This window comes from Rhinolophus sinicus, chromosome 8 (assembly GCF_057876585.1).
Source record: "Rhinolophus sinicus isolate RSI-liver-muscle chromosome 8, RSI-T2T, whole genome shotgun sequence".
NCBI lineage: Eukaryota > Metazoa > Chordata > Mammalia > Chiroptera > Rhinolophidae > Rhinolophus > Rhinolophus sinicus.
In genome coordinates, this window is record NC_142508.1 from 12,005,084 (window position 1) to 12,149,262 (window position 144,179).

General features: G+C 39.4%; 1 protein-coding gene and 1 long non-coding RNA gene across 3 annotated transcripts; both read left to right on the forward strand.

Moving 5' to 3' along the window:
- Positions 1–43,493: 43,493 nt before the first annotated feature.
- LOC148757376 (uncharacterized) lies at positions 43,494–54,336 on the forward strand. 2 transcript variants are annotated; one of them, XR_016021920.1, is made up of 5 exons: positions 43,494–43,828; positions 44,524–45,600; positions 47,391–47,487; positions 52,206–52,373; positions 54,255–54,336. It is a non-coding gene; the product is annotated as an uncharacterized LOC148757376 (long non-coding RNA). The 2 variants fall into 2 exon arrangements; XR_016021919.1 differs by having other exon boundaries at positions 43,495–45,600.
- A 6,175-nt stretch (positions 54,337–60,511) lies between these two features.
- MTPN (myotrophin) lies at positions 60,512–110,930 on the forward strand. The gene is made up of 4 exons (XM_019750636.3): positions 60,512–60,848; positions 91,853–91,966; positions 92,835–92,918; positions 110,672–110,930. The coding sequence occupies exons 1-4, from the start codon at positions 60,777–60,779 to the stop codon at positions 110,756–110,758; spliced, it is 357 nt and encodes a 118-aa protein (XP_019606195.1). The 5' UTR covers positions 60,512–60,776; the 3' UTR covers positions 110,759–110,930.
- The last annotated feature ends 33,249 nt before the right edge of the window (positions 110,931–144,179 follow it).

Here is a 144,179-nt window from a genome sequence, read left to right on the forward strand (position 1 = left end):
CCTAATGAACATCGTCCGGCACATAATCTCCCTCTTAGTCTGCGTCCCTGGAAACTGGACCTGAGACCGTGCCCTAAGAATGGAGAAAGAGCAGTTTGGCTGTAACACAAGGTGAATGACAAAACAAAGTGGGAGGCAGTCTTCAGAAAAAGGTTCAGGTCAAGTATATACAGGCTACAGTTAAAAGTCGTGAGGCAGACTAGCTCATAAAACACTCTTCGTGTTATAATTCGCAAGTAAGTACAGAGGGTGCCAACAACATGTATACACATTTTAAGAACGGAGGACTGTATTAATTGTAATACTCAATATATACCGATAATAAAAGATGAATACAAGTCACGTTTGACTTCTGCAATGACAAGAGATGCTCAAAGTGGTTATTCAGGTCTTTACTCTGAATGCTGGTACAAATCATGGCTTCTATCTCATAATTCATTATTTCACATGTTTTCAAAAGTGTTTTTCCCCAAAAAATGATTCCATTAGTTGGCTTCCAGGAAGATGTCCCTCAGTGTTCCTGTGGCTTGATATACTTTATGGAATCAGCCACTTTCTCCCTAAAGGCATTCTTATCCCAGGTTGAGGAACATAGCACAGCCTTTAAGGGATCTACTTCCCTCCTTTCTCTCTAAGGAGAGTCTTGTCAGCCTTTCTTGAGTCCAGGAACACTTTCTCCCTCTAGCTGTCTCCTAGCCAAAAGTTTCTGCTTATATGAAGAAGAAAATTTAAAAAAATAAAAACTATGATTGCAGGGCATCTTAATTCTCCATTGCTACTCTACACCAATTACAGGCTTGTTTAATAGGCATACAATGCCTGAGGTCAATGTAAAAACCTCTTATCTAGGTTGCCCTAGCAACACTTGGAAACTAGATTCAAAACGTGTATTGATACCAGGTCAAAAGCTGAAACATTCCATAAAACAGAGCATTGAATGCTATCATAACTACATAACTGGGGTCACTTTCCCCTCAAGTTATTGTTTGCCACTTGCCCACACACAGACGTTCATCTCCCACTTTTGTGAAGTTCGACACGTCCTCAGCTAGAAAAGAGCACAATTATGAGAAAGCCTGGAGTGTTACTGTGTAATCCTCATTCCAAATTATCTATGAAAAACCATGATATAAAATGTCCAGGTTCCCTTACTACTCCTTTAAGTTCCCAGATGTTACCACTTCTCCCTCTGAAAAAAGGCCCATTCATCCCTGCCTCTCATTTTCTCTTACTAAATCAAATCTCTATTATACTGCTTTCATATAGCTGCTGTAACAAATTACCACAAATTTAGTGACTTAAACAACACACATCTATTATGCTACAGTTCTGGAGGTCAAAAGTCCAACCTGGTCTCACTATGTTATAATCAAGGTGTCGGCAGGATTGCATCCTTCCCTTCTAGAGAGTATAATTGATAATCCATTTCCTGGCCTTTTTCAGCTCTAAAGGCTGTCCACGTTTTTGGTTCAGGGCCCACTTCCTCTATGTTCTAAGCTAGCAACACAACATCTCTCTATCCCTTCTTCCATCATCACATCTCTTTCTGATTACATCCCAAAAAGGTTCTTCTAAGGACATGTGTGATAAGATTAACCCCCCACATATATAACCCACGATAATCTTCCCATCTCAAGGTCATTAACTTAATGACCTTGAAAAATCCTGTTTTCCAAGTAAGGTAACATATTCACAAGTTCTGGGGGCTGGGGATTTGGGGGAAAGCCTTTATTCTATATACTACATTTACCCATAACAAAATATTCTTCCCCATCCTGGGGTAAATCATTAACACAGACGCAAAAATTTTTGGAGAGCTTGAAAAATAAACATAAGTGCTTCAGATAGGAAAAAAGTAAATGAAGTTTACAGTGAGCCACACAAAGCTCCCCTTCCTACGTGATTTTCTTTTACTGTGAAAAATGTTTGTTAGATGAGCAGGATATAATCTCTCCTTGTAGAAACCCATCCCTAACATTCTGCATTGATTAATGCAATTTCTAACAGTGCACCAACAAATCCTGAATCCCACCAGTTGTTCCATGAAGGCTAAATCTACACAGAATTAACAAATTTTATTATTACCTGCAGAATTTTTCTGAAGATGAAAAAGCAAGAGTGTTCATAGACTGTGAAATGAGTCCTGTGTTGATTTGAATGGTATGTAATTGTCTCATCTACAGGAAAATTCTTCGAAATGTTAAGATAATTCTAAATTCAAAGTCTGAGCTATGGATGTGGCTTATTTTGATATGAAATAAATTTCTGTCATAACCCTGTCAATGCAATATCTATATTCCTCATCAAGTTGAAGTAGTAGAGATACATCTTTCTTCTGAAGCAGATAGAAATGAGGAATGCTTATACCTCTGGTAATTTGCAAAATGTTAAGATAATCTTCCATTTGGAATGTCATGAGAGTCCTAGAAAAATAAATAGTATAATATTTATCTTATGGGGGGAATATTTGTCTATCTACTTTTCATAATATAAAAGATATTCTGTTCCAAACTCACTTCCAAACTCTTTGCCTTTTTCAAATTTCATGAGAAATCTATATGCAAATCCTTAATCAGGAGGCAGCTTTTGCAAATAACTATAACCAAGATTTATTGGTTCACCTTCCTCTGTGAAAATCTATCATGCCTATTTCATTTTCTAAAAGATTTAAGAAAACAAACCTATGTGGGCATTTTGGACATTTTTAATACAAAGTTATGAGCAATCATTTCCAATAGACATCAGATACCTCCTCCTCTGAAAATGTCAGTGGCACTCCACCGCCACCACCACCACACACCTGCGAGGATTACCAGGAAACTAATATAAACAGTAAAAATGAGTCTCAGAGAGGAGCTGATAAAGAAAAGTGTCAGAAAAAAGGAAAGTCATCGGGAAAAATGAAGAACATGAGTATGTCACTCTAAAAACATCAGTGCCTAGAGCAGAGCCTGGCATGTAGAAGGCACTCAAGAGACAACTATTGAATGGTGAGGCTCTTTGTTTTCTATTGAACAATTTTTCACTACGCCCGTAAGCAACCTACCACACAATGTCCAGAGATGGTAATATGCGTGGAAAAGCGGTTGGTGAGGTGGGTGGCTGGAGACCTGTGGTCTGGTCACAGCTCTGACACAATTAAATGTCTGATTTGGGGAAAGTTGCTTAAATATCCTGATCTCTGATTCCTCAGTTGAAAATGAGGGGATTAGACTAGGATCTGTAAGGTTCCTTCAAGTGCAAATTTTATGATTCTCAGGACACAAGAAGGGATGCAGTTATTAGGATACTGTGTCTTGGCCTTAGCTGGGAATCAGGTTTGGCCCTTCTTTCTTCACAGTCTCTGTGGCTGTGACCTCTGACCCTATCCTACGGCTAGTTCCAGCCCTACCTTACTTTCTCCAATCCCAAGGTCACCACCATCAATAAGGTTAGTGAGTGGCCTTCACAGGGACCTGCAGAAAACTTCTCTCCCCTCCACTCATATTCTCAAAGGTTTTTATGATGTGCATTTTGGACCTATGCTTTTGCTGGTGTTGTGGTTATTTTGGTTGGTTTGGTTGGTTTGGTTTGATAGGGAAATGATCCTGCCAGTAAACACATAGCTTTTTTTTTTTTGGTATGGTAATAATGAAATCAAGAAACCCAGGCAGATTTGCTTCTCTTTGTTCTATAAATAGACACGGAACTCTAATCGGAGCTACCTCTCTCACTGACTGTTAGCTATTCATCATCAGAAGACCAAGGGAAAGAATTCAGGCATAAACCAAAATCTATCCTGGAGAAAAAGGTTCCGAAGAATATTCTCCACTGTTGAAGGTAAGTTCTAGCAGCTACACAGAAAAAGAAGTACACTTCTCTCATTTCTTCTCTTTTACTTAACCCAGCACCAAAACAGCAGGTACCTAACAGACAGACTGAGAAAAAAATCACATCTCATGATAGGGCCAAATTCAAGAAAAGAATACATTTATGTAAGCCAGTTCCTGAATATTCAGCTTTTGGTGACAGATAGAAAAGCTCCCAAATGTTTTACCCCAAAGCTCCCAAGACACAAACACACAAAAGTCATGTTTAAGAATCCTCACTAAAGGTGATTAACCCAGTCCTTCGATCCAGACCTGTCCCTGAGAGATGATCAAGGGAAATCATCACTAACATACCTTTTTTAATGATGCTTTTAACAGAAACCAGACAAGCAGATGTGTGGTAGCACCCAGGTCCACCATTCTGCCTCATTTTTTCTGATCATCCAATAACCATTATAAACACTCAATAAACTACATTGTTTCCTTAGGGAGGAAATACAATCGAGGAAAACAAGCTCTTATTTTATGTATATGACCCTTTCTAAACAAATTCTAAAAGCAAAAACTTTGATTCATTCGTTTTAAAATCTGCTGAAACGTTCAATTAGTGGCAAAGTACTTTTAAATCTAAATTATCAACACAGAATCTAAGTATGTAAATTTAAGGAGACCTAAGTCAGTAAGGTTGACTCTCCACTAAATTAGTAATCAATGAGCTTTTCCAGAATTAAAAATGACTAAAGTCAAGACATTTTCAAGAAAATACTGAGATAGATATCAAACAATCATTACTGTGCCAACCCAAATTCTCTTGGGTTCTGCCTTCTACCTGAGCAGAAAACTCATATACGTTTTATCTACATACAATTTTGCACAGGGTCATGAAGCTGAAGCTTTCCCATAGATTAAGGTGCTAAATCTTATTTGATGCAATGATTCTCCAAGAACATTGAGGGATTTAAATCTGTGGTCCAGATATCCTGGGACTTTGTTTGCTGGAGCAAAACAAAAATAAGATTTTGAAACCATCTAACTTTGATTTTACAAAATGACCTCCTTCGGATCCTTATTATATTTTAAAGGGAATAATTAACTGAGAGAATGAAATAAATTCCTCCTCATTAGATAGTGAAGGGCATTTTGCATCAAGCAACAATAAATTGAAGCATGTGTAATAAGTGAAAACGATGGTAACTTTAAATTAATTTATAGAATAAACCAAGGTGAGAGGGGAACGCACCGAAGTAATGTAATACCAAATTGGTATTTACAATCCACAAATTTTATAGAGGGTATGCATCAGTGCAGACATTGGGTATTTTCCTGTATCCAGCCTCAGCTTACATTTGAGTTTACTGTAATAGAATGGAAAGGGAAGGTTTTAGTATCCTGAACAGACTACTGTATTGGGTCAAATACAAGGCAACCTCAATCTTATGGCAAACACAAGTACAAATTCATTTCATTAGGTTACTTTATTTCTTCCCCAAATCAATCTGAAATAAGGGACTTGATGGCGGGTGATTCTAAGTGTTAAAAGAGAGGTCAGCTCAAAATAGGGAAGGACTGGGCAGCCAGAAGGCATCATGGGAACTGAGGTTACCATGGGTGCTGAGGGCCGTAAAGAAGGTAGTTAATAAAGATCAGCTTTCCCCAAATCCTTCCTGGGGCTAGTTCCACATGGAATGTTCCCAAATCCTCCTTTTGCTTCACCCCCACCTGCCTCCCTTTCCTAAAGTTTAATTTAGAAGTTATTTCCTAGCAGCACTTGTATGAGGAGTAAGGAGGCACACCCTTCTCTTCTTCTCTTACGTACCTGATATTCTTTTGTGTAGACTGAAGCCTTAGCAGCCATCTTGGATCATGCAGATGAAAACCATAATCTAAGTTTGGTGAGACCTAGAAACCTTGGTCCCTAACGGCTTCAGAGAGCTACATACCAGGCCTGCACTACTGACTTCTCTTATTTTACAGAAGAAAGAAATAATTTCTGTATTGTGTAGGACTCTTTCGTATGGGATTTTAATGTTATGCAAAACCTAATCCAAATGGATACATTAAAACAAAATTGTATGCACAACACACACACACAACAAAACAACAAAAAAAGCCCTTATTCCCTTAGGTTGTTCAGCCAACTTTTCCACTCATCGGTTTCCTGACTTTCCTAAACCCAGATGACACAGCTCTGCTACATTTAAGTAATGTTTACCACAAACAGAGCCCCTGAGAAATCATCTTCAATAGCATTGTCGAAAGCAATTTTCCAGCATCTGATTTTGGTGTAAATCATTAAGATTTTTGCTTCGGCATGCTGCAATTACAGCTAAGCAGGGCTGCAGCTGGGAATTAATCAATACATAGCAACCAGGTCAATTTCAAAGGACTTATTGGTTCCAGCAGGAGATGATGGCAAGGACAGGTGAGCGAGTGGTACTCAAACTTAACCAACAAGTAAGGAGTTGCTATTTTCCCTAAGCAGGTATAATAACATCTAAATAACATTAACCCTGGATTAGAAGGGACAATTGTGCAACAAGGTGAAACCCTGATATTTATTTGTGAAGCAAAATCTGTAGTCTTTTAAATAAGTGCAGGAAAAAAGGTTTTGTGGTAGGAGCGCCATGAAATATAAAAAAATGAACTAAGATACATTGTAGTAGACAAAATGGAGTTTGGGAAAGGGTGGTGGTGATCAAGAACATCATGACAGGAGCAGCTGGTTAGCTCAGGCACGATGCTTGTAACACCAGGGCTGCTGGTTCAATCCCCGTATGGGCCAGTGTGAGCTGCGCCCTCCACAACTAGATTGAAACAACTACTCAACTTGGAGCCGATGGGTCCTGGAAAAACACACTTAAAATAAATTTTAAAAGTTAGAAAAACAAAACAAAACAAAACCATCGTGACAGTAATTAACCAATACCTGACAAATTCAGCAAATCCCATCTAATTCATCATCCAGTTCCCCTCTTCCCTGGGGACCCGAGTGGCCCCAGAAGTTATGTTAATATTTGCCAGTGATTTTGAAAGTCTCTTTTGAAAACGAGGGATAAGGGGTGAGAGGAAGGCAGCGTTGCCTTCTAACGACGGCACTCCCCATTGAACACTTCACTGACTCAGTCCATGCTGAAAACTAAGGCCCAACCTCACCTTCTCACTGGTGTCTTATCCACTGTCTCCACTATCAAAAGTATCAAAATAAAACCCACATGTTTATTATCGTTACAAAGCACGTCCACACATATCTTTTGACGCTAGTAACAATGCCAGTGAGGAAACTGAGTCCCAGAGTTCCATTTAATTCACAACCATCGTTGACTGATTAGATCTTTTTGCCAAGAGTCTGTTCCAGGTGCTGGAGGTGCAGGACAAGTTTGCCGATGGAAAGTGAGAAGGAAGGAAGGGGGGTAAAAGGAGAAATGAGGCTGCGTGGGCAATGACAGAAGCCAAAGAGTATCAGGCACACTTCACAAGAGTTGTTTGGTTTGGATAAATGTCGTTCACCTAGAGGAGAGGTCAGGATGGAAAGGGAAGTGGGGTCCGTATGATAGAAGAAAGCCTCGAATGCCAGGCGTAGAAGTTGTGTTTGGATTCCATGGTACTATGAAGTCAGTGAATACGAGGGCTGACAGTTAAGTTCTCGAACTTGTTGCAACGATGTTGCTAACTTTTTTGATATCAGAGGGATTATTCATTATGAATTTGTACCAACTGGACAAACAGTTAACCAAGTTTCCTATTTGGAAGTGCTGAAAAGGCTGCATGAAAAACTTAGATGAAAATGACCTGAACTTTTCGCCAACAATTCATGGCTCTTGCATCACGACAATGCACCAGCTCACACGGCACTGTCTGTGAGGGAGGTTTTTAGCCAGTAAACAAATAACTGTATTGGAACACCCTCCCTACTCACCTGATCTGGCCCCCAATAACTTCTTTCTTTACCCAAAGATAAAGGAAATATTGAAAGAAAGACATTTTGATGACATTCAGGACATCAGGGGTAATAAGACCACAGCTCTGATGGCCATTCCAGAAAATTTTCCAAAATTGCTCTCAAGGGTGGACTAGGTGCTCGCATTGGTGCATAACTTCCCAAGGGGAGTACTTCGAAGGTGAGCATAGTGATACTCAGCAATGAGCTATGCAGCACTTTTTCTAGGATGAGTTCGTGAACTTAATTGTCAGACCTCGTATATCTGTGCAGCAAATCACACACCTTCAGAATCAGCTTTAAGAAAACTGCTCTGATAATGACATGTAGATTGTAAGCCCGTGGAGAAGCGTGAGACTAGGCAGAAAATTGGGGAGGGGGGGAAGGTTATGAGGTGACAAGTATAATTTTCTCTGTCACACACATATATAGCCACATTATTTTGTTTACAAGCAAAGCTATTGCTAAACTGAGGTTTCCTTCCCTTTGGAGCGATAATCAGGACAGGCTCTGTTCCTGCGTGCAAAGCCTACGCAGAGCCTGACAGTTTCAGAAGCCCATGTGCACGTCACTTAAGGGACCCTAATCCTTCTCTAGCAGCTGCCCGGCATCACGACAAAACAAATATGTGTGACTGTTGACAGAAAGCAATAACCCTTCCTACAGCTGTTGAATAAATTGCCTATTAGCAGTCCTACGCCATAATTCATGTCAGATCATGAAGATTCAGCCCTTATAAATGACTGGAAAAATCTTATCATTAAATGAAGTTCTATACCAAACCCCTGAGCTTTTTCTTATTATGTCCTAAAGCTGTTCCTCCTTCCGGCTCATCCCTGAACTTCCTGAGAGCTGGCAGAATCAAAGATAAGCAAAAAGTTCATACTCTCTGTATATCATTCCTCCGGGGAAGGACCTCTTGGGTCCTTAGGATTTATATTTGAGAACCACAATTTAAATGCAGATTTTTAACTCCCATGTTAACCAACCAAGAAAGAGGTTTGACTTGATTAAAATACTGATGCATAAGTTGAATACTTACCATTTTTCTTCTGTAGCATGAACTCAGCTAAGTAGGATGGTATTGAAGGGATATTTTTCATGAACTTTCAGGTCATAAATGAGGTCTCCAAGAAAGTTTCGTTTCATTGATCAGTTTTCTAAGTCTTAATGGAACAGAATTCTGCCACTTTTTAAATAGTATTTTTAACCAGTATAAGCCCATAAACGGATGGGACATATCACTACTTTATCTTGATCTTGTAGGGCTGGGGGGTGGGGGATGCAGGACAGCTAGGAGACAGGAGATGAAATGTAGGATTTGCAGTCAAGCTGACTGGTGTGCCGCGATTTGGGGTTGGGAAGATGTCGTAAGCATTTTGGGCCTCAGTCTCATCATTTACGAGTATAAAGTGGGGGTTGTTGCCCTGATATGAAATGAGATAGCAGTTGGGCAGCGCCTGAAACACAGAATTCTGTCACATAGTGGACTTTGGGTCCTCACTCCTGCCCTGCGGACATCTCAGTTTGCCATTTATTTTTTGAAGTTGTATAAATCACTTCCCCAGTCTGGTCCTCAATTTCTTCCCTTGTAGAAATGAGAAAGGTTAGATTAGGTGATCTAGGGACCTTCTAGTCCTAAAAACGATGTCTTTCCGGTCCTACTCCAAGCATCACAACCACTAGGCAATGTGGATACAAACACTGTAAGTGGCGGGAAACCATAATAGGTGGCTCAAAAACAAAAGTAGATAGCAAGTAGTATGAGAAGTAAAAAAGCCTGAGAGAGGGGGAAAAGCAAACAGAATTGAGCTGTTTCTTCTTTCCTTCTCCTGCCCACACATAGGCCATCACTTCAAGGAAAAGAGAGAAAAGAAGATGGGGGTGGGCAGTAGGTGGATGTCATGGGGGTGTGGTGAGGAATAGAAAAAAAATCAAGAAGGAAATTAAACAGAAGGTACACTACATATACCTTAAATACTATGTAAAGTGTACCCTATAACACAGAATATATACAAAACTTCTATATTAGAAGCAGCAGACCCTCTTAGTGGCAACCCCAAAAGGCCAACATTTTTTCTTCTCTTTTCACACTTAAAGCCCTTATAGTCATCAATGCTAGCTCTGGATTTGAATACAAATAATTCTCTCAAGCAAATGCAGTTCGAACGCCAGTTGCGCTTATCACAATAACTAGGCAATCTAGCAGACAACGAGGATGAATGTCATTTGCGTTCCCCAGCTGCCAGAAGCAGACTGTTGGTGAAAGATTTTAAAAATCACAAGGGCCATCCATCCCCACTTCTTAGGAAGCAGGCCTTCCTTCACCTGTGCACAACAATGTTCCTGGGAATTTAGCAAGAGGCAAGCCTCAACCCCAGGCAGCATTCAAGCAAAATATACGTGGTATTCTCCAAAAAAGTTCACCAAAACCATTCTTGGCACCTTATTGGTCTAGTACAGACAATTCAAAAGGGAACCTGTTAGTTACACAGAACTCAAGTATAACAATTACAGTAAGGCCAAGTAACCAAAGGAAGCAAGAGTTACTCTTACCTTCAACCCAACCAGGAAAAGGCTAACAGCATGTTGATAACGTGCTTCCAGAACTTAAGCCAAAAATTGTATGGAACTCGGTGGCTTAAAAAAATCCCTAAAAATCACACGTCTAGTAATATTATAGAGGTACTTCATAATCCTCTGCCTCCTGCCAATATTTTTATACCTCTCTTTACCAAGTAGATTTGTCAGTAGTTGTGCTTTGTTTTGCTTTAGTTTTGTATAAACTCACATAGTCTGCTACTTCTGGGTTTGCCTTTTGCTATTTGTGAGTTTGACTATTTTGCAGTGAAACTTCAGTCTGCCATCCTGCCTCTGATCGCACCTGATTCTGCTACAGACCTCTCTCTGCAGATACAGGCTTTTCCCAGCTCCCTACCTAGTAGGACTGCAGCCGAAGGATTTTCAGGTGTCTGCACTCTGCCACGTGGAGAGGCCTGGCTTCGCTGCATTGGGGCAGTGTGGGAGAGCCTGCAAGGTCAAAATTACATTCCTAATAATACTTAGGACTTGCTCACTATTGAAACGTGCACTGGTGATACAAAAGCAATAGTTGATAAAACTGCTGCCTTAGCACAAAACAAGGCCATGGCACCAAATTCGACTACTAATTGCTGTATTCTTTACCATCTTGTACTAACAGGGTTTTGTTTGTTTTGTTTGTTTTTTTTAACTCCAGTTTCGTTTTTAAATGTCCCTGATGAATGAGTATAATTACTGATTTCATTAAATCTCAACTCTGAGTACTTGTCTTTTTGACATTCAATGTGACAAATAGGAAGTAGACAGAAAGCCCTCACTACGTTCAGAAGCACCCTGTTGTCTCAAAGAAAAGCGCTTTTGTAAATGTTTGAGTTGTGAGCTGAATTAGCCACTTTTCCCGTGGAACGCTATTTTAACTTGGGACAACTGAGCGATAAACTATTGTTATGCAGACGTGGCAGATAGTTTCTGAAAAATGAACAAAGGGAGCCTGTCACTTCAAGGAAAACCATGGACAGTGTTGGTTCCCAGTGATAATATTTGAGCTTTCAGGCAAAAATTAGAATTTCAGAAAACCTGAATTCACTGAGTTTAATATTTCCCATTTCTTAAACTTTTTTTTCTGATAAGGTCAGTGGTGATATTGATGAATATGATTTCTTTATACTGCATAATGAAATGTGTAGATATTTGGAAAATTTATATAACTCATTGAATCAATATTTTCCAGATCACCAATGCATGATGTTATAAAATCATGCATGTGTAAAAGAGCCATTCAAAGTGCAAGACAGGCCAATAGATTTTAATGTCATAGAGCAGGAAACGTTCACTAATGTGGTTTTTAGCTTTCACATTGCAAATAACCTTTAAGGAAGCACAACTTGTCCAGTTTGGGTATAATATCGAAGAAAAATAACCACAATCATCTGAAAAAGTTCTAAACATTACTTTTCTCATTTTCAACTACTTATCATTGTGAGGCCTGATTTTCTTTATATACATTGATCAAAAATATAACCTTAACAGATTGAATGCAGAGTCTGTGCCCTCAACAGCTGGCCTGACTCCCCAGCTCCTAGCTCACCCACTCTTCCCCCAGAAGCCCCCTCACTGGTGTTTGCTGTAAAGACCCTCTATATCCTGTATTGACCACTTTCCTTTGACCATTTAGTTGATAATTCAGCAACACTTGGCATTAACTATTGTTGTTATTGCCATTAATCTGAGGCACAGGTAATTCCCATTAACCTGGCTGGTAAGTGGCCGCACAGAGACCCAAACCAAGGTAGGCAGTTCCAGAATCCAGCCGCCCACCTCCCACATTTCACTGTTTCTGTGCTGGAACACTTGGCAGTTGAGGGACATAGTGTATCTTCAGTCCAGAGCGGGTTTTTTGGTTTTGGGATAAACCCTCTTCTCTAAACTAGCTCAAAAGACCTCTTGTCTCACTGTTAGTTCCTTGAAACTGAAATTTATCTTTCTAATCTTGTCAGTAAACTGAAATATGGGCTGAATCGTGATTCCCCCCAAATTCATATGTTGGAGCCCTAAACCCTAATGTGATGGTATTTGAGGGTGGGGCCTTTGGGTGGTAATTAGGTTCAGATGAGGTCATCAGGGTGGGACCCTCATGAAGGAATCAGTGCTTGTATAAGAGACACCAGAGAGCTCGTTTCTTCTCTCTCACTCCTCGCATGCGCATGCGGAGGAAAGGCCATCAGCAACCCAAACAGGGAGTCTCACCAGACGCCAACCCCTCCGGCACCTTGATCTTGGATGTCCAGTCTTCAGAACGGTGAGAAATAATTTCTTATTGTTTAAACCATCTAGCCTGTGGTATTCTGTTAGGGAAGCCTAAGCTGATTAAAACATGAGCACAGTTTTATTTTTGTATTAATTCTTGACCTCGCTCGACCTGCAATGAAGGTGTCTCATGGTTCAGTTTTTCTCAGTAACACATGACGAACCAATGCTGGCCTGAAAATGGATAAGAGCTGATAGAGGACGATGTCTCGATGTCTCAATAGAGTGGCTGTCCTTCCCCTGTAGGTCTTCAGGCTCTGAAAGAGCCACAGCACTGGTCCCAGTCACAGAAAGCCGGGAGAGAGTCACCGTTAGTGTTCTTACGTACATGTCACATTCCTGCTGCTTTTAATCTGTCTGTTTTTCAACCTCCATATTCTCCTAAACTTTTTGGGAAATATGTCATGATATTTAATTTTAATTCCAAGGCAACAACGGATTTTGCTGATTAGAAATGGAAGCTTCTTGATGCAGTACCTTAATCCTCTTTGAAAACAGCCCCTGGGGCTCTCTGCAGCTGTAAATCATAAAAACAAAAGCAGGACTTAAAAAATACACCTGCGCTATGAATAATGATCTCAAGTGTAACACATCAGGTTTAAACAGTAATATGAAAGCGTTGTTGGGATAAATGCGGCATTAGCAGTATAAGTCTCAGTTATGGGTTACTCTTTTCCAATGTTATAATGTAGGAACAACTCTGAAGAGAGAAATTAACCCGTACCTGTCTCTTTTTCGCCAGAAGATAGACACAGACAACAGACACAAGGAACCTTCTGCTTTTGTTACAAAAAGCAACATGCCCACTGTCTCCATAGCTCCTGTGTTACCTGCACTTAGAACATTCTTTACTTTCTCTTCTCTAAATGTATAACCCCACATGCAATTCTTCGCCACTATACTGTAAGCTCCATGAGGACAGGCCTGCTCTTTATTTTTGTCACAATCGTGCTCGTAGCCCAGGGTGATGGATGATTGTGGTGATGGACAGAGTCCCAGAAGCAGTTTCCAGGCTCTCGGTTTCACGTGGAAAGGTGCTGGCTTGGGTAGTAGATGGCCATCAGCTGTAACCGGTTAGCCATTAGCCACTGATGTAACTGCCGTGGCTGAGCTAGCAAGCGCAGATTGCAGTTAGCAAGGGATTGGTTGGTTGGCAGAGAAGTGGACGGAGGATTGTGGATCATGTGGCACCTGCTTCCTGTGTCTCCAACCCAGCTGCCAGCGAGACTGTAGTGGTATGACTCCCGTATCTATGGCTCCGTGGGTGTTCCTTTTTGGCCTTGCCATATCCTGCGTTCTTATGCAGAGAGCAGGACCAGAGACCCCGCATGACACCCTGCATGACAGTGATCCCAGTTTGCTTGTGATTCCCCCCAATTCATATGTGGAAGCCTTAAACCCCAATATGGCATGCACTTGGAGACAGGGCCTCTGGGCGGTAATTAGGTTCAGATGAATTTCCCAGTTTCAGCAACAAGTCTTGCATCCCAGAAACCCCCTCAGTTGGTCCCCATACTCTAGCATCTAGTTCCATCAACGGGTTTTGAATGAAGGAACAGCCATAAGAAGTCGCACATGTCATTCCTAAACGAAATCCCACGTATGAAGGACAGAAGAGCGCCACTGTTAAAGTGACTGTGGAGCTAGATAGCCTGGGTTCAACTCCAGGCACTGCCATTTACCAGCTATGTGACCTTGGGTTACTTATCTGTGTCTCTGTGTCCCCATCTGTAAAATGGAAATTAATGGTAGCAACCACAAAGGGCTGTTAATATATGGAAAATCCAGGCAGTTAATATATGGAATGCATTTAGAACAGTGCCCAGTGCGTGTGGTTAAAGATTATGAAAACATAGGAATTGGCCCATAGATGGCAGTTAATTTAAATTAGTATGGGCAGGAATAACCCTAAGCCAAATGGCAAACTAGGTGAAATTGTTCTTCAATTTCTTTCACCTCATTTTCTAGGCTTGTCAAAAACCAGAGCAGGTGCCTTCTTCCTGGGTGTTCAATAGAAGCTCTCGCTAACTGAGCCCCCATTGTAGAGCATGATACTCTTCCTGTCTAATAGGGTAGCATATTCTCTGGATTTGTCCCTTCTTTGCTCATCAACATGCGGTCTGCATCTGCCACTTCCTTTGCCCTGTTACAGAACGGAACTGAGTTGTTGGTTGCTGATGCATTCATTTGTGATGAAATGGTTGCTCCCCACCCTACCTCAACTCCTACCCATGGAGATTTAATATTCAGAGGGAAATCCCAGAAACCTCCTCTTTTAATCTAGGGGAACTAATCTCATGATTGGGAGTTGAGGCTACGTGGGAGGGAGGTGAGAATTCAGGGACAGGGTCATTTCAATGGCATCTCACAATTGCCTGCTCTATGGAGAATTTGTTTTCCTGGATGCTCTCACTACAGATTTTTGCTTTGAAACACACATTCATCACTAGTTATCTACGTACCTATGCTGAGTATGTTGGAAAGCTGAAAACAGATGACAGTGACTCTTACATTTGAGAAGAGGTGCAAGGGAAAGAAGCCCAAAGAGATATTTGGAGGGATTGAAGCTATCAACACACCACTTCTTCATCAGGGTGAATTTCTGGAGGCAGACAACACCTAAAGAGAGATGATTGAAGGTGAAGCTCAGGATAAATGACAAACGCCTCCACTTTGACCTTCACCTTTACCTGGGAAAGGGGTCTTACAAATGCCCAGCCAGACACAAAATTATGAAATGACCCAAGATTAATTTATAATTTCCCTTTCACAGCTGATTCCCTCTCCTTTTATAGCCTGGTCTCACGTATTAGATGCCAGCCAGACCCACCCAGATGACCCTCTTAAATCTACCCTCCTCTATGGTATCTCCAACTTCTAACAGTCAGCTGTTTGCTAGGGTGAGCAGTATGACTCAGCCGTATGTCTCCTGTTGCCTAGAAGGCTAGCCCAGGCTTCATGTGGCCGCTTGAGTCCCCAAGGGCAGAAGGATGGCAAGGCCTCATGCACAGGTGTTTTGCAAATCTCTGCTTGTGTCATTTTTGCTACTGTCCCTTTGACCCAGGTGAGTCCCATAGCCTAGCCCAGATGTGAGAAGTAGAGAAAGATTCTACTTCTTGATGGGATGAGCTACAAGAGATTCTGCAGGGGGTATGGATATAGGTAGCACAGGAATTCGTGACCATCTTTGCAATCTCCCACAGAGAAAATGCCTTGTGTACACATCTGAGGAGCATCCGTAAGATGTCTGAGCACCACTAAAGTCAGAGGTGGGACCTGCCTGAGCCAGGTAGCTTGCTAGATAATCGAACGACAGGCTTGCTCTCACTGGACACAAGGTAATTCCTAAGATTTGCTTGCTAAGTAAGTTAAGGAAGCAAAACGTGTAGCTTTTACCTTTGATCAGTTAGAAATTTTTGTTGAAAGATAAGGAAAAGGTTTTTAAAAAATCCAAAAATACATTTGTTATCTTAAATTGTTCAGATGTGTTATCATTTTTTCCTTGCCATCATTGATGTAGTTGTATTAATCACGAAAATGGGTATCTTCTGCTTCTGAGTACATGTTTTCACACAAACACATTCTTCAAGGTTCAGTCTAGAGATGTTAACTATAATCAATCCAGGAAACCATGTTAAGCTAAGCTGTCATTTCCTTCCATCAAAGACCAATTAATTGCCAGCCTGAAGACTACACAAGGAAAATAGTAATAGCAATAATTGCTGCTTCCACGTGAAAGCAAACCATTTTTCCAAGTTGATTATGGGTCAAAATTACTCATTTTAATTTCAGTAATAATTCATAAAATTCCTTATAAAATACACTTTATTAAATTCTACTTTATAAAAAACATTTTTTTTTCTAATAAAGGAGAGAATTATAAATAACCTCAGGGGGAAAACAGTGCCTTGAATTCATTAAATTGAGAGCAGCATTTCTGGCTGCTGAATAAAATTTAGTCTGTTCAATAAAGCCCAGAGAGGCTGGGGGGGGGGGGGGGGCATTGCCATGAGATTGAAATAATTCTTGTGCTATTGTAATTGCATTTATTTCTTAGTAAATGGCTACATACTTCTAAAAATTTTTTAGACCCTGTGTATAATGAGGATCAAAGAATTAGGATTTGAAACTGCCTTCCGGGAGGTGACTAAGAGGACCTCGGGTAGTGGTGACAATCTATACCCCGTATATAAAAGTCACCACAATCAGCTTGAGCAAGACTCAGAAACTTTCTATAGGAAATGCAGTCACCATCTCAGGACTCAGGGCAGTGGCTGAGACAAATAAGTATATGAATGGTCGGACAATTAAGTTTGCGAATTTAGTTGTCTGACCTCCTATCTCTCTAGCATCCATAAACAGGAGAACAACTCAGTTTCTTGTCAGCCACAGGACAACTGCCTCTGAGCCTTCTGGAGAGACATCTCTCCAAAGCAGGACTCCGATTTTAGGCACCCTCTCTCAACGTGGGATCCAAGAGGAGAACTTTTCGGGCAGAGCATAAGGGAAATTCCAGGCATAAGAGAACTCTGGGTTCAGCTCCCCATGTCCAGAGGCAGATTAACAGTACAGTGAGATAATACAGAGCTAAAGGGAGGGTGACCATGTCATTTATCATCCAAAGCAGGATATTTTTGCTTATTATAGGACAATAGGCATAAACCAAGGCTGCCCCCAGTTTGGGCAACTTCTATATGGGAGAACTAATAATTTATCTGATGACTTAGGAAGATTTTTTTTTCCTTCCTCGTGAGAGAAACTGATCAGTCTGAGGCCTGACAGAACAGAAGTAGGGCTAACCTATCACAGGGCTTCTTTCAGCCCCCTGCATCCCCAGAAGACTGTCACGAGCTCCACATACAGTATTGACCCTCTGTTTCAAGTAAGCAAGTGCAGCTCCCAGCGCCAACCAGGCACTGTCTCTGTGACTTGGGGGGAAATCAGGAAAACATGGGAGGTTCTTCATTTCCATCGTGTTTCTTCTACTCCCAGTGTGAGGCATTAGTGGGAGAAAGATGATTTGTTGTGTTCCCATCTAACACCAGGGCTCCATGGGGCCAAAATGGTGGCTTGGCACAAGTGCTCAGATACTGAAATGCTCTCTGAGAAGTCTCAAGAATTCTGACCTTCCCTCCACACTGTACAGATCTGGGGATCTTTTCAATATTTGTCTTCCTGTTCATGTCATGGTTCCTTCCCTGTCTCCTTTGATCTGAAAGCATGTATCTGCATCTTGCTGGGGTCAGCTCTTGTCCTCACAGGCACAGAGCAGCTCCGTTACATTAACTATTCCCGTAGCTTTCCTCCAGCCTTTGTGTGTTGACCTCTGGGGGCTCAGACAACAGAAAAGACAGCACTGTGGCTTTACACCTCTCTCCCTTTCAAGACAAGAGAAGGATTAGAATCTTAGTCTTTTTTATTATTATTATAGAACTTGTTTTCATCTAGGCACTTAAAGGGAGGAAAATCACACCCTCTCCTGCCCTAAGTGAAGGCTTACACCACAGATGACAGTTGGAAGATCTTAGAGAGACTCAATGAGTATTAAAGTATTAGTTTTATCTCGGTTGAAACAGAACTGACTCATGTCTTCTGCAGGCTGAGTTTCTTTTCTCTTGCAAGGATACCAAATAGTACCGTATAAAAACAGGTTTACTGACAGGATGCAAATACCATGAACCCTTTATGGCTAATATTCTGTCACTGTCAGACCCTGTCCCTCATACTAACACTGGCCATTTGAGACAATACTTTCTTTATCACTTTCCTTCTTCCCACTCTCCAGTCACCTTAAATTCTTAAGGGTCAGCCCCTTCCTTTCATCTCCACTTACCCCACCCTGGCTACTAAGCTCTTGACCTCATATTAGCATTGGAGCAGAGCCTTCTACCTGGGCTCCCAGTTTTCAGTCTCCCCCCCTCTCCACTCAGTCCTGCCCACCAGTCAGATTAACCTTCTCAAAACAGTCTCCTGAAACATCCCGTCAACCTGGTTACAATCTTGAGAGGTTCCCTCTTGCCTTGGAGAGAGTGTCCAAATGCATCAGATCTGCCAAAATCTGATGTCAATCCAATTCCCCATCGTATCCCTTACTAGTCACTCCCCTCCCTAAAACAGGCCTTGGAGATCCCTATGTTCCCACTGTGGGTTTGGACTGCTTCCCACCAGGAATGCTCCCTCCTTTCCCAATGCTTTTCCCAGCTAGGTTAGAGGTCAAAGTGCTGGCAATTGCTGGTTTTGAAGATGAAGGGGGCCCACAAGCCAAGGAATGCAGAGAGACTCTAGAAGTTGGGAAAAGCAATAGATGGAATCTCCCGTAGAGCCTCTAAGAGGGAACACAGCCCCGCCACAACTTAATTTTAGCCCAGTAACATCTATTTCAAACTTCTGACCTTCAGGACATAGGATAATGTGATATTGGGTTAAGCCTCTGGTTTGTTGGGATTTGTTAGAGCAGCATATCCTAGTTACTTACCATGAGGCAGCTTAACCTCTGCTAAGACCTCAACCTTCATTAGTTCACTCTGTCCCACAGCTTTACGGGGTATTTATTACTATTACTCCCAGTTTACAGGTAAGGATATGGAGCCTTAGGAAAGTTACCCAAGGTCACACACACACACACACACACACACACACACACACACACACACAGCTTGTAAGTGGTGGAGCCACGTATCAAATTAAGGATCCTTATGCCAAATCCTATGCAATTAATTCATCCTTTCAAACTTTTCTCAAATGTGAATAAAGAAAGGCTCATGCGATAACAATGATAGAAGGAGAGACAGAAGCAGCATTGCTCCCTCTTAGCTGGCAGACTCACAGGAAAGGAAGAAGTTATTGCTCGTTTCAGTAGATCTTACATAAAAAGAACAGCTGCACCCCACTCCACAACCCAGAGCCTGGGCAATCAGGCAGCTTCTTGGAACTCGCTCTCATAGTTTCTCCCTTTTGTACTTGCACTTTCTTTAAAAAAAAAAAGTCTTTATCTTTCTGTAGGCTATGGGAATAAGGGAAGGGGAGGACCGGGGTGAGGTTCTTCTAGGCGGGAGTTTGACTCTTTCCTTTACTTAACAACCTTCCCCTATCAGGCAGAGGATCCCAGGCTTGAGGAAATGGAAGGTTCCCTCCACATATCACTGCAGATTTCAATTTCAGTCCAAAACAAGCCATCCCTGATCTTCCTCACCCAATTGCATCACGTCTTTCAACCTCTCACAGCACTGAAAATCTCTCCTTCAAAATACTGTCATTGTGACACTCGCACTTATGGGGTTATTTAACTGAAACGTCTCCCCAGCCTCTGTGAATTTAGGGGTTATGTCTACCTTGGTTCCCATTCTACCCTCCAGGAGTCATCCTTGAGTTCTTGCCTCCCTAAAACCCCCCACATAGTTTCTTATCAGTAAATGCAATCAACTCTACCTCCTAATTTATGTCCTGAATCCTTCTACTACTCTCTATCTTCATCGTTATCATCAGTGGCCAACCTTTCATCACCTCTCAGTTGGGTCATTGTCACAGTATCCTGTTTCTACTCCTGCTATCTAAAATGCCTCTCTGCACAGTCGCCACAGAGCACAGTTACAATAAACCCACATTTATAACCTGATTTCCAAATTCCTGCAAAATCGGACCCCTGCCTTCCTTTCCAACCTCATGCCATGTCCACCTCTTGTTCGGTACTTCTTTCTGCCCGTCTGAGAGGTCAAGTGTATCCCAGCCTTAGGGCCTTTGCCCTCCTGTTCTCTGCCTGGAATGCACTGTTGACCTGCCCCCACACCTTCCTGCACATAGCTGATTCCTTCTCAGCATTCAAATATCAGCAAATGTTTCCTCCTCTGATGTCACAATCTAAAGTGGCCACCTAGTCACTCCCTGTCATATTCCCCTTTATAAATTTTCTGCATGGAACTAACTACCATAGGATGTTTTTCTTACTTATATATTTCTTTGTTGATTGACTTCTTTCATTTAAATTAAGCTTCATGAGAGCAGTGACATGGTCTTTCTTGTCTCCACTGTATCCCAGGGATGGGAACAAGGTGCTCACTAAGTGTTCATTGAATAAACATGTGAATGAGTGACTTCCTGGCACTTTGCCTGATACATTGTGTGTTTTCAGCAAGTATTGGTTGAATGAATGAATGCATAGCAAGTTGGTTTTAAGTTATTAAAAGCTTATGCATTTTCTATTCATTTGATGACAGTTAACAGCTTACATAGTTTTGAATTCTGATTCCAAAGCACTCACTTGACATATTCAAACAACTTCACTTTGAGCAATGAAAAACTGAAAGTTAGCTGACTTTGGTTCCCTATTTTACATGATCTGAGGTCTACTGAGCCGATCGAAGCACAAATGTACTTGCAAAATGCCTTCCTAATGATCCCTTATGTTTGTAGTATTTACCAGATATTTGAGAAAACCTATGGTGTTTTAGGTTTGGCTTCTGATTTCTTGAAAACTGCCCTCACCCCATCCCTTCCCCGAAACAGACTGAAGACAGGCTCGGAATCATGACACCTTCCCTAATGGCCATTATTCTCAAACCAAATGTGCTTTTTCTGCATTTATTGAGATGATCACATGATTTGTAGCCTACATTTTGTTAACGTGGTGTATCACATTGACTGGTTTGCAGATGTTGAACTATCCTTGAATCCCTAGAATAAATCCCATTTGATCATGGTGTAGGATCCTTTTCATGTTTTGTTGAATTTGTTTTGCTAGTATTGAGGATTTTTATCTATGTTCATCAGGGATATTGGCCTGTAATTTTTTTTCTTATGGCATCCTAGTCTAGTTCTGTTATCAGGGTTATGCTGGCCTCATAAAGTGAGTTTGGATGCATTCCCTCTTCCATTTTTTGGAAAAGTTTGAGAAAGATTGGTATTAATTCTTCTTTGAATGTTTGGCAGAATTCACTAGTGAAGCCATCTCATGCTGGACTTTCTTTACACATTTTTAATACTACCTACAGTCTGCCTTATACTGAGGCACACAAATTTTTTTAAATAAAAATGTCAATTTCAGGAAGTTTAAGTAACTAGCCTTCTGGTCACACCACCTTGCAGTCTAGTCCATACGGAAAATACCTGATGTGTCAAGGCCATGCTGACACCCACCTAAACAGAGCTAGCTAAGCTTCTCATGAAACTTCCCTGAGGGCAGCATAGAGTGAACAGTTTGGATTTCAAACAACTCTTGAGTGAAACATACTTTTTATAAAGAAAGTGTAAATAGGGAGCTGAATGTGACAAAGCTAGTTATAAAAATCGGCACAATAACTCTAACTTGAAAGTAAATTTCCTCTACTAAACAAAAATGCCAAAGAGTCACCCAAAATTCAATTTCACTGTTTACAAAAAGCCGTAACTATGAAACGATCAAATTAAGTTTTACTAAAATTTAAAAAGTGAACAACAAAAATAGAATGGTATAAAATAAAGCATGACGAAATAGACATAGTAAATAAAAAGACAACAATAAATGAAATAGACATAGTAAATAAAAAGACAACAAAAAAGACAACAATAAATGAAATAGACATAGTAAATAAAAAGACAACAATAAAGTGGTAAACTAAGGGTATTAAAAACAATGCAAATGAACAATAGGTGAAAGAACATTCCAGAAGAATTAAGTAGTATGAGAATAGTTTTAAAATAAACAAAAATCAATTAAGGGACTACCAGAAAGAAAATAAAATTAGGAACGGTTCTAGAAATTCACAAGTCCAGTGATGAATACCTCATTGAGAAGTAACTAGTAAGTAGGGTCCCTTGTAGCAAGATGAATGGTTGTTCTCCCCAAACTGGAGGTCACTGCTGCAGTTTCATGAGGCTTGATATCCCCTAACAGTCATCCCTAAACAGATGCATAGAGGATCTCAAAGCAAGGTCTGTGAAACGTAGTTCCAACTGCTCATCAAAGCCAAAAAAATGACATCATGGACAACACAACTCCAGTCGCCAGCCAACTTCTTGGCAGACTGCTTGGGGAGGGGAAACGAGGCTCTAACACCCATCTCTTAGAGGTCTGGATCCCGTCCTGAAGCACAGAGCCTGAGAGAAACTCTGTGAACCTGATAGCACTGAATCATCCCATAAACTTCAAGCCTCGTGAAAAGCACATGCTAACAACATACTTAGGCAGTCCCTCTAATCTCAAAACACCTCCCCGACTTGCTTCTCTTCCTCAATGTGCATCATAGAACTCATCTTACCTCAAGCTATAAAAGCCCTGTTCCTTCGTGTCCAAGACCTAAGTGAGTAGTGAGGACAGAAATTGGAGGTGGACCAAGGCCATATACTGGAACTTAAGCGGGGCACAGGGCATCATACTTAGCTGTGGTGTTTCAAAGTGCAGTCTGGGGGCCACCTTCCTCAGAATCTCTAGGGGTGCTACTTCCAAGGGAGATTCCTGGGCCCCATTACGGACCTAACATACTAGAATCTCTAAGGTGCAGCCCAGAAGTGTGCATGTTGAACCAACATCACTCCCCTCAAGTAATTGGTACACTCACTAGCATGAGAGATTTACTGACATCAAAGGAAAGTAGAATTAGGGGAAACTGGGAGTGAGGAAGCCATAAATGTTTACTCTGGGCAGGAGCAAGGAAGGAAAGCAGAGATTATGGGTAAATCTAGCAGGGACTCAGGAGATAAGGCCACAAAAACAGGAAGGTAATTTTAGAGCCTCAATACATTTTCTGGACCTACCTGCACCTTTTTGGAAGAGCTGAAGTCCCCTCTCCCCTATAGGCATGAGTCTGCCCCTATTAGAGGCATGAGGTGCTGACAGATATAGCTCCTTACTAATGCAATTGTAAATCTTGTTTCAACTGTTTAAAAAAACGAAAGACACTAAAAGGAAAGCATCTCTAAACTAAAGTAGAGTGGCTGTCTTAATCTTGAAGGAACACAGCACCCCAATCAAATCTACATCAGAGGGAAAGCAAAGAGTCCTCGTGAGCTGGGCAGGGAAGCTGTTAGCCTGACAGAGTGCAGTTAAATGTTAACGGAACAAACAGTACTGAACAGAGCCTGAAGTCTCAACAACAACCTGAGAACCTCCTTTCCCAATTTATAGCCTATTTAAAAGGTCTCACTGCCACATACCCCTAATTTTGTGCTCAATTCTTCTAAAGACCTGGGTCTCTCACACTTCTTGAACCCTGTCAGAATTTCTTCAATCCACTAATTTTAATAGAGTACAATTAACTAGAATCGTAGATCTAGGCATTTCCAAGGCAGTCAATGCAGTGTGGCTGTACTTGAAGGAAACCAACATGTGTTTGCAAAAAAGTATCTGTTTGTCACACCACCTCATGCTAGGGGTTCAAATAAAAGTGGTCCCAACACCCCCTTTCACACACACTTCTCACCCAAGTGTCTGTTTGTTATGCAGAGGAAGAGGGATGAGAAAAGTTAGAGTTGGAGTTGGTGAGGGCAATCTTAACTGGTTTCAGGTTTTCACAGAGCATCATCAGTGTAGCACTGGTGACATCTCCCCACAAACTAACTTATTTTTCCCTATGGTGGGTGGAATGATTTATCTGACTAGTGAGTACTTCAGCCTTATTTCTTATGCCTCTGGCTGCCCGCAGAGAGCTCTGGTCTGATCCTCTATGTCCTCAGGGTTGCAGAAAAGTCCCCTGTTTTCCAGTCCTGCCTACAACTGGGTAGGTGAGTCTCCCTATTTTGGGGTTAAGGCACTGGGAGTTCACTTTTGCTATATGTCTAAGCCACATTCTCCAAACCAGCCTTTATTACTACTAAAGGGGATAGTTACAATCCCATTTGCCTTATTCTTTATCTTTTAATTCTTTCAAAACTCTATGCACAGACATGAAAGTGGAATCATATGTGTTTGTTGCCCTCAACTCTCCAATATTGGGTTTCTACTTTCCATTTAGGAAAGATCACAGACCCCTCTGGACAGAGAAATAGAGGGCTCCCCTCCAACCAACCCCATTGGCTGAGACTCAGGGGGAGAGCAGCTTGCCAGCATGGCTACATTACTTACATTTCAGAGTGACTTGGGAGAAAAAGAAAAACAAACCCACACTATACCAGTTGCACAGGATTTACGTAGCATGTATGTAAGGGTTACTCTTGGATTGTAGTTGCCGTCACTCCATGATCTATCCTCTATTTCTGGTTCTGAGTGGACCAAATAGAGGTATCCTGTTTGCCATTTCCACAGCGTTTGATATTTTACCACCTCCATACCTTTGCACATGCTGTCCTCGCTGGAATGGCCTCTTTCCTGGCCCCAACGGGTCCAATAGAAAACTCTTGCTTATGCTTAAAGAGTTAGTTCAAACTTCACTTGAACTGAATCTTTTCAGACAGAGTTAAATACTTCTTTGTGCTACTGTAACATCTTACGTATATCTCTATTAAGTGCTATGGTTATTTTTTTTCATGTCATTTCCTTTTTCTCAATCCCTACCCTATCAGACTGAGTACTCTGGAAAGCATAAACTGTCTTCTTTGTAATCTTTACAATCCCCAACCCCTAATCCAGTGCCTGGTACGTGGTAACATGTAATAAATATGTGAAGAAACAGGCAGCTGAACAAAAGAAGAGAGAGGAGAGAGAAAGACACAGATACAGAGTCAGATAGAAGAGTGGAGACAATTAGGAACAAAGACACACAGAGAGAGACCAGAAAAGGAGGGGGAAGGTCTGAAGGGGAAAAATGGAAGAAAAGAAAGGTTACATCATAAACATAACTACATAGTGCTCCTGCTTCTACAAAACTGTTTGCTAAATTCTTACTGAACGCAGAAGATAGTTATCAATGGGAGAAAACTAGACAGCAAAACCAGGGACAGTGACCAATGCAAGTGGCTGCGAAGCAAAGCAGTTGCTTTGAAAATGTCTAGGCTCTGAGTAGACCTCCAGAGCTGTGTTCTTATTGCTACTCAAAGTATAGGGGAACAGACAGTTTACTTGCTGAAATTATTCATAACCCTCCCACTCATGGAAAATTTCTACTTCAACTGTGTTGTGAGTAAATAACTTGTCTGCTTGCAGCAAATAGCATCTCCCAAGCCTTCTTAACGGCTCTCATTGTTTAAATAAAGAAAGCAGCTTAAATGGATTCCTGTTTAATTTTGACCTCTAAACCAAGTGGCCTGGTTGTGGGATTTTCAGGAGGTCGTTTAAAGCTTAATGTTTGCATCGTAAGGCATTTTCTTTCTGTAGGCATGCCATAAATCTGCAGGATGAACTATGATTCACTCCCGTAGGTGTTCGTATGTGATTATATAAGCATTGCCAATAATGAAAAAAAAATTTCCTAGAAATGATTGCAAAGAACAAATAAATGTAGCTATATTATTTTTTAAATTACAGTTGACATTCAATATTATATTAGTTTCTGGGGTACAGCCTAATGTACAAATGTGGTTAGACATTTATATAAAAAAAGCAGCTGTATCTTTAAAACTATTATATCTCAATATGATGAAAGATGGTCTGTGTATAGAGGAATCATTTATAACAGCTAGTAAGCAAATAAACATTTTTAGATGATCAACCAGTTAAATTATCATGTACCAAACAGAAAAAAAAAAAAAAACACAAAATAAAACATAGCCACATAAATAACTAATTAGAATTTCTCCTTTCTACACTGTTTCCTCCAAAGAGTTAGGTTATTTCTTTGCATAGTAAGGAGGCCCGTGATACATACAAAGCATTTCCTACGTCTACCTTGGTGTGTCCCTACTGGGCAGTCAAGTCCTAGAGGTGAAGGACCAAAGTAATTTCTTGGTTAGCATTTAGGACAACAGCATATGTAAATAGGCTTTTAATGTTTCTTTCTTGGTGACAGTGGTGGTGGTTTTGTGGTGCTGGGTTTTTGTGTTTTGTGGTGCTGGGTTTTGGCTATTGTTGTTTTGTTTCCAACTCCATCAACCAACATTTACTGAGTACCTCCACTTTGGCAAATGCTGTGCTAAGCCCTGAAGAAATGGTTTAAAAAATAAAATTCAGGCCCTGTTTTCAAGGAACTCGCAGGTCAGTGGACTTGGGTGGTGCTACAAGTATACAGATACAGACAGTCTGTCTTCTACTAGCCTAGGTCCCCATAGCGCCTCCAGGGGACTTAACAGAGTGAGCATAGGGGTCCCACCTGCCATCCTCCACCTCTCACTTTCCCACTGAAGCCTATATCATTGGGTTAATACCACTCTTTCAACTCTTATTGTACTTGCCTTTGTATCAGTGCCATATGTCTATCTCAGTATCCTCTAAGTAGATCATAAGAGTCTTGAGTATAAAATTAGGTCTTATTTCTGGTGTCATCCAGAACAGGGAGCCCAGTGCCTAGCTTCATAAACCGTTTTTTGGTCTCATCTTCCCATTGGCATCATGAGTTCTTTGAAGACGTGAACTATGTCTGATATTTTTTGGTGGTAGCCAAATACTCCAGCATAGTACAAATTCCGTTGCATTCTCTTAGGAGAGATTTGTTGAATGAACTGATCGGAACATCAACTACCCAGAACAGAAGCACTTTGTCTGTTAGCCTAACCCCCTTCTCTTCTGGCTATGGAATTTCGTTCTGCTATTTTGTTTGTTCCTCTATAAATAAGAATGGTTTATCTGTCTCAGAGTGTATTCTAAAAGTGAAGCACTTTGAAATTGTTTGTATAGTTCTTGACACTCAGAGATCACGCCAGTGTGGTAGATGTTATATAATGTAACTCTCAAAACTAGAGAAGTAATCTCAGGGTGGAAGGACACCTTTCACTCTTACTTTGAGGGGTGAGAGCAATGAAACCCTTATCCTCTGGCCTTCATTGTGTATTCTCTATCAAAAGTGCTTGATTGGTCAATTTTATTTGTGGGAACTAAAGGAATTTGCCAGGGTCTATATGAGAGCATTGCCAAACAGTGCTTTTAGCTTAGGGTTCATGAACAGGTTAAAGCCCGTTCATGAACTCACATGTGCACATCCAAAAGGTACATGTATGCATGTATATGCATTTTTCTATCCAATGATTACACAGCGTTGATTTAGATGTTCAAGGAATCAGCAGCTCAAAATACAATTAAGGACTCCTGCTATTGAATAATCTCAGGATAAGTTCTGCTTTTCCCTGAAAGTCATTGGAGAGAATGTTCTTCCACGAATTAAAGGATCCAGGAAGATCTTTGCACCTAGACTGAATATCAGACTTCATAAAACCAGAGAATGATTAAAAACAAAACAACAAAAAAAGAGAGACCTGAGAAAGAAGAGGCATATCTTATACCCAGAGGCACAAAATAGCAACATGCCCTATGAAACAAATGAGTGCCAATGATTAAACCTAACACATGCTCAGTTTAACACCTAGGCTTGAAATATATTAGAAAGAAATGTCACAGCAATTAATAAGATTTTACCCCCTGCCCATATTCATTAGGAGAAAAATAAACAGAAGTTTAGCAATTATCAAAATCGGAGAGCAGAGTTTTGTTAGTGCTGCAAGAAATTCCGAGGGAAACATATTTCTTTTTTAATGAAATATGCACCAGCAGCCAAATGATAATGTAAGGAAAATTTTGTGGCAATTCAAGAATATTGTTTCAAGGAGCCGGCTCCATAAGCCTGATTTCAACCATCTCAGGTTTCAGAGGCTCCTAAAACACCACTTTTATAGATAGTCCTCTTAGCTTTCCTGTTTATAAACAACCCAGCTATTTTCTTTTTTTGATGTGTTTTTTGTTTTTTTTCAATTTATTGGGATGACAATTGTTAGTAAAATTACATAGATTTCAGGTGTACAATTCTGTATTACATCATCTATAAATCCCATTGTGTGTTCACCACCCAGAGTCAGTTCTTCTTCCATCACCATATATTTGATCCCCCTTACCCTCATCTCCCAACCCCCACCCCCCTTACCCTCTGGTAACCACTAAACTATTGTCTGTGTCTATGAGTTTCTGTTTCTCATTTGTTTGTCTTGTTCTTTTGTTGTTTTTGGTTTATATACCACATATCAGTGAAATCACATGGTTCTCTGCTTTTTCTGTCTGACTATTTTCTTAATTAAAAATATACTACCGCTTTCTCTGCCATTCAACTGATCAGAGAATATCTTACCTACAGAAAGGAAAAGATTGTTGGAAAACTGCCTTTATATAAACTGTCGCCGAATGTCGTATTCATTCATAAAGCCACTTGAGCCAGGTACTGTAATAGGTGCTAAAGATAGAAGTGCAAATAAGATAGATGTTGACCCTGACATCAGGGAGCTTGCAATCTGGAAGAGAAAAAAGATAAGGGGTCGGGGGAAGTCAAATAAATAAAACACTTTCATAGTTGTGTGCTATGTTGAACACTGTTTGGGAAATAAGCAAGAAGCTTACATATAGAATAACAAAGAGGACCTTATGTTAGATAGTCAAGAAAGACCTCTATTAAAAAATATCACTTAAGTTGAGACTAAAAGATGAAAGAGCTATGGGCACACATAGAGTGAGAAAAGGAGAATCCAAGTTTGAGAAAACAGCAAAGACTAAGAAGAAGGAAAGACCATGGCATTTTTGAGAATGGGAAAAAGTATGGTGAATTCCCTCCATTAAAGGGGAGAAAGGCAAGAAGTAGGGACAGGATCATACAAATCCTGGAGGCTATGCATAGTTAGGAGTTCAGATTTCGTTCTGTTACTGGAATAAAAGAGAACTTGTTTGCCTGTGGTACCAAAGCCAAACGAGATATGAACATGGGTTTGCAGCAAAGATAGTGAAGATTTAAGGAAATGGTGCCAAGCCTGAAGACACAGGTAAGCTACTGCTCAAAGACCTGGCTTTCTAAAGGCCTCTAGGGGATGGGTATACAGGGAAAAGATCGTCAGTCATGGTAGCTAAGGGAGCTGGGGTCCTGGGCTCTACTGTTTGGTCAGGGCTGGGTAGCAGGCAGCTGATCATAGCGTCAGACAGTCATGGCGTCTGTCTGTCTGGTTCTGAGGCCATGTTGCCGATAGGGTCGTTCCACCTTCATGGGTCTGGAGCTGAAACAAGATGTTATCTTTAGTTTAACTCTGTTTCTGTGATTAACAGATCTGAGGCTGTATCCCCAAGACTGTTTGATGCTGACCAGAATCCGATGTCCTGAGGGCTTAATGATTAAGGGAGTGGTTGTTCAAGGGTAGCAGGATAAAGAAAGAAAAGAAGCAAATGAGTCATGGTGCTGTTAGACTAGACAAGGCCAGTTTGAATCAAGGAGACAAAAAAGAAAAAGTCATTTTAAAGCAGTGAAGTTTTTTTATGGTTCCTGTTCTGGCTGTAATGGCAAGTCACTGAGGGTTTTAAGCAGGGGATGACTTGATACAATTTCTATTTTAAGAGTGTCACCGGGAATTATAGTGTATTAATATGGGAAGACTAGAAGATGTTGACCTGGAATAAGTGGTAGCAGCGGTGGAGTTGGAGAAAAGAAAGGACACTGAGACATATTTAACAAATAGAATTAACAGAATTTTCTGATAGACTAGACCTGGGCGAGAGGAGAAAGGAGTCAAGTATTAGGATTTTTGTTGAAGAAACTGAGAGGATGGCAAGCTATTTACTGAGATTAAGATTTGCAGGTGTCAAGAATCCGTTTGGAATTTGTTCATCTTGCCATGTCTGTGTTACGTTCATGAGGAAATGTCTGGTAGGCAGCTCAATCTACAGATTTGAAGTTCAGATGAGAGATTAGGGCTGGGGGCATTCATTTGGTCTTCAGCATTACAATGGTATTTCAATCCCTTAAAAAAGGATGAGATTCATGTAGGGAGAAAATTTGTAAAGGGAAAAGAGGGAAAAAAACATCTTACAAGGACTCCCCAAAACAATCAGAGGACTTGTCGAGGAGGGGAATCAAGCAAGAGAGTCTAAGGGATGATTAGTGCAGTGGGGTGAAAGATAAGTAAGTGAGGACCTCAGAAAAAGGAATGCTCTTTCTTCTAACCGTGTTGCCCCGAAAATAAGACTGGGTATTGCTCCAAAAGATGCATTCGGCTTATGTTCAGGGGATGTCCTCCTGAAAAATCATGTTAGGGCTTATTTTCCAGTTAGGTCTTATTGTCAGGGAAACATGGTAGTTCTCAATGTGATGTTTAAGAAGGCCTGGATAGAAGTCCATTTGTTGATTTGTCTTAAAACATACCTTAAACCAGAGTTTTCCAATCTTTTACATCAAGACCTTGCAGGAAATAACATGTTTTATGGTATAGTGGGCAAAATAGAGGTATTTGGAGCCCTGCTGCTCACGGCCTGAGGTTTCCAGCTGTGGAATCCCAAATGGCAATGTAATGCTATTGGCTCTTCTGGTTAAAAATAGTAGAAAACAACTTGAGCTAACTTGAGCAAAAATGTGGAGAACTTATTTTAACACTATAGGGGTAACTTAAGAAACAAGACTGGAATCAGTCAGGTCTAGGAAAGGACCGGAACAGAAATGGAAAGTCATTGAGTGACAAGGGTTCTTCTCTCTACATGTCTCATTGCTGCTTCTCTTGGTAGCTGCCTGCTTTGTTATTTTTTTCCTGGCATAATAGCCCTCTCTGATGCTCTATATGCCTGGCATGCTGTCATCCCTCCCAAGTTCAGAGAGTCTGTCTCTATGTCCCAATTCCAGATTCCTGGGGAAGGGACCCTGGCCCAACTTGAACCAGGGGTGCATGCCCGGTCTCTGATCAACTGAGGCCAGAGGAATGGTGTTACATTGTGAAAAATGGCTGCCAGAAAGGTGCTATGAGCTAGACACACGTTCCAAAAAGATATTGCTTTATTCAACATGAATTTTTTAGTCATCTTGACATATTATATTATATTATAATATTATATTCTAAGATATCATCCATTCTAAAAAGCATCAATTTACTGGCAACTCTTCCAGAAAAAGCAAATACCATATTAAATATATCTATATGATTTAAGAGCCTACAAAGTTTGTATTTGTCCATACCATCACATACCACTTTCTGATCCAGTATCAATATGACCATCAAAACTTCACTCTATGCTTATTTTACAAAATATAAATGTAATTCTGAGATCCTTTTGGATCATAAAGCTATGCTAAGTTTCATTGTCCATGCCCATTGTCTTGATAGACACAGCAATTTTGGGATTGGTAATGTAATTCAAAAGCATAACAAAGAATCTAGAATTTTGTCTACATTTCTGCTTTGATTATGCTTATAGGGTTCTTTAATTGAATTACCTGTCACTGGAATTTAAACTGCTTTTCTTGAAAGTCGTCTAAAAGCTTTTATCTGATGTCCAGAGCTTGAGTGATAGGCCTTCCTTAATTGGTTATAGTCACCTTTCTTCTAGCTTTGAAAATTCTATGATGTATCCTGCAAAACATGGTCTTCTCTGATGTCTTTAATTGCATTGTCTGATGTGTGAAAGGCAGTCTCCTGCATACACAATAAGTTTTTGTTTCAATGTTTCAGTGCGGTGTAAACTTGTTCAAAAATATTTTTATTGACTTTCACAATTACACTTCTAAATTTCATTTAAATGATCTGCACCTGTGGTACTACCAATGGCACTAACTCAACTGAGGTGAGCACATACCTTCTGTGCCTGGCAAAGTTGGCACAGACACTTAGGCAGTGGTAGCTGGTCCCGTTCTTGGGCTGGCACCTGGATGGACAGTCTCTTTGGTAAGATTTTTAAAACATGTCCCAATTTCAGAAATGTCAAAATGTGGAAAATATATATCCTGTCATCAAGCAAATATATAGTAGTCTTTTATTGCGACAATATGATAGAACTTTTTATAATAACTAAGTGCTCCACAGGGTTTAATTTATTTAATCCTCATAACAATCTAGCAAGCTATAGCTCTTATGCCCATTGTATAAAGGAAAAAACAGAGGTTGTAAGATTAGGTCATTTCCCCACGACCACTGAGCTAATAAATAACTGAGCCAGGATTTGAGGCCAGCCCGTCCGACTCCAAATCCCTTGGGTTTAATCCGTGTATCAAAAGCCTTCCTAATTCATTGTGTAGTAGCAAAAGCCATGAGATAAGATTAATTAATAAGCTAAATGATAAGATTAATTAATCATATGAATTAGTCCATCTTGCTATTACTCAACTAGCTGAGCTATCGCTGTTTCTCCAGGAAATGCAGACAAGCTACTTAATAAGTAGGTATTGTGTATGTCAATATCACTTCTGCTACCAAATTGGATAAATCACTACTCACATGTACTTGATTTTCTCATCTTTAAGTTCATGGAACCATTTCAAGTGACAATACTAATAAGTGGGGAAACAACGTGCCATTAGGGTTTTATGAGGTACTGAGCTCTTTCCCTCATCGCTGCTAGTCCTGGTGACCAATGCCCAGTATGGCTGAGCAGCGGCCTGAGCAGTTACAGGACAATACCTTCCTCACTGTCACACTCACAGGAAAAGAGACAGAGCAGATGAACGTGAGAAGTGTCCTGTTACATTCGACCCCTGATCCTTTCACATTAGGATTCCACCTCTGGGAATGGTACCAAAGGGTAGATAGTATAGGACAGCAAGGTGTCACCTCAAAATGTTAAAGGACAGCCCCATGCCCTGCAGCTTTTCTAAGGAACATTAATATCGGTGAGAAGCTTATGTTCTTAATTAGGAAACAGTGATGCCCTCTCATCCTATTTGGGGAGGAGGCCTTATTCTAGCTGCAGCCAATAACAAACTTCTTGCTTATTGAGTAAAAGTAGACAAATAAAGCTCACAATTAATATTATAATTACAACAAGAGGAAAACTAGCTCATTCAGGGCACCATCGAGCTCATAGAATTTCCTTCTCTGATGCTGGGAAACCCACCCTGAAAAAGCCTCATTGACTTTCCAAAGACTGTGGTTGGCTTTTTAAAAAAGATTATTTAATGAACTGAAAAAAACGAGAAACCCATGATTATCATTTAGAGAACTAAATAGAAGACACAAAAACCTTCACAATGTGGGTTTTTAATGTGTTTGCCTTGCTTCTCATTTCCTTCTATCACTTTCAGGCTCAGAGATTGCTCTAATTCGCCATCGGTGTAGTTTCTTCCCTGCTGACTTTATTTTCATTGCCCTGCTGCCAGTCAGGTTCGTCTGTGTGGCTTTTGGGTTAAAATCAGCCACCGTCTGGTTGCTTATCCTTTTCACGCATTCACTTTTTTCATTCATTTGTGCTACAAATGAATTAGTGCTACTTCAAACAGACACTGGCTCTATTTAATAACAAACAGAAAATTCAGCTCTATTAGTCCCCACAATGACAGTTGGCTTCTGAGTTCCTCTTGGCGTACCTTTAGAATACAATCTAAATCTGTCCCTCCTTATGTCATCATTACTGCTCTTCCAGGAGAACCTCAGCAGTTGGAGGATTGTGGATTTGGGCAGGGGTCAAATCGGGTCCCAATTCAATTCACTTATCAGGTATGAGACCAGAAACAAGTCTGATCCATTTTCCAAGTCTCAGTTACTAAATGGGAAAATCACATCTAGTATCTCCAGGGCAGTTCTCAGGCAGTTGAAACTAGTTGTTGTAAGTAAAGGAATGCAAAAGAAGCAGTCAGTAAATATTCTTCTCCAAGGCCACACCCCTCTCCTATTCATATATCCGTCTTATTTACATTGTTACATATTCAGTCTGCCTAGTGAGTACCTATTATGTACTAGGCAGCCACCCATTCCTCATTTATTATTGGTGACAAAACCTTTTTTATTTTCTTTGTGTTAAATTTTGTAATTTGGAAGTGAAACAATTGTATGGGAACATAGTACCTGTTTAGTGCTTTTCAGGCCACATTTCACATACACTATTGCATTTACTTCTTACAACAACCTTGAGATACAGTGTTTATTCCTATTTTGGAGATGAAGAAATCAATTCTTAATCTGAAGATTAATATGTAAAAAGGGGCTTCAACTCCATATGCTCTTCCCATTATCCCAATATTGAAGAATTACTACAAATATTTTGCAAACAAATTTGCAAACATAGTAGGATATAAAAACAGTATGTGCAACTGCCGACCGATGCATGCACTGAAGTTGCCCTTATTTTTTATTTGTTAGATGTTCAGTCTTAAGCAGTTGGGCATCTTCTACAGGGAGCAGTTGAGTCTAAATTTTGAAAAGCAAGATCGCAACTAATTCATCGCTTTCAAGGGGCTATTTAGCAGTATATTTCCTTAAGCAGCAGTAGGCCAGAGGACTTTATAAAAGTACTAGAATACAATTATTACCATATACATCAATTTGTTGTGTCTCTATTGTATTTATCTACCGACAAAGCCTTTTTCCCCCGGTGTCAGCACTATATCTTTAATGTAATTTTAAAAGAGAATTGTATTCTCCTCTGACTCATATATCATTAACAAAATGACTAGTACAGATTTAATTCTCAATGACAAGCACAAAATAGTCCTACGTGTTAGCATATTTCAAGCCCATCTAGTTCAACAACTAGGCTGACAGTGATATATTTCATCAGGATAGGCCAAGACATTAGAAGACCTTGTGAGTTCCCCCTTATGCCATGTTTCAGGTTGTATTTTTCTTTTAGATATTCAACTTTTGCCTTCACATCATAAAATCAAGTGACCAGTTTTAAAGCCAATTTTCTAAGGCAGGTGTGACTTTGAAATTAATACTTCACTACCAAAGTGGAAAGCCTTCACAAACTTGGTCAAAAAAGTTCCCCTCACTTTTTTTGGGGGGGAGGGGGTGGGGATGTGAGGGGGGAGTTTTGCTCTGCAAACCCGTGGTTTGCCTTCACTCAAGATTCCAAATAACTTCATTTGGGGAGAGAAGAGGAGCCTTACGTAACTTGTTGGCAGTTGGCAATGCTTTTGGGTCCTTTATTTGGCGGGGAGAGTTGGTAAAATGATGACACTATTTTTGGAACATAAGTAACTGCCTTTTAGAGTGAAAGGGTAACAGGATAGAAATGTAAATTTTCAGGCATAGCCCCAGGACCTTAACCAGGAGAGTAATGGAATGTTCCATTGGCCAAGTGACCCAATGTAATTTGTAAAGAATTGCAGAAGGCACTGAACAGGGGCAGCTCTATTAAAACAGGTTTGTCCTTGGACCTAGAGAACCTTTCAGAATGCCTGAGGTAAGAACTTGTTATAACAAAAGACTGAAAGGACAGAAAGCAGAGGCCCATGAGAGCCTAGGTGTCTTAATAGAGATATCGATTTCTGATGTATTTAGGAATTATAATAAAGACGAATATATACACACACAAAAAAAGTTCCTCTCATTTCCTCAGTCAGGTTTCCTGGGGCAACCAGCCTACTGCTTTATTCTCTTCCACCCTAGTAAATAGTCAACAATATAGCATATCCTAAACGTCACAATATAAAGACCTGTCTTAGTCTGCACGGGCTACTGTAACAAGATACCATCGACTGGGTGGATGAAATAACAGACATTGGGAAGTCCAAGATCAGGTGCTGGCATGGTCAGGTTCTGGTGAGAGATCTCTTGGTGGCCTGCAGATGGCCACCTCCTTGCTGTGTCCTCGCATGGCAGAGGAAGAGAGTGCAAGCTCTTAGGTCTCTTCTTATAAGGGCATCAATTTCATCACGAGGTCTCCATCTTCATGACATACGAACCTGATTATCTCCTAAAAGCCCCACCTCCCAAAACCATCACAGTGGGGGGTTAGGACTTCAACATGAATTGGGGGGTGGGAGGTACATAAACATTCGGTTCATAACAGTGCCCTCATCACATATGATGTAATCTGTCTAAAAGGCTTTACATTGCTGCTTGTATGTAATCCTAACCATAGCTAAGGTATCATTTGGTTCATCATAATAGCAACACAAAGCCAGGGTATGAATAGGGAGGGAGAGTAGAAGAAGGGAATAAGTTAGGAAAATAAAAAGAATAGATAATTACAAGCCCAGGGACCTGGGATCTTGTACAAGCTCTGCTACTAACTCTATGATCTGAAATAACATCATTTCCTTGGGCTGCATCTTGCTTACCAGAAAAATGAGGGAGGCAGAACAATCGCCAAAGTATCACTAGCTTTAATAAATAAGTAAAGAATGTATGATGTATGAATAATGTATATCCTGAGATCATTAAGGAAACACACCATAAGCATCATAGAGAAAAACGACAGAGTGAATGTGAACAAAGCAGGTGGCTGAAATGGTTATTTTGCTAGCTTATCTCTCTGTTTCTAAAGGGAATGAACCTAAGTGAGATCAACTATACTTTCCTATTTAGAACAGATTAATTCTTTATCCTATAAAATATTACTTTCTAATCTATAATACTATACAAATAACATTTGTCATTTGTTGGATGGCTACTCGGTGTTGGACACTTTATATACTTAGCTCATGTAATCCTTAAATACCTCTGCAAAGCAGATCTCATCATTTCCTTCTTCTTTGTATTCCGGTCACACTGGTTTTCTGACCATCCCTCAGCTATGACAAGCTCACTCCCACATTTCCTGGCTCATCACGCATTTGGCTTCTTCTCTTTATGTGGGTCTCAGTGCAAATGCCACGTACCCTCAGAGTTTTCCCCTGGTCACCCTGGCTAAAGTGCCACCCTGTCACTTTCGATGACATGCTTTATACCACTTATCATGGTGTGAAATTATGTGTATTCTCTCTTTCTCCGTGTCCCACCCTTACGACACTGTGAGGTCTAGGAAGGCAGGTACTTAGCTTGCTCACAGCTGGAGCCTCAGCAATTGGAACAACGCCAGCGGAGTTAATAGATGTTGAATAAATGAATGTCACCCCCACTTTAAAAATACAGAAATTGTGGCCCAGATAGGTTTGATGACTTTCCCCAGGCCATGCGCTCAACAGGTAGATTCAGGCTTCAAGTCCAAGGTTGCCTCGCCCCCAAATCCTTGATCTTTCCAGCATTTCCCAAATTGGCAGGTGTCTGACTACTCTCTACAAGACTTGTTTTCAGTTTTGTGTTTTTGTTTTTATGATAGTCTAAAAGTAAGAATGTTCAGAGTGATACTGAGTATCGATCGCCTTATCACTTTATAAATGAATACTGCTCCACAATTCTAGGGCCTGCATTTGCTTCGGATTTGCCATTATGTTAACACTGTCTAAGCAAATACATAAACGAGTTTTTTCCCCCCAAGTGAAAACTAAATGATATCATGATGTACTGTAGGAAATAAACATTTTACAAGAGTTCAAATGGGGAAACAAAATAGTGGGAGAATTGAATTGTCGCTTAGCTTGTGATGACTCTCACATACCAAATTCAAATGAACCTGTATCATAGCATGTAGCATGTGACATAACAAGCAGATTTGTCTGAAAATGGTCCTAAAAAATCACTCTGGGTCACAAGCCAGTTGGAACTGCACCAAACAGAGTTTGGTGGCTATCTACCCTCCCCCAGCTGAAAAATCTGTGTCCGAATCTAACTCCACATGAACCCCAATGTCCCCAGGTTGCTGGGTTTCCCAGACAACTCTTTTAGCACTGGAATCTAAATCCAGATATTCCAAGAGCTTAAGTTATCCATTTGTCGCCCTTCTAACCTAGCCACTTAGTTGTGTTTATTCTATGAAAAGGTAAAGCAACAGGGGACAAAGAACCTTCCCTCAAATACACATCCACAGCATGTCTAGCAAAGCTTGCTAGTTTCCACCCATCTCCCTCCAAAAGCAACCATACGTCCTTCTCCCTGCTGACTGTGACCTTGTAAGTGTCCCCCAGTAAAGCCTGTTCCCTATTTATTCTGGCTGGCGTTGTGAAATTATTTTTGAGCTCTATTCCAAGTCAAATAGTGATCATGAAAGGATCCATCTTGAATAACGTGGTAGCCACAAAGAGATTTACTCTGAACAAGTACAATATTCACATGATGAAAGGTGATTTGGTTTACAACAAACCAGCATTCAATAAAAACAAAAAGACTGGGTAAAATCCATAACTCTCTTAGAATACATATATATATATTCAATTGAATCCTGAATCTACCTGTTTAGAATACATATATATACATATAATAATCCATATATTTATAGGCATGTATAATATATACACAATGAGAGAGAGTGTGTACTTTCTCCAAAATGATTCTGCTCATTTCTCTTGATTCTGGTGTTTACATATCCAATGTTTTCAATGTAAAGAAATCACATTCTAAGAGGGTTCTGTATTTTACCCAGTCTTTTGCCACTTATATTTGAGTTCTATAAATACAGAACTCTTATATTTGAGTTCTATTGGTTTCATAGGTCGTATATATTTAGTTTGTGAATTTGATTTGGATTGTAATTATACTATAAGAGCTATAAGCATACTGTGTTTATATCTGACTCTATATTCATATTTAATCAACATTTTAACAAAATAATTTAAATCAACACTTGGGGTTGAAAGACGTTGTTTGTGAGTTCTAGGGTCTGCTCAAGCCCAGGTCAGTCACTCCCAAGACTTTGACAAGCACATATTTGTTTTCCCATGGAAAGAACTACCTAAGAGGGGGCATCTGGGTAAAAATAAGTTTCTGTTGTACTATATAGTAGCTATTACCTAAGTAGCATTCTGAACACTTGGGTTTGAGAAAACCTGACTAAGGAGGATGTTACTCACCTTCCAATATTAGAAAGTGTATTTTAGGCTGACTTTCCCTATAGAGTCATGAGTTGTACTGAATCACACACGCTCCCTTGGTTGCCCTACAGATTAATGGGAGGATCCCTTGGTATAGAACTTTTCTTAACCCTAAACTGCTTAGACAAATTCTGAACTTGTCAAAATTAAAGACCCACCTGGGGTATGGGAAGGGAGCAGACATACTACGATACTGTGTCCTTACTGGAGGACTCAAAATGATCCCCTGAGTTTCCTTATAGTCAAGCAGTCCCGGGCCTACTCTATGGCACTAACATTGCATTCATGTAAGAAACTTAGGACACTGAGAATTGCATCAGACACCAGAATCAAACCAAATACTAGCATAAGGAGGTAGGATAACGCCTCTGGACACACTCAGTTTTCTCTCCTTCTTTGGAGTTTGTCAAATCTATAGTCCCTACTCCCATTTCCACTTCTCCATCTGCCTCTTGACAAATATGTCATCACTTGGAAATTAAGCCATAATAACTGCATCTCTAGTCAAGTTAAATTGGGTTCATTTGTTTTCCATAAACCGTCTGAGCTTTCATGTTTTCCAACAAGCATAATTCATAAATTCATTTGCTATTGAGGTTCTCACTAAAATTTAAATTCTATGGTGTAATGAATTGGTTTATAGCAACATTCTGAAGCTATCAAATCTCGCTATCGATCATCTCGTGGCATGTTGTGTTCACCTTACTTTCTACCTATGTTCATTCTTCCAGAAAATTACTAATGAAGTCAAAATTCCGGGAGAGAACAATATTTCAGTATTTAATCCCACTACTGTTTGTAACTTGAAACAAATGCAGTACTTTTTTTATAAAGAAGGAGCCAAGTATAATATTAATATACAACATTATCAAAACGTATATGTCAAGTGCAATTTTAAAATCCTGATTAAATTCCAAATGTTATCAAATATGTTAATGTTTACATATAGTTTGAATCAAGCAACCATTGTGCACTCTTTTAGGAAAAGGTTTATATAATTGATTTCCTGTTTTGTATTGAATTAGACTAAACAGACCAGGAGAAAGCTCAGAGGAACTGTTCAGACACCTGAGGTAGGAGCTAAAAAACAGAACTATACTCTTCAGTGTTTATTAGAAAACATTTCCCATAAGGTTTTGAAGAGAATCATTTGAAGAGCAATAGCAGTTTAGCTATTATTGAAATGAGGTTTCATTAAAATGAGAGAAAAAAACAAGATGTACAAAGACATGGAATTTAAAAGGAACTTTGAGTTAAATTTAAATTTAATTGTATGTCACAGTTCATGGGATTGTTAAGACTTCCACTCAAGTTTCAGTCATGACTGAAAACATGATAATAGGATTCTGATGACCAACCATACTCTTCTCCCCTCTGACCCATTACAGGCTTCCCTCCCCGGTTATACCCTTCATTTGGAAAGGCCCGTGGGAGAAGACTCTGTCTTCATACCTTCTTTCAGCATGTGGACATGTCAAGAAACACCAAAGTGTGTTTGTGAGGATTTTATTTCTCTGTAGCCAATGAGCTTCCTGAAAGTTAAGTTACAGTCAAGGAAGGGGAAAAGACAAAGGTTCTAGTATGAGAGAGAAAAAAAAAACCTCACCCGAAGATAAATTTAAGTATTTCCAAGAGGGGATATATGTGTGTATGTATGTATATGTACATATATATATATATATATATATGTGTGTGTATGTATGTATGTATGTATATGTATATGTATATGTATATGTATATGTATATGTATATTTACACACACACATATACATGGGTATATATACATATATATACACTGATATATATTTATACACACACATATATATCATAATCCATATATATATCATAATCCATATATTTATAGGCATATATAATATACACATTGAGAGAGAGCATGTACTTTCTTCAAAAAGATTCTGCTCATTTCTCTTGATTCTGGTGTTTACATATCCAATGTTTTCAATGTAAAGAAATCACATTCTAAGAGAGATCTGTATTTTACCCAGTCTTTTGCCACTTACTGATTTATAGCTAGTAGTATATTGAAACAATTTTTGTCTTTTGCACTTAATCTCAGCTCCCTCCACCGCATCTATTCAACATTTCTTCACCCCATCAAATGCACAAAAAATTTTATTGCAATAACCTTATATTTAGTGAAACAGGAAGACCAAAGAAAAACAAAATGTTGAATGAGAGGGTAGTTATTTTGTACAAACCAACATTCCTGCTAAATTCTATGCATGTGCAGTTATGCTTGGAGGAACATGCTTGCACAGGGCTTCTGACCGTTGACACACAACTGAAGATGGTTAGCAGGGAGGCAGTGGAAGTTTGTTTGGGGTTCCCTGGCCTCCCTTTTCTTATTTCTTTCCTTACTCCCTGCCTCACAGCCCTTCCTGTTTCCGTTCCTCCTGCTCTTGGGGGAGGAGTCCCTCCCCCAGTAAAACCAGAAGCCACTTGGTGGCACTCACTTACTCCCGTCTGGTATACATTAGTAAATGTGAGTCCAGGTTCATTCTGCAAGCTTTTGCAATTTAAACTTTTATAAAAATTAAGAAGAGAAAGGCTTTGTTTCCTATTAAAGTTTTTGGGAAGCGTAAGAAAAGCCTCCATAGTCACAATAGGTTATATTCCTTTAGGTAAAACCTATATAGTATTCTTTAAGGATACAAATTTTCATATCCAAGTATATACAGTAAACACAGTAGCTGCTTATGGTGGTGGAAGAGGTAAGTTAAATACCTATTTCTTTCTAAAAAAGAAATAAGGGATTATTGATTGTATTCGTCTCCTATTCCTGCTATCACAAATAACCACAGATTTAGTAGCTTAAAACAGCACAAATTTAATTCTCATGGTTCTGGAGGTCAAAAAGCCAAAATGGGTCTCACTTGGCTAAAACCAGGTGTGGGCAGAGCTGTGTGCTTTCTGGAGGTTCTAGAGGGGAATCCATTCCTTGTCCTTTCCTTCCTGGAGACGGCCAGCGTTCCTTGGCTCGCATTCATCTTCCCTCTTCAAAGCCAGCGGTCTCATGACTCCGCCCTCTGCTTCTGTCGTCACATCTCCTCCGATTCTCCTCCCTCCTTCTTTTATTTATAAGGACCCTTGTGATCACACTGGATCATCCCGGATAATCTCTCCATCTCAAGAGCCTTAATTTAACCATGTCTGCAAAATCCCTTTAGCCACGTAAGGTAACATAGTCTCTGCTTGCAAGAATTAGGGTGTAGGGGGGTCCGAACGAGTCACCTCCAAGATATGCCTGGGTGGTATGTGGATTATTTTGCGCTAAAGGAAACACAGACCCTGCAGATTCGAAAGAAAGCCTCCCCTTGCTCCTCAACTATCTAGAAGAATTTTAATTAGGGGCCTTGCCCATAATAAGATTATTGGAAATCATCTTTTTAACCTACAGATATGGCAGGGGAAACTACTAATTACTGAACATGTGCTGTCCTTGCAATGACCTGGAGCCCCCAGGTGCCTTACCTCAACCTTAGCTCAAAGTGTCGTACATACCTCATTTTTCCTTTCTATGAACCTCTAATGTGTGTGGGGTTCCTGTGCACATGAAATTAAATTTGATTTTCTCTTCTCATGCTGACTTGATTATTCAACCAGCCAAAAGAACCAGAGGAGGGAAGGGGGGAATTTTTCCCTTTCTCCACAAGCATATGGACATCTTTGAGGGTACAGTGCAATTATTAGGTTGGTGAAAAAGTAATTGCGTGTTTTGCAATTCTTCTTAACCTTTTACACTGCAATTACTTTTGCACCCACGTAATACGTTGCCTACCACAGTGATGAAGGGAGAAAGAATATAGTAGAGCAAGAGAAAGATGAGTTAACAACCAGAAATAATAGGGCACTTTTTAACTCGACGCAAGAAATTCCTTGTTTCACCAGAGTACAATCCCGGGATTCTCAGCCTTAGCTGCACATTACAATCACCTAAGAAGCTTTAAAACCTTCCAATACCCAGCCCACACCCTAGACCAATTAAATCAGAATCTCTGATACTGGGAAACATCAGGAGTTTTTAATGTTCCTCGGATAATTCCAATATGCAGCCAAGTTTGAAAAACCCTGCTAGAGGCATTTCGTCATTAGCAAAGGGCTCTTCCTATGGGTTTTGATTAAAGAGGAAGTATGCCTAATGGGTAAAGGGACCTGGCGCTGTCCTGGTTGGTTGTCACCTACTTCCAGATACTTTTCAACCCTGCACTGTTTCCTCCATTTCCTGGTGAAAGGCTCCCCCTCCTCTTCAGTCTCTCCAAGTTCTGTCCCCTCATTCAGACCTGAGTCTCCAAGCTACGAGGATCCAGTACACCATCTGTCTCACTGAGTTCTTAATCCTACCTCATGATAGAAGCTGCTGCCTAAATCTCTTCCCAAAGTGTGCTAACAGTGCTTTTGCTTTCTGGAAAGATCATTTCCGCTTACTTGGCTTGGTCTCTCTTTTAGCCCTCTAGCACCCAGAATATCCAGAGCAGAGCAGTTGCAGAAATATTCAGATGTTGATTACAGGCCCCTGGATGGAAGTGAGGACGTGGAATGAAATACAGCAAGAAATGGTGCACAGGAACTGTAAAAACTGAGAGGTGAGCTTGAGATTGAGAGAGGAGAGAGTGTGTGTGTTAAACTGCATGTGTCAAACGTATTAGTGGTTTTCGTTTGGAATAACTAATGCAAAGAAAAGCTGTAACATTTTGTCTTGACTCCATAAAAACTAATACCAAGTAATTTTCATGAATTGCTTACATTTGCATAATTATATAGCATGAAGATTATATGTGGGTGTATATATATCATTTTGTGCTGCAAGATGATGTGTGTATATATCAGATTATAAATTTTATTTAATACTGATGCTTTCTGCTGCTTTTACTCATATTACAGGTTATGGGTTATAGATTTGTAACATCAGAAATTTTGGTTGAGTTTGGAAGTTCATTGTTTGATCTATAACATATCCAATGAGTGCAAATTCAGTTCTGCCCTATCCAGTGATTCTTCACAGAGCTTTTTACAATATCCTGTCCAATAAGGTACCACCCTTTTCCTGTGACCTGGTCTAAAAACAGAAGTGATTAACTGAAATATTTTCAGTACGCTGTGCGCAGCTCTAGAGAGTGTATATAAGATCCATTCTTCCAGCAGGGGGCTCTCTCACCATTAGAAGTATTGATGGGGAAAGTGTATAAAAAATTATCCACTCAGTTGTTCATCATTCATTTACTCATTCACCTAAATATTGTTGAGTTCCTACTAACTGCCAAATTCTGTTACTTTCCAGGGACACAGTAGGGAGGTCTTTGTCCTATGGAACTTAGAATCTGATATCTGGTTTTCAGCTACCTCTACTGGACATAATCATCGTTTCCTAAATAAAGGCTGTTATTACTAGGACATTCTTTTGGAGAGTGAGTGTTCTGGTTGCCAAGAATGTAAGTACTTTGGAAAAACTTTGAGTACACATTACATTTGATTTTGTTCTCCTCTGTGCTTTGAGAGATGTATTTCCTCCTGGAAGTGAAAGAAATTGCATCTGTCTCTTCAATAGTCTCTCCTGAAATGCAGCCAATGCTGGATTCTGAGTGGTAGAAGCCTCCTATGCCAACAATTTCAAACTCCTCATCTTAAAATCCATTATTCTAAAAGCGATGAGGGAATTAGAAAGCAGTATTCAAGATGCAGAGACCATAAACATCATCTAAAGCAATGGTAGTCAAATGGTTTTGTACAAGGACCAATTCCAGAAAAATCAAGATTTTCCAAGTACATTTTTGTTTTCCTTCCCTCCAAATAAAAATGACATCATTGCATCTTATGAGATAAAACCATTCTTACAACTTGGATTATGCCCGTTAATGAATTTTTCAAGTGTGAGTGAGAAGATTTGTACTGTTTTATGAACGACTGAAACATTAACATCTGAACGTATTTGAGAGGTAAAATATGATGGCAGCTTCTAATGTTTCTTCTTTACATTTCAGGCTGGATGCAGCCCAAAGGCCAAGGGATGTACATCGTTGATCTAGTGTCCAACCATCATTTTGCAGATGAGGGATCTAGAACCCAGAGAGAAGGTAGGACTTGTCCATGTCACACAGTGAATTCTCAGGGCTTTATTTTTGTTGTTTTTTTCAGGATTCGTTCTTAAAGATTGTGAATCATAGCACCTTAGAGTTAAAATCAATCTTAGGACGTCAACCAGTCCAACGTTCTGCCCAAAGTGGAAGCCATTTCGGTAGCACCCCTGACAAAGCGTCATGCAAGCATTCACAGATTACTACTTGCCTTCCACCCCTCAAAAGGACCCACTCCATCCTGAGAATTCTCATCCTATAAAAGTCGTACATCGGATGCAAAGGTAACTTCTCATTGTTTCTAGTTTTGTTGTCTGCCTCCCTATATAAAGGGTTGCACTGCAGTTATTGAAGAACAGTGATCATAACTCCATGTCTCTTTTAAGAACTCAACATCCTTAATTTTTTTGAGCCATTTTCCATAGGCTATAGTTTTTCCTGATTCCATTTGGATCCTAAAATGTGATGTTAAATGTGGAGTTATGTCAGATGAATCTGGCAAGCAGTGAATACAGCGGGATGTACAAATATACAAAGCATGTCATTTCCCAGAAAACGTATTTTATCTGTGGATGAAAGAAGAAAGAGTACTTACTCTGAGCGACTAAAAGAGAAACTGCCTTTTGTGCCATTTCAACCTATAAAAGGCTGTTTCCGTTTAGCCAGCTCTCCAATCTAAAGAATGAGTTTATTTAGAAAAGAAAAATCCAGACATTTCATTCATAAGATAGCAATACTAGTCAAACCAGAAATTCCAAGCACCGCTCCCTTCACCCCAAAGTCCTAGTGCCTGGGCTCGGGGCGAACTAGATGCATCCAGATGCATCAATGAATGCCTAGAGGTGCAGTGTTCTCTTGGCGATATTATATTATCATTAAGCACATATTCTCCAGTATCCAGAAATGTAACTATCAGGGCTCTTTGAGTTCAAATTATAAGCATACCAAGAGACCCACCGAGGACTCAACAACAATACATATTGCTTCTATTAATAAATAATGCATAGATATATTTATGCAAATCAATGACGACAAACTACCCATTGCAACAATTTCGAAATAACGTCCAGTTCCTAAAACGAGTTTTAGCTAGTTGACCATGGTAAAAACGAATCCAGTCCTCAGTCCTGCTGAAATTATTTATGATACTTTGAGCTACTCAGCAGTCACTCAAAACAGTCCCAGATTGAGGCCAGAATGTCATTATCAGCAGATGCTCAGAATTTCATATTAGCCCCCAATTTACAGGTATTGTCCTCTGCATCTTTTCAGACAGAAACCAGCCACATGCTCTCATGATTGTCAGTGTGTCAGAGGAGAGTTTTCGGCGTTTAGAGTGAACACATTCCCTGGGTCACAAATAAGTTGACATATGCAAACTATGGCACAAACTGTTGGAATTAGAATCCTCAGAAAATTTAGAAGTCACATTACTAATACTTGTCTCTGTTTGGGTGTGGGCGATGTTCTACTTACAGAGATTGTGTCTTCATGTGTAAGCTATTAAAATATTTCACACACACACACACCGTTTTCTTTTCTTTGCAGGCATTTTAGTCCCTCATATGGGATATTAAGGTAATAGATTATAATATACCTGATGCAATTTGTTGGGTACCTTTACATAAACTATTTCATTCTGCCTTCATTTAAAAAAAATAGTCTCTTCATATCTGCACTTCATCCGTCCACATTCTGCAGGTGAAGAAACTGAGTTTTAGAAGAGTGAATTCACTTGTCCATGTTTGCTTAGCTAGGAGGTGACACAACTGGGAATGGATCCCAGGTCTGCCTCCAGAGTTTATGCAAAGTGCCACACTTCTCAGAGTATGCTTCTCATTAAAGGAGAGATGACATGTGCCATGGCTCTATATCTTCTACCTGGAAAGAGTAAAATGTACCTGGGCTGCAAAGGTCTCATTTCACCGTTGGCAATTTTCTTAAACACCAAACCAAATATCTACACCTATTTCCTAAACACTTATTTTTGCAAATCCTAAAATCATCTTAAACCCAATGTTAAGATCCAAAGCCATTAGCTTTTCTTAATCTATTATCTTTTTTTCCCCATTAGTTCTTCTATGTGAAGGCAGCTTCGTGTAATAAAATTGTACAGATTTGGAAGTCAGAAAACTGGATTCAAATTCCAACCCCACCATCTACTATTGTGGGTAAGTTTATCCTTGGAATCTATTCCCTCAACACTAAAATGAAAATGATTTTATCAACTTCCTAGAATTTTTACAAGCATTAAATGAGAACAATATATGTGAAAAATATTTCTCAAAATCTTATGCAAACATTATAATTACTGTGTTTTGTGTTTATTGATGTAATTTTCCACGTTAGTCATATTATGTAGCCCTCTGAAATAGTTTCATATTTCCACCTTTATTATGGCTAAACAATAACAAGATGTCAACAGAATGAAGGAATTTTCAAATGTTAATTTTCATAGTTTGCCAAACATATGATGAAAATGCTGGAATTCTCATGTTCCTATCACTTTATTTTACTTGCTCTAACACGTACAGAGAGGAATGAATTTAGCTAAGAATGACTTTATATTAACTTCTCTAACATAAAGCACTTAACTTCTGTAATATATGTGACTAGAGTAATAGGCACGGAAATGTGTAATTGCTTTTAAAGAAATATTTGTTTTCAATTTAGGTTTCAGGGTAATGCGGAGAACTAATTTATATTATTTTAAATGGCCTTTAGTAGAACTCGCAGTATCAGTAATAGATTAGGAAATGGAAGCATAGTCACAGAAAAAAGAAAATGAATTTTTAAAAGCACTGGACCTTAAACGCTATCATTATTTCATAAACCGTAACGAAGACCACAACAGTCTATCATTGAAGTAAGAGTATCAATCCCATTTTGAAGTATTTCTACATACAGTTAGATGCACTCTGTTATAACATTTTTAAATGTAGCTTTTAATCCAAGGTTTTTTTTATAACCAAGAAATAAAATGCATATGTGTTCACTTTGATGCTAACTTATCATTGAATTTTTTTCACCCCTGTACCATTTTCATGTCTGAAAACAAAATCATGTTTAGGAAGTGCTATTCAGTTTCCCCCCGCAGGGTCCTTCCCAGCCCTCCAGTCTGACCCATGTGTTTGGGTGCCTCACACCCGTTTCCTCTGATGTCACGCTCATCCTGAACCATATTCTCAGAATGTCCTTACTGGAAGTCTGCTGTTATTTGCCATGTGCCTCTCTTACTCTGGCTGTATCCCAGCTCTATGCCTTGTACATCCAGTTATCTGCAGGCCAAGGTGCTCCCTTCATGGAGTTTATGAAAGGCCAGGCAGACAGGCTGTCAACAATCTTCCTCCTTGAAAGAAAAATCTGGCTTTGAAAATAGTCTTAGAGTGCTCCCTGTCCAAAAGCAGACCTGCCAGGTGGTCCTTAGTACAATCATTTGTGCACGTGTCCATTCATGTAAAGGCGATGCAGCCAAGTGGTAGAAAGCATGGTCTCTAAAACAACATTCCATTCCTAACTCTGCCCCTTATTCACTGTGTGACCTTGAGTGACTTACTTAACCTCTCTGAGCCTCAGTTTCTTCATCTATAAAATGAGGGAAATGACTATTCCTATCCCGTAGTTGTTGGAAGAAGTAGCTGAGTTAATATGTGTGAAGTGTTTCCACGGTGCCTGGTGCATACCATATGCCCAATGTGTTTCCTATTAGCATCACTGTCATTTTTGTTATTATTTATTCATTCAATATTTACTGCTAGTGCTCTTTGCTAGTGCTGTTACGTTAGGCATTATAATACAACACTGAGCAAAGCAGACCGCAAACAGCCCTCATGGAGTCCACAGAGAGACAAACATAAACCAAATAATCTCCCAAATAAATAGTAACAAGCACACTATACATGCATGAAGGGTGGCTAGACCCCTAAAAATCATGGGCCTATCTACCAGATTTCTTCATGTCTGCAGTCCCTCTGTTTTTCCCAGGTGTCAGGAAGGAGTCTGCCGGATGACGGCAGTCAGTGAAGCAGGATTGACTTGCTTGTCTGATTCCTTTGTGCCCTGTTTTCAAGAAAAGCCCTGGTTCCCACTCTTCCCCATCTTGTTTTTGAACAGCTCTGTGAAACAGTACAAACCACATTTCATGCTTTCACCCTCACTGAGCTGCCCCTTTGAAACTCAGCCCAGGCCCTGATTCTATTTCAATCAGCGGTACTCAAGAGCTCTGCCACTTCAATGGCAGTTAAGTCTTGTTGTTGGACATATTACTCCAGCTTCTGCTTCCCCACGTTGCCCATATTTCTGTTACCTTGTACTCCACCCACTTTAGAGTACCTGAATCCGCCTCAACTACTTATTAGCTGGGTGAGTTTGACCAAGTTACTCAACCTTTTTCAGCCTTTGTCATCTCATCTATAAAATGAGAATAAATATATACTATAGAGTTGAGTGGCTTTAATACAATATAACCTCTTAAATAGCTTTTAGTATCCAACATTCAACAAATGAATTCCTTTACCCCAACATGGCAGCTCATTCCATGCCATGCAAGCCAAGAAGGAAGTAGAGTTTGCTAGCAAGACAGAAGTTACAGTTTTATGTAAACTAATCATGGAAGTGATACCTCATCACATTAAGGGTCATTTTAGGAGTCTGCCTGTCACAGGTGGTTATTAAATGTTTGCTGAATGGGGGAAGGAGTGACAACTCTATTCTGGCTGAGTCATTGTGCCAGTTGCAGCTCTTTTATTGCTCACTATGAAAGGTAAAGCCTCTTGAATTAGATGATCAAGGAAAAAACTAGAAGCTCTTTCCCTGGAGAAATATGAAAAATGAAAAGAGCAATGAAAAAGGGCGTTTCTTAGCAAATATGGCAGATGTTTGCTTGATAACTATTAAAAACATGGTTTCTGGCTTCAAATTGCTCACATTCAAAGCCCAGCTCTGCGTTTTTACCAGCCGTGCATGTCTCTGTGCCTGAGTTTGTGATAGGATTGGTGTCAGGATTTAACAAGTCAATAAATGTGGCAAACTTAGAACAATGCCTGGAAGAGAGTACGTGCTCAAGAAGCGTTAACTATTATTGTTATTACTACTACTACCACCATATTGACTTTTGTGTTGAAAAAAACTTCTCTGTTTCTATTGCTGTTAATGTGATTCTTAGGAGTTAATGATTGTGCCCCTTGGAGTTCTTAGTTGCAGGCAACAAAATACAGGTCCAGCTGACTTGAGCAGAAAATGGGATTTATTAAAAACGTAGGAGTGGCTCTGAGAACTACTGGAAGAACTGGCGAACTGGGGCTGTACAGCCGATGACGACATCTAAACTCAGAAGACTGAGCCTGTCTAGTGAGACCCCCTTTCCTCTCTGTTCCCACTACTGCCATGGTCACCATTGAACCTCAGAGGTTATAGCTTATGCAACCAACACCCCCTGTCCCAGATGTTGCATACGGCCAACTGCCATAAGGAACTCTGTCTTCCTTCAGTGGTCACCACCACAATTCAAGTCTCACAGCTGTCTCATCACCGGCTCTGGGTTCTCAGCTGGCACCATCTGACTGATGGAGACTAGGTCTCAGAGGGGTGCCAGAAAAGCAAGGATTTGGCATTTTCATCTCCTGTGGTATGAATAGGCCTTCTTCCCCTCGTTAGAAGGGGCATTTCCAAAACATAAGATGAGCATTCCAGCGCTGAACGGCCAAATAATTTTTAAAGGCAGGTGTCCACCAAAGGAGTCATTAATGAATTCTCCGTGGTAAGTATTTTTGAATCCATGTACTCAAAATTCAGTAGGTTCCAGCAAGGAAATTCTCTCAAGGATTTACATCCCTCTTTATATGCCTTCCTAGGTTGAAGTGGTAGTCTTGGAGCTAGGATGAAAGATTGGTTAAAATACTGTGGTTTGACTGATTTATTTGCATTCTTCTTTTTCCACTGATGGATTTTCCACCCCCAGAACATCATTAATTGCATATTATATTTTTCTACCAAGCCTCGTACTCTTTCAACAATCAGAAGCTGTGATGTTACTAGCATCTTGCCCTTAAAAATTAAGTTGTCTCTGTTTATGACTTTCTTGGAAGGAGTTCAAAATCTTATTGCTCATGGTATTTTTATTTTATTTACATAGGAGACAGTCATGAGAATTTCTCTCATCAGAAACTTCACAAAGGACAGCTCTGGGCCTTTGTGATTTGGCACCAGGGAGCTTAATATGAAGTAGAGTCTCTTGCACACGCTAGAGAAGAAAGTCTGTGACACCAAGGTCAAGGCCAAATGGTCCTCCAAAAGGATTGTACCATGTTGCATGCCTACCTACAGCTTACATGTGATGTAAAAAAACAGGAGACTCAGGAAATTTCTGCTTCAGGAATATTCTACTGCCATTATCTCAAGAATCTGGGAGTTTTTCTTGAGTCCTTTTATTTCCCCCTCATACTACACATCCATAGACGTTCGCCAATAAGCATACATTTGGCAAGTTGATCGCATTGCTTTAAAAATACATTAAAACAGTGTGAAAAAAAATGTTGAGATGCAATCTGTGTACAAGTTGGTAAACTTGAGGTATACAACCTTGGTTTCTTAATTCAGCTTGATTCACCTTAAATAATGGTTCTCAACCAGGGGTGATGTTGCCCCTTGGAGAACACTTGGCAATGTCTGGAGACAATTTGGTTGTCACCACCGGGTATGGGGAGGGACAATGCTACTGAATGTAGTGGGTAGAGACCAGGGATGTTGCTGAACACCCTACAGGTACAAGACTGCTCCCCACAACAGAGAATTATCCCACCGAGGATGTCACTAATGCCAAGGTTAAGAAACCCTGATATGAACACAATGACTTTCACAGTATTTCTAGTTCTCCTTCCTCACTCCACAGCTCTTTCCCTGCCTGGCCTAGAGACATCTCTTCCTGCTCTCAGCTCTTTAAAGAAGCAAGATTATTTCTAAGTGGTCACCCCAGATCTCACCCTCAAGCCTGAACTGTGGAAGATGAAGCCACACCCTGATCCCCCGCTCTGAAAATTCTTTGAACAAATTTACCTTGGTGAGTACTCCTTGGTTTTGAGACTTTTCTGAAATGCTTTTACTCGGTTATGTGAATTTGAACCTGGGACTTTAACAAATCCAACTCCTATTCTCACCACACTGGGTAAGTCTGGCCCCAGTTTTTCTAGACAGTATCGCCCTAAAGCCCGGATGGGCAACCAGCTTCTCCACCCAATGTAGTCTTGGCAAGTCTCATAACCTCTCCCCACTTCACTTCCTCAAAATGTGCAAAATGACATAATAAAACTAACTTCACAGGGTAGTTTGATCAGATGAAATAATGTAAAACCATTTAATAATCTATAAAGCAGCAGAATGCTTGTTTTTACCAGTATTATTTGTCTTCTCCGCAACTCCTTTCCATAACCTACTTCCCTGTGGTTAATATGTGTAGGCCTCCCTGATAAGGATGTCACACATTATACCAGTTAGGCATTTGCTTTTAGCAACAAAATCCGCATTTCTATAACATGCGTTTTTATTACACTTGCTCCTACCCATATAGACAGTGAATTCATATAGTCATATGTTTTGAAGAGTAGGGAAGGGGTTACACTGCAATTGGACCTTCTCCAAATTTAGAAAAAAATAAATTACAGGTGGTTCAGTATTTTTACTATACAGTGCCCGCGGGTAGAAAATAAAATGAATCATTAAATACCATATTTTCTCATAAGAACAATCTTATGATTTGCGGTTGAAAGAAATCTATGGCATCAAATAAATCAAAGAAAGAACAAATAAACGTCTGTACTCTTTTAAACAGAAATATACTTAAAGCCATAGAAAATAAACATAAATGTGTTGCATATATTGATACATAATATTTTTGTCAGTCTTACCATTTACAAGACCTTTTTTATTGACGACTTGGATAGTTTATGTTTTACGAAAACACAGCTCATGGAAGTTTGAATGGCTGTCCTTTTTCCCTTAGTACATTTCCTTCAAGTTAGCAGAAATAATCAAAGTCTTGCCATCTACCTTGGAGTCCCTGGCAATGTTGAGACCATTATTCATAGAGTCACTGCAGGATCTAAGCATTTGAAAGTTTCCCAAATAAATTGAGTTCCCTGTTGCCTCTACCCTGCAGTATTGGATGGGAAAACAAACCACCTAAGGACAGCGATAAAGAAATGAGAGACATAAAGGACAATTTCAGTCCTTGGGCTTTGAGCATTGGATGGTATTAATGAGTTGACTGTTGATGAAGTGCAGAGCTTTTTGAGGAGGAGGCCATGGAGATGGGGACCCACTCCTCTTGCCTCGTGTTATTGCTCCCCTGAGTGAACAGCACAAAACACGACGTCAGAGACAATGGAATGAGGTTAGTCTATTCACAACGAAGTGAATTATAGGCATTAATTACCCAGTCACACACATTACTATTGTCTACCTTTCCTAGGAACCTACCTTTCAATTTCATAAAATGGTTGCTTCGCCCCATAGGTATTCTTTAGTAAGTGTATACGAAGCGAGACATTTCAGAATTATTATAGTTGACAGTGTTATAAATACAGACATTTTGATGCGTGAATATTGAATCAAAAATCCATTTCCCTTCAGCTACAGGCATGTTTTTGGAAGTTATTCTTTATGCACAGGATCAGACTTTACACTGTCTCCTATTGTCACTGTAATTAGCACCAGCAATTTACTGATGCCTGTTCTTGAACGCGGATTGCTATTTAATAGTCCAATGAGATTTTAGCTCTTTCCTCTCAGAGGTCTTTAGTTGTGTCACAAACCTAACTCAGTGAGCAGACTTTGCAAGCTAAGTCTGTCTCTTACTCCATCCAGTCTGGGATAGTTCCCTAAAGGTCCATTTTCGCAATTGCTGTCCTTTGTGACCGTGTGATATTTGCCTTTTTTATTACAGGTTCAGGATTGCACAATATACACTTCAGAGGCTATGCATGTCAACCCAGGGATGTGCTCCAAAATTCAGGTACTGCCAAAGGTGAGTAGTGGTTCCTGACATGGGAATCCATACAGGTATGCATTAATAAGAGGAAAAACAGCATAATTTTCCATTAATAGTGCTTTGTCTAAACCATACATTTGTTTCCATAATCAAGACAATGATAAATTATCCTTAATTAAATATATAAGGTGACACATAATTCAGAACAAAGAAGAAATTCAGATTTCTCAATGGGGTAAGTTCTGCTCACAAATACATGTCTACATGTAAGTCAGGATCTCTCCTTATCTCTGAATTAAACATCTCTGGTCAAGTTCACTCACCATCATCCTAAACTGGCTCATCTCGTCTCAGCTAAGCCAGCCAAATGCTGAGTCTGCTGCTGCCATCATGACCCAATCCTAGGACAAGAATTTCTGGAGGATCAGAGCCATAATTTCCTGGCCCTGATGTTTACCTTCCACAGCTGAGGTGGCCTAAACTCAGCCTACTCCCATTCTAAAAATGAATCTAGAGCCTTTGAAGTTGACATACCCTGGCAGCTCTAGTATCACATTCCATCACTCTAGTTGTGTGCCCAGCCCAAATGCTGTGGCCTCCCAGATCCATAGCTACCACCGTCCCCTGCATACACATGCACACACGGTCTGAAGGCTGCCCCAACACTGGTCCTGGACTATTGCTCACTGATTCATCAGTACGTGTTGCCTGGAACTCACTGCTGATAACCATGCATTACTGTTAGAGGGTTTAATCAGGGCACAGTGAAGAACAAGGTTCTTTGAAACCTCATCTCAAAACTGTCTCGCTATCAGGGTCTTAGCTCTTTGTGACAGTGAGTCTGCACAAGGCACATGACCTAAATGAAAACTTGGGAGATGCAAGAGAAATAGGAAACTGAATTTGATACTCATGTAGACTTTCTGTGTGATGTTAATGCCGTTTTAGCGCTGCATTGTTCTGACCACATTGGAAAAGCTTGTCAGTAATATTCTATAGGTCGTACATTTTTCTCCCCCAAGAAAATCCCTACAACACATTGAGTAAGTCTACATTATTGTCATGACTTGCCCTGATTTTTCACTTACATATTCCTACCGGTCCCTGATTCTACCAAGCCTCTACCTGTCTTGGCCTTTGCAGTTACTGTTCCTTCTGCCTGGAATGCTCTCCCTACAGAAGGTTGAGGGGCTCACTCATTATTCAAGTCTCAACTCAAATATTCTGTTCTCAGAGAGGCCACCTTTGACTGCCCTATCAGCTAATGTTACCCCCATCCCCAACAATATTCACTATAATAACATCCTTCTTTAGTTTCTTTATAACACTAAATACTACTGAAATTATCTTATTAATTTATTTGTTTATTATCTGTCTTCCCTACTAGAATATTTATCTCCATGGGAATGAAGATCTTATCTGTCTTAGTTATCACTCTCTTGTCGATTCTTAAAATAGTGTCAGGCACTGAATTAGTATTTATTCAGTGAATTATTTCTTGTAAATTTCTATTATGTTTCAATATCTGTTAGAGCTACATCTACTTTTTACTTTCTTGTCACCTCACTTTTATAAAGTTCTTACCACAATGACTAAAACTCCTTCAATTCAATTGGACATAAGTTTGGCTCTACATAGATATGACTTAATAATAATTTTATTTTTCTGATTCTTAAATTAATATTTGTTAATAGAAAACTTAGAAAATAGACAATAGTATAGGGAAGAAAGCAAGAAATAAATCATAAGCCCACAACTCAGAGAATGGCATGATTAATGTGATTCCTTCTAGCATTTTTTTCTAAGTTTATATATGTACATAATTAAGGGTTCTGCACCCAATTCCAGCATGTGATTATTGGGAGGAGGGTTCCCCACACTAGCAAGCAATGCTCAAACATCAGCTAGGTGTTCTGCCATTCAACACAATTCTGTCATAGAAACATTTGGGATAATGCAAGAGAACTCCCTTAGAAGGTTTGAAGGCGGAGCAAAGGACCACAGAATACAATGCAGTGGAGGGGGCACCTACCATGGATCAGAATTGGAGCCCAATCAAGGAATATTTCTACCCTAGGGTAGAGACCCTTGCAATGTGTGCCTGGCAGGATTCCAGAATTGCCACAGACTGTTGATTGCTAGCTGTATCCCAGTCTTCTCCATTTTGAGAAGTGTTTGTGGTGATTATCCTGTTCCTACTCTACCATTGTATATTAGGTATGGAGGGGATGGGGCACAGATGTTTTGTTTATTTAGTTCACGTGTCTCCATATCAAGAGAAGATATATCATGCCCAACTATTGTGAGATTATAGACTTTGAACTTGATACTGGGACAGAATAGAACTTTTGGGGTTATTTCCCTGGAAGAGGGTATGCGTATATTTTGTGGGAAGAAAGGTAAACCTAGTATCTAATGATCAGAAGGACTGACGGTGGTAGTAGTCACTAGTCTCGCCTGCTCAAGCCTCACCCGTTGGACCACTCTCGCCCCCTAGTGGTTGGGTGGGGCCACGTGACTAGTTTTAGCAACTGGGTTGTGAACACAGTGATTATAAATTACTTCTAGGTGAGAATATTTACTTTTAATTGCCATTGTGAGTTCCTCCAATGTACTTTTCTCCAGTAGGGTGGCAAATCTCAGCCTGGGTTTCTGAGTAACTATGAGAAGCAAATTCCCCTGCAATCCATGTTAGACAGAAAGCATCAATAAGAAATAAACCTTTTGACTTCAGCCACTGTGGTTTGCGGGGTTATATGTTATTGCAGACTAATCTAACCTATTCCGAATAAAACACCTATTTATTGTCTGCCTCTTGCGTTAGAAATTAGGCTTAATGAGGATCAGAATCTTGTATATCTTGCTTTATGTTATATGCCAGATATTTATCACTATACTAGCTCATAGTAGGTGCTCAATAAATAGTTCTTGAATTAATGGAGAGAATTATCTTAGCACAATTAAAGTTTTTGTTCTAATAAATGTTCCCTTCTGACAAAAATTTCTGTATCAGTCAAGATTCACTCAATGTTGCTACAGTAATAAACACTAACATCTCCATGTCTTGAACCAAGTTTAATTATTATTTTACTACATATCCATTATGGGATAACAAGGGAGCTCTGCTCATTCTAGTTCCTCAGGAACCCAGATTGACTGTAGCCACTGCTGCTGTCTTGAAAGTTGCTGGTTGCTATAGCAGAGGGATTAAAGAGCTCTGAGGCGTCTTGCACTGGCAAGCCTGGAAGTGATTTATATTACTTTTCATAATTAATAGGTCAAAATTAGTTACATGATATTACTCAACCGTAGAAAGCCAAGAAGAGCAATTCTCTCTTGTGCCCAAAATGGCAGACAAAAGGAAATATTTGTTGAACACCATAAAAAAAAAATAGGTTTCAAAAAAAAAAGTAATGAAAATATTTGTGATTATCAAAGTGAAGGGGGAAATAAAACTGGGCTATATGATAGAAGTAATTGAGTGGGTGATCTGGGAGGCCTCTATGAGGAGGTGACATTTGCATTGAGACCTCAAAGATCAGAAGGAGTGAGCAAGAATTAAAAGAACATTCCAGACATGAAACAGCAAGCATAATGGCCCTAGGGTGGAAGGAGTTTGGTTTTTCCTGAAACAGGCAGAAGATGAGATCTATGGGAACCAAAAAGCTATGGAAGTGGGAGGGGCATGTCACGAGATAGGAGAGACGGTCAGGGTCAGCTCATGGAGTATCCCGAAGTCCATAACAAATAATCAGGATTTTATCCTAAATGCAATAGGAAGCCACTGAAAGGTCTTAGGACAAGAAGTGCATGCTTGATTTATGTTCTAAAAAGGTAACTCTGGCTATGTGGGGAATCACTTGGAAAAGAGGAAGAGTAAAAATGGGGAGACCATCTAGGAGGCTCTGTAGCAGTGCAGAGATGATAGGGCTGGAAACAAGTGTGGCAGGGAGGGGTAAATCAGTAGTGAAGATGGCAAGAAGTGAACGATGTAAGATATATTTTGAAGTACTTACTGATGGATGGAATATGAGGGAAAGACAGGAGTTATTTATGATCTCCTTTGTCAAAGATAATGCAAGACACTAGTTGAAGCGGCAAGGACAGATTTTTATCGGTAATAACTACTGCACTAGGGAAAGGAGTCTGCTGTGAACTGAACTCAGCTTTGCTTGGACAGGGATGAATAGGTGTTTTAAAGAGAGAATGAGAAATAGCATGAGTAGGGTATCAGTAGAGTCATGGGAGTGAAAAATTAAAAAGGGTTAGTCAGTATAAATGCAATGAGGCCAACTATGTCTGCTAGCTGGCAATTATCGAAGTTAGGATTCTACCCTCCTACAGAGACTGGGAGGTAGATATCCTATCCTCAAGGGTTGGCTGGGACAAATGGGAAACAAACAAACAAACAAACAAAAATATATATATATAAACATATATACATATATATATACATATATATATGTATATATGTATATATATATATACGTATATGTGTATATATATATGTATATATATATGTATATATATATATGTATATATATATATATATTTTTTTTTTGGTAGCTTTGAGTTTTATCAAGCAGGAAATTTAAGGAGGACTAGGGGAATCTTAGGGATGTGGTCTTGAGCTGTTAGAAACTGTTAGTCTTTATAGATCAAGGTTGAGGCCTAGTCAAGAGAGGACTCAAAGGAACCTGGCTAGAGTTTGGCCAAGGAGAGAATCTTTGCCACAATGTGTTTGGTTTCAGTGACAGGATGATTGGTGGTGTCATTCACACAGAGGGGGAATTCTAAGGGACAATTAGGTTTAAAAATCTAGAGGAGATTAAATCCTATTTTGGTCATGTTAAGTTTGAGACATTCAAATGAGTAAGAGGTTAAATATAAGAATGAGTCACACAGAAGTCTGGACTAGAGCTATAAATCAAGAGCTGCCAGAGTGATTACATCAAAGATCACACAGGTAGGAGTTAAAGAGGTTGGGGACTCCAGGATTTACCTAAGAAATTCCTCCTTGAAATTTGTTTCCAGAAGTGTAGCATCATAAGGTATATCATTAATTGTATTTCTAATGGTCACAAAGTACAATGAACAGAAATACAATCAATGCTGCTGTTAAATATTTGGAGATTTTTTTCGTCTTTTGATTTGAAACCTATCTCTATTTGCTGTCTCTAAATGATAGCCTGCGCGCCCCCCCCCCCCCAATTACATTTATTGAACACTATTGTTTGCCATTTTACACATGTGGAAAACTGAAGAGAGAAGTTAAGTAACTTGCCTAAGGTGACACAAAATTAGTTAAGGGTTGGGTCCTGTATTGAAAACTAAGCAATCTGGTTCCAGAGTCTGTGTTCTGAACCCTTGTATTATATGGTAACAAGCATAGTTAAGTAGTTTGGTTTTATTTGTTTAATGGAACATAGTGACTTTAAATATATAATAGTTCAGTAAGTGTTTTTGTTGGATCTCTCTATGCTCATGTGTGTCTCTCTATGCTCTGTATCATTAGGGTTGAGGCACAATCCACCTGGTGGCTGTGCCTCGAGGTATTACAGCCAAATCCTAGGAAGAGTAGACTGGCTTCACTAGAAAGGTCCTGAAGCTTCAAACCCTTAAAAACACATGACCACAGAATTTTTAAAAGGGACAGTGAGGTTTGCTCTGCCCATAGCATCACACTGACGTCCTGGTCCATTTGCTGTCAAGGAAATGAGTCAAAAATTTTCCCCACCTCGGTGAAGTTTTCCTTCCGCAGAACATAGATGATTTGTAAGAGCCCAAGTGATGCTTGATAGAAGGGGAAGTGAGGAAAAGAGAGAGGGAGCTAAGGAAGGAAAGACAGGAGGGAAGGCATTCAAATCAAAGAGTCCTACTGGCCACTTTTAGGTGAGCAAGATGCCCTCCAAGGTTTTTTTCTTTTTGTTAAGTTTTTCCCCCTTCCTGTGTGTAGCAACATCCTGACACCATCTGAAATACTAACTCTCCAGCGTCACTCGCTTTCTGCCCTTCCAGTCCTCTGATCCCCGCCACCGGCCTCCCAGCCCCGCCCCCCCAGCCCCGCCCCATTCCTCCGCCTCCACGCATTGGCCCGCGGGCCTTGCCACTGCGCCTGCGCACAGGGGTTGCTTCCCCCGGGCCCTCGGGGCGGGGTCCTGAGAGCAGGGAGGGGAAGAGGAAGAGGAAGTTGGGGGCGGGTCCTAGCTGGGAGTGAACCGGAAGTGTAAACGCTCCTGCTGCTTCTCGGCCAGGCGGAACCTGTTCGGCTGGGCCCGGTGGCCGCAAAGAACTTTCTCCCGCCCTAACGGTTGCCGCGGCCAAGTGCCTCACCCGCCTGGCAGCCTCACCCGCCTTCTCTTCTTCTCCCCTCAGGCTCGGCGCGGTCCTGTCTCCCTCTCGCCCGGCGGTATCCGCTTGCTGCCGCCACCGCCTCCTCGTCTTCTGCCCCGCCAACTGGCCCGCCCCGCTGCAGTAATGTGCGACAAGGAGTTCATGTGGGCCCTGAAAAACGGTGACTTGGATGAGGTGAAAGACTACGTGGCTAAGGTAAGCGGCGACGAGTGGGCGCGAGTACGGAGGTGGGATGGAGAGGAGGCTGAGGAAGCTGATGGAAGCGGGGCTGAACGGGGGGTGGGGGTGGGGAGGGGAGACACATCCTGGATGGAGGTGGCACCGAGGCGAGAGGGGAGTCGGGGAGCCGCTCCACTGAAAGGGGGTCCTGACCCCACGGGCGCGTTCCGGGTCAGGTAACTGCTGTGTCGGTGCAGCCGGGCTCTTCTTGCTTCCTGACCACTTGGGGGAGGGGAGGAGAGGTAACCGGCCCTTTTGGAGTCACTTCTGAACGCGGATCCTGTGAGTTTGGCCCTCTTCTACGCCAGTTCGTTTGATCTTTCTTTGAATGAGGTAATTCTCCATCTCGAACCTGCCCATTATTACTAAGTGAAGTGGCCTAAGGGATGATGAGACTCGGAGGAACTTCTTTAATTCACGGTGCGGCCGGTTAGTGAATGTCACGTATTCATTCACCGTGAAAAAGGACCCGAAATAGCAACAGTTAAAATGATGAAACTTGGTGTCACTTCACTGCGTGGAGCCCTCGCTTTGGGTGTGGCCTTTTTCCTCTCCTCCGCTGCGACAAATACAGATTTGCTTCAAGTGTCAGTTAGCATCTGGGGGTATTGAAGATATCGGAGTCGTTTTCAGACAAGCGTGTTAACTTGAGTTACTCCAGCTTTCTCCTCGATTCCATCTGAAATGCTTACTCGGGCAGCGAATAGTAACGCAGTTTAGGCACAGTATATTGGAGGGTAAAATCGTGGTGAAGACAGCTAATCACAAAACGGAACGCAAAGTGTGAAACTGAATCCACATCCTGGTGGATTGGTAAAATTCCAAGCTGGCCTGCCTTTGGGCCCTGAAACTGTGCTTTTTGTGTTGATGAGAGAACCTAATGTGATTCTGATACGATAATCTAAAGAGAACTCTTCCAAAGCAAAAGTGTAACTTTATGACATAAGCCTGGAGAGCATCTTGCTCACCTAAAAAGTGTGAAAACCCTGTCTGGATTTCAGGTCTTCAGAGGCTGTGAACACTAGTATGGTGCTGTGTTTTTGCTTCACGGATCTATGTTAGGAAACAAGCAGAAGCAGAGTTTCTTAAAACTTATAGGATTGTGCAAGTTAAACTATTGATAGTTTTTACTCTGTTTAATACCATTACAATTAGACTTATTGCGTGTAAATTACCTGCTTAGGTGTTGTTTGCAGTTGATTTTAGGACACCATTCATTGCCTTCTCAGCTAGTGGCGGTGTGAAATCTGACTTACTGGATGTTTGTGTGAGATTAAAGGAAAGAAATTACTTGGAACACTTCAGTCCATGGTACACTTTCTAGTGGTGGGACATTGCAGTACTCTGGAAGTGAGTGGGCTTTTGTTTTTCTGTTATTGTGGAACCTTGGAATATGAAAAGTTGATCAGTACTAACGGAGCTTACAGTTAAAAAATAACACAATTTATGTAGTGTCTTCTTGATGGCATTATTTTATATCATCCTTGTGAGGCTTGTGAAGTAAGTCCTTTTATGAGTCCCATTTTACGGGTAAGATTACTGAGATGAGGGTACTTCAGGGAAAAAATCCAAAGTTACAGAGATAACAAGTGATGAAGCTAGAACTAAACTGCTGGCTCCAAAACTTAGACTCTGTCTGCTCCATGCAGTCTCTCACAATCTAAAATGTAATCGCAAAAGCATGATACCAAGATTTCTAGTAGGACATTTCCATGGTCAACATCCAGACGGATAAATTATATATGAAGAGTTCTCAGTCGCACAAAAAAATGTACGTAAAAATATGTACCAATAATAACGGATTAATTTGTTTTCAGGTAGTTTTTAAATTAGGTCATTATGTGCAGTTTGATTTCGTGTTTTTCCTGTAACTACCAACTCTCATTAATAAAAAAAGATATATATGAAAGGGAGGGTAAACATTCAAAGAAAAGTAAAAGGCAGGTATTAACTGGTTTATCCAAAAAGGTTTGACTATAAACTAATCCTACGAAGAGATCATTGAGCTTTTTCCTTTCTTAGTTTTTATGAGTAATTCGAGCCTCTTAAAATATCTTTTGCTTTGTTAATGGAAAATAACAAAAAGTAACCCAAGGCTAGCACTCCAGCTTTTGCTTACTGAGCTCCCTTATGGACACTTGCAAGTCCTTAGAACAGTTGTCTTCTGCTTAGCAGCCCCTGCTTATTTATTGACTCATCTTTTTCATCCACCGACTTATGAACACTCATTCCTGTTTTCCGAGTTTATGTAATGTGCATTTATCTAAGTGTGTACGAAGCAAGTCCATGAAGAAACACATGCAAAAATGTTCCCGTCTGTACTCCTGTGAAGATCTCTCACATTCTTAACATATAAGAGTGGACCTGTAAGTGAAGCATTTTAGTATTCTCCCTTTCTAAATTAATAGTGTAAAAAATCAATGATTGTGTTTTTCTACCTGCTTCTGATTTCTGTACGGAAATCTGAAGTATGGCTGGGCATAAACTGTCAGTTTTGGGTAGGTTCTTGAACTCCAAAAAGTCAGTTCCGAGTTCCCAAATCATTGAAAATTGTATGGTTCTAAATGGGAAAAGCAGCATATAGAGAAATTTTAGATTACTCAATAATACATGTTTCTGTTTAATGTTAAAACAATGTTGGAAACAGTTTGGCTTCTTGACTAACCTAAAGACCATACTTAGTTAATCCATCCATTGTTATTGGGTACCTTTCAGGTCCCAAGCACTTTGCTAGCTGGGCCTGGCATGATCGTGAAGAAGTTGGACACAATGCTCAGGAAAATTAAGCATCTATATTCAGCAGACCGGTGTGAAAAAATTTTCGTTCTTTTAAAGTACTACGCAAATTATAAGTAACATCTCACAAAATTCAGTTTGTTCAATTGAGCAACAAGTGAAAGCCAGTAAATAAGATATTCATGAGCAGCCACAGTGGATTTTCATAGCCCCATTTCCAATCTATATGCTTCCTCTGGGTGACATTATTTTTGCCTTTGTCTCCCATTTTTGCCTTGATGTTAATTTCTCCCACTGGAGTTAATTCAGCCCTTGGCTAAGCTGCAGACTGCCTAATGGATAGCTCTCTTCAGATAAATTCCAAATTGAGCTCATTTTCTTCTTTAGAACTGTTTCTATTTCTGTTGTCTCCATTTTGACTGATGACATCATGATCCAACCATTTCCCCAAACTAGAAATTCGGGAATTTTCTACCTTTTTAGTTTCTCTAATTTACTCCTTACTCTCCATTCTTACTGTTACTACTTTAGATTAGTTGTTGGCTTCTGTCCCGCCTGGACTGTCTTTTTCTTGACTGTAGTTTTCCCCTCCTGCCTGGTTAACGTGCACATCTTAGCTGGAGGGATCACTCTATAATGTGAATCTGAGCGGGTTATCCTTTTCAGCCAACCTCCTTCACGCCTCTTAAAATACTTTTGTGATTCCCATTATTTATTCTAAGAACGGCCAGCTCCTCCTTGGTTTGGCATGCTTGGTGTTACGATGTGGCCTCTGCCTACCTTTCTAAACTCTCTACCGTGCTCCAGACCCTGCCATGCTGTTTCTTTCTTGTATGTATATCTTTACAGGTGCTTCGTCATCCTCCCCGTCCAAGGCTGCTCACCTCATTCCCCAACCTGTGAGCTCCTGTTTATCCTCTTAGCTTAAATATCACCTCTTCCAGAAAAACATTTTGACTTCAAGGGGAGCGCTGCTGCTTTTACTGTTTCACTTATCAAATTGCTGTGTTTTGTTTACATGTCTGTTTTTAATTAGGATCTGAGCCTCTGGTGGGTCGATACTATATATATTCTTTTTCATCTTTGTACCTCCGGTACAGTGCCAAGAAATTTCACACGTTAAAAGCATATGTTCCAAATAAGAAATTATTTTTATTCTTAACTTAGCTATAGTTACAACGTACTTTGTTAGTTATATAATGATAATTATCATTGATGGATGATTTATATTGCCAGGTACATATAAAGCAGTCTGCGAGATTTTTACCTAAATTTTCATTTGCTTTTACCACAGCATTCCAGAATAGGTAATATTATTCCCATTTTGAGGACGAGGAAATTGAAGCTTAGAGAAGTTAAGTAATTTAACAAGGTCACAAAGTAAGAAGCACAACTGGGATTTAAACCCAGAGCTGACAAGCTGTAGCCCATATATTTTTCACCATGTCAGTCTGCCTTGAAATGGTTTCTTAGCTCATAGTAGGTTAGAATCAGCACATTAAGAAAATGAGAACGGGGCTTGCAAGAGCAGGCACAAATTATCTCTATGAATGAAGAGTAGAAAAATGGCTACAATTTAAAAAAATTGAATGTGACAACCTGAAAATAAGTAGGGACAAACAGCTCTGTAAACTTCAGATCTCATCAGAAGCTGTCTTTGCTCAGGGCGTGTCCATAAAGAGACTATTTGATAGCTTGTGGAAATTTTTATAGTCGCACATAATCTTATTACAATTTATTTTTATAATTCTGATCGTATACAGTACAGAAAAAAAATCAGATTGTGTCTGTTTGCCTTAGGAAGAAACAAAAGTAAAGTATTGTGATTTCTATTCTTAATAGTTTATTTAAATAGCACTTTTTTCAAAAATTATGTTCTTCAAATGTTACATATTTGAGCACTGTGATGCTGTGTACAGGTATAATATAATTTACTTATCCCATCAACCCTTAAGCATAACCCCATTTTAGAGATTTTAGAGATGGAGAGACAGAGGCAAAGATTAAATAACTTGCCCGAGGTCATAAAGCTCTTGAGTAGTGAAGCTGAGATTTTAACTGAGTCTCTGACTTCAAAGCTCCTTGCTATTACACTTCATACCTTTCACCTTCATTTCTCAGTAATGCTAGATAATCAGGGGATACTGTATTACTGAGTACGTAAGTGCTAAAAATTATCACAGCAGTTCAAACCTATGGAATTTTACTAACCATTGTCACCCTAATAAATTTTAATTTAAAAAAAAAGAACTCATAAAAAAATAATAATCACAGCACGATGGTAATTCTCCTTTGAGACTCTTCAGAGGTGACCTTTGTGGAAGGTTTTGTGGATCCAGCTCTCTTAGAGGTGAATGCTTGTGAATTGTATTGATAAGTAGTCCCATATAATCTCCAGTAGGTCTGATACATGTACTCTTTGTTTACTACATGTGCTTCCATTTCACTTGCTGTGAAATACTATACACCAGGTCTCTAACTTCCCTTTCTCTGTGGTTTCCTTTCCCTCTCCAGCCCCCATTCTAATTACATCTGCCTTTGACACTGATAGGTTTGAAAAGCAACAATTGTGCACCCGGTGAGAGGATAGGATCTCTTGAACCTGAGAAAAGTATCAGCTCTAATCTTGAGAAATTGCAAGACTTATTGGGATCACTTTTTACTTCCTAATAAAACGGGCAGTTTAAAAGACATCCCTGTTTAGTCTATCTTGCAATTATTAGTTTTATTCTGTTTCCTTTTTTCTTTTTTTAAACTATCAGTTTCATATCATAAAAATTTTTCACTGTGTTATGCCCTTCTTTAAGTAGGGCTGGTGACTCAGAAAGCAAATATATCATCTTGTATAAGACATGTGCTCTCAGTAGATACAGAAAATTCAGTCTTTCTGTTAGTCTTTTACTCTCCTTTCTTTGCATATAAAATAAAGGAAGATCTCTTTTATGTTAGAAGGCAAGTGTTCACACAGATATCTGTAGTGTTTTGTATATGTAGTGTTTTGCTTTGAGATTTTTAAACACTGTCCTTTAATGTGGACAATTAAAAGTGTAATAAAGCTGATTTAAATTATAAAATAATATATGCTTATTATTTAAAAGATAAAGTTGCTTTGAATAGAATAAAGTGAAACAAAGTGTCCCATTGCCTATTCCCCCTACCCAGATAGTATCTTTCTTTAAAATATAAAACTTAATTAGGTATTTGTAAGACAGGAAAGTATAAAAAAGATAAAAATTGGCCCACGATTCTACTATCTAGATTAATTCCTGTTAACTTTAAAAAGTAAAATTAAATTAATTCAGGTACAGGTTAGAAAAGGTAACAGCTGTGACTTCCTTCCCTAGTCCCTGTGAACAAAGTGAGCCATTCTTAACAAGGTCATGTAACTAATTTCAGGAAAACATTGGAAATTCACTCACTCATCCACTTCCCCACTTAAAAATTCTATGCACACTTCTGCACTTTGCTTTTTTAAATTCTTTAATAGTTCACCTTAGGTTCCACATTGAAATTGATTCATCTGCCCCCCTTTTTCAAAATGGTACATAGTATTCCATTTTACGGGCATACCACAATTTAACTAGTGCTCTATGATACACTTTTTCTTTCCAGCTTATTTTTGTAATTAAACAATGTTACAGTGATTACCTTTGTATATATTCCTGGACAACTTTGAGACTGTTTCCATATTACCTTCCTGATGAGTTTTATCAGCTTAGGCGCCATCAGCAGTGCGTGAGACCAGATCATCCCCTCACAGTATCTGTAGCACTGGGCAGCATCAAACTTCAGTTTTTGCCATTTTAGTAGGTAGAAAATGATATGTTGCCGTGATTTGCATTTCTTTAATAAAGAAATCAATATCTTATTAAAACTTAATTAGTATTTGTATCCTTTTCTCCAGATTTCTTGCTTATATATTTTGTTCATTTTTTTATTTGGTAGTTGGTTGTTTTTTATTGATTTGTATGGCTCCTTTACAAATTAAGGGAGTTAGTTTTTTATCATATTTTTTTTGCAAATATTTTTCCCAGTTTGTCTCTTGACTTCATGTATTTTGTTGTTCTGCAACAGACTTTACATTTAATGTAGTTAAATATATTACTTTTTCCCTCTTTTGTGACACGTATTTTTGTGTCCCGTTTACAGAGACCTATTCTGATATTTTAAATATGGTCTTGAACTTTTTTTTTTTCATGTTTTGCTTTTTAGGCATTTGATTCTTCTGTTATTTATTTTAAAGTAAGGCATAAAATAGGAATATAGTTTACTTGTGTATTTCTTTTTGTAATAGTTCCCACACCATTCATTGTATAATTCCTCTACCTACTAATCTGAACTTTATCATAAACAGAATTCTGATATGTGTTTGGATTTCTTACTCTTTTGCTATCCATATTAAACTGTTCTAATGATCATAGCTTCATAATGTGTTTTAGTATGGAATAAAGCCACTTTGCCTCTTACATTCTCTTTAGAATTTTTGCAGATGGTTCCTTTAAGCTTTGTTCCTTTTCCTATGATCTCAGAAAAAATATAAGTATCGTTTGGACCTACCTCACATTTAACCCATATATCTTCATAAGCATTAAACTTTTTTTTTTTTCCTGGCATGCGGGCATCATGTTATCTGAAGAACATAATGCTTTAGCTTTTTAATTCTTTATGAGGTATCTTAGGATAGGAGGATATGGTGGTGTGGGAATATTCTATATCATAGTATTTGAAACAGTGAAATATGTTTACATAATCAAATCATATCAGAATTGATAATTAAGAGTTACTTTATGGTATTACATCAAAAGCCGCCTTGTGACGAGAAATATTGCTGAAAGTAAGTTTTTTGCAATTGTATCTTTATTGCAGTTGATCCCTGAATAGTGTGAGGTTTATGGGTGCCAACCCCAGCACATTAGAAAATCCATGTATAATTTTTCATTCTCTCAAAACTTAACTACTGTCACCCCTCAGTATCCTCAGAAATTGGTTCCAGGACTCCCCATACATACCAAAATCTGCAGATGCCCCAATCTGTTACATAAAGGGCGATGCAGGGCTGACTGCATATTTATTTAAAAAATTCACGTAAAAGTGGGCCTGCATATTCAAACTCGCGTTGTTCAAGGGTCAACTGTATGTATAATTCTGATAAGCTTGGAAGCTTGATTTTTTTTTTTAAGTCCATAAAACATTACAAGGGTGGAAAGGAGCTGTGATTCCTGAAATCAGTGAGAGAAGAAATCAAAACAAGAAGCTGACCCAAGAAAACAAAGGGGCAAAAAGTCATGTTACCTTCAAGTTCCAGAGGCCTGTACAATAATTAACATATATAAATACAACCTCAAGCTTCAAGAAAAGTGTATATTTGGTCTACTTTTCTCTCATTTAAAAAGTCAGAGATGTGTGTGATATATTTTGGAAAGATTTCTATTTGACTATATAAAATAGTGGAACGTTTTAATACTTAGGTCAAAACTCTTGGCCATCTAAAAAATTAGGTATCAAAAAAACCCAAAACATAGTACAATATTATCCTTTGGGGATTTGAAAGTGCATTGTTGGTGAAACTGTAGTGTAAAGCTTAAACGTATTGGCTTTGCAATTAAACCCTACAGCTCTGGCCCTCTTACTGACTGGATCGCTTTGGGTGACATAGTTAACTGCTCAGAACTTGAGTTTCCTTAATTGGGAAAAAATGAGGGTAAGAGTAGTAATACCTACTTCATACGTGTAGCCTACCATTTTCCCTGGCACATGGTGAATGCTGATAAGTGTTAGCCATTGTTAATGATTATAACCATAAACTTGGAAGCAAAACTACTTACAAAGTCATCTAGTTCACCTCCCTTATACGGTCGATACGGAAAAATTAGCTGTTAAAGGCTTGGCCAGGATCACACTGCTAATTAGGATTAGGACTTTAATTCAGTTTTCATGAACCTGAACAGGTGTTTTTCCTACTACATTACGGTGTTTTCTAATGAAATACTTTGTACTAGCTATTAGCTTCTATTGGAATATTCTTTTTTGCCCCACCCCATGTGCTTGGTAAATTTCTGCTTGTTTTTAAAGTTTTTGTTCTGCTTGGCATTCCCTGACTGTGCAGTTAATCCCTCATTTAATGCCAGCATGGTATCTAATGTAGAGCTTTCCTGTTACTGTGTATGCTCTAGTGTAGAGTTTCTTAAACTTGAGAGCTATGGGCTCCTGACTTGACTGGCAAGTCACTGGACTTGAATCTGAAAAACAGGCTTAATAAACTTAGACCTTCTGTGGAATATGTCTTAAGTTTTGAATGTTCAAAAAGAGTTTTGTCTTGATGGCTGGTTTAAAAAAACAAAGGTGCATGTAGTGATATGGATTATCTGTTACCATTTAGATATGTCAATAGTGCCTCTCAAACTTGAGTACTCAGAGACTCTTCCCCCCCAATAATTCTGCAGAGATTGATTTACGATACAGTGTTTTTACTGGAGCATTTGTCTTTGGATGGGGAGTGGGGGTTTCCCAGCATTTGAAACCCCTTCCTGTGTTTGAGGACTTGCCTGGTGTGAATCTTGGTGAAGTGCAAAGCCTGGCTTCAACCACAACAAAAGCCCAAAAGACAAATATATCGCTTTCTCCCGCCCACATTTAGGAAATGGGTCTGTAACCCAAACACGACTAATTAGATGCTTTTATGAGGAGCTCATACAAAGATTCAGGCACAGTAAAATGTAGCAGCAGCAATAAAATATAGTTACTAAAAACGTAAGTAGTGGTGTCCCTCATGTAGCATCTCTTCTGTGCCCACGTGGTTCTTGTGACAGATTTTCATTTTATTTCTTACTTTCAAACCGTCCTGGTTTGTGAGCATTTCCTGAGCCTGGTTCTTCAACATTCCCAGCAATTCTGAGCCACTTTTAACATCTGTTTAGTGCATTGCATTTCTGTTCGTCGGTATGAATTGGTTTCTGTTCCTGCAATTAAGAACCCCATATTAATTTTCCCTGCCTGTCTCCCCTGTTGTGCTGTGAGCTTTTTGAAGATAGAAATTATCTTTGTATTCCCAATATTTATCACATTGTCTCTTGCTGCCGTGTAGTTTAGTTAAATTTGGGTTGAGATGGTATTTCTAGGAATTAACCCTTTCATTGTTTCCAAAGTTGTTTTTACCATACACCTCTTTATAACAGATGTTCTTAATATATTTTCTTTCATTTCCTCTTTTGGAAATAGCTCTAAGTTTTCAAATTCTTTATTGTTTTAAACTCAGTGAACTTTGTCCAACTTTTCCACATTACTACAGTAGTTGTGGAATGTAGTTTTGACAATTGTTGTATAAATATTAACACCAACTTCCACTTGTAATCTCTCATGGCCATCATTTTAGAATTTCAGTTAAGAATTTTTAAAACCAACACATCTCAGTAAAAGTACAGATGATTTTTATGCTTGTTCCTTTGTGAAGAATAAGAATCATCAGTGCTTTCTTCGTTGCTATTAATGAGAAAATATTAAAACCTGTACTTAATGCCACATATAACAATATAAAAGTATGTGGACCATCAAACCAATAAAATTGAAAGCTTTCTAGCTGCAAACTAAGTCCTTAGAGAACCTTTATTATTCTTTTAAAGCCCTCTGTAGAAGAGTAATTATATTTTCACTTTAGATTCCAGTAGACCTCGGTCTAACTCTCAACCTTACCACTTAAGGTAAAGTTATTTAATTTCATCAAACATCAGCTTTCTCATCTGCAAATGGGGATTATACTAGTACCCCATTCATATTTTGTCTAATTTTAAAAAGAGATAGTGAATGTAAAATTCACAAAACAATGCCTAACACATTGTGACTGTTTGCTGTGTGTGTTTTTATGTAGATTCTTTCCTAAGAGATGAATAGTTGTGATTAGAGACTGAATGGCTTTATGACCCAGGTCTGCTGTTGTGCAAAAGCAGCCATAGATGATACATAAACAAATGAGGATCTCTGTTCCAGTAAAACTTTATTTACAGAAACAGGCAGAGGCTAGATTTCGCCAGTGGGTCATTGTTTGCTTACTTCTGCATTACATTGAAGTTGCAAAAACTGGGTTGTCTGATAAACTAAATTTCGTTTATTTCCTCAAGTTTTTCAGATCTAAAATAATTTAAACGTATAATCAAATAACTTATTTTGGGAATCAGCATTTCCAAAAATATGATTCAGAAATCTTTATGGTTGAAAGGTACTGAACTGTAAGGAAAAGCAAGGCATGGAAAGCCATGTGTAGATAGGGGAAGAGAAAGAGAAAGGTTGAGTGAAATTCTATAAAAGAAAAAGCATAGGATCTTTACAGTAAATTTGAACCTTAGGCAAAAGGCAAAGAATATTCTGAAAATTAGGAATTGTTACTTGTAAATATGTGAACAGGAACTAATTTAGATCCTTAAACTGAAAGGGACTTCTGCAACATCTTTTCAGTTATCAAAGGTCATCCTTCATGACTGGTAGTCTTCTCTCCCCAGCCCTAGTGCCAGCCCTGTGCCCTGGCTTGATTTCCAACTCCAGAAGTGAAAGAGAAGGCAGTTAGCACAGTTTTCACTGGTTCATTCATAATTCATTCAGCAAATATCATTTGAGCACCTACAGTGCCTGCCATTGTATTCAGTAGCCATGGAAATACAATAATGAATAATTCTTCTGAGAATGAGTTTTCTTTGGTAGGTTCAGTTAATAGGGTATATAGGTCAAACGAGAAATAAGATAGTTGTATGGGTTCTGGATAAATTATTTCCCTGTTTAATGCATGACATGTAAGTAAAACTTAGAAAGCAACTATGTATGTATTGGAAAAACATACAACTGTATGTATAAGAAAAGACAGAGCCTGAGAGCCAAAAAAAAAGCCATATTTGGTTGCAGTATAGAGGAGAATCAACATCAAATGGAAATTTTAATAGAGAGGAATCAACACCAAATCGAACATTATATTCAAAACCGTAGCTAATGGGAACAGAATGCTTTCTCTTTGAGTACTTACTCTATGCCAGGCATGGTCCTACATAATAAATATAATATAGATATGCATATAATTTAATCCTCACAACCACCCAGGTAGGCCTCTCCATTTTATAGTTAGGGAAATGGAAATTAAGTAACTTGCCTGACATCCTACAACTGATACCATAAGTAGAAGGACGGGATTTGATCTTACTCATTCTAAAAGAATATTATTCCCATCATTTTAGTTGAAATGTTTCACAACAACTAATGAACTACATAGATGAAAAAATTTGAAAATTAAGTATTATAGTAGATAAAGCATTGAGATCGAACCAGCAAATAATAGGGACGAACATAGAAGTTTGAACTGATAAATAGAAATCGAAGTTTTCTGAACTGAGAAAAAGACCCCAAGATTGGAAATAGAAAGTCTCCACATTTCTATTCAAAATTAATAAGGACAAATGAGGAGCAAGACACATCCTAGCTAAAATGATTAACTACAAAGGATTTTTGTTTTAATCTATTAATTTCTGGGCAAAATATTCAAGTTGTCATTCATATATGATGGCAACAGAAAAACGATCTTAAAATATATATCATCCCTTTGCACTCAATAAATACATTGCTACAGAGATCACGTCTGAAAATTTAGGGATTGAATTTTTCTTTCCCTGTTTCTCATTCACCCCTCCCCCTCTTTCCTTCCTTTCTCCCTCTTATCTAGGGCTTATTTGCAGATGTAGCCTTTAGGAATGTAAACCATTGGGTTGGAACATGAGCTATTTCCCTGGCTACATAAGATTTTTAGAAATAAATTCCAACTCTGGAGCCATGAATTATAGTTTCTTGAAAATAAAGCTACTTTTTGATCATATTAATCTTTTGTCCAAATTGAGATACTATTATACTGTTTTGAATGAATTTTCTTAATTGTGGTAGTTTTTCTTTGTAAAAAATACATACATTTTGTTAAATTTTTAATTTTATACCACTAGTAAAAATTTTTTTTTAAATACTTCACTATTTGCAATTAGAAAATGTGACTAAAGAAAAATAAAGTGTGATTTTAATAAGTAAATCAGTTGTATAAAACTAAGTCACTGAAGTAGTCACTTAAAAAAAAGCTTAAATTAAAAGTTCTGTGTAGATGTATAGATGGAATATACTACCACGTTTCCCCAAAAATAAGACTTAGCCGGACCATCAGCTTTAATGCATCCAGCTAGGTCTTATTTTCGGAGAAACATGGTATGTAGATTTGGGGCCTTAACGATCACAACTTCCATTTAAAAACTTTTTGTTAGTAAGAAAGATAGATGCGTAACCCCTTTTGGTTGAAAATACTTTGAATTATGCATTACTTTTGCACTTAAATTTTTTTTTCTAGCTCACATGTCTTTTACTTCCATTAGTTCTTGGTGATACTGGTAAGTAAACTAATGAAAACGAACCTTTAATGTGAATATATATTTCAGAATCTTGAATAGCCCTGTGTTAAGAATTCCAGAGACAGAAATACATAATCATTTGTATAACTATGTTAAAAACACAGGACTTTTGTAGTTTTCATTCTTAAACAAGGTATATGTATTTTGCTGCGAACAATTTTTTTTTTTCTTTTGGCCACTCAGCCATCACTGCCATTCAAATCTGTTGTGTAGTAATTTTGTCAGTGAAAATAACCCTCAATTGGGAACATGTCTGCCATGATTTTAGAAGGCGATCACTTTGGTCAGGATCAGCCTGGTATGGAGTTTAACTAGTAATAAGAAATTATTCTTCGAAGCACATGTTTTATGAGGATGCATTATCATATATTTCTTAAATAGGTGCTCATTAAATAAGTGATTATTTGTTATGGGTATTGTTCATTACTTTGAAATAAATTCATATTTATAATATTGAAAGTTTGATGCTTTTGGTGGGACAGACCTTTCATTTAACTTTGTAGAAAATATGTAGAGTAAGAGCAAGTTGATTTTATACTTCTCAGACCTACTTTTCTGTTGTGCCATCCATCAGTTTTTTCCTGTATGATCAAGTTCCAGATAAAATATGGAAGTGTTATCATCTTTATGTTGCTTTGCCTCTCAGTGGTGGATTACACGTTAGAATCCGTTGCTATGTTGTAATTTAGAATTCTGGTACTGTTTTACCCACTTGTGTCACCAGTACAGTAATACTAGATTCTTTTGGCAAAATTTGATCCTACGGTAAGGGCTTTTAACCTTGAGGGCCAGAGTAGAGGGCAGAGCTGAGGGAGGATTGTTGGAAAGGAGGGTCCACAGCATTCACCCGATTCTCAAAAGGATCTGTCATTTAAAAAATGTTAGTAAACACCGCAGTCTTAAGGAATTCTGAATTCTAAGTGGAGAATTGTAATACTTAGCTGTAACTGATTTGTTTAGGGACATTGACTCAATTGTATAGAATTTGTTAAATTTAATAGTTTTGCTGCATTCTGTCAGTCCGGGGTCTAGTGTTAATTTACATGCTGTACTACAAAATAGTCACACGTATGCCAATTTAGTCTACTGTTTGTTAAAGTAGTTTTTGAGGACACTGGTTTCTTATGACAGTACAGTATGTACTTATGCCTCAGAACTCAGTTGCAGCACGTGTACGTATCTTGAAGATCAAAGGAGGAGAATTGTTTGTTTCTTTTCACCTGAAAACCTTAAAAAAGTTCTCTGCAGGAGTCAGGTGACCTTTTCATTTAGAAATAGTATAAAGAATGCTATCTTGTGTGAGTGTTTATTATTCAAATGAACCAATACTGTGTAATAAAGTCCTGTAAGAAGTACTGGGTCTAGTAAATATCCTCACCAAATCACACTTTTGAGATGCATATAAAAGATTTTCCTGTTAAGGGCAGGAAATCTGAAACTATTAAAAATACACCTCATACTTGTAAATATGTTTTTATTCCATATTAAAACTATTTAGGAGAATAGTTTCGGGAAACAAACTAACGATTGAAAAAAAAAAAACTGGGAAAATCTAGTGAAAGGAAGAATGAGACATCTAGAAAAATAAAAACACTAAGCAAACTAGACTCTTCCTGACCTACTCTGTATTTGAGTTGTGGGTGTTAGAGAAATAACACTTCATATCACAGGGCCTGTACCTCATCTGTTACCCCTTCTTTACCTTAAACTTCCAGAAGCTTTACTTGCAATGAAGTAGTAATAGCGTAGCCCAGCATAAGAAAATTTACTCTCTGGACCATACAAGTGATTTGAATAATAATATCCCTAGAATACAGATAAAGCAAACCGAAGACCTAATATTAGCCCTGTTTTATGACATAAACGTAACAATAATAATCTAATGGCCACCATTTAATGTTAGGTTTTTTGCTGAGTGCTTTGTCTACATTTTCTCTTTTAGTAGTCATAAAAGTTTGATTTTAAAAAAAAGAACACCATGAAAGATTGTTTTTGTAGGTGAGGTACATTAGACTTGAAGAAATTTAAGTAACTTGTCCAGAGTAACCGAGCTAGTAAATGGCAGAGCCAGGATTTGTCTCTAGATCTGTTGTTAGATTCCAGAAACCACTCTCATTCCATTACATGAACATGAGTACTTTTTAAAAAATTGAGAGGGTAGGGGAGAAATGAAGTTTTAATTTTTGTTTGTATGACTTAGCATAAACCTACTGTCAAAAGAGAAACTGTTAGAACCACAGTCCAGCTCATGCTGAGCGGGTTTGCAGCCAGTTACTTGACCTGACGAACTTATCTTTTTGTTCACGTCAGTATTTCTACCACTTAGAATAATGCCTAGCTCATAGCGGGAGCTCATAAATATTTGTTGAGTGAATGACTGACCAAATAAATTCTTTAAAGTTTCAATGTCTTATAAAACATCTAGAGCTGTGTACACCAGGGTAAGAGGAGTTTGCGTAGAAAGAGCTTGCAGTTAGTCTCTACCCAGAAGGCAAAATCAAAATCAGATTAAGCAGTATCAGTTCCAGGTGAAAGTCACTGGCAAAATTTGGAGTCCAAATGGCAGGTAAAGAAGATTGTCCAAAGTTTAAATAGGATAAAAGGTATTAGCAGAGACAGAGTTCGGGTGAACCAGTTCACCTCCATCTTGGCGTTAGCAAACTGCTGGAAAAGAGATCGGAATGGGGGGGGGGGGGGGGAAGGTAGTGTCGTCACAGGATTTAACGTTTGTCACCCAGTGCAATCAGGGTCTTCTGTGTACTTGGATGCTGTTGACTACTTCAAGGTGTGGTACAAACGACAAAGAGCTGAAATAAAAAAGATGCTAGGCCTCTTTGAGTTAATCATGTAAAAACGTACTTCATCATTTCAAGCTTCGTAATTAAATAGTAATTTAACTTAAATCATAAATCATAAGACTGCTTTACCTTTGCTACAGAATATCGCTCATTATTTTTTTCATAGTTTATTATTCAAGAGGAAGCAATCAAATTATTACACAGCACTACCAAAGACAGGTACTAGGCGGCCGGTTTTGTTTAAAATGAAAGATGAAGTCAGCAATACCTTGGCTCCTAGACTTTGACTCAGAATATTAAGGCTGATTTTTTAAAACTAAGCTTGGAGATTTTTCTGCCAATAGTCCTAAAAGTACTGTGTGTTGTTAATTCTTTTGTTTCTATTCTTAATATTCATTTTCATAGAGATGTGCTTTCAACAGTGTTACATTTGGGAATAATTATTCTAAAGGAAATAGTAGTGGAGTGTATGTGTATGTATGTGTGTGTATATATACATATACACATGTATTACATTATAAATATTTGGTCTTTTTTCCTCAAGCATTAGAAGAACCCTGTTAAATGAACTGTTGATACTGATTTTTACAAAACGCACAAAATAGATGTTTGAATTTGAATTCAGATGTTCTGAAGCTAATTTTCTTATAAAGGTTTCCAAAGTCTAATGTGAAGGGAAAAAAACTGGCAGGCTTTATTTAAAAAGCCGTGTAATTTCATATTAATTTCCTGTCTCACAAAGCGCGCTTGGTTTTTCAGTCAGTCTTAGTTCTATCCATAAGTAATATTCTTACCTTTAATATAATAATTTAATATTTTGATCTTTATTTTCAAAATAGTCTGTAATTCTAGTATTGAGTTACTCTTTGCTCCATCAGTAATTAAGGACATTTAGTATTTGTTGTGTGTGTGTGCTTGTGTATTTATGTGTTTTGCTTTTGTTATTTTTATCGGATATTCCTTTGGTTTTCTTGTTCTGTGTTGTGCTTGTGCTTTTGGTATTAATTTTTAGTTTTGCATTGGAATGCAGTAAGTTCTATAAGAGTTTATACTTTGGAATTATTTAGGTATTCTTTGGTCTGTTATAATTAAGCTTTGTTAGTATTCAGCGGAAGTAGAAGATGTAGTTTCCTTAGAGTCCCAAGTTTGATATATATTAATTTAATCTCATTAATCATTATGCCTGCTATTCCTTACCTGCCAAGGACTTGAGGTTATTATTAGATAGTCCCTCGCTGTAATGCTGTTTTTTTCAGGATTTTTTTATTTTTTTCTATTCTTCAGATAAAGATTCATGCCTTAAACCTCTTAAAAATATAAAATGAACATCTTTTTACCGTTTACCTTTTTTCTACTTTGTCATATATTAACACTATTTTTAGTTTTTTAGATGTGTCCCTGATAATATTTTTGTCCATTCTTTCGCATTTTCTCTTCTCACTTTGTTTTTAGGTGTGTTTCAGTAGCAGCTTCTAGATGGATTTTTGTTGCTTGTTGTTTATAGCAAAATCCAAAATTCATTCTTTATCTTTAAATTTGATAGTTGAACGTATTCATGTTTGCCATTAACTGAGCAATTTAAATTTTCTGCTTTTTGGGCTTTGATTTTACTTTGCTTAAACTTCCTTTCATTTTGCCTTTTTTTCAGCTGTAGGAATTTATTTTCTTGGCTTCTTTTTTTCCATGACTTGAAAGATATTCATCTTTTTTAGGTCTACTAGGACTTCAATTTTATCAGGAAACAAACTGAGTTTTAAGTTTTGCTAAGGGAACAAATAAGCAGTAGCCTTTGGTTTTAGTTTTTCAAAACAAAAATATGTGTTACTTTAATTGATTAGAAAAGTAATGTATGCTCATTTTTAAAAATATATAATAATGAAATTCAGAAAGTCAGAGTATAATCCCGTTCTCTAAAGATGAGTATTAATAAATTTGTTGTGTATAGTCTCTGAAATTTTATTATATGTAAGCATATGCTTCCTTTAGGTTTTGAAGTAAATGGGATCATACCTGCTTTATTCATTCAGTAGCATGGTCACCTCCCCATGTCAACCATACAGAACTTGAGCAAGTTACCTTCTCTGTGCCTCAGTTTCCTTGTACAAGAATAGTAGTAATAGCCGCCTAAAATGCCTTTGTGATAAGTAAGTGAATTAGTATCTGGAACGTACTTGCCTGGCACATAATAAACATTCAAGGAGTATAAGCTATTTTCATTTTAAATGATTCTGCATAGCATTTCACTGAGGATATGCCATGATTTGTTGAAAAGCCTCCAGGATACAGCATTTAGTTGTGATTGTTGCTTAAGACTGTGACTGACAGAATCTAGTAGGGTTCTTATGTCCTCACCTACTTTGTATTATATAAATGTGTGATTGTATTTGCTTGTTAAATTGTGTATCTTCTCTCTCTAGACTTATTTTTGACATCTAATTTTCAACCATATTTGCTTAAGTAAAGGCTTGCTTTCCTTTTCATCATTAATTATTTTATGCCAAAACTTCCTATTCTTGTGTCATAACGTTGAATTTATCTCTTTTGTTTCACTAGAGCAGGGGTGTCCAAACTTTTTTCAACGTTTTTCACCAAGGGCCATATGTGGTAAAATACACAAACAGCCGGGCCACTCACTGGAGGTGAAGTACGTATTGCCTCACCTGGTTTATTTAAATAAACTAAATATATTTTTGGAATTTGCTGCGGGCCAATAAAACATGGATTGTGGGCCGCAGTGGCCCGTGGGCCGCAGTTTGGACACCCCTGCACTAGAGGAACAGTTCTCAAAGTAGTGTAGATCTCTGGGGTCCCTGAGACCTTTTCAAAAAGGTCAGTGAACTTCCTACTCTGTTACATTAAATCTATCCGTCTGCTTACACTTTGAATGGATCTTTTATCCATGCATGATTTCCAAACTATTTTCATAATATAGGAGGACTTTATTTGCTCTTTTCACTGTAATGACACTTTTACTGATGATGTGAAAGCAAGAGTAAAACTGCTGTGTGAATCAAAGCAGCGGCACCAAACTACCACTGCTAGTGATCGTGAACTTAACCGCCACTCCTGTGCACTTAAAAATATGCCAGACTCACTTCAGAATGCCCTTGATGAAGCACTAAAACTTTGCTTTTCTGAAATCCTGATTATGTGGTATGCTTCCTTAACATTCTGTTTGAGGAAATGCACAGTGTTCACAAAGCACATCTGCAGTTGTTGGAGTTGCGACCTGAACTACTTGTTTTATGAAACCCTATTTTTATTTGAAAAACACTGACAAACTATAAATTCGGTTATTCAGTCTTAGACATTTGGCTGACATTTTCTTAAAAATGAATTTAGTGAGCCTGTCAGTTCATGGAAAACCACTGAAACTTTTTCTTGCCAATGGTAAAATTGGAGCTTTCAAAAGAAAATTCAGATTTTGGAACACTTATTTCTGCCATTTTGAGCCTGACAGCTTCCCAGTACTTAAAAGACTTTCGTGATGAGATCCGAAGTAATATCAATGAATGTAATCGTTTTGATATTGTATAGTGAAATTTGGAAGATTATATAATTCAGTAAATCAATATTTTTCTAAATGACCAATGCATGACATTACAAAATCATGCATGGATAAAAGATGCATTCAAAGTATAAATAGACTGAGAGATTTTGATTTAACAATATAAAATTCATCGATAGTTTCAGATTCCACACTGTAAATAACTTTAACTACCACTTAATTGAGTTTTGGGGTAGTGTCAAAGAAGAATACCCATAATTAACTGAAAAGGCTGTTAAAAATGTTTACTTGCTCAATTTACGTGTCTGCAAATTTTCTTCCTATAGTTCAGCCAAAACAATATATCAAAACAAGTTGAATGTAGAAGCAAGTGTGAGAATCCAACTGTCTTCTATTAAAAACATTAAAAAGATTTGCAAAAAATATGATACAGTACCATCCTTCACACCTTTGGGGGAGAAAATATAGATATTTTTTATTTTTAAAAATCTTAGTTAGCATGTAATGTGTTTCCATTTGTTACCGTGTTTCCCTGAAAATAAGACCTAGCCGGACAATCAGCTCTAATGCGTCTTTTGCAGCAAAAATTAATGTAAGACACGGTCTTACATTATATTAGACCGGGTCTTATATAATATATAATTATATGTATTACATAATATAATTATATATATTAATTTTTGCTACAAAAGACGCATTAGAGCTAATTGTGCGACTAGGTCTTATTTTCGGGGAAACACGGTATTTCTAAATGAATTAATAAGTATTTAAAAGGTTTTCTACTTTAATTCCTAGTTTGATAAATACCCATACATATAACTCATATAAACAAACTCCTCCTTGGGGTCCTGAGACCCATATAAGAATTACTGCACTAGAAGTCTTGAGGTGCTCCTCCCTTGGTGCCCCCCACCCTCAAAAGAGTGTGGGTGGTGTATTTTCTGATTTTCTGATACACAAGACTGCCTTTTTCACATGAATATTGATTGCCTTGTGAAATGCACAAGTCAGTTTATTCTCTCCAAATTGCAGATCGGAGATTCCCCTTTGGCCTACCTCCAACATATTTAAAGGACACCTCACGCATTATCCAGCTGGTATGAGTGTCAGTAACTCTCCTCAGCGGGTTATACCTGATCCCCAGGCCCTCTCCAAATACCATCACTATAGTTTCTCTCCTCCTCTGGGATTCACTCTTGTAGAGTGGTCAAAAATAAGAGACCAGGCTAATTTCATTTTCTTTAGCGTTAATGTGTTCTTTGCTTTTCTTTCTTCCCTCCCTATTTCCCTCCCTGTTTGTAAAACAGAAAATGCAAAGCTGTGTTAATGAGGGTGGGGAGGGTATATCTATTGAATTTCAATACTGTGGGCCTTTATGATATGCAGGCTCAGGTCTTTGTGGAGCTCAAAAAATTTCCTTTCATAGCTACTATTTCTGTTCCCTTTATGCTGGTTATGTCTTATTTACAGGTTTTAACTTCACACTCGTTATTATCATTTTTTTTTTAATCATTTTCATTTCTTTGTTTATTGCCTCAGTATTTGGGGATAGTTTCTTAAGCTTGTTCTCAATTCTGAGTTTTCTTAATTTGAGTAGTGTCACCCAACTCTACTGACTTTAATGCACATTTTAATTTTGCAACTGCAGTTTCCATTTCCTCACTGTATTTCACTTTCTTAGCTGGCTCTCCCTTGGCTGATCTGCCTGCATCTCAGTTTGTTCACTGTGTGTGTGTGCCCATCTTAAGATTACTTTTTCACAGAAACCATGTCTCTTGGATTCCATTTTCATTGTGCTATAAATGCTTTCTAAAATTAAGTTTCTTGAGTTTTCAGTTTAATATTCCTTTTATTTGCTGTGTGATTCGTTTTTTTATACCCCTCTGTTGTTTCTATTCAGCTTTTTTGAGTTGTCTTATTCCGTTTGTTTTCACAGAAGTTGGCACAGGCGTATCAGGGAATGTTTCCCTGAGAATATGTTACTTATACTGGAGGCTAGTTTGCTTTCCTTTTCAAGTTTGTGGACACAATTTAGGTAGTCAGAACTTCCCAGACATTTAGTATTAACATTGGGGTTTGATGTGTTCCTGTTGGTTTTAATTTATTTAATATCTTCATTGCATAGTTAAAAATATGAGATACTCTATTTAATATTTGGTTTCCGAACTAAAATTTGTGGCACACCGACCCAGTTTTCATGAGAATAATATCGCCAGGTCTTTGTTAATTCACCATTTTACGTTCTCCAAATTTAGTATAATCTAATTCTTCAGCTCACATTCTAGCATCTTAATCCAATCTTATATTAGTTTCTGTAGTAAAGCCAGTCATAGGCCATAACTATTAGTATTTTTGTAAACCACATGATCAACCCATAAGTACCCTTCCCCACTCACTAAAGCAAAGTGTTAAGATTTTTTTTTCTGTTTTGTGACTTGATTTCTGAAATGTTAAAGCACAGGAAAACGTGTGCTTTGGAATCAATGAAATATGATATTGTTAGGTTCTGTAAAATAACTTTAATGGTACAAAGTATTTGGTATTAATCTGCATATCCGGAATTAGGAGAAAATTTAAGTAAAGTATGGCATATCTACTTGACAAAACATTATGTAGCTTTCAAGACTGATAGCAAGGTATCTCATGTTAAATAATAAATAGTGTGATTATAACTTTTTCAAACAACTACTTTCATAGGAAAATAATTAGACAGTAGTAATAATGGTTGTATTTTGGATGGCAGGACTCTGTAGAAGAAACATCTTATTTTCCAAATTTTATTTAATGAACGTGTTACTTTTTAAATGTGTGCATGGTGGCAGTGATGTTTGTGACACTTATGAAGGGATTACTTAGAAATAAGTCCTGCTATACTGATTTTCTTGTTTTGCAGTTCCTAGACTGTTAGATAAAGGAAATCTCAAACAGTTCCTTGAAATTTGGATGTTTCAATGATATGCTTGGGGGGATGCGGGAAAGGATGGTTGGATGAGGGTGGAATGAACTGGATTTAAGACTAGTTGAATGGTACTGCCCAAATACACTACCTCTTTATATGGCAAACTGAAGGAAGTTTCCTGAACACTGGTGGGGCTTATACTTCAGCGTTTTCTTACTTATATTATAAATATCTTAGGTTATATGATAATGAAGGTAGGTGAGGAGCAGCTGAAGGTCGGGTGGAGAGGCTTAGGACTAACATTCTTTTTAATAAAAATCTAGAAAGAACTTGGCAGCCTGGAAAAATAAGGTGACCATTATAGAATGAAATTTAATGGCAGTTAATATAATGGCCCTACATATATACTAAGAAAAATCAGTAACTGAAGTTCAGAATAACAGCAAATCACGTAGAAAAAAAAAATAATTTTAGTTGTAATGTGATGTGAGTGCTAAACACAATTAATAATTTAATGTGAAATTATGGACTGTTCGTTTTCATGTGTCCCTAAGGAATCAAACCAGAACCAGGAAAACAGTGATTTTCCAGCATTTAAAGCAGGAAATGACTGACCAGTAATGTCTTGAGTTGCCTTTTCTTAGAGAGGTTCAGTTTTAGGTTGGGCATACACAAGCAAGGATTCAAACACAGAATGGGTGGTTGAATTAGATGGTATTCAGAGTCCTTCCAACACTGAGATTCTGTGGCCTGTCAGACACTCGAGGAATGTTTTTAAAATACCTCTTTGTGAAGTGGTAGTTGTTTTGGTAAGCAACAGGTTACACAGTGTGACAAAGATGTTGTAAATGACTAATTCATTAAATTGGACTGTTACGCACCAGTCGCCCATAGACATTGGCAGTGATATATATAAATATTCCAAACAGCCAAGGAAAGAAAAATGCATGCTTCCCTGAGTCTAAAAGCAGAATCCCAAACAGGCAAACTAAAATGTCATATAAATACATCTGTATGAATATGCGTGTATTATATGAACGTGTTATTTTACTATAAAACCCATGACCCCGAATCCGCTATTGTCCCCCAATCCGCTCCCCCCCCCCCCCCCAGCCTATGGAAGCTTCAGGAATCTGAGCCCTGTTTACTCTGTGGCTTAGAGTAAATCCTTGGAAGACAGCTGACTTAAAGTGCACAGTACCCTAAAATCTAATTAGTCGCGTCTATTTCTGATGCCATGGATATGATACAATTATTGATTCTATAATTTCCTTGAGATCTACAGACCACTAGACAATCTATGAGCAGACTTTCAAAAAGCCCACAAATTCTTTGTATGTGTACACAATTCTCTAGGTAAAGAGTCCATGTCACTTTTCATTAGATTTTCAAAGGGGGCCATGTCCCTTGAGACTTTAGGAACTCCTTCCGCTATTAGAATGCATTTCCTAGCTAAGTCTTACCTATCTTTCATGGCCTACTTCAGTTCTAATTTTATGAAGAGAAGTAGTATTAAATAGTGGCATTAACACCAGACAGAAGTCCTCGACTCTAGTTACCTCTGCTACTGTCCGTACTGGAGAAGTACTAAGCTTGGCGGACAGTTTCCTTACTGAAAAATCAGTGGCCGGAGTAGATAAGCCCTAACGTCTTTTACAGTTAGTTTTCATGCTGTTTACTTTGATGGGTTAAAGGCATCTGGTGCTCATGTCAATCTACAGTTGTTCCCCACCCCATCTTACATTCTAGACCAAGAAAATAGGTTTTTCTGCCCTTCTGGCAATGAAAACAAAGTCGTTGAAGAGACTGGGTGCTGAAAATGGTTGCTACAGTGTAAACTTTCCACACAGCATAGAACCTACTGAAGTTAAATGTAGAGTTGTTAGAATATAGAATAATCATATACTTATCTTGGGTCCCATTTGATTTAGAATTTCACAGACTTTCTCCTTCCCACCATAATCTAAACGCCCTTATTACTTGAGAGGCACCAGGATCATGGTTCACCACAGTGCTTTGGGGGAGAGTATATTTAATGTAAACTAGTCACCAGAAAATGTGAAATAATAGTATTTATAGCTGCAATATTGCATATGTTATATGTTACATATCCGGAATGTACCATATTTAGAGAAAATAATAGCTTCAAAACAACTCACAGGAAAAATATGGTAAAAATACAATTTTAATATAATAAAAATCTATGTTGAATATTTAACAACCAGTAGGCTTCATGTTGTAATGAAAGGAAGGAGAGTAAAATGAAACTGGATAAATTATTCTTGCTAAAAGGGAAAGGTGAAGCTAGACAGGCTGGATGTGATGACAGGTTAGGTTTGTCATCCTGCTTTACCTCCACGGTATATGGCAAATAGAAACCGTGTGCCGAGTTGTTTGTGACCCACCTGCTAATTTACACACATGGCAAGAATGTTATTGCTGCCAAACTCTGTGATGCATGGTATTACAGCATGACCATGTCTTTAAAAACATGTAAACTTTATCCCCAAGAGGGTAGTATTCCCCCAAAATTCTATATTCAGGAATTTCTATGTAGATATTATTACAAGACTGTATGGGGATAACCATACAGTCATACATTTATCAACTGTTTGAATTATATGTGATGACGATCTGAAATCATAACGAAGACTCCAAAAATTTGTTTTGAACATCTTGTAGAAGTGGATGAGTCAGGAGAGGAAACAGCGAGGCAGTAGGCAGAGAGGAGGAGGAAAACTAGGATAATGTGGTGTCAGGAAAGCCAGCAGAGTGTTTAAAAAAAGGAGTGATCAACTTTGTCACTGTTGGGAGGTCTAAGATAACCTTTGCACTTGACAGCATAGAGGTCATGGGCCGCAGCAAAAATGCTTGTGGTACGGTGTTGAGGGTGGAAGTCAGATTAGAACGGACAGAGAAATTGGAGATAGCAAATATAGACAGTGCTTTTTGGAAAGTTTAGCCATGAAAGGAGAAGAGCGAGAACAGTAACTAAAAGGTGGATATCAGGTCCAAGGAGAAGGGTTTTTGTGTTGCTGTTTGCTTTTTTAGCGGAAAAGTTATGAATGCCATATGCTGATGAGAAGGAGCCAGGAGAGCAGGAAAGATTGAAAACACAATCAAGAAAAGAGATAAACAAAGGAGTAAGCTTTCTAAGAAAACGAGAGGATAATGTCCAAAACGTAGGTGAGGGATTGGCTTTAGGTAGGAGAGGATTTATCAGTAGCGGGAAGGTGTGATGGCGAGAAGTTCCTGAGAGAGTTGTCTGAAAACAGTCTTCTGTGCAAAGAAGGGTATGAGGTTATCTGCTGAGAATGAAAGAGTAGGAGGAGATAGAGAGTTTAAGGTTTATAAAAAGTAGAAGAGACTTAAAATAGTCTCCATGGAAAGTAGAAGTGCAAGATAAAAAGAAACATTGTAAGATTGTCATGTCATGAATGCTAAGGGACTTGGAATTGTGCAGCAAGTTCCTGTCTTCTGTCCCCAGAATCTGGGAGACAAAATGAGGATTAGATTACTCTCTGTAACTGGTGATGTTTTATGAAGTTTAGAATCAAGATTACAGAATAGGTGTCTAACTTCTAATCTGGTGGTGTCACTAATGCCTAGATTATGGGTGGAGGGTAAGGAGAAAGGAACTAGATAGAGCATTAGCTTCCTTTTTGATTTCACCACCACTACTGAAGTTGCCATCTGTCCAGACTGCTGAAAACCTGGGGAAATTGTCGTTCAAACCCCCTGCTTCCGTAAACATCATTGATCCCAAGTTACTGTTGCTATTACTAGATAACTAATGCATTATCTTCGTTTGCTTGAAATGGAAGATGTCACGTATGACTTCACCATTTCCTCAATTAAAAAGCTTCTATTACTGTGTTTCCCCGAAAATAAGACCTAACCGGAAAAGAAGCCCTAGTAAGATTTTTCAGGATGCTCGTAATATGAAATAAGCCCTACCGTATTTCCCCGAAAATAAGACCAGGTCTTATATTAATTTTTGCTCCAAAAGGCACATTAGGGCGTATTTTCTATTACAAGCATCCTGAAAAATCTTACTAGGGCTTCTTTTCTGGTTAGGTCTTATTTTCAGGGAAACACGGTACATACACGTTTACTATGTGTCAGAAACTATACTAGATATTAGATGCAAAAGTAAATAAGGGAGACATGGTACCTGACCTGTGTTCCTGGAGGATACAGATAGAGATATAGTCAGTTTGAATAGAATGTTATGTGTTATGGCACAGGGAGGGAAGTACAAGGTACTTGGCGCACACCTGTGAGGGTCACAGTGCTCAAATTGAGGTGGTTAGAGATGACTTTCCAGGGGAAATTTTAGTGAAGCTCAATTCTGAAGGATTAGGAGTTAGCTAAACAAAGGGCAGGGGAGAGGAATGCTGTGAGAATTGAAGTTGGAAAGGTCACGGGCTAGATCCTCCAGATTTTTCTGAGCCATGCTAAGTTATTTAGACTTTATCCTCTAGGAGCAATGGATAGTCATCAAAGCACTTTTTTAAAAGGAATGATGCGATCACATTTTGTGTTTAGAAAGATCCCTGTAGCTGTAAAAAAATGGAATAAGCAAAATGGCGCTGAAAGTTGAGATACCAGTGGGGAGGTTTTTCTAGCAGTCCAGACAATTGTATTGATATCAGAAGCCCAGCCAGCTAGTAGGGTTCATACTGATCCTCTTACCCATTTTAAAACTTCTTGTTCCATCTAGTTAGTTGAGTTACAGTATATAGAAGTCAAAGACTTTTTCCTTCAGCACTGACAGGGAAGAAACTTGACCTCAAGTAGCTTTTTGCTCTTTAAGTCTCCATGAAGGTACTGCTGGTCACCCCTGGCTCCGTCCTGCCTCAAATATTAATGTGTTAGCATCTCATTTTGTAAGAAGAGAGCCACAGAGATTTGATGTCAGAAAAATCTATTGAAGTACAATTGAAATCCAACACACAGAAGATATTTAAAGTTTACACAATTGGGTAAGTTTTGACATGTATACACCTCTGAAACCATCGCCACTGTCAAGATAATGCTCGTATCCATTACCCTCAAGTGCGCCTTCGTAGTCCCTCCCTCCTGTTGCCCTTCCCGCTCCTTTTCCCCAAGGCAGCCACTAATCTGCTTCCTATCACCATAAATTAAATTAGTTTAAATAGTTTATAAATTTATGCCCATACCACACTTTCTTGATTACTGAAGTTTTTAATAATTCTTGAAATCAGGTAGTTTAGCCCTCCAACTTATTCTTTTTCAAAGTTGTTTTGGCTATTCTAGATTGCTTTTGTTTTTATATGAAATTTAGGGTCACTTTAGTTTCTAAAAAAAAAAAAAAAATACCTGCTGGGGGAGAATTGACATCTTTGCAATATTGAGTCTTCCAACCCACTAACATGGTTGGTTGGTTGGTTGGTTTAGGTTCTCTGTTTTCTCTCAACTGTTTGGTCGTTTTCAGTGTATAGGTATTTTTGTTAGATTTATCACTAAGTATTTCATATATTTGGTTGCTGTTGTAAATAATACTGTTTTTAGTTTTGGTTTGCAATTATTCCTTACTAGTATATAAAAATGCAGTTGATTTTATATAGTGAGCTTTTGTCCCGCAACATTGCTAAAATTACTTATTCTAGTAAATTTTGGTGGATTCCTTTGGATTTTCTACATAGACAGTCATGTCATCTGCAAATAAAGAGTTTTACCTCTTACTTTTCAAAATGGATGCCTTGTTTTTCTTGCCTAATTGCACTGGCTAGAACCTACTCCAGTACATTGTTGACTAGAAGAGGTAAGAACAGATGTCTTGTTCCTGATTTTTAAAGAAAAAGCATTCAGTCTCACAAATTAAGTATGTTAGTTGTGGTTTTTTCCTGTGGAAACCCCTTATTAGGCTGAGGAAGTTTCCTTCTACTTTGCTGAGTTTTTATCTTGAATAGATATTGGATTTTGTCAGATTCTTTTTCATCTCCTGAGATGATCATACGGTTTTTCTTTTTCAGTTTGTTAAAATGGTGGACTATATTGACTGACTTTTCAAATATTTAATAAACCTTGTATTTCTGGGATAAACCTGACTTGGTCATGGTATATTATCCTTGTTATGTATTGTTGGGTTCAGTTTGCTAAATTTTATTTAGAATTTGTGTTCCTGAGAGAGACTAGCCTCTGGTGTTCTTTTCTTGTAACGTCTTTGTCCTATTCTAGAATCAGAATCACAGAATGAGTTGGGATGCTTCCCGTTTCCTGGGAGAATGTGAAGAATTGGTATTCCTTTTTTCTTAAGTGTTTGGTAAAATTTATCAGCCTTGCTGTCTGGGGTTTGGGAGTTTCTTTGTCTCTTCATTTTTTTTTTTCCCTGATCACTCTGGCTAGAAATTTATCGATTTTATTGATCTCGAAGAATTAGTTTTTGATTTCTATTTTTCTGTTTTTCATTCCAGTGGTTCCTTCTCTGTTGTTTTGTCCTTTCCCCTTGTTTACATTGGATTTAATTTGTTTTGAAGTAGACTTTCTTTTCTAGAACATCTTTAGGTTTGCAGCAATATTGAGCAGCAGAAGGTACAGAGATTTCCACATACCTTTTTTCTCTTAGTTTCTGAAAGTGAAAGTACGAAGATCATTAATTTGAGACCTTTCTACTTTTCCTTGCAAGCATTTAGTACTATAGATTTCTCCATAAACACTGCTTTTGCTGAGGCCCTGCAGACAGGACCCTTTCTTTCCTGTCAGTAGCATAAAGCTTTTCCAGTATTGTCATTTTCTGTCTGCTAAAATAAGAGATGTAAAGCCAGTGTCTTCAGAGATAAAGGAGAAAGTTTAAGCACAACAGGTCCATTTCCTATGCATTTTGCATGCTTGTATGAAGCAGGGAAGGAAGCTGTCAGATATTTTGATTTAGGAAAATATCTTTTTGACAGAGCCATTTCATGGATTGCACACTGCAAGAATTTGCTTTGTTTCACTGAAAAGACCTACCTAGTTAATATTAATAATGGAAAGGAAGTCTTAATAATGAAAGGAAAACTACTTTTATCTGTGACTCATTTATAAGCAATATCTATCTTGGCCTTAGAGCCTCACATTTCTGCAAGTGTGAATAAAGACTAAGGTGGTACACCAAATTGCCCTTACTATTTCAGTTTGTTTCTGAATATAAAGTATATTATACATTAAATCACATCTTTGTTTATCGTTCAGCTGTTATGCAGAAACCTGCCTTTACTCTGATTTGGATAGTATTTTAGAACCAGTATAAGCCAACGTCAGGGATCCAGGGAAATAGTAGTTAATCTTTAACTTTTTACCCTGTGTCAGGCAGTGTTAGATACTCTGAGTTAGCTCCTTTAATGATCTATTTTGATTTCCAAGATTTGGAAAGTAGCCTAAGGTCCCACAAGTGAGTGGTAGAGTGGGAGCGCCGACCCAGTCTCCAGTAATTGTGTGTTACACACCTGCCTTTTCCATCACATAGGGTACGTTTGAAAGAACAGCTGGTAATGGCGTAAAATGATAGGGCTCTGAACCTCTCAATTCAGGCTTGAGGAGTTGACCAAACCAAGCAAGGTGAATAATACAGTATAGTTAAGAAAAGAAATTATTTCAGACATTTTGCTACTTGGTAAAATCTGCAATTTCTGGGCAAATACTGAATTGGAGGCAACATGGTAGTATAGAAAGAGAATGGTTTTAGACCTCTACTTTGTTACTAACATTAAGCAGTTATTTAACCTTGCTTTCAGCTTTAGACTTTTCACATGTTAAATGGAGATTTTCTCCTTTTAGGATTATTTAAAGATTAAAGATAATACGTGTAGCACAGTGCCAAGCCTATAGCAGCTGGTCAGTAGAGAAGGTAATTGTATTTGTTATTGGTAGCATCTCTGTTACTCCTTAATGAATGAAAACTACTTTCTGAGGCCTTAAGTTCATTTTCTGATGCTGTATACCCCCATCCATCCCCAGGAGGAAGTCGTGTTCCTCTGATGAGTATTTGTATAGCACTGAATTTCTTTCCTTCATAGCAGTTATATTTTGAAATTATATGTTTAATCGTGATTGCACGAGATGGTAAGTGCCACGCAGTCAGAAGCCGTGTCTGATTTTGCTCACCATGTCCCCTTTGTGTACAGTGCCTGCCATACCATCGGGCTTCAGTAAGTGTTGAATGAATAAATGAATGAATTCTTAATAGCTAATACTGATTACCTGTGATAATGATGTCCGACCCCATCAAAGTAGTGATGCTTTCTTTGGCAAATTAAAATACATGTCATATGGTCTGTGTAAAATGCCAGTACTTGGACTCATTAGTCCTTTGTGGCCACCTCTTGACATTATGCTGATTGAACTTCTTAGGGTTAGAGCACAGTACTATGTGTCATTACATTTAGCATGATCGCGTATTGTTTTCAGCTTGACTAATCATGATTTGAATTACTCTCATACTATATGCTAACTGCTGTCTCGTACAAAATTTCATTACAAGTTTTTGGTTACTTATATCACTTTGCAAGAAACGCAGTTATTTCATGAAACTCTCACAGCTTTAAGAAAGTAAAAATATACCTTCTTCACTCTACCATCCACATAAATGTTTTCATCTGGCTTCTGTCTTTAAGGGAGAGGATGTCAACCGGACACTAGAAGGTGGAAGGAAACCTCTTCATTATGCAGCAGATTGTGGGCAGCTTGAAATCCTGGAATTTCTGCTGCTGAAAGGAGCAGACATTAACGTATGTAAAGAATGTCATTCTAGAAAAAAATTCCTGTTGTATGCTTTTGGTAATTATTTTCTGTAGATGTGTAAAATAGTTACTTGTGGAAACAGCATTTTAAATAAGAATACAGTCTGAAATTATACCAAAATTTCTGTAACTTAGAAATATTTGGGATTTTTAAGAATAAGCAGAACAAACTACATTTTAAAGCTGATGGTGAGGGTGTTTCCCCGTTGGCTGTTGCTTCTCAAGTTCTGGCCCTGAGAGTTAGCACTAGTTGGAGGTAGCAAGTAGCTGTCACCAGTGGAGCACAGGACTCTGCAGTCATAGGATGAACTGAAACTAGATTTGCAGACAAAGGTCAGTGGGCAGGTGGGCAGAAGGCCTCTCCTGACCACTTGCCTTTTGTAGCTTCTGCATTTCAGAGTCCAGGGAAATGTTGAAGTAACCATGCCAGCAAGTAAGATGAATATTTGAGGATACACCATGTCACCTGGCCCAACTGTGACAGTCTTTTACCTCTTCATTGTTCTGTGTCCTGCTCTGCCCTTCCAGGACTTCATTGGCATTTCTACACTAGTGGGGAGTAGAGGCTCACAGAGATTAAATAACTAGTTACACAGTAAGTGGCAGAGCCAAGATTTGAGCTGGGGTCAAAGCCCTACTCTTTCACTCTGACTTCCAAGGAGAAACCTTGCTGTGGACTTGGGCCTCTGGCAGCCCTCTAGAGGCTAGGAACTTGGAGCTGTGCAGTGATTTTGTATTGGAAGGCAAATAGGTAAACATTGACTAACATATTCACAAGAGCCCCAGTTAGATCAGGAAAGGAGGAGGAAGTGAAACATGGAGTAAGTGGTTTATCTCTTTATTTATTATTTCATAGGCTCCAGATAAACATCATATTACCCCTCTTCTGTCTGCTGTCTATGAAGGTCATGTTTCCTGTGTGAAATTGCTTCTGTCAAAGGTGAGGTCCATTGCTAATTTTTACGGCTTTTGCCATTACTGTGTGATTGTGTAAGCTAAGTATTTGGTTGTTAAATTTATGTAAATGTTGTTGGGCATCAGGCACAGAAACTGGAAGTAGTATCTAGACTTGAGGTCTGGAACATTGTTATCCAAAATAGCTGGTCTGCAAATTGTTACCAGTCTGCGATGGGTAAGGAGCTTGGGCTAGAATATAAATCAACACAGTCTCCTTCATCAAGAATAGCTTGCTGTGAAAAAAAAAAGGTAGCTGAACTAAGCATTGCACTTGATGTAGAAAATGTCATAGACTAATAAGAATTTTCAGACAAACGACACTTTGAGTATCCCTGGTTTGGAATTTGTAAACTTCCTTTTTCGTGATATGGACTGAGCAAGATTATTAGAGGCTGTTTGCTATAAGTCAGGGCTCTCCAAGTCATCTGGTTTCTTGGTTTTATTGAGATCATGGTAAATCTGGAGTTTCCGGTGTTCTGTCTTTGCTATTATGAGCTCTTAGCTGGAGCTCAGAATCCAGCCTCAGGGACCAACAAACCAGTTGTATCCATTCTCGCTGTATTAGACAAGACATGGAAATGTTGGGAGACAAGAAACCTTAATAAAATATGGCACCAGTATTAATACCAAGCTTATTTCATGGCCTACTCTGGGAAGTGTTTGTAACATTTCATTTGGTTTTTTAAAATAAGCCCTGCTGAAAGAAGAAATAGAAATTAAATGAGTAAATGTACATAAAGCATTTTGCCACAGTGCCTGGCACGAGTGCTCAATAAATAACTTTTATTATAACTAAGACTGAAGACGATTTTATGCTTCACAGTCAGCTTCAGTAAGATTTTTTAAAACCTGGGAATGAAGGCAGCACATTTGTCTCACAATAGAGAGCTTTACAAAAATACTGTTCTGGAAGCAGTTAATTCAGGTCCTCAAAACTAGGTGTTTTACCCATAGCTTCATATTAAACACAATTACTGGATTTCTTTAAATGTGTAGCTGTTGTTTTGCTAGTTTTATGGGGATTTTTGGTATATGTCAACAGTAATTTTTCGATACACACACCATACTGATATAAGTGATACCAGTTCTCGAAAATCCAAAATCAATGGAATTATTAATTTTGGCCACTATAGTGGATTCAGAATGTGTGGTAGGATGTGCTCAAAAAGATTTCTAGTCATTGTCTTTCTCTTTACAGTCCATTCCTCCCCCACACTCATGAAGAGATTAAAAGACACCTTTGTAAACTACTGAATAGTTTCATCTGGGGGAATATAGTTGCTTACTGTTTTAAAAACTGATTGTCGCAAGCTACAACTATTGATTTATAGTTCATGAAAGATTTATGGAATTCCAGTATTTTATTAGTTAGGACTCTATTGCACATGACTACACCCAGCTCAGCCAGGCTTACAGAGATCTGTTGACGCGCATAACTACAGTTGAGGCACAGCCTGATTCTGTGCTTAAGCCACAGGACCAGGATCTGATTTCTTTTTGCCTCTGAGCTCTCTTCCTCAGCATGGATTTAATTCCCCTGGCTTCAGCCTGTCTGCTAAGTGCATAGTAAAAGAAACAGTTTAAAGTACTGTATTGTATATTTGAAAGTTGCTAAGAGTAAATCTTAAAAGTTCCCATCACACACAATAAAAAATTCTAACGATGTAAGGTGATGGATGTTAACTAAACTTATTGTGATAATCATTTCACAATATATACAAATATTAAATCATTGTGGGGTACACCTTAAACTAATACAGTGTCATATGTCAATTATATCTCAATTAGAAAATGAGCTCGTAAGTCAGAATAAAAAACAAAAAGAAATGAATGATTCCTTCCCCCTCTCCCTGATCTTTTTACCCACCCAAGGCGTTTTGTTCTCTGAAAATAAAAACCACCATGGGATCCTTTTTAGCTTAGATGCTTAGGTTCTGGTCATTTACTAAAAGAGATGCCCCTAACATGTTCTTTTTAGCCATATCTCAAACTGTAGATCTGACTATATTTCTTTCTGATCTGCCCTTTCCTGTAGGACAAACAAAATAAGACATAATTATTGTGCTGGAGAGGGCCTGAACCATTCCATATCCCTATTCCCTAAACATGTTTCAGGTCACGGATATCTTGTGGTTAGGAGATTCCATTGTTAAAGAATCTTCGGGCTTGATTGGCATGTACATTAGGACTTAATATGTTAACCTGTAACTTTCAACTAGCTTATTTTTTCTTTTACTTGTGCCTGTAATATTGTTCTTTTGTGTCTCAGCCTTGATTTTTGTAGATAAGTCAGTGACATTCAGAGATGGCTCTGTTGATGGCAGATCAATTGTAACCATGTAGAACTGTTATTTATTTTAGATGAATGATTTTTTATAACCTTTATGAAAGCAGCCTAGTAAAACTTAGTTCTGCTTTTTCAAAATTAATTACTTTGATTTTATTATTGCATAAGCTTTTTTAATGGATACCCTATAGTTTTGCTAGCCACATTTTTTGTTCTGTGTTTTTTGTTTTTTTGGTGTTTTTTTTTTTTTGGAAATTGATTGTGCTCTGTTAAAAATCCATAGTTGCTAAAATCAGGCTATTCCAGTGCATTTTTTTAAAGTTATAATCAATGTTTGTATTATGACATCTAGTTTGTTCTACGTTTTATCAAAAGTAGAATTCTATGGATTATTGTGAATTCATTTTAAAAGTACTTAGTTTTAAGAAGTGTACCAGATTCGTTGACATTCATAGTATATTATCCAACTCGTGTATCATTAGCCTAGGAAAAATACCAAAATAATAACCAGAAATCTATGATCACAGTTAATAGGGAAAAATTACAAAAACAAAAAGCATTTGATTGCAAATATTCTAGCAGTCTTCTGTGTGATATGCTGTGTCACTTATGGACAATATTTTTGTAATGTAATGGAGTGGAAGATGAAATTTATGATGCAAGTAGGAATTTAAAACATTTGATTATTGATTGTCCATAAAGCAAAAGAGGAAACTAACATCTATGGAAAATATAATACGTGTTAAGTACTTTGTGTATAATCATCTCCATTGTATGGATAAGGAAACCATTTATTTCAGGAAGGTTAAGGAACTACCTGAAGTCATGCAGAATATAATGGAATCAAGGTTTGTTCCAAGATTACAAGTCAGAAGTCCATATTCTTTCTACTACTTATAAGATTGCCTTTTAGAATTACTTCAGAGACAGTTATGAGAAATGGAACATGCATATTTCTGTAGGTAAAAGTTACTTGGTGTGATTAATTGCTGAGCTAGTTAGTAATGAAATAAATGTAGAGAACACATGTGGGATTTCCACTTCAAGATTGAGGTCTGAGCAAATGCCATCATATTCGTCTCCTCCACCCCCCATGACAGAAAAAATGTTTTTAAAATGAATCAGTATTTTCTTTGGTCCATAAGAAGGGGTTCATTAGATAAGAAATTGTAATGACTCCTTGAGATACAGAAATCAAGTGAGATAGGGACTGATTTCTTCAACACACAAACATGAGCAACAGAATATTTGTTGCAAAAGGTGGGAGCTGATCCAAGGCTGTTCTAGCCCCAGACTGGTCAGTGCCCCTGAGTCACAAACAAATGAAGCACCGGATGCCCTTCAGGAAGAAACACATTAAACCCACAGGGAAAGACTGAATTGCAAGAAGGATCGTAAGCAAGAGATTAGTGTTTGTTTTCTATTTTAATTTTAAGATTTATTCACATACTAAAGGTTTTTTAATAAGCTAAAACTACACAATTGTTAAATAATAACTTACAAGATGGAAGATAGTGATCAAAGCACCTGGTACTTTTACCAAATCCAGAGGATATGAAAAACATTAGTAAAACTGGTAAGAGGTAAGGGAAAAGCAGATAGATGAAACAGGTAAAAAAAAAACAGCCTTTAGAAGCATGCTGGGAAATTTAGCAGTAGCAGAAATTAAGAAGCCCAAGGTCCAAGTGAGAGTATGAAACAGACAGCCATGATAGAGAAGTGACAACTGAACAGCTCAGCAACCAGTAAAAAGACCGAGCCTAATGACTAGCCTGTTTTTATCAAAGCAGAAACAGACTGTAAGTACGTGTCATTTTGAATTGTAATTATCTCAGCTAAATAGGATTCCTTTCCTTCGCTCTAAAAACTTAACCAGGAAATTTTTGGAATAAGCTATATAAAAGGCATTATTAAAATATCCTGTAGTTCAGAGGTCAGTTGACATTTTCTTAAAGGGTCAGGTGTCATTTGCAGACCATATGATCTCGCTGTCATACTTTTGCCATTGTGGCTCTAAAGCTGCCGTGGACGATACAGAAATGAATGAGTGTGACTGCATTCCAGTAAAAGTTAACTTCCAAAAACAAGCATTCTGGGCCATAGTTTGCTGACCACTGCTCTAACTCATGATTAATTTGGAATTTATAGTGCACCATTTCACAACTCCAACCCTGAGTGGTAAAAATGATACTTCCTAAGTGATACAAGATGAGTGTGTATCTCGTTCTGGATGCTTTCATTAGACTATGCTAAGTACTTATTTGTTGAAAAGTTAATTAATGTAGCCAAACATGAGCTTCCAGGACGGTGATAAGCTTTCATTGTTCATTACTGAGCTGGTCTTCCTGTTAAAATCTCAAATACCTGAGTGATAGCAGTGTTGCAGGAACACATTAATCAGGAGATGGTACTTTTGAACTATGATACTGTCAGCCAGGGGACTGTCATAAGTCCACAATTTATTTTTCACAGATACATATATCACTTGATATCTTAATCTAGGTTCCATGGTTAAAGAAAGAGTTTTATAAGAGAAATAATAATAGTTTGCCTGTATCATTAATACTCAATATTACACACTGTGTAATATTACCATTATTATATGTAGTATTAACATATCAAAATTTCTATACTGTGTTTCCCCAAATAAGACCTAGCCAGACAATCAGCTCTAATGCATCTTTTGGAGCAAAAATTAATATAAGACTTGTATTATATCATATATCATATCAAAGACCCAGTCTTACAGTAAAATAAGACCGGGTCTTACATTAATTTTTGCACCAAGAGATGCATTAAAGCTGATTGTCTGACTAGGTCTTATTTTTGGGGAAACACGGTATTAATACTTTTCCTTATAAATTATATAATGCCTTATAATTTATATAATTGATAATAATGGATTTAAGAAATCAAGTAGCTAAAAAGAAAAAAAGAAATCAAGTATCTTTGTTCCCTAAACCTAAGGAAAACCATTTCTAAATCTACTGTAGCATATTTTGGGGCAAGGGGAAATATTTAAATCTTCACCTTTTAAAGACATTCAGTTTGCTATAATTTAGAATTTAGACAGATAAATTACGTCATTTACTTTAGTATGTATTCATATTCTGTCCCTTATATGGTAATATACTACCTTAAAGATAACCACTCAACTTTCTATATAAAAACAATTCGTTTGAAAAAAGTTGTACCCCAGAATGAGAGTCAAAATCTCATAAATTGAAAATTTAGTTTTAAAACATAATTAGTGTTTTATTCTTAGATTATAAAAATAAACTGACAACATATTTAAATTAGTATAAACTGTCATTTGTTATTAATGATGTTTAGCATACTAAGCTAATCTGAGAGGAAAAGTCCAAAAGAAACTTTGCTTTCCCTGTTTCATACTATGTCAAAGACTTTATTTCCTTAGGAAATCTACTATAACCTTAAAACAACAAGAAAATACATAACCACTGATTATTGTGCAACACTAATTTTAGTGACTCATACCTGTTTGACCACTCTGAAGTTAACTGCTGCTTTGAGTAGGAGAAATGAGAGGTTTACTCAACTGCCTTCCCTTTATTAAAAAGTCAAAACATTTTAATGTCTTAATGTACAATTGCTGTGGGGAGTAAAACATTAGTTTCTAAGAAAATGCAGAAAACCACATCTGACAACATTGATGTTTTCACTAAATGTGTTATCTGTGCTATATTTTAAAAAGGTGGGGTGAGGGGGTGGCAAGCAGCCATTTAATGGTAAGACTTGAATACCCGTCTCAAACACCAGCATTATCAAATCCTCACAGTGTCTGGTGTGGATTGTGCATGCTTGCATTGAGAATCAAATGTGTAAAATTTCCGCTCAAGGTAGTAGAGTAGATAAATGCTGTGCTCCTTTCCTCCCTTGACCACATCAAAATCACAGCTAAATTATAGAACAACCACATTGAGAATCACCTGAAGACTCACAAAACAAATGTCCTATAACTAAGGATATAAAGAAGAAGCCACAACAAGACCGATGACAGGAAGAGGAGTTCCCATAACGTCTGGCTGTGAAAACCAGCAGTGACAGCATCCGCGTGAGACGGAGGGCTGCTGGAGTCCCAGGCATTCCTCTTGGGCCCGCACACAAACTCGCTTGTTTACAAACTTACTTGCTGTAAGCTTGCAGGGGCAGCAGCTTGAAAAGCACCAGGGGCATACGGGGAGGACCTGAATTGACTGGTTCAGGGTAAGGGCTGGAGGCACAGGGCAGCTCTCTCCAGGGATGGAAAGCATGGACAGGTACCTTTGCTCCTTTGTTGAGCCTTCCCTTGATCTTCCCCACCCCCACCCCCAGCAGATGCAGGCAGGCACCAAACCTGGCTAACCCCATTCACCCCACCCCAACCAGTTGCACATCCGATCGGAGCCACTTCCAGTGGCTCTTCCACACAAGCAGCCTGTCTTGGCTCACTCTGCAGGTTTTCCTAAAATCTCTCAAAGGTCCACAAAACCCACACAGCAGTGGCTCACCTCAGCCACACCCTGTACCTCTTTCTAAGCATCCCCAAGCCTGGCACAAGCAGCAACCAGTCAGAGCTTGCACTGTAACTCCCTTCAGGTGGCCCAAGCCTGGCATAGCTGTGGCCAGTGTTAGCCTGGAACGTAGCGTCGCCTAAGCTGCCACAAGCCCAGTACAAGTGGTCACTGGCCTCAGCTCACGTCGTGTTGCCCACCAAAGGATCCTAAGCTGAGCACTAGTGGCAGCTGGTCTCAATTCACAGCACAGCCTCTCCCATGCACCTCTGAGCATAGCACAAGTGGCACCCAACTTCATATCATTTTAGTTACCACTAGGTGGCCCTAAGCAAGGCACAAACGGCTGACCTTGACCTGTATCGGAGCCCCTCCTCAGATGCTCCAGAACCAGCATACCCAGTGGCCAGCTTCAGGTCATACAAAAGCACCACCCAAGCACCTCCACAAATGATACATCTAAAGGGTGGACTCAGCTGGCACCAGAGCTGTGCTGAAGAGACTCCCACTCAGTAGGATCAGCCCCTTCACAAGTTTTTCTGCTGTAGTCATGGCCAGCCTGAGGGCCAATCCCACCCACAAATGTGCCATAAGCAATCAAGCCTCAACTACACCAGGTGGGTACACACAACCCACACAAGGACAGCCCTGGAGCACCTGTCTCAGGTAAACAGGCAGACTGTGCCACTGGGTCCCTGCTACATAAAGCCACTCTGCCAAGACTGGGAGACATAGCAGATCAACCTAATACATAGAAACAAACACAGGGAGTCAGCCAAAATGAGCAAACATGTCCCAAATGAAAACAGGAAGGGAAAAAAAAAGACCCACACCAGGACACATCATAATTAAAATGCCAAATGTTAAAGACAAAGGGAATCTTAAAAGTAGCAAGAGAAAGGCAGTTCCCTACAAGGGAGCTCCCATAAGACTGCCAGCTGATTTTTCAGCAGAAACTTTCCAGACCGGAAAGGACTGACACAAAATAGTCAAAATAATGAATAGTAGGGACCTACAACCAAAATTACTCTACCCAGCAAGGCTCTCATTTAGAATTGAAGGAGAGAGAAAGAGCTTCCCAGACAAGAAAAAGCTATGGAGTTCATCACCACTGAGCCAATACTGTAAGAAATGTTAAAGGGACTTCTTCAAGTAAAAAAAGATGAAAAGTACGAATTAGGAAAGGAAAAAAAAAATCTCACTGACAAAGGCAAATACTTAGTAAACAACAGTGGATCAACCAACTATAAAGCCAATACAAAAGTTAAAAGGCAAAAGTAGGAAAACCATGTGTAATTATAATAAAGGGATACACACATACAAAAGTAAAAAATAATGACAAAAACATGTGAAGGGTGTCAGTAAAAATTGTAGTGATTTTAGAATGTGTTCAAACTCAAGTGAACATCAACTTAAAATAGACTGCTATAAACATAGATATATATGAAGCACATGGTACCCACAAACCAAAAATTTACAACATAAGAAATGAAGAGAAAGCAATCCAAATGCAACACTATAGACTAAAGTAATCAACATAATAGAGAATAAGAAACAGAACTACAAAAGTAATCAGAAAACAATGGCAATCACTACATACCTGTCAATAATTACTTTGAATGTAAATGGACTAAATGCTCCAAAAGACATAGGGTGGATAAATGGATTAAAAAACAAGACCCATACATATGCTGCCTACAAGAGACCCGCTGCAAACCAAAACACATACACAGACTGAAAGTAACGGGATAGAAAAAGATACTTCATGCAAATGGAAACAACAAAAAAAGCTGGAGTAGCAATACTTATACCAGACAAAATAGCCTTTAAAGTAAGGCTGTCCTTGTAAAAAGACAAGGACATTTCATGATTAGGAATCATCACTCCAACTAGAGGATATATCTCTCATAAACATACACCCAGCATAGGAGCACCTAAATATATAAAGCAAATATTGACAGATACAAAGGGAGGATTGACAGTAAAACAATAATAGTACAGGACTTATAGCATCCCAGTGACATCAATGGATAGATCATCCAGACAGAAAATGAACAAGGAAACAGTGGCCTTAAGTGACACATTAGACCATATGGACTTGACATTTTTAGGACATTTCACCCAAAAAGCATTAGAATATACATTCTTCTCAAGTATATCTGGAACATTTTCCATCATAGACCACATGTTAGGTCACAAAACATGTCTCAAATACAAGAAGATTGTAATCATACCAAGCATCTTCTCTGATCACAATGCTGTGAAACAATTGCAAAAAAAAAACTGAAAAACTCTTAACATGGTACTAAACAGTGAATGAGTTAACAATGAGATCAAGGAAGAAATCAAGATTCCTTGAGACAAATGCAAGTGAAAACACAATGACCCAATATCTGTGGGACACAGCCAGAGCAGTTCTAAGAGCAACACAGGCTTACCTCAAGGAACTAAAAAATCTCAAACAATCTAACCTTATGCCGAAAGGAACTCGAAAAAAAAGAACAAACAAAACCCAAAGTGAGTAGAAGGAAATAAAGATCAGAGCGGAAATAAAATAGTTTTAAAAAAACAGTACAAAAGATTAATGAAACCAAGAGCTGGTTCTTTGAAAAGATAAACAAAATTGATAAATCTTTAGCCAGACTCATCAAGAAAACAAGAGGACCCAAATAAAATCACAAATGAAAGAGAAGAAATGACAACCAACACCACAGAGGCTTATGAGGAAACACTATGAACAATTACATGCCAACAAAATGGATAACCTGGTAGAATTGATAAATTCCTAGAAACATAAATCTTCCAAGGCTGAATAAGGAAAAAGCAAATTCTGAACAGACCAATAACTGCTAACGAAATCAAATCAGTTATCAGAAAACTCCCAATAAACAGAAATTGGGGACCAAATGGCTCCATAGGTCAATTTTACCACACAAGAATCAACACCTATCTTTCTCAAGCCATTCCAAAAATTGAAGAAGAGGAAAGGCTCCCAAACTCATTTGACAAGGTCAGCATTATCCTGACACCAAAACAAAACAGAGACACTACCAAAAAAAAAAAATTATAGGGCAGTATCCCTGATGAACATAGATACAAAAATCCTCAACTGAATTCAGCAATACACTAAAAAGATTGTATATCACGATCAAGTGCCAGAATTGATGTAGCTACAAAATTTACTACCTACACAACTGAAGAAACCAACTGTTACACTGTTTTGATATATTTCACAAATCTCACACACAAATATGCCCATTATTGGGAATTTAGATCTGGAGTGCTTCATTAGGTAGTTTTTGTTAGTAATGTATACCATATGCTGTGCCCCCACCCCCAACCCCCAATTTTGTTCTCAGTTCTGCTTAATAGCTTTTTGGCTTTGAGCAAGTTCTATAACATATAAGCCTTAACTGTCTCTTCTGCCTGTGAGGCCAGTGCTGACCACATGAAGTTGATAAGAGAATGAAATAGCTCACAGTTAAAAACACTTTCTGTGCACAAGCCCTGTTTTAAGTGCTTTGCATTTATTGACTCATTTACTCATCCCAGTAATCCTCTGAAGTGGGTATGTTTGTATTTCCCAGTTTTCCATTGGGTAAACCGATGCATGGAGTAGTTAGGAAACTTGCCTATTACCATACAGCTACTAAGAAGGAAGTTGGAATTAGACTCAATCACTTTGGTTCCAGAACCTGTGTAACTACAGCCTGTCAATGTAGTGAAATGAGGTAATGTATACAAGTCATTTGCTGCAATACTGAACTCATCATAAATGCTCAATAAATACTAAGACCAGTTAGGACGGAAGCAGGTAACTGATATATTTCTCAGAAAATGGAAGACTTGCTCCAAGAATGAGGGTTCTCTGGAAAGTAAGTTTTATGAAAATAACTGTTTCAAATGTATTAATTGACATTTTCATCTAAAACTTACGACATACTCCCTCATTATAATAGCTCAATATCTGCATGTCTTTGGAGAGAATTAATTTGAAGGTTCATTTATACTTTATCTCACCCCTTTATTTCCATGATGAGGTTTTCTCTGAAATGTTGCAATGATCTTTCTATTATATGACTGCAGTAGAGATGTTTAAATCGTTTTTTCACAAGGGGTAACACGAACAAATCCAAGACCATTACATACGCAACTAAAAATGAACTATAGTCACTATATCCAAATAAGAAATAAAATGAAAAGAAATGCAGACTGTCTCATTGCTCGTGTGTGGGGGTCTTCATTTGTTAGCTTCTATTATGTCACTAAGTTGGAGTGGCTACTTGCCTTTTAAAAGTTAATGGAGGTTTTGAAAATTTTTTCAGTGAAAGACATTAAAACAGCAACACTGAGCCACGAGGTAAGTAAAAGTTCTCAGCAAATGTTGCTCATAGATGTCTTTCCCCAGTGTTCAGTTAGCATTTTGCACAGAGGCAGAATGGGGCGGAAAGGGGAGCGTGGCGTGGAAGTGAGAAAAGCGAGATTTAAGGCCTACAACGTAATAGCCAGTCAATCACTTGACGTCTGAACTCAGGGCGATTAACAGTATTGCCATCTCAGGATTATTCTGAGAATGAAAGAAGATAATGGTCTGTCCCTGTTTTTAATACTTACCACACTGAATTACACATATTTGTGTATGGGATTCTTTCCTCTGTCCCCTCTAGATTGTGAAAATATGCAGAGAACCAGTCTCATTCTCCTTACTGCACTTGAATAGGAGTTGACAAACATTTTTTGAGAAGGACCAAAGAATATGTAGGCTTCACAGGCCATATGGTCTCTGTTACAACTACTCATCTCTGAGGTTGCACAAGAGCAGTGGTAAACATGGCTGTGTTCCGAACACTTTATTTACCAAAACTATGTCTGGCACTTAATAGAAACACGATAGATATTTGCTGAATTGACTTGTGAACTGGATGTCTGTGAAAATGTTCTTTAGCTTGAAAAATACCCAACAGATGACAAGGTTCTTCATTTTCTAAGAGGCACCAAAAAGTCGAGAAGACCTAAAGGTAATAAATTCCAGAATCTAGGTCTCATCCTAACCTTTTAGAGGAAAAAACCATAGGTAATTTTTAACTAAGGATAGCATAGAACACAAGATTTGGAGTCAAGTCTCTAGTTTTTACTTGCTGACTGACTTTGGGCAAGTTTCTTAACTTCTCTGAGCTTAAGAATCTCTGTAAAATAGAAATAATGCCTACTTCACAGGGCTGCTGTGAGGATAAAATGAGATGGTGTATCTGCAGTATTATGTTAAAAATTCAAAACTACTACAAAAATGTAAGGAACATAGAACATTCACTGTGTTGAGTATTAGATGCTATAAGTATCCAGAAATTCTTTACTATGGCTCCTGTATCAATATGTAAATTAAGTATGGAATTAAATATTCTGTGAAATCCTGCACTAGTAAATAAAATTACACAGTATGTGTAACTAGGTATTGGAATAATTTTAAATTTCACTGTTCTTAGCAGACTCCAAAATTGATTTATATCAGTTCTGTGGTAGTGGTGATATTTAAGTATATAAACAGTTGAAACTTCTCAGGTTCTGAACATTTTATACTACTGTGGAACTATAAACAAATGCTGCAGATCATGAATTAATGGAGTTTTCTTGTGAACAATTTCTCAGAACTTCTAAAATGCATATGAATTGATTTCTAAATATTTTGCAGTATTCTTTCTAATACGGTGGTACATCAAATTTTCATTTGCACTGTGACCAAGATACGAAATTTTTTTTCACCTATTTTACAAGGATTTGTTCAGTGTCTGCTGTATACTGGGCATTGTCCTACAGTGTTTCCCCAAAAATAAGCCCTGGCATGATTTTTTAGGATGACATCCCCTGAACATAAGCCCTAATGCATCTTCTGGAGCAAAAATTAAAATAAGACCCAGTCTTATTTTCGGGAAGCACAGTAGGTGTTAAAGGTACAGAGATGAATATAACAAAGCCCCCGCCCTCAGGGAGCTCAGCCTAATTTTAGGGGACAGGTCTGTTAAGAGATAATTACAGACTGTGGTGAAGTGCGGTAAGAGAAATAGAGTTCAGCTGTTACAAAAGCTGCTGTTACAAAAGCTCCTGCAGCGATTTAAACAGGAAAGTGTTTTACAAGGCTGAGCAACTGGCTCCAGTTCTCCCCCATTTCCCCAATCCTTACGGTCACAAGAGGACTGCTGGACTTCCAGGCATTGTGTCTGTGTTTGGGGCAGGCAGGAAGAAAGGAAAAGAGCTAAGGACTCTCTCCTCTTGGGCTGTATTGGAAAAGGAAAGCCCTCTCCGGAAGATGGCCATCTGTAGCTTTAAGGGAATCTGGGGATTCAATTTCTGATTTTCCGCCTGGGTAGCAGAGGAAAGTAGAGACGGGTGCACTGGACATTGGGTGAGCCAGGCTAGTGTCTCCCTTACAGTATGACCAACAACATACCAGGAGCACACAGGAGAAGGGGGGGCCATCTGCCTGGGAGATTCCAGAAGGCTGTCACAGAGAATGTAACCATTGAAGAAGAGTTCATTGGGTGCTTAAAGGGAGAGGACAAAGAATTTCTTTGCTGCTTTACATCTTAAGAGTCTTTAAGAGACATTTAATACCAGATAAAAGGAAGTACACTCATTCAAGCATTCATTTGTGTTTGATTCTAACCTGCTTTCTTTCCAAAAGTGAATTGACTATTTCAAACCATGATTGCAGAATTTTTATTTCCAAGGTGATGGTGCTATTCTAACTCTGTAAAACAGTGTCTAGCACCAGATATAGAAACATCCACCAAGACATTTTCTGTGTGTGTGTGTGTGTGTGTGTGTGTGTGTGTGTACATATATCCAAGTACTAATTTAATTGAATTTATAAATTTTGCATTGAAACAAAGCTGCTTGGTATACTGACAATTAATTGTTATAAATCAGCATCTTCACCACAAAAGCCTTTTGTCAAGATAATGTCAGATAACCTCAGTACAAGTGGCGGTGGAGAGAGCTGTGCAGGAGGAAAGAGGCAGGCTAGACAGACAGAATTTGGAGATAATACTGTCATTAGAGTTAAGGCTATAATGAGTTAGGAATAAGACGGTCATCACTGTTCAAATACCATAAATACTGATTGAACTTGGCATTGAGATGACATTAGTGACTTATTCCAGAGTATTTTCAGGACAGTATAGGTTAGGCTGCAAATTGTCTTCCGTGTCCATTTTTCGCTCTTCCTTTTAGGAAGACAATCCCCTGTTGTAGTTCAGCACAGCAGCCTTGGTGGGCCTTGTAGTGGGGATGGCTGTGTGTGTAAGTTTGGGCTGATGGGACATGCACAGATGACATGTGCCACTTCCAGCTCATCACCTAAACTGTGAGGCCACTTGCTGTGGGCTTTTTTCCCACACCCAGCAGACTGGAAGCAGATGTGATGAGCTAGCTTCAGCCAGATAGATGAGAGCAGTGACATAGCAGATCCTTAAAGGACCTTACAGGACAGAGCCACTCTGCCAACCCTAACACACAGCACTAGACCATTTTATGAGAGAAATAATGAATTCTGTAAAGTTGCAGGATACAAAGTCCATATACAGAAATCAGTTGTTTCCTTACACTATTAACAAACTACCAGAAAGAGAAACTTTAAAAATAGTCCCATTTACACTTGCATCAAAAAAAAAAAAAAAATACCTAGGAATAAATTGAACCAAAGGGACGAGACCTGTACTCTGGAAACTATAAGCCATTGATGAAAGATATTGAAGACACAAGTAAATGGAAAGGTATTCCATGCTTGTGGATTGGAAGAATATTGTTTAAAATGTTGTATTGCCCAACGCAAGGTTCAATGCAATCCCTATCAAAATTCCATTGGCTTTTTTCACAGAAATGAATAGTCCCAAAATTGGCATCAAATCATAAAAGACCTCAATTAGCCAAAGCAATCTTGAGAAGCAACAAAGCTGGAGGCATCGCACTTCTTGATTTCAAACTATATTACAAAGCTATAGGAATCAAAACAGTATGGTATTGACATGAAAAACCAGACACATAGAGCAGTGGAACAGAATAGAGAGCCCAGAAATAAACCCGCACATATATAGTCAATTAATTTAGGACAAAACAGCCAAGAATATACAGTGGAGAAAGGACAGTCTCTTCAAAAAAGACTAAAACCAGACCACTATCTTAACACTATACACAAAAATCAACTTAAAATGGCTTAAAGACTTGAACCTAAGACGTGAAACAATAAAATTCCTAGAGAAAAACAGCAGGTAAGCTCTTTGACATTGGTCAAGAGCTATGAAAAGCAACAATAACAAATAATTAAATATGGTTTCCTCATCCCTATGACACCAGATACAGTTAAGTTCTCCCATAACTGCATCAAGTACCAAAAAATCATTTTCACTTAATATTCTTACCCACATTGACAAAACTGTTTCGTCTTTTTTTAGAAGAACTGGTTTAACTTTGTTAAAATTTACTTTTAAATATTCTTTTGATGCTATTATAAATGGAATTGTTTTCTTAGTTTTCTTTTTGAAATTTGATTACACCTCTTATTATGAAACGTCCCTCTTTGTTTATTGTAATAGTTCTTTGTCCTAAAGTTTTCTTTTGTCTGATGTATAGTCACTGTAGTTTTCTTACTACTTATTTTTAAAATGCATATATATGTAAATATTTAGAACAAAAGAGTACACAAACACTGAAATGTTAATAGCTGCATCTGGCTTATAGAATTAGGAGTTTTGTGTTTTTTCTCTGTATTCTGAGTTCTGTGACGAGTTTGATTTATAATTAGAGAAAAGATCATATAAAGTTTAAAAATATTTTGTAAGCTAGATTTTTGGGGTTGCAGATAGTAGAAATTCATTCTAACAAGTAGAAAGAATTTTGAAGATACTGAATCAGTCATGGAACCAACAGGAGGACGAGGCTCAGAGGAGGCCACAGCTGTGGCAGGCGTAGGACTAGACAGCAGAAACTTCCCAACTGCCTCGTCTGGGTGGTGCCACAGAAATAAGTAAATGATCTCTAGCTTCCTGTTCCCTCCTCTCATTTCTCCAATCAAAATTCAAAATCCAGAAGTGAGCATTCTCTTTGAATCAAATAAATCTTTGGCACTTGGCAAGGAAAGTATATAACACCTTGAGTTATAGTCGCAGGACTCCACAATGGGGACAAATGAGTCCCCAAAATGAAATTAGGATGCTGTTATCAAAAGAAGGGAAATAAACTCTGGCAGCTAAAAAAAAAAAAAATGCAACAGATTTTCACTATAATATTTAACTTTGTGTTAATGCATAATTATAGTTTACAATGCTAGTCATAAAAGCTGTTATCGAAATGATAAATAATTTATTTGAATACATCAATCCCAATTATTGTCGCTTAACCTATGTTGGAGGATTTACCACGTTGAAGTTCTCACAGATTTTTGTCCCATTTAACTTAGTTCTATGTATTCCATAAAGCAGTTAAATTAGAAAACGAGGAAAACAGAGTTACAGTCATACTGAAGAGGACTTTGTGATAATTTAACCCTTCCTAGAAGCTGTCATCTTTTCCTTACTGGTTTGCCTAATCAGCTTACTCATCAAGAGTCAGCTCAAGCATTCCCTCATCCAGAAAGACTTTTTCTTACACCTCCTGCCACATCCCATGCTGCTGTACAGGCCTCTCTCTCATCATTGTGCATAACTGTTACTGTCCCATCCACTGATTCATATGAGTTGATCTGTCTGCCTCCCACAGCAGCCAGACTGGCAGACTAGCTTGCTTTTGTTGATTTTCCAGCCCCTTACACAATGTCTACACGTCACACATTCAGTAAATACTTGAGTGATTGGATGGATTTGCCAGAGAAAAGGGGGTAAGGCATTCCATACGGAACCCGGCATGGCACATGGTATGTTCAGGAATGATGAGAAATCCCATAGGATTAGAGCATAGAAAGATGAATGGGAAGAGAGACTGGTGAGTTTGGCTCGAGTTGGTCTCTGAAGGACCACCTGTGCCAAGTTTAGACCATTCTGTAGGCCTTAGGAACAGAAGAAGGACAGATTCAGCAAGGGGAGAAGACGTCCCTAGAGGCTATTTGGGGACTAAATGTTGGTTGGGCTGGAACTGGCAAAGAGAACCCTCAGCTGGGGGTACATTGCTGTCCCGGAGTTCAGACCTGCTTTGGGAGTGAAGTCAGCTCCATGCAGTAGGCACTTTTCTAGGTCTTGGGGACACAGGTCAACAATACAGACGAGATTCCTACTCCCGTGGGGCTTTTATTCTAGTAAGAGAAGACAGGCAAAAACAGTAGGTGGACACAAACATGTCTACGTTCTCAAACCTGAAACACCATGTTGCAAGTGAAAGTTTCCAGAGCAGTGCTCCAGGTGAGACTGGAGAGGATTTCCCCTGAGTATCGCCCACGTCCCCGTCGTTCACTGCTAAATGTTTATAAGTATAATGACCTATATTACATGTATTCTTTAGGAATTGGTCTAAAAGTTTTGTAAGCTCTGGATTTTACAGATATGTGTGTAATACTTATGCACTCTCTAAAAAGGGTTGAAAAGAAGAAAAAATAATTTTGTCACTGTACTACTTCTTTAGCAAAAGCAATTTTCCTATTTTATACCATATAGTGGGATATTTTTAAAAGCTTAATTGGGTACATTTATGACAGTACGAGTATCCCGTTGCCTGTGTTATTGGCAGGTTGTGTGTGTAGTTTCCAGTTGCTAGTGCCTGAAAAATAATCTGGCATTTTCATAATTCATAACCTTGCCAGCTATTCGGGGTTTTGTTCTTCAATGCAATAAACTGTTGAAGGAATTTTTAATTCTTGATGTAAACTTGAGCTGATGCCGAGTCATCTGGTCTTTGGTTCTCTCCTCAGTTGTGGGCTCGTTTCATGATAAAGGCCTTTCCACTCATTTCCAGGGTGCTGACAAGACTGTGAAAGGTCCCGATGGACTGACTGCCTTTGAAGCCACTGACAACCAGGCAATCAAAGCTCTTCTTCAGTGATGGACGGACGGGCTGTCAGCTCCGGAAGAATGACTCTCCTGTGGCCTCACACTGCTGCCTGTCTGTCTGTCACTCTCTATCTGCCAGCTTCTTCAACTAAATACTTTAAGAGGGGTGAGGGGAGAGAGAAATTCATAAATCAAACTACCAGAAAAACAAAAACAAAACAAAACAGTGTTTTGGAGGAGAGGGAAAAACACCATGATCAGGTTTTACTAGGATTCCTGATCAAGTCAGTCTCTGTTCCATTTCCAATAAAATACACAGTTTATACCCAAGGGAGAGCAAGGACAAAACATAACGGTACCATTTGACCTTTTCAGCTCCCGAGCTCATTATTAATTAGATTGTGTCGAGGGTCTGATTCTACAAAGGCCAACTCTACATACTTGGCAGCCCTACCTGTGCGAGCAGCAGTGGCTGCCGGGATGTAACTTAGGGTGCTGAGATAAGCAATTAGCTATAGCCTTCTGCCTTAAGACGCACTCTGTGGGGATCTGGTGGAGGTAAGAGCGCCGCCTGTGGCTGGTGACCAGACCTTCCCTCGGTGACTTCCAGCTTCAGGTGAAAGAAAGCTCAGTTAAGGCGAGGGGGGGGCACACTCCTAAATTGCTGGGTGACTGAACTTTGGATTTCTTCTCCCCTTTCACATGCATTTCATGCATCTTTAGGTAAGACTGACTAGTTTTATTTATAAAATCTTAAATTTTGAAAGTCTAAAGGAGAAATCATTCCAGTATGCATATTTTTCTTTCTCCTCTAGATTCACACATTTATATAACATAGAAACACTTTCCAATTCCTGCTGGTAGTCAAAGGGGATTTAAAAATAGAATCATAGCCATAAGCCTGTTAGTATCATATAAAGAGAGGGCAGTTGTCTTAGTACCTCCGGATTTTCTTCATTTGCTGTTTGAATGGATTGGCCTCGGTTATGTTTGGAGAACCAAGGAACATTGTTTGGAATGCCTCTCTCAGATCCATCTTGGATGCTGATTACTTACTGCACCAAAGCGATCGCTGGGGTGAGATTTGCTACTTGGACAAATTTAACCCATCCCTTCAAAAATATGCTTGTTATCAGGTTTCCCTGAGTTGATCAACTTCTGCTGAACATATGCCAACCCACTTGCATAGTATAGTTTTGTTTTTTAACTCATGCATTGCATAAAGTGTGACACCTTCAAAACGAATTCTGTGTCCTTAAAATACAGTGCCCTAAAATGGTGTTCTTATGACCTGCAGAAAATATTTAAACACATTTTTAAATGCATATGTCATGAGCAGTATGTCTAATTAAAACATGCACCCTTAAATTTTGCTATCTTGCATTTAAAAAGACTTAAGATTCTTTTGACTTGCCATCCATATAAGCATACTAAAAATATTAAGCTTTTTTTCTTAGTCACGTCATGCAATAATTGAATGTACCTCAAATTTTTAAAAAGGGGGGAGGGTGGGTTTAGGGACTTGTATTCACATTATGGATGATAACGAATTAATGATTTTTTTTTAAGGCAATGTAGCATTCGACAGCAGAGTTAAACTAGTATCAAGAACAGTCAGCGTGGCTAATAACAAATCTTACTGATCAGTTGCTGGTTGGTCAGTCGGTTGGTGTGTGTGTGTGTGTGTGTGTGTCCGTCCCCGTGAACCCTTTTTTTATCCTGTGGTTTTTTCAATTACAACTAATCCTGTAATTTTTCTGCATCCAAGAAAACAAAATGGTGGTTTAAATACTTTGATATATTTGGCTAATTCTGCTGCCTTCGTGCAGCCTGTAGAGTTGGATGAAAAGTCAGTAATTAGTACTTTATTACATCGCTGAATTAAAACACAGAACTATCCTCACTGAAGATGGAGGGCACTCTAGCTGTCTTTTAACTACCAACGTAGTGATGACAAGGTGTTTTGATATCTTTGTTTCCACTTCTCGGCACAATGCCATCTACTAGGCTTGGATTTTTACCTTTACATTCTCAGTGTTTTGTTGTACTTGGCTGTTGCAGAGTGTGCTGTCGCGTCATTCCTAAACCTGGTCTGCTTTCTCCAGTCACCTGGCACAGAAACCAGGTGCTGTGTTTTGTACAGTAGTTGATCCTAATGTTTCTTGTCATGCAGCGGAGGCTCCGTCGCCTTTCTTCTTTCTCAGCCATTTTGTAAACCCCATAATTATGAAGAGGTTGCTTGAGAAAATAACATATAAACATAGAATAGACTGACCAAGATGGTTTACAATTTCTTCTTTTTTTAACTAGTTTATTTATAATGTATTTCTGAACCACTTGGTAGAAAAATTCACAACACTTAAATGTTCATATTTTAAGTAAAGGAAGCTAAAATCATGTCTGCTTTTTGGTACTACATGCATTAGTGAAAGGTTAAGTATTGTTCTCCACTGAAGTAATATTTAACATCTCAGCAGAAACCCTGCATGTTCTGTAGTTTTGTATTCAGTCATTTCGTATGCACTATAGCAAGTCAAAACAGGTGGTTTGCCTGTTTGCATTAGTATACTAACCAGTTCCCCCTTGCAGTTTCAGACCGGTAACTCTAGACTCGTAGTTCAAGTACAGCACCTGAGTATACCCAAGTAGTTCTACGGTAGCTCACCTTCTAAACCCACTGGGGCACGAAGGAGAGGTAGGTAGGCAGGTGCAGTGTGTGGAGCTGCAAGCCAGCGGGCCCTTTATTCATTGATTTCTTTCTTCCAGATAATGGATTTTAAATCTGTATGTACTTATTTGATTTTTTTCCCCTAAAACTTCAACAGAGCTGCTGTTTTCTTCCATGCAATATTGTATGCTCGATTGTAGAAGAAGCTGGTGAGAGTGCCCTCCTACATAAGCAATTGCAGTGTTTTGCATGCAAAACTTAAAAAATTTAAATTGTCCTGATTCTATTTTGTAAATGGAGAAACAATCATATCTTTCTAAGCAGTAATGGAGGAAGACTAGTGCTTTGTGCATTTTGATATATTTGAGTTCATTTTTTTCCACAATGTAATACTTTTGACACAATTGGGTTTCTCATATTATCCTAGTTCATGTACATCAGAATGCTAAATAATACTGTGTTTAAGTTTTGTGTTGCAAGAATAAATGGAATAAACTTGAATTGTGCTACAGCTAACGTGTTAGCAGCATTTTTCTCCCTTGGTTACTATCACCTTCCTTGTCAAATCTTCCTACAACTGGACCAGTACTTTGATTGACTCAAACTTTTAATTAATCTATGTTTTCTCCCTGTGTCCCACTTCTGGGAAAACATAAATGGAAAGAAAAGCCATAGAAATGACTGAATTGAAATAAACTGCTACTGATTGGGGTGCATTCCTTTTGTGAGACAGTCTCGTGCTCCAAATTGTTTTGCTGTAAATGTGCTAGGAGCACAGTGTAGCCAGCACTTCCTGGGTAATCAGGACCTAAATAGGTAGGTATTTAAGAAAATAAGGTCATGCTTAGAGCTTCGGCCCTCGTGCTCATTTAAGTTGCCGCTGATTCCTTGGAGGGTCACTTTTTTCCAAACTTAACTTGACCATGAGCTCTTTTTTAGGGTGTACTTTTCAGGACAAATTGTTCCGATTTAACATTAAATCACTTTGGACCTCAAAGCTGAACAAGATTGTAAAATTAGTTTGAGTCTGTTGTCATCTTTTTACACTTTATGACTATTATATAGTTTACTTTTGAAATGGTCCATTCATAATAGAAAAAGTATATACAGATGCTGAAATACACCAAAAGCTATTTTTCGGAACATTCATATTGCCGACCGAGTATAAATGTGGGGTAGTGTGTGTGGCTGTAGGTGGGCTTACAAGCAATGAAGTTCTCATTTTAAGAATTAGGGTCTATAGAAGTATTTAAGTCTGGCTACATATGTTTCAAAGGGGACAGAGCCCCTTATACAATAAACTGAAGAGCAGACCAGTGTGTCCATGAAGGGCACCCATGCAGAGGAAAGAGATCTCCGGGTGAATTACTGTGAAATTCTTTTGTGATTAGAGAGCAGCTGTCACAGGGTGTTCACACAGCACACTATATAAGAATGTGCTGAGATTTGCCTCTTTCTGCAAGACCAGTGATTCTCACAAGGTGATCCCTGGACTAGCAATATCACCAAAATCTGGAAAATTTGATAGAAATGCCCAGCCCGGTGGGCACTAACTAGGCTAATCGGGGTGATCGCTGCATAAATTACATAAATGTCTAATCACCATGCTGTATGCCTGAAACTAATAGAAAATAATACTGCGTGTCAACAGTAACTGAAAAAGAAATGTCCAGCCTGGGCCTTCCGAATCAAACTGGGGGTGAGCCCGGCAACCTGGCTGTAACGAGCCTTGCAGGGAATTATTCTGAGGCGCGCTCAAGCTTGAGGACCAGTGTACGAGACCATAAAGAGAGGAGGAAACAGTCTAAGAACCTGTAAGTAGGATGCCATCGAGGCTGACTTCCTGGAGAGAGATGGAAGTAAATGGGAGCCTTTAACACCAGAGACATGGAAAGCTGGTCAAGTCCTGAAGCTCGGGACACCCAAGAAAATCTTAAGATGATCGTCAAAGTTATGTTCGGGCCAAAAGAAGTCAGGGTAAGATGTCACAGTGGCTCCAAAGACATAACACTAGCAAGAACGACCATTCTTTCTCCTCGTTCATTATTCTTAAGGTTTTCCCCCAAAAGATGTCCTCTCCGTTGCTATGGACAGTGTGTCCATAGTCCCAGAAGCCCGGGGTACAGTCCCCACAGCTGAACTGCTGAGACTTAAGCCCTGCCAAGTCCTTTCCTTGAGTTCCAAAGGATATTTTTCTTCAAGGCTTTTACTTAATTGAAATATAATTACTGATGGAGAATAAAATTTATCAGCAACTTCACTTGCACCTGACACATGGTAGACATTTCACTGTATTCTGAACTAACGTCAAACAGTGATACAGTGAAATGAGAGAGAAGCTTTGTTTCAGTAAATCCTCACTAAAGGATACTGGTTGTTAGAACCATGGGCCTACACGTAAACGTCATTATACCCAAATTGCCTCATGAGTACTACGGACGTTGCAAACCCAAATCAATGAAGTAAAGACAAATAGCACAGAGTCCCAAGGATTCATTGAAGAAATGCTGAGCATGGGGTAAAATGCAGGTCACTGAGCCATTGTGGCATCTGCTGAAGCACAGCTGCAAGCAGGGCAGCAAAACAGGACTGTCTGACCACCCTAGCAATGTGCGTGCGTTCTGCAGCTGCAGCAGCAAGAATACTCTCATTTACATGCTTTGAACGGAATGATGGGTCACACATCAGGCAATACTCAGCCACAGCTCCTTAGCACACAAAGGAAAATAATGCACAGACAATTCCCGGCCAGGGGATGCCGTTTTGAGGATACTACTAGATAACTAACATCACTTTTTAAGGAAGCTATCTTTTTCTAAGCTTTTACTAAGAAATCTGAAAATCTATTGTACCATGTTTCCCTGAAAAGAAGACCTAGCCAGACAATCAGCTCTAATGCGTCTTTTGGAGCAAAATTTAATATAAAATGCAGTATTATATATTATATTATATTAGGCCTGGTCTAATTATATTAGGCCTGGTCTAATATATAATTATATTAGGCCTGGTCTTATAGTAAAATAAGACCGGGTCTTTATTAATTTTTGCTCCAAAAGACGCATTAGAACTGATTGTCCAGCTAGGTCTTATTTTCGGGGAAACACGGTACCTCCTCCCTTGTAGGATGCAGCTTTGATCTATGGGGAGGCTCTGTGGCCCCAGGGCTTTTTTTTTTTTTTTTTTTTAACAGATCTCCAGAACTCATTTATTAAAACTTTGTAACCTTTAACCAACACCTCCCCAATTCCCCCACCCCCTCTCCCTTGGCAACCACTGTTCTGCTCTCTGGTTCTACGAGTTTGACTGCAGTAGTCTCCCCCTTATCTGCAGGGGATGCATTGCAGGACCCCCAGTGGATGCCTGAAACCATGGATAGTGCCAAACACTCTATATGCTGTTCATTTCCTATACACATATACTCTGATAAAGTTTATAAATTAGTCACAGTAAGAGATGAACAGTAACGAATAATAAAATACAACAATTATAACAGTACACTGTAATAAAAGTTATATGAATGGTTTTGGGGCCATTATTAAGTTCAAAGTTACTTGAACACAAGCATTGCGATACCACGACACACTCGATCTGATAACTGGGATAACTAATAGGAGCGTGTACAGTGTGGAGACAATGGACAAAGACAGTTCCCATCCCCCACAGGACAGAACACGACAGCACGAGATTTCATCACGCAACTCAGAGCAGCATGCAACTTAAAACTTAGGTGTACAGTATAACAACATTAAATATCAACTATAATTGAAAAATAAAAAAATAAAGCAAAAATTGTTTCTGGAGATTCCCATTTAATATTTTCAAACCGCAGTTAACCATAGGTAAGTGAAACCTCGGAAAGCAAAACTGTCGATAACTGTATTTTGTATTTTACATATAAGCGAGATGGTGCATTATTTGTCTGGCTTATTTCACTGAGCATAATGCCCTCAAGGTCCATCTATGTTGTTGCAAATGGCAAGATTTCCTCCTTTTTTTAAGGCTGAATAATATTCCATTGTATGTGTATACCACATTTTCTTTATCCATTTGTACACTAACTGACATTTTGTTTGTTTCCATGTCCTGGTATTGTGAACAATGCTACAATGAACATGGAAATGTATGTCAGATCTCTTTGAGAACTAGATTTCAATTCCTTTGGATACATACCCAGCAATGGGATTTGCTGGGATACTACATATAGAGAACCCTAAAGAATCCACACACAAAAACTTAGAACTGATAAATGAATTTAGCATAGTAGCAGGATACAAAATTAATATGCAGAAATCAGTTGCATTTCTATATACCAATAATGAACTATCAGAAAGAAATTAAGAAAACAATGCCATTTACAACTGCATCAAAAAGAATAAAATGCATAGGAATAAATTTAACCCAAGAGACAAAAAACCTGTACTTGGAAAACTATAAGACACTGAAGAAAGAAATTGAAGAAGATACAAATAAATGGAAGCATATACAATGCTCATGGATAGGAAGGATTAGCATCGTTAAAACGTCTATACTACCCAAAACTATCTCTAAATTCAATGCAATCCCTATCAAAATACCAATGGCATTTTTCATAGAAGTAGAATAATCCTAAAATTTATATGGACTCACAAAAGACCCCAAATAACCAAATCAATCTTGAGGAAGAAAAACAAAGTCAGAGGCATCACGCTGCCTGATACCAAACTATATTATAAAATATAGTGATCAAAACAGCATGGTATTGGCATAATGACAGACACATAGATCAATGGAACAGAACAGAGAGCCCAGAAACAGTGCACGAGGGTTCCCTTTACTCCACATCCTCACCAACACTTGTCCTTTGTTTCCTGATAGCCAACCTAACAGGTGACACATATCTCACTGAACTTTTCATTTGCATTTCCCTGATGACTAGTGACATTGAGCACCTTTTCATTTACTGTTTGCCATTTGTATGTCTTCTTTGGAAAAATGTTTGTACACATCCTTGGCCCATTTTTAATTGGGTTATTTGGGGGTATTTTGCTATTGAGTTATAGGAGTTCCTTATGTATTTTGAATATTAACCCTTAACAGATAAATGGTCTGCAAATACTTTCTCCTGTTCGCTAGGATGCCTTCTCGTTTTGTTGGTGGTTGGAAACCTTTGCTGTGTAGAAGCTTTTTAGTTTGACGTAGTCCCACTTGTCTATTTTTGCTTTTGTTGCTGTGCTTTTGGTGTCATATCAAAGAAATCATTGTCCAGTCCAATGTCAGAAGCTTTTTCCCTATGTTTCCCTCTCAGAGGTTTATTGTTTCAGAATTTAAAATTTAAATCTTTTATCCATTTTGAGTTGATTTGTGTATGTAATATGACATAAAGTTCCAATTTAATTCTTTTTCTTGTGGATCTCCACCAGCTAAAGCCAGTCCCAACTGCAGAATCGTGAACAAACAGCTGTTGTTTTAAGCCACTGGGTTTGGGGCTGGTTTTCTGTGCAGCAATAGATAACTGATACCCTAGCTGGAGGACAGGTACTGATGATGGATCAGTAGCCCCCCACAGACAAGGAAATATATCTGAACAGTAAAAGCAAAATTATTTTATACACACACCTGTGAGATACCAATGAAACACCGTTAAGGGCCCAGGATTTCCTTTTCTTTCAAACTCTTGAAGGAAAGAAAAATAGATTAAAAAAAAAAAAATAGATTAAAAAACAAAAGCATTTGCCTCTGTCTAGGAAAGGGTAAGTAGTATAAATAATAAACTCTTGTGTTTCATTAGAATCCTTTTTACCTGCCCAGAAACACAAAGAGTCTCCCACATCCCTGCAGGTGTTATTTTTGCCTCCAGAAGGAGTCAAAGGCGAGTGGGAATTTACTGGTAGGAGGCACATCCCTCTGCTAGTTAGTGGTTTCAAGGCAAAGTGATGAGAAAAGGCTGTGCTTTAAATCGTATTGGGTGGGGCAGGGAGGTTGGAAAGGGGGCAGCAGGATCTGGAATGAAGATGAACCACAAGGCTGAGACTCTCACCAGGGATTCCCCCGCTAACCACTGGGAGAGCCAGTGTCGGCCTTTCTGCCAAAGATGAAGGCAAGGAGGCCTCGGCTGTGGCCAGCGGGGTGTGGGCATGATGGCAGCGTCCAGAGTGGCAGCAGCAGCAGCAGCACGAGACCCCTGACCCTTAATGTTTTTACTTCGTCCCAGCACTCTCTCTCAACTGACACTGTGGAATCATTGCAAAGGAGTCTGCTTGAGACCTACACCTGCCACAGTCGCTCCAGAAGCTAAAAAGTGCCTGTGGGTCCTGGGGAAAGAAGGGAGGGGGCAGCTAAAGGTCAGGGGAAGGAGAGACACGATTATGAGGGACATGGCTGGTAAAGGAGCTAAAATGTCTACTAGACGCCACCCAGAGAATCCAACTGTAAAAGACATGGGGCCATTTCAGCTCCTGATGAGTTTAATGAAGGGAAGCGCTGAGTATAGTCAGCTCTCCAAATTCGTGAGCTCATTCATTCAACAGATATTTATTGTCTGAATGTATGTCAGGCACTGTTATGGGCACTGTAGATACCACGGTAAATACTACTGACGTTATCCCTGCCCAGTAGGGCTTATATCCTAGAAAGAGAGAAAAAACAGAAAACAAAGTCTACTCCTAAACAAAATCATTACAGGCCCTGATGTGTGCCGGAAGGAAATGAGAGAGCTGGCCAGCTGAACACACCGAGGGGGATGGAGAGGGCCTCCTTGCTCGTGGAGGGCAAGCACCTATGTCTCACGCAGGCTTGTACCTCTCATGGTGTTTGTGCATTTGCATGAAATGTTACGGCCTCAGATAAGCAAAGCTCCACGTGGTCAGACTTTTTCCACTTTTCAGTGTACGGTGTTGGATAATATCGATGCAGGCTAAGACACAGGAAGGAGGTGGCAGATGGCATCAGCTTTGAAACCAGCCCTGTCCCGTCGCAGGGGATCGCCGGGTCCCCACTAATGACCCTTTCTGCAGGTCGGCCGTGCCCAGCGCCATCTCTCTCCACTACATGTGCTCACTCACCGAGGACCAGCGGCAGGCACCCCACTGAGGGTTCCGCTCCAGCGCTCTCTACCCAGCTTGCCCTACTGGGACCCAGCAGGAGGCAGAAGCCCAGTTCTTCCTGCAGGGAGCCAATAACGCTTCCAGGTCCAGGGAAAGGATGGCCAGCACTGTGCCTGCTGCATAAAATAGGGACATCCCCGGGCTTGATCTCCCCAAGGAGGATGTGTTTCCTAAGATCTACTCCTCACACAAAGCACAGCAGCGCTTTTGTTTCATACCATCCTTTCCTTTTTGAATGTACCATTACAGAAAGCCTGCACTTCCTCTCATGACAGTAGCTATGAATTGAATCTTGTTTCATGCCATTATTAGCAATTCTTTTCATTATGATAATCAATAAAAACTCCAATAAAAACCTGGATGTCTACCACCCAGTTGCCACAGGCAACTGAACTGTTCACTCAGCATGTATTACTGTGGCTTGATGGTGCAAAGGCAAAGAATGAATTATCTGAGGCTAACCTAACCAAATGCATGTTTTGGTTGTGTGGCACAAGTTGGTTATCTTTCCAAAGTTTAAACTCCCTCATTTCAGAAGATTAAAAGGGTATGACTTTTTTCAAAGGTCATACTGATAAAAATATTAGGGAGGTGGGTTTTTTTTTGAAAAAAAATCTAGTACCTCTGACCCAAAATGTTTTCATTTGATTAAATTTATTTGTTTTCCTGAGATAGTCACTATTTTATTATGAGACTTAAACCATGACTTAACATGCCTACAAAATTATCAATTGTTCAACAAAGGGAAAATCTCTGTTTACTATTATTTGTCTCTTACCATGGTTATTTATTTAGGTTAAAGACTGCCTTTTGCTTCCTGACATATTTTAGGAAGGAATTGTGTTTAGAGCTTTGCCACATCATGAATCAACTTGACAATCTTTTTTGCCAAAAAAAAAAATCACAGCTGTATTTTTGGCCCCACTTTCTCCTTGAAGTTAGCTGTCTGCTTGTTAAGAAGAAATACAGGCTTTCGTAAACCTCTGGGCTAATTATGTCAAAGGAAAGGGTGTGGAAACAGAATCCAAATATAGACGAGGGGCTGCATGAGGCTGAACTCAAGCTGAACGCCGTGGAGTACCACTTCCTTTTTTCACACCGTGTTATGTTCTTCCCTGAACACACTGAGAGATGTCAGTTCGTACCATGCAGATGAACTTGCATCCTAGATGAACTGGTCCAGGTTGCTCGTGCTTCTACCTGGCTGAGCTGAAATGTGTCTCCCAGGAACCCAGAAACAATTCTGATACCACTGACCAAGTGCTTTGTATCCATATGTAGATCCATCCAATGAAAATTGAATTAAAAAGTCCCCATTGCCCAATCCTGCTTTCCCCCTGTAATGCCTAATAAGGTTCCATTAAGACGACCGAGGCCTCCACACATGCATAAATAGCTGATGAGCAGCAGAGATAAACCAGACTTACACTAGATTGATTAATGGAGTCAAACACTTATGGGTCAGCAAGTGAGAAGTACAGAGAGCCCTCAGATTACACCGATTTGCAGCACAAACTGGTTATGACGTGATTCAAGATGTTTAAAGACGGACACTACGTTTTGAGAAAGTAGTTGTGCTAGGTTTTAGGAGATCTAAAAACATCCGTGTCCAATCCCCACAAGTGAGAGTCCTGGAAATGCGGAAGCATAAACAAGAATTTTAGGCCAATTGACGCCGTCTTTTTGCATCCTAACTCCTAAGGCACCTTCATCTCATCCTCAAGGAGACAATCCCCATAATAGACCTGTCATGCCATCAACACAGAGCCCCTAGCGTTTATTTGTCAGGACCGGCATCTCGACACAATTGAAGAGAGAAGTCGTGCACAGCCAGAAGCGTTCCTAACACCAATGCTTAATATCAAAACAAGAAACAGCAACCCCAAAAGCCAGGTCAGGGTACAGGCATTCACTCCAGGGCTCCAGAAGCCCCAGGAGAATAACTTCCAAATTTATATCTTTCTTGAAACCGCACCTGAGTTCTGGGACCTGATCGCCAACTACCTTTACATCCAAAACTAAGCTCAGAATCTTCACTGCCCACCCACCCCAGAAAACATTTCTTCCCTTCCAAATATAACGCTTATTAAAATCAATTCATTGAGTATATGTCACAATATTCTATCATGAATATTGAAACTTGCTTGATTGCACACTCTTAGTTTCATCTTCTCTCATTGTCATTTCTTCCATAAAAACCCCCATGGCCAAGCTTAACTCTCCACACTGCTGCCACTTGCAGCCCCCGAGACTTTTCACAACCCCCAGCGGGAAGGCCCTCCCACTCCAACCCATTAACCTACTCCACATCAATTTTCTACTTCCACCAGTTCACTCGTGTTATGGGTTGACTTGTGTCCCCCAAAAAGATAGCTTGAAGTCCTAGCCCCCAGTACCTCAGAGTACCTGTTTCTTTGGAAATAGTGTTACGGATGTAACTAGTTAAGATGAAGTCATACTGGAATAGGGTGGGCCCTTAATCCAATACATCTGGTGTCCTTATAAGAATAATGTAAAGATGTGAAGGGGAAACACCACATGAAGATGGAGGCAGAGATTGGAGTGATGTACCTGTCAGCCAAGGAAAGCCAAGGATTGGTGGCTACAACCTGAAGCGAGGAAGGGGGAAGGAAGGATTCTATCCAGTCTCAGAGAAAGCACGGCTCTGCCTTCAGAACTATTTGAGATGATGCATTTCTACTGTGTTAAGTAATCCAGTTGGTGGTACTTTGTTATGGCAGCCCTAGGAAATGAATGCAATCCCCTTCCCTTCTTCCAGCTTCTGTGGCTCTCTATTCCCTCATCATATCAAGTTCAATTCTTTCGTCTGTCTCATCCTCCCTCTAGCAATGAATCTCCCACTATTTCATCATGACGTTTTCCAAACTCCAACCCACACGGACCTTTCCCTTCTTCAAAGTCCGGCTACCCATATTTCCAATAAAATATCCTTTTACTATACCAAGGGTGTTTAATTGTGCCTTCCCTATTAGTCCATAAGCCCCTGGAGAAATGGGCTATGATCTTTTGTAAATCTCCCCTGTGCACACAAATATTCCAAAAGTACTTGTAATCAATCTAGTAACTTTGCATATGTTTTACCCCTGACCTGGAACACCCGGGTAGGCTGTGAGCTACATACCAGAGATGACTGAATTTTTGCGTCCTTAGTGTGTTACAGACAGTACCTGGCATTTCACAGACGTTCAATAAACCTTTTACTTAATTCGCTTTAAAAATCCAGCTTCCAGGTCTGTATGTTCTGGATCCATCCCAGGTACAACAGTCTCTGCCTTCTTATAAAGAACTTCCTAATGAAATACCCCGGAGTTCTTCAGACATAGTGGCTGAAGAGGAGGGGAAAGCCATTCTTTTTCTCAGTCACCTCACTAAGAAGTCATTAGAAGGGCTCCAGCCCAGGGAGCCTTATTAGTCCCCCGTGACCCACCCCCTCCGAGTTATCAGGCTTCCTCTTTATTAATACATGACAGGCTTGTTCTGCCGTCCCACTGTTACCTGTGTCTCCAGAGCCCCTTGAAAGCATAAATAAATGATAACGGGCTGGTCTCCTTTCCCCAGGATTTTGTCAGTGCTGAGAATCCTGACAGCTTTCCCAAACACAACTTGCCACTACAAACGCCAACGGAGGAGTTTCTGTCCTCCAGTATTCATAGGGATGCTTGATAATTCAAAGGGTCAGCTCCTTCCAACAGAGACAGACAGACTACTGGGCTGCCACACATCTCCAAGTAATAGAGCTGCGCAGTGGGCTTTTCAAACAGCCCATACCTTTGCAGGTAGAAGCCCTTTGCTCAGCAGGTAAGTCAGTCAGATCTCAAGGTGCCAGCCAGGAGACTGCAGGGACCGCAGTGTGACTCAGGGGGTCAGAACCTGGGAGGCGCCCAGAGGAAGGTTCTTGCTATTCCAACTCTGTCTGCCATTGTCCCTCCCCCGTCACCCCTTCCACCCACATTCTCCAAAGTATGTGAATTACCCTTCCTTGATAGACAGATAGCTATTTCCTTGGCCTTGATTTTGACCCTCAGAATGCAAATCCTCTGACCATCCACCTGATATTTAGAGGGTTAGGACGCGGGAGAAGAGGTGCCGTGGGTGGGGGGGCAGGGGGAGTCCAAACTTGGAAGGTAATTAGAAGCCAAAGAAGAGAAATGTTCACTTTCCAATTACACATTAAGGAGTTTAGAAGTCACCAGTTCCATTCCAACAAGTAAAAAGCTGAACAGACTAAAAAATCAACAACTCTACCAGGATCTGTAAAGGTGGGGAGGACACAGGGCAAATTGCTGCCCCCAAAACTGGAGAGACAAACAGGCAAATGCAGGGAATCAGGACTTACCAGAGCAGAGCTGTCTGCAGGAACCACTGCCCGGCGGGAAACCCAGAACTGCTGCTTGGCTAACAGCGGGCAGTTAAAAGCTCCAGGAGGACCCAATCATTGGAGAACTCCCACGATGCAGGCAGGCCTCATTTCACTGCTTCTCTTTATTGTGCTTCACAGGTGTTGCTTTTTTTTCATAAATTGAAGGCAAGACTCTCCACCAGCAAAAAAGATTACGTCTTGCTTCGTTGGGGTGCTCTAGAACCAAATCTGCAATACCTCCAAGGTTTGCCTGGGGAAATACTGCCACAGTGAAATCTCACATCTGGGTACATGGGGTGCAAGTGCCATGAGTAATAGTGGAGACTTCTTGGTCAGAAATCACTGTCCCCAAGAATTCTGAGGATATTATTCCACTGTCTTCCAGCTTCCAGAGTTCCTGGAGAGAAGTCAGAAAGTCATCTAGACCCTTTATAGTATTGTTGTTTTCCTCTCTCTGGAAGGATTTTCTGTTAGTTCTCAGGGCTCTAAAATGCCATGATGATGGGTCTTGGTGGGGGTCAGTTTTCATCCCTTGTGCTGGACACGTCGGGGGCCCTTTCTCACCTGTGTCCTGTCAGCTCCGGGAAATTTTCTCTACTTTTTTTCGGTTTTATTGAGATATATTTGACATACGGTGTTTAAATTTAAGATGTACAATGTATTGATTCGATACATTTGCATTGCAATATGAAATTTACCCCCAGGAGCTCAACCAGATTCCCACAGTAAATATCTGAGAAAAATTCCCGGGAGCTTCCAGTAGGGGGAGGGGGAAAAGAGCCTTTATTAAGTACTGCAGAGCATGCTGATCTTAACAACACCTGCCTTTGGGCAACACTAGTCAAGCAGAGGCTAACTGACCCGGGAAAGGGAAATACCCAACTCTTACTGACTTTACCCACCCTAATCCACGTAAGAGAAGAGGAAAAAAAAAAACCCTGAGGAACACTGGTGGAGTTCACAGTGCAGAGGCACAGGCTCACTAAAAGACTGACAGCTCATCGTAGGACCGTAGAATGCTTCCTCTCCCCCAACACATCATCGCCACGTCCCCGAATCCCTCCTTACAGGATGTTCCATTTACCTGGAACATCATGTCAAGTTATCTATCAAGAAAAAATTACAAGGCATACCAAAGGAAAAAAAACAAACAAAAAAAAACAACACAATTTGAATGGACAGAGCAAATATTAGACATAGACATGGCAGGATGTTGGAATTATCAGATTGGGAATTTAAAACAGCTATGATAATATGCTGTGGGCCCTAGTGGATAAAGTACACAGCACGCAAGAACAGCTGGGCAATGTAAGCAGAGATGGAAATCCTCAGAAACAACCAAAAAGAAATGCTAGAGATAAAAAACTCAGTAACAGAAATGAAGAATGTCATTGATGGGCTCATTAGGAGATTGGGCCTGACTGAAGAAATAGTCTCTGAGCTAGAGGATAGAGACATCAATAGAATCCTCAAAAACCAAAAAAGCAAAAAGAACAAAGACTGAAAAAAAAAAAAACAGAACAGAATATCCAATATCCAAGGAGTATGAACAACTACAAAAGGTATAATATACACAGAATGGGAATATCAGAAAGAGAGAAAGGAACAGAAGAAATATTTGAAACAATAATGCCTGAAAATTTCCCCAAATTAATATCAGACACCAAATCACAGATCCAGGAAGCTCAGAGAACACCAGGCAGGATAAATGCCCCCAAAAAGTATACACGTAGCCATATCATTTTCAAATTACAGAAAATCAAAGATAAAGAAAAATTCTGAAAGAAGCCAGAGGAAAAAAAAACACCTCTTACCTATAGAGAAAAAAAAAATCAGAATTGCATTTGACTTTTCCTCAGAAACCAAGCAGAAAAGAGTAAAGTGAAATATTTAAAGCGTTGAGAGAAAACAATCACCAACCTAGAATTCTGTATTCTGAGAAATTATCCTTCAAAGAAAATGAAGAAATAAAGACTTTCTCAGACAAACAAAAATTGAGGGAATTTGTTGCCAACAGGCCTGCTTTGCAAGAAACATTAAAAGAAGTTCTTTAGAGAGAAGGAAAACGATATAGGTCAGAAACTCAGATCTACATAAAGAGCCTCAATGAAGGAATAAATGAGGGTAAAATAAAAAATTTCGTTTAGTCTTAATTGATCCAACAGATAACAGTTGGTTCAATATAATAATAGCAACAATGTATTCAATTATGTAAACTTATGTGTGTATCTTATGTATACCTATATATCCTTATGTATACTTACATATAAACTAAATGAATGACAGCAATAATACAAGGGATAGGAGAAAGGAATTAGGGTACTCTCACTACTGTGAAGCAGTATAGTGTTATTTGAAAGTGGACTTGGATCATTGTAAATGTGTATTGTAAACTCTAGGGCAACCACTAAAAAGTAATTTAAAAAAAAGTATAGCTGATATGTTAAGGAAGGAGAGAAAATACAAAATGCTCAATTAAAACCAAAAAGGCAGAAAGAGAATAGAAGACAGAAATAGTAACAAAGAGCAAGGGCAACAAATAGAAGTCAGTAATGAATATGACAGGTATTAATTCAACTACATCAAAAATCACTTTGAATGTCAGTGGTCTAAATGCATCAATTAAAAGGCAGAGCTTGTCAGAGTGGATCAGAAAACAAGACCCAACTATACGTTGTCAACAAGAAACCCACTTTCACTATAAAGACACATATAGTAAAAGTAAGGCAAACATACCATGCTAACGTTAAGAAGAAAGGAAGTGTGGATTATCAGAAGAGTTTACAGTTGATCAAGTCACTTGTGAGAGAAGAAAGGCACTACTATCAATGAAAGGACCAGAATTATATGAGTAGAGCAAATAAGGGACAAAGTTTTGCAAAGGAACACGTTTTAGAATGTGGATTTCTAAGTCTGTGGTGGCTTGAAATTAAGTTATTGAAATAACTTATTGGTGTTATTCCCTAGATGCTTTTGCCAGTTCTCAGCCACTTTCTGACCCCAAATGCTCAAAATACTGTGTACGTACCCAAAATGGAGGGTGAAGGAAGACGACTGTCTGTATTGGGAAAATGAAAATATGGGATGCAGGGTAGAGTTGGCCTTAGGGAAATGTGTAAGCTATAAATGTCTCAGGTGAACACACATTTCCTCTTTGGTGTCTCTCCCTGTCACTGATGTCCTGGGCCCCCATCACAAAGAACCTACTTTCACTTAGTGTTACATCATCACACCTCCTACAATGCAGGAATGTTTGCATTTTCACTGGGCACTGAACAACCTTCCAGATCCAACAGTCCACCTCTAAAGTAGCTGGCGCGTAGCAGGATACCTTCTTTTCAATCATACCGGTTCCCGGGAGGCTCAGAATTTCAGGCACTATGGCAGATGGGAGCAAAGAAAAATATTTTCAGAAGGAAAAAAAATATCTCTTTCTCACGGGCACCCGGTAGCAATGAGCACACAAGCACCCAGGTCCTGTTTCTAAAGACCATTCTCCAAGAAAATGAGCCAGGGCTCCTCAAAGTCGTCGATTCCAGGGCTGGGCAAGAAAAACACAAGATGACCCTGGAGCATTTTGTGAGGCCAGAACATAAGTGCTCAGAATGGATGAAAGAACATAGAAACCAACCTAAGAGAGTTCCCAAAGGCCAAAGCTGAAACAATTTGAGCAATAAAATAAATAACAATATTTAACTGTAATCCTAGAATAAAATTAAACATACAGGAGTCTATTCTGACATTGAAAAATCATAGAACAATTAAGTAAATTGGCAATAAGGCATAGCTCTTCCTTACAAAAAATATTCCAATTAATAAATGTAGAAGGAAATATAAAATCACCATTAGAACTTCACAGTAATGACTACAGGGCAAAAACTCACCAGTGGATGCTAAAACCAGTGGGCAAAAGTTTGAGGGAAAACAGAATTATTTGCATAATCTAAAAGTGTCTCCCCTGATATATTTATTAATTACAAAAGGAAACAGAGTAACTTTACAGGAGAAAAGCCATTCAGACATACCTTACGCCAACTATGGAGGAAAAGGTAATAAAACCAATTGATATCATGTACTCCCTGCTGTCGGATTAGGGCTCACACCCTTCTGACCGAATTTAAACTTAATTACCTCCTGAAAGTTCTTTCCCCAAATACAGTCCCATTGGGGTTTAGGGCTTCAACTTATGAATCTGGGGGGGAGGGGGGGAAGGACACAATTCAGTCCATAGCACTTGTCAAAAAAAATATATAACCACAATCTACTCATGAAAAAACATTAAACCATCCCAAATGGTCTGTAAAACTGACTCTTCAAAAGTGTGAAGGTCTTAAAAGACAAAGAAAGACTGAGACTCACAGATTGAAGGCTACTAGGAGACAGGACAATGAAATGCAACGTGGATATCTGGAACTGAATCCTGTAACAGAGAAACGACATTAATGGGGAAATGGATTAGATCTGAATAACATCTGTCGTTTAGTTATTAGTATTGTATTGATGTTAATTTCTGGGTTTTGGTCACTGTACAATGGTTATGTAAGATGTTTATATGATGGCAACTGGGTGAAAGGAATGTTAAAATGCTCTGTGCTATTTATGCTCCTTTTCTCTAAGTCTGAAACTATTTCCAAATAAAAAGCTTTTTTCAAAATGCCCCTGGATATCACATTCTTTGCAATAGTGGCGGGAGTAGAGAAATAAATCATTGACCATGTTTTCTTTGGGGTGGGGGAAGATAGTGCAGAAGAGAATAACTGCACAATTTCTCCACCCAACAAGAAGAAAGAGGGAGCCCAGGAGTTGAGAAGATTCAAAGTGAAAGACAGATTTTAGAAGCTGGTCTCATGGAGGCAGATGTGGGACACAGAATCTGCAATGAGGGAAACGGGGGTTGGCCTGTTTCTGGGTGTCCAGCCCAGAGGCAGGTCAGGCACCTTTATTTTTTATGACATCACCTGTTGGTGTCCACAGAAGAGAGAGGACTCTGCTTCCATAGAAACAGCCCTATGAACATCAACCACTGGTGTCTCTCACTCCCAGCCAGATGGTTCTGAGGCTCTGACAGCATGAGGCTGGTTATTGTGGGGATTAACACCTGACAGTCTGGGAGGCCTAGATAATCCCTTTTATTTAGGGTTATCCACCGTAAAGTGGGTGGCCAGCCCCTTCCCACCCCCCACTCTCCCAGCCATCTTTTCACTTTCTGGTTCTAAGCATCTTTGTTGTTTTTCATGTTACAAAGGGTTTTTCGTTTGTTTGTTTGTTTTTGTTTTTTGGTTTTTTGGTTTTTTTTGAGTACCTACCTTGTTTAAGGCATAAATAATTCTTGCATAAGAATGGAGCACATAGTAGGTGCTTAATCAAGAGTTTGCTGAATTGACTTGAGTGCCCTGTGTGGATTATATACAGAAAACTTTTCTACACTTGGATTATGGTAGTTCTGATTATTCATAATCTCTTTCATGCACAGTGGCCACAATATAATACAAATTGCTAGGCTGAGGAGTGGCTGCAAACCTTTCTAAAGAAACAGTATTTAGCAGAATGACTCCTCTATATTAGATGTACCATGAACCCTAGGCAAAAAATGAAAATAGAAATAATAATAGTCTGTTTTTATTGAGTGTTTAGTATGTGCCATGTATGTAAACCTCCCAACAACCCTATGAAGTAGGAACTATTATAATCTCCAGTGGGCAGATGGCTAGTAAAGGGCAGAGCCTAGATGCAACCCGGGTAACTGGGGTCCATGCTCGTAACCATTACACTCCTTCTTTTCATATCCCTCAGTTCTGGTCCTGCTTTGCTGGGAGATGTTGGGCCACAAATCTTTAAAGTACTCTGGGCCCCAGATCACCTGCCTATAATATGGGTATAACAATCCCACCTTGCCTGTTTCAAAGGGTTAATTACCCAAGAAAACATTTACCAACATTGAACATATAGTAGATCACAAAAGTAAAATTTCCCCTAAAATATCATGGACTGTATAGAGAGATCACATCTTTAACAATGCCATTAAATAAAACATCAGCTACAAAAATGATAGTTGAAAACTTGTTTTAAACTATTGAGCTCATAAATAAGTCATGAGTTAAAGAAAGTAAGTCTCTTGAAAACAACAAACTGATTTTTTTAAAGATATAAATCTACAAAATCTAATTCCTAAGTTGCAGTGGGGGAAAAAACTGAAAAGCACCATTTTTTTTTTTTAACTTTAGCATTGCCAAAGGATCTAGACATTATAGGAACCAGGAAGCTGTGGAATTGAGGATGGAGAAAGGTGTGAAACTAGGAGGAATGGGTGGAAATCAGTACAGGAGTCACTCAGACTTCAGGGTGCCTTCCCTTCTGTACAGCCAGGTGACCACCCTTCCCCTCTCCTCTCTTTCAGGCAGCCCGGAGGTGCGTTTCCTGGAGAGAGTAAGTTAGGGGGGGTCCCTGGTCCAGGGAGTACCGGGCACGATTGAAGGCCTTAACCATCCTGAACAAAGCAGATTCAGTGGAAACTTATACTGAATATTTTTTTATACACAATAGGATTGCTTTTATTTTGAAATAATTATGGATTCACAGGAAGTTAGTACAGAGTGAGTTTCCACCCAGTTCCCACTAATGGTAGCATCTTATATAACTGTCATAAAATATGACAACCAGAAAATTGACTGGTACAATCCATAGATGCTATTCAGATTTCACCACTTTCACAAGCACTCGGAAAGAAAATACATTCGAATCCTGAAGTTATGATTTCACTCATCGTATATATGGAGAAAACGAACTTCGGCTCTGAAAATTAACTATTATACTGAATACTGACACCCTCTCCCCTCAGCCTTCTTCCTCCACTCACGGACAGAACCAGCAGCCAGGTTTGTATGTTTCAGGCATGACCTTGAAAGAAGCTTCACTGGGGAATCTCAATCTAAGGATTCTGAAATCGAGGGTCTCCCGGGACCTGGCCTGGCCAGAACCCCTTCCAGGGACCCTCACAGTCATAAGTCCTGCAAATGGTCTCAGGGCTTCCGATCGCCATTCTTTCCTATTGTGATCAAATATATATTACATAAAATATACCATTTTAACTGTTTAAGTTTACAGTTCAGTGGCATTAAGTACATTTACAAATGTGTTGCAATCATCACCACTATTTCCACTTTTTTCCACCTCAAACAGAAACTTTGTACTCATTAAGCAATAACTCCCACTCCTCCCTTACCCCCAGCTCCTGGTAACCTGTAATCTACTTCCTGTCTCTATGAATTTTCTTCTTCTGGATATTTCATGTAAGTGGAATCAGACAATATTTGTCTTTTGTATCTGGCTTATTTCATTTTGTACAATGCAAAGGGTGCCAAGACAATGTATACACATTTTAAGAAAGGAAAACTTTTTATTTACTTAGTATTAAAATTGTAATACTCAATATATACCAATAACAAAAGATGAATACAAGTCACGTTTGACTTCTGCAATTACAAGAGGCGCTCAAATGGTTACAATCAGCGTCCAGACACTTCTGATTACGGTGAACTACTGCTTGAGCAATGCTGACCAAAGTGTCCACTTGTGTACATTTTCTTGGCATCCCTGGTATTTTCAAGATTCATCCATGCTATAGCATGTCAGAATTTCATTCCTTTTATGACTAAGTAATATTCCATTGTATGTATATACCACAGTTTGCTTACTCGTTCCTCTGTTGACAGACACTTAGGTTGTTTCCACGTTTTGGCTATTATGAATCATTGTATCTCTCATATGGAGAACTTAAAAAAATAATGAAATTGTAAAAGCAGAGAGTAAAATGGTAGTTACCAGGGGCTGGGGAATGGGGAAATGGGAGAGAGCGTGTTTAAGGGCACATACTTGCAACTAGTAGATAAATAAGTCCTAGAGAACTAACACACAGTACAGTGACTATAGACAACAAAAGTGTGTTACAATCATTAAACTTGCCAAGCAACTAGATCTTAATCATTCTCAACACTAGAAGCAATGATAATTATGTGACGCCACAGAGAAGTTAGCTAACATTACAGTGGCAATCATATTGTAATATAAATGTATCGAATCAATACATTGTACATCTTAAATGTAAACACCGTATGTCAAATATATCTCAATAAAACCGAAAAAAAGTAGAGAAAATTTCCCGGAGCTGACAGGACACAGGTGAGAAAGGGCCCCCCACGTGTCCAGCACAAGGGATGAAAACTGACCCCCACCAAGACCCATCATCATGGTATTTCAGAGCCCTGAGAACTAACAGAAAATCCTTCCAGAGAGAGGAAAACAACAATACTATAAAGGGTCTAGATGACTTCTGACTTCTCTCCAGGAACTCTGGAAGCTGGAAGACAGTGGAATAATATCCTCAGAATTCTTGGGGACAGTGATTTCTGACTGAGAAGTCTCCACTATTACTCATGGCACTTGCACCCCATGTACCCAGATGTAAGATTTCACTGTGGCAGTATTTCCCCCCACCTTCAGTCCTTCATATATTACTTTCATGGTTTTTTACCATAACCACAAATGGCTTGTACCATTTTTAAAACGTTTTTTCTCAAATTGAGTCATTCTTTTTAACGTACATGGTTTATGGAATTCATGATGGGAAACCAGCTATCACTTGTGATAAATAACAGGCAAACATGAAAAGAAAATAAATTTTAAAAATGAAAGCAATGATTTCAAGTTCTGACTGACTCTTCCCTTTGGCTTTCCCAAACTCAGAGCCTGGGGCCTTTCCCTCCATGAAAAAAGGAAGATTTGCAAGGAAAAGAGAGGTGTTAAAGACCAGCCCCCTGATGTGTCTTTTGATGTAAATCTAAAGACTGAAAGGGATTTGAAAGAACTGTTTCTATGGTTTGATATTATGTAACACTGCCCCCCCTGTTGCCCCCCTCGCCGTGCACCACCTACGCCTCCCCCTACCATTCCACCGGCTCCTTCTCTTGGAAATGCTGCATTAAAAGGACAGGCTGAGACCCCATCCCACTGCCAACAAGTCTCAGGAATGACAAGGTGGCCTGTTCCTAGTTACAGAAAAGCACTAAGAGCCTTTGGATCCCACCAAGCTCAACAGCCACAACCACACAAGAACACTAAACCCTGTTTTGATTTTAAAAACCTGTTTGTGTCTGCTCTTCAAAGCTGTGAAACCAAAGGGGGCCCTTCCTGCAAAAGGGGTGGTTTCCTCTTGTGGGCCCAAACCAGGGCTTGCTTGAACCTTCCATGCAGGAAGTTTATTTCAATCACGTCAATTTGCCATTTCATGGAGTGGCCTCTACAGGCCCTCTCCCTGCAGAGTTGGGCTACAAGTAAGTGGCAGCTTCATGGTCGCCGCCAGGCCTCAAGCAACGCCTGTGGTTTTCTTCTGTGGTAACACAACCACGGAGTCTGGTCTCCAGAGACATGAAGGCTTGAAGGTCCCTGACAAAGGTGGGTTGCTTCCTAAATCCATGCGCTCGGTGTTGTCAGCACACTCTCTGGCAAGGCTAAGCCGGGTCTCAGACGCCAAGCCTGTGTGGTCTGCCCTGTCTGCCTTCACGGCCCACTCCAGCCATGACCTGGAACAAGCAAGTTCTGGTCGTCAAGAGACCAAGGAGAGGTTCTGGGATCTGTCATTATACTAAGTCAACAAGAAACCCCACCCACCCCAAAAAAAATGATAATCATTACTCCTGGTCTGACTCAACAATAACCCCCTCAGCTAAGACTATAACTTGGGTTTTCTTTTTTTATAAATGTTGGAGAACCCCTTAGAGAATCTCTCCTGTTCCACTGACCCTTTCTCTCTTGTCGTATCATCCAGTCTCATGGTTCAAATAAAACCTATATGCTAATGGTTCCCAGTTTTACATCTCCCTACCAGAACCTCTCACCTGACAGCCCGACTTACATATCACAACTTTACTGACTTAGCTCCATTTTTAGAGAATTTTTACTACAGGCATCTCAAACCTAACTCATTTCCCTCCGAAGAACCAACTCACCTCCAGGCTTCCCATCTCAATAAATGGCCATTCCTTAGTTCCACTTGCCCAGGCCCAAACCCTTGAAGTTAGCCTTGATTTCTCTTTTTCTCTCCCGCTCCCTTCTCCATCTGACCAAGCAGCTAATCTTGTCAGTTCTACCTGCAAATTATACCCAGAGTATGACCACTGCCGACCACCCCCACTGCTACCACGCTGGTCGTCTTGGGTAACGCAGCAACCTCTGCTTTTACCCTACCCCCTTCCCGTCTATTCAGTGCAACAATCTGCATGGGCCTGTAAATTACACCACATCATGCCTCTCTCTGGTTTCCATCTCCCCAGCAGGAGAAGACACGGTTCTCACTCTGACCTGCAAGGCCCGTACTGTTTGCCCTGTTATCTCTATGACTTCTTCTCCTATTCACTTGGCTCCAGCCACACCAGCTTCCTTCCTGTTCATAAAATAAGCCAGGCACCTTCTCACCTCAGGGCCTTGGACCGCTACCTGGAACACTCTTCCCCCTTCAAACCTTTATTCAAAAGGGACGTGTCATTAAGGTTTTCCCTTTCCTACTTGTTATGGGCCTGAATTGTGTCCCCTCCCAAAATTCATAGGTTGAAATCCCAACCTCCAGTAGCTCCAAACGTGACTATTTGGAGACAGGACCAGTCATTAAAGAGGTAACTAAGTTGAAATGAGGTCATTAGGGTGGGTCCTATCCAATAGGACTGGTGTCCTTATAAAAAGAGGAGATCAGGACACAGACACACACAGGGGAAAGACCACGGGAGGACACAGGGAGACGATGGCCATCCACAAGCCGAGGAGAGGATGTAGAAGAAATCACCCTGCCAACACCTTGATCTCAGTCTTCCAGCCTCCAGAATTGTTAGAAAACAAATTTCTGTTGTTTAAGTCTCCCAGTCTGTGGGGCTTTGTTACGGCAGCCCGAGCAAGCTAATGCATCACCCCAGCTACAATGTCAAATGCCCCCAGGGAACACTTCATATTTCCCTTCCCTGCTTTCTTTTTTCCCCCTAACATTTGTTACTATTAAATATACTATAGATTTTTCTTACTTCATTTGTTTATTATCTGTTTTCACATGGGAATGTGGTAACTCCAGGAAGGTGGACATTTTTGTCTGGTTTCTTCATCACTGTATCCCCAGAACTAGAACAGAGCCTGAACGCGGTAAGCACTTGGTAACTGTTAGTGGAGTGAATGAATTGTTCTGTTCCCTGCACCCTGCGAATGTGAGCTTGTGTTTGCTCTGCAGGTGTCTGTATGTCCAGGAAGCGCTGGGCCGGCCTGGCGGGGTGGGGGGACACCTTGGCTATGAATTTTACAAGGTCTAATGAGCATCCACTTTCTAGAAGACGGGCATTTTAAATTGAACATTGAAGTAGAAGGTGGCCACGATTTGGGAAGGAGGATGAGTTGCTGTATCAAACAAACAATTATTGACATGAAAATAAAGAGCTCGGCCTCTGGTTCTGATGGGAACAGATAACATTGATTGAGAGCTTGCTGCAGTGTCTCCTGGGCTTTCCACAAATCCCCTCAATCACCTGGTGAAGTTGTTGTTATTATTATTATTCCCTTTTACACAGGAGAACTCAGGCTTAGAGAGGAAGGTTAAGTACCTTGATCAAGGTCACTTACCTAGAAAATGGCCAAGTCAACTCCTAGACTGGAGTCCATTTGGTGTCACAAAGTCTGTGCTCTTAACCACTGTTCCAGAAAGATGTAACTGACTGGGGTCTTGCATCAGTCTGGGATAGTCAACCCCTTGGGCTGCCCTTGGGTGTTCTGCTCTAATGGATGCTTTTGTCCTTCCCAACCCAACTAGGAGAAGATCCAGCTGAGCTTCGGCTTTAGGAATAGCCTACCGCTCTCTCCTACTTGCCAGCCTGCTCGCTCTGGGCTCCTGGTCTGGAGTAAGCAGCCCTGATGCCGCTGGTCCTCATCCACTGGCTGGCAAGGGCTGCTGAGCTCTGGCCCTGAGTCCACAGCAGCCATTTTGGCCCCCAGCTGTGCCAAGTGCTCGGAACCAACACTCAGCCCTAGAGGAGACTGAGGGCCAGGAAGAGATGCAGTCACAGGATTTCACAGCAGCTCTGAGGGAAGAGGCCCCCACAGTTATTTTGAAACAATCTTTGGTTAATATCTGTGGCTAAACTGAAATGTCATGGCATGGAGTGCCATCACCAAAATGTGTTACTTGTCAGAGCTAGCAAGGTCTGTTATTTGACACCTCCTGTGCGCTGGTCAGCAGTGAGAATGAGTCATGGCTGGGTCCAGGAAGCAGTACAGGAGCACCCAATGTGGACTGTCTCTCTGTTGACTTTTAACATTTTAAAGGGAACTAATGCTTCATAAGGGCCTATTACATGCCAAGCATTTTGTCGGTGCACTTCATCTCCATAACCTTATGAGGTGATAGCCACACTTCGCAAATGAGAAAACCGAGTCTTGGCAAGCTTGCAAGTGGTGAGGCCCAGGTTCCGAAAGAGCCTGTCTGTTTCCTAAGCTCAGTGTCAACTGCTACACCCGTGGGAAGAGAAGAGCCCTTTAAGTCGAGGAGAACTTTATATCTCAGGAAAGTGACATCTCTCTGACCAGATATGTCCGCAGTACCAGTCAAACCACCCAAACAATTTCCTGTCTGGAAAAAAGGAGTTTACGTTGGGGAACACTGAACTTGGCGCAGAAGGATGGCCTGAGTGGAGCCTGCAGAGGTGTCCCCCCTGTACAGGCAAGAAAACCCTGTCCCACTCTAGAAAGTTGCTCCTAATATCTTTCTCTGCACTGGAGAGGTGTTGCATTGGGTTGTTTAAGACGTTTATGACTGCAAGACTCTCTGCAAAGTTCTCGGGTTAGGCCAAACCCCTGGGCAGGATTGCTTCATCCGGTTTCTAACTGCGGTGGCTGCTGGTGGGACCTAGATCCATTACAGGATCAAGGGGAACGCATCTTGAGGAGATCTGAAGTAGCCATCAAGATTGGTCTTGCCCTACTTTATAAACTTGCCTGTTTACAGCTCTGCCACCCATTCAGCAAGTCACACTTGCATCTCAATCAGTGCTATTCCTCAGGACCACCATCTCCAGAAGGGAGATGCCTCTAGCAGCAATCTGGTTTATCCCCTCACTCCAGGGCTCACAACACTCTCCACACGGTGAAGGATGGATCCCATTTTTTAAGGTGATGTCTCAGCTCTCCTAAAAGCATTCCCCAGGGTCTAATCATCTGCAAAGAAATTCTTCTTTATATCTGCCTTCCATTTCTCCTGGGAAACTCCAGCTCACTTTGTTCTCGGTGAAGATGGAAAACCCTTTTCACAGAAGATTTAGATACATTCAAACAACATTACAAAATCAGGAAAGGGAAGTTTGAAAAAAATTCACTTGCAACCCTACCAACCTGCCTTCAATTTCATTTCTCTGTATCCCCTTCCAAATTTTGTCCATTTGTATAAATATTCACCAAAACTATCATTCTAACATCGGCACCATTTTGTAGAGTCCCCTCCTCATTACAATCGTTCTTTGTACACTAGCTAATTCTCATCTCTACCTTTCAGGCAAATCCTCACTAAGGTGCCACTCTTCCTGCACAGATGTTCCTGGAGTCCTCGTCCATACTCCAGTAAAGGTTTGAGGGGTACGTGCATCTGTCCGTTAGGAAGATGGGACTCATTGAGCCAGCTTGCCTAGTCTTGCTAGATTTCCCTGGAGCCCAACAACATTCATATATAAGATCAATGGTTGAGGTTATTTCAAAGTCTTCTTACCTTTGCGTAAGTGTGCCTGTCCTTTGCTTCTAATCAACCTATATATAAGCCCACATTTCACCTGCTTAGTTTCCAGTGGTGATAAACCTTAGTGGCTGCTCTATGCTGTCTTGGGAAAGGAACAAAGAACTGCATTATACCAGACTTTCTGCCTGGTCTTTACCAAAACATTCAGTGCTTGGCATCTGCAGACAGCTCTGTCTTGACATTGCAGGTCTGCTAAGTTCTGGGACTATTGACACTTCAACTTGTCTGAGGACCGGGCCCCACCTGACACTGGTGTCCACATTAGGAGATAGAATATGTACAGACCACCCTTCCTACTTCAAGTTCTTGCCGTTAAACAGCACACAGCCCATGGCCAGAGGACAAGATTGTACTCAGTATAACTCACTGGCAGCTGTAGAACTGAACCTATGACCTTCCATTATGCTTTCAATTATGGTTAAATAAGAGTGAAATATGAGTCCCTCTCTGAGCATATCCTGCGAACTAATTTTTTTAACAGAAGCAGAAAAAAATTAAAGTACCATCCCTCAGAAACAGCAACAAGAGATGAGTGCATACCTGTAGGAAAGAGTTGCCAGCCCAGAATAAGAAGTAGATTTTTAGTTAATGAGCATACGACTAAAATGAGAGAGGCTCCTTTGAATATAATATTGAACCCGACCTACTCACAAACCTTCTTCCATCTGGCACATGGGAAAAGACTCTCTCTCTACTTGAAACAAATCTTATTGGCAATCCAATTTCTGAGTGTCATTGTGTGCCCTTCTACAAGCATAAAGAAATGATGCCTTTCTGGCAGAAGGCCCTGGAAGAGTTGTCAGACATCCTGATAAATAGGAATCTTCCTTATTCTCAGTGTTTGACCACACATTTCAATGCCAATCTTCTACAGTTTTCTGCTGTCCACATTGACCTTTCCCAATGGCCAGGCATAGAGCCAAGAAAATGAGTGAGTGTCTCTGCCCCTGACCGTGTAAGTCCTGCTTCTCTCAGAATAATGGACAAGGAGGCTTGTTCACAATGGTTGCTGGAACCAGTTGCTAGCAGCTCAGCGGGAGCGGACTGCTAAATGTTCAGGCATTTTGTGAGTGGGTTGACATCACCTTGGTAGCGGGAAATCAGCCATGGTGAGATTATTTACACCATTGCAATGGGCAAATATGATAGATCAATGCCAATTGTGAAACATTGGCCAGCACACCATTGCTTGTTATTAAACCCTTGAGATTTTGTGGACATTCAGAAAGGGTCAGAACTTCTGCCATCTCATTGTTTTAATTCTCCCCAGGAAAGATAGAAAGAGAGAGTCCTAAAATGTTTGAATTAGAAGGGTTGCTAGAGGATACCTAGAGAAAACACGGTGGCCATGCAAAGTGAAAAGAATGTCACACTGCCAGTGACGGGCCCAGAGGGCAAGACTCAAGTGTGCCACGTCCAGGTCACTGCTCTTTGCAATGTCCCACACACTCTACAAAAACCGTAACAGCAAACAACAGAAATTGCTTTCACTCCATTGTTCTGGGAGTAAATTTTCCCATGTTAAAAATGAAACATTTGATTTTCACCATGACTTTCCTCAACCTAAGAAGCAGGTGGATCAATAATTTCCCAAGCGTTTTATGAGAAAGAGCCACATCTGCCTCACTTGAGATTTCCAGGTGGGAGTAAGAGCTGTTCTGAGTAGGAAGCCCCTGAGCAGGTGTAGCATCTGCCTCCAGGCAACAGCCTATCTTAGCCAGTGGGGTACCTGTGACAAAGTACCATACACGGGTGGCTTACAAACAGTTCTAAAGGTTGGAAACCTGAGTTCAGGGTGCCAGCATGAGCGGGTTCTGGTGAGGACCCTCTTCCAGGTTGCAGGCTGCTGACTTCCGTTGTGTCGTCACATGGTGGAAAGGGAGCGAGAGAGATCTCTGGGGTCATTTTTATAAGGACACAAATCCCATCCATGAGGGTTTCACCTTCATGACCTAATTACCTCCCAAAGGCCGATCTCCAAACACCATCACACCGGAGCTTAGAATTTCAATGTATGACTTCTGGGGGGGACACAAAGAATCAGTCGAATGCAGAGCTAGTTAAGGTTGCTGGAGTCATAAGACTTAATATCAAAGAGACACCTCTGAGTTGAAACAGCACTGAATTCCCTGAGGAGATAAGGTCCCTGCCCCTTCTTCCACTGCAAGCTGACCTGGTACAGCCATCCTCAGGCTCTGGTGGTGACCACCCACGCCTGAGGGACACGGAGTGGCCAGAGTGTTGGGGGCATGGGAAGCACATCAGAATTCTTGCACGTGAGAACTAAATCTTCATCACCCTGAGCTCTGGGTAGGGAATGGACTTAGTTCCATTTTGTGGTTTGTCACAGGAAGTACAGCAACTTGTCTGAGTTTGTAAGAAACACGAGGCAAAATTGGCAACTTCTGACCTTATAGCTTTATTTAGGCTGAAAAATAACTGAGAGCATCTCAAAGGATAACCGTGAAGTGTTAATGAACTAATTAGCACTTATGCATTGTTTGCTAATAGTCCGTATGTGAGTAGAGTACCAGCCTGTGGTACTTAGAAGTTTATTCTAGACACTTAATTAAATAGAGTATAACTGTTCAAAGGAAAAAGTTAGGTGTTAGATGATATGGGCAACTTTACAAAGAAATTACAGTGTTTTATAAGAAAAGTACATTTGAGTCAATCAAGTCTAGAATGGCTGATACTCTAGTTCCTAAGCCTGACGTAATGTAGCCACTGGTCCTATGTTATTTGAAACTAATGTCACCAGCCATGTGGTGACAGGCACTTTCAATGCATCTACAACATCTAGTAGGATTTAATCCACCCCAAAGAAGCTAATTTCATGACTTGTATCTATTTCAGCAAAAGGGAATGATTGTGCTCTGGGGGTTCTCAACTGGATTGCTGGTTCTATCCAGTTCAACATTCACTGGGTACCTACTGCATCCAGAAACCAAGCCAGCCTCTCAAACTATAAAGGTCCACATGAGTCCCCTGGGGGTCTTGCTCCTAAAATCCAGACTCGAATAAGCTCCCAGGTGATGCCTTTCCTGCTGGTCCAAAGACAAAACTTCAAGTAGCAAGGAGCTGGACAATGGAAATAAAATGATCAACAAGACAAAGTCTTTGCATCTTAGGAGCTTATGGACACATACACCGGCAACTTCAACACGATGTGGAAGCTGTAATAGAAACACGAAATGCCTATATGCTGTATGCTGGAGCCCAAAGAGGAGACTGCTCACAGCAAGGGAGGGAGGGCTACAAAGGAAGTGTTACGGAGAGAAAAGCAAGAATAAACCAGGGGAGGCCTTTTATCTCTGGCTACAGTGTTCAGAGTTTGTTTGATAAGCAGTGAGGAACCACTGAGGTTTATTGTTGAACTGCAGAAGAAATGTGGCTTGAGTTGTGGTTAGAAAAACACTCTGGAGCCAGTGATGGAGGCTGGAGGAGACATCCTTGATTCTTTCCAAGTCCTATTGCTTCTGCATCAAATTATATTCTAGCTCCACCCACTTCTTTTCATCTCCACTGCCTGCCCCCCTAAGGCCAGCCATCATTATTTCTTCCCTGGAATAATGCATTCACCTCCTAACCACGTCCAACTGTGCTCCTACAACCCATCATCCCTGCAGCAACGACAGTAATCTGCTTGGAAGGTAAATCAGATCATGTCACTCTCCTGATGAAAATCCTCCAATGGCTCCTCTTCCTTACATTCTAAATTCCCAAGCCCATTCCGTGGCCTGTAAGGCCCAACACGATCCTGCCCCATCCCAGACTATTTTTCTCTTCACCTGATATGCTCCAACCACACTAAACGTGGACCTGCCTCAGAGCGCCTCTACTTGCTGTTCTCCTGTCCAGAACGCTCTTCCCTCAGATCTGCCAGAGGCTGGCTCTTTTTCATTATTCAGGGCTCAGCTCAGACGTCACCTGCTCAGACAGGCCTAGTCTGAATATCCAAATTTAATCCACCCCATCACTCAGCTTCTGTCCTATTATCTTGTCTTTGGATCAGTTATTGGTATCTTGAATTATCCTATTTAATGTAGATTTAATTATTTAGTCACTTACACATCACACACACTCATATACTCACATATTATAATATAAGCTCAGTGACAGCAGAGACCACGTTTCCTGTTCACAACTATATCCCCAGCACTAGAACAGTACATATAGCTGTTCTATAAATATGTACTAAATGAATGGATTTGTTGGAGGATAGATGGGCACCAAGGAGACCTACTAGAAAGCTCTTGGAGTTATCCAGGCCAGAATAGAGGAAGCCTAAACTAAGGTATTGCTAACAGAGAAGGAGAGATCATTGGTTGAGAAATATTAGGAAATAGAACCAATAAGACTTGGTGATGGAAGAGAGATGGAACATGTGAATAAAGAAAGAAATAAAGACGATGACTTCTCCATTTGGTGCATCTAGTGAGTGGCAGTACCGCTAAATGACACAGGCAATCCCAGAAGAAGTGATGATTCAGTTATGGATCTGATGAATGAGGTTCTTCTGGAACATCGAGATGGAGGTGAGTACATGGCTCTGGAGCTTGGGAGATGTATCTGTGCTGAAGATATAAACTGGGGGCTTACCAGTATCCAGATAGCAGCAGGTGGAGTGTTCAGAGGGAATATATATCAGAACGTGAATGCAGAACAGATAACATCTTGGGAGACACCAACAATTAGCTGGTGGGTGAAGAGAATGGAGCCCACAATGAATTAGTCAAACAGAGATGAAGCCAACTGGATGTTTTTCTCTACATCCAGAAGCCCAGGGGACATGAAAGTTCCCAGGAAGCAGGAGTGATTGATGGTGCAAGATTTGCAGAGAGGTCAAGGAAGATAATGAACAGAAAGTGCCACTGGGTTTGGTAATTAGGTGCTCAGAGGCGTCTACCATTCTATAGAACCCGGTAAGTGGGAGTCAAATGATGGTGTAATGAAGATTGAGTTTGAGGTGAGGAGATGATTAAGAAATAAGTTTTTTGTGGTTTTTTTTGTCGGTTTTTTTTAATTTTATTTTATTAAATTTATTGGGGTGACAATTGTTAGTAAAATTACATAGATTTCAGGTGTACAATTCTGTATTACATCATCTGTAAATCCCATTGTGTGTTCATCATAGACACAGATAATAGTTTAGTGGTTGCCAGAGGGTAAGGGGGGTGGGGGGTGGGGGGGGTGGAAGAAATAAGTTTTTTAAGACGTTTGAATGAGAATGGAAGGAGAAAGGACAGCCGCTAAACAGGGCACAGGAGAGTTTCGTTTGAGCGTTTTTTTTAATGATGGGAAAGACTTAAACACAATGTTTGTGTCCTAAGGGTAAAACGCCAGTAAAGAGGGGGAGAGTGAATAGAGGAGAAGAGAGATAAGTTATGGAACAAGATCCTAGTTATGGGAGGGGAGGAATAGACAAGGAGATCTAGAACACAGCTGGTGGCATCAGCCTTCAGCAGAAAGAGGGATTCTTTATTCTCTGAGTCAAGAAAGAAGAAGGGAAAGATAAGTAAATAAGGTTAA

Bases quoted from the DNA above. Each gene is read 5' to 3' on its own strand.
- MTPN (XM_019750636.3), top strand. From the start codon at position 60,777: ATGTGCGACAAGGAGTTCATGTGGGCCCTGAAAAACGGTGACTTGGAT. The intron at 91,967-92,834 runs GTATGTAAAGAA...ATTATTTCATAG, and splicing joins TGAAAGGAGCAGACATTAAC to GCTCCAGATAAACATCATAT. The intron at 92,919-110,671 runs GTGAGGTCCATT...ACTCATTTCCAG, and splicing joins TGAAATTGCTTCTGTCAAAG to GGTGCTGACAAGACTGTGAA.